The following is a 144,179-nucleotide window of genomic DNA, read 5'->3' on the forward strand; positions in this document are numbered from 1 at the left end:
CCAATGACATCACAGGGTGATGTCTTGACTAGCAAGTGAAGTGAGGGAGACAACTAGGTGGTGGCATGTAGGACTCAGGGCTGGGGAACCTGCAGCCTCAAGGCCACATGTGACCCTCTAGGTCCTCAAGTGTGGCCCTTTGACTGACTCCAAACTTCACAGAACAAATCCCCTTAATAAAAGGATTGGTTCTGTAAAACTTAAAGCAGTAAAAAAAAAAAACCACCTCTGATCTAGGTGGCACAGTAGATAGAGAGACAGGCCTGGAGTCAGGAAGCCTCATCTTCCTGAGTTTAAATCTGGCTTCAGACATTTACCAGCTGGGCAAGTCACTTAACACTATTGGCCTCAGTTTCCTCATCTGTAAAAAGAGCTGGAAAAGGAAATGGCAAATCACTCCAGTATCCTTGCCAAGAAAACCCTAATATAGGGTCACGAAGAGTTGGACACAACTGAAATGACTGGACAACACCAGACAGTCCAGTAGATAGAATGCTGGACCTGGAGTCATGAAGGTCTGAGTTCAAATCAAACCTTAGACACTTACTAGTGTGTGACCCAGGTAAACACTTAACCTCTATTTGTCTCAGTTTCCTCAACATTAAAATGGGGATGATAACAGCACCTGCCTCCCAGGAGGGCTATTGTGAGGATCAAACAAGTTATCTGTAAAAGTGCTTTGCACGGTGCCCAGTACATAGTAACCACTATATCACTGCTTATTCCCTTATTCCCCCTCACCTTCCAGTTCTAGCTCTGGGATCTCCATTCTACAGGTCACTTAATAGCTGTATAACCTTGGGCAAGGTATTTCCCTCAGAATTTCAGTTTCCTCACCAAGGGCCATATGTTTAGAGCAGAATGGGATTTTAGAGGTAATGCAATCCCCTTAATTTACAGATGAGGGTACTGAGGCTCAGACAGCTGAAATCGCTCGCCCAATGTCACACATACACAAAGAGTAAGTAGCAGTGCCAGGCCTGGAGTCAGGAAGTTCAAATCTGGCCTCAGACATTTACTAGCTGTGTGATCCTGAGTAAGTGACTAAGTCACTGTTTGCCTCAGTTTCTTCCTCTGTAAAATGGGAATAATAATAGCTCCTACCTCCCAGGGTTGTCGTGAGAATCAAATGAGATCATATTTGTAAAGCATTTAGCACATGGCAAATACGAAGTGCCATATAAATGTTAGCAATTGTTATTGTTATTATTAATCAGATTCATTCAGACCCAGGAGGCCTTCTGCATCTGGATCTTGTGCCTCTTACCACACCGCTACAGAGTTGTCACAAGGATTAAATAAGATAGCATCTGTAACGTACTTTGCAAACACAAAACATTGTCTGTCTAAAATGTAAACAATTTTGATCATTATTATCATGTATAATTATTGTCATTGTTGTTTTTTTTCTGAATGACATGGAAAAGGAAGCTGGCTGGGCTGAGAATGAGGGGTAACAAGTGAACAACCCAAGGATTGCATTTGTATCCAGGAAACATCGAAAATAACCAGCGAAGATCTACACTGAATTAGGTGAATCATGCTTGGGACACTTACAGAAGGACACGGACAAGAAGTGCACAAAATCACATGTCCATGGCTTACAATCTCGATGAGTGAAGGGAGCAGCCACATCGATGAGATCACTGATACATTTAGATTTAATGTAAGAATGACATATCTACATCCCTGCAAACAATCCATTTGGTGGCAGCGTATTTCATAGATCAAGTCAATGGGATGCCATGAACTCTCAATAATTAACTGATTCTGACATGCTGTTCCTGCCAAACAGACACAGGTCCTTCCTCTATGGAAATCTCCCAAAGGAGCCGAAAGAGGTGGCATCAGTCACCCTGACAGTGTTGGCATATAGGATCCAACTGTAATGGGGCTATCTCAAAGGACTCAAATTCTTCCTGCCCCCTCAGACCTCACTAATGGTCAAAGAGACGTAAATTAAAACAACTTCTGAGCAGTAACTATAAAAATGGCCGAAATGATTAAATGCAGTGAAGTTCAATGCTTGTGGCATTATGGAGAAACAGGTATACTAATTTGTGACTGATGAAATTGCCAACATAGACAATTGGGTTTTTTTGGGGGAGAGCCATATGACAATATGCGGCATTTCTGATTACAAAAATGATCATACCCTATGACCCAACAATTTAATTGCAAAACTATTCCGTGAAAGTGTTATCCAAGAAAAATCTGTTCAAAGATTTTCACAGCAGCATTTTATGTAATTTCAAGTTAGTGGCTCAAAGACCCACCCCCAACTCACACTCACAGGTTGTAATCATCCAGGCATACATGTTGGGAACATATGTGGCCAAGTTATGTGTAGGAGGAGCACCTTATGCCTCACAGATGTCTGATGCCCTAGCAAACTACCAATGGGCCACATAAACTCTAACACCCTGTAATTTCATCAAATGAATTAGGGGACTCAAGTGATCTGGGATGCCTTGATCAACACTCTTCCTTACCTAAAGTTCCATGTAGGAGCAGCTAGGTGATGCAGTGGATAGAATGTTGGGCCTGGAGTCACAGCCAGGTGGAACAGTGACTAGAATGCCGGCTCTGAAGGCAGGAAGGCTCATCTTTCTGAGTTCAAATCTGGCCTCAGACACTTACTAGCTGTGTGACCCTGGGAAAGTCACTTAACCCTGTTTGCCTCAGTTTTTTCATTTGTAAAATGAACTGGAGAAGGAATAGGCAAACCATTCTAGTATCTTTGCTAAGAAAACCCAAAATGGGGTCACAAGGAGTTGGATACAACTGAAAAATGACTGAACAGCAACAAAAAAAAAGTCCAGCAATAGGGGAGTGTTTAAATAAGTTGTCATGTCAATTTAATGGGATGCTATACATATGAAGACCACAAAGAAATCTGGAATGACTTTTATGAAATAATGTAAAGCAAAAAAGAATAAACAAATAAAGCAGAAGAATAGAGTACATACCAAACACTAACCATGAATGACCATATAAAAGAAAAATGAATGAGAATAAATGAACAAAAAATCCTGATGGGGAGATAAAGAAAATAATTTTAAATTATTATATTTTGTGTTGAAATGAACAAATTTAGATGTAAACAGCTACTAAGTAAATTTAGTTGGTTGTGTTGAGGTTAAATGTTAAGTTTTTCACAAAGTATTTGATTTTTAAAAAATTCCTGTTACCCCCAGCTAGCCTAGCTGGTCAGAGCTTTTCTCTTCAGTGCCTTATTCAGAAATCTGGTGGTGAAGACACTTAACCTTAGGACCAAATGTTGCATCTTAGAATTCCATCCTACACCAGTGCAGAAATTTCTGAATGAGGTGTGAAAAGTATCTGGACTTTGACAATTAGCATATTAATTCTTGATTTTACAGTAATTCTTTGGATCACAGATGCTATGTTTAGAGCTGCAAGGGACCTCAAAGAAAACCCAGCTCAGAGATTCCCTTTTACAGGTAAGGGGAGGATGTCTTATACCCCAATTCCAAATAATGAAACAGCAGCAGCAGTTAATGTAACTAACAAGATGCTCTGTACTTTTATCAGGTGACTTTTTAAATTATGGAGGCAAAGGTATAAAGCAGGTGTGAACAGCTCCTACACATGCCTATTCAATCAATCAACCAAAGCCAAAAACTGTGAGCAACAACCTAGTTAATCAAGTTGGGAAGGAATAAAATACCTGTGGTCATTGGATGAAATCAGATAGTAAATTGTATTGGAACTGGTTGAAACAGTTAGATACACCTCTGAGCATTATAGAAGGAGAGTCCAAGAGGAACATTCCATAAACTGCTTCAAATGTCAAGCTTTTATTTAAAAAAAAAAAGGATGTCAAGCTTCCATAACACTTAGAGGAGCTAGCCTCTTGCATCAATAACCAGCGGATAGCAAAAGACTTGGGGGAATTATCCCAGAGGGAGTGACACGCTTCCTCCCAGATCCCCCTCAATGACCACGTCATTAAAAAGACTTTGATCAAGAATAAACAATGCATCTAGCCAGGAGCTGAAAGTGGACAAAACCAGACATGCTTAGGAAAGAAGGCTTTAAGGAGCATTACCTCCTCAGGGTGGAAAGAAGTACAACTTAGAGTCTGTAAGTGCCCTGATCCTTGAAGTGAAGCCGAGAGCTATGCCCACCTAAGGATTCATGCAGACTCCAGGAAGAGAGAAAAATACTTCTATCAAACCAATGACTGTGAGTTACTCCTTTGCTATGTATACTCTCTAAGCTTGAGCCCAGGACACTCTATGGAACTTGTAAGAGAATGTGTGCCAGACTTTTGTTTTTTTGGGTGGGAGTGTTTCTATAACAACTGTTCTTACTATATGAACTTACTATCCCATTTTTAAAAGCTGATTAACTCTAGCTGACCAATTGATTTTAGGAGGCACACAGGTAGGGGCTTATGAGCGATCACATTGGACAAAGAATCTAACTCCTCAGAACTTTAAGAGCAAAGTAGTCAGCCACCTTTTGGGGACCTAGCCCATTAATGTAAGTACAAATTAGGAAGTCCCTTCCACATAGTGGGGGTTAGGAGTATGAAGCTCCAATAATCTGGAAAATCTATGTAAAATTTTTTGACCCTCCCTTCATACCAGAGAAGAAATATGAATTTTTTTCTTTTTCTTTTACAGGATATTTACAGTACCTTATTGTAAAATTTGGGTTAAGTATTTGGTAGGCTCTATGTCATCTGCTGGCCTTGTGTGTCATCTGTGGCTTCTGCAAAACTCCCCAAAAATTCCCATTTAATTTCTTATGCTCAGTGATATATCAAAACCATGATGGGGAAAGTCATGATGTACAAGGCATAACTGTACAGATAAGGGAAAAGTCCTAGAGAGGTTAAAAATAATAATAGCATGCATACTGTGCTTTAAATTTTGCAAAGCACTTTATGTGTTAACCCATTTGATTGTTACAACAACCCTCCAAGTTCGGTGTTATTTTTATGCCCATGTCACATCTCCTCATTGTTGCACAAACAAGACCCTCCATCTCTTCTATTCCGGGCATTTTCTCTGGCTCTCCCCCATGCCTGGAACTCTTTCTCTCCTCATCTCTATCTCCTGCCTTCCCCAGCTTTCTTCAAGTCTTTCCCAATCCCTCTTAATTCTAGAGCCTTCCCTCTGTTAATTATTTCCTAGCTATCCTGTACATAATTTGTACATATTTGTTTGCTTGTTATTTTCCCCCATTAGATTGTAGGCTCTTTGAGAAAAGCGATTGTTTTTGTATCTTTTTCTTTGTATTCCCAGCACTTGGTACAGCGCTTGGCACATAAGTGCTTAATAAATTCGTATTGACTGATTAACAGATGAGGAAAGAGAGGTTGAGAGAGATGTTAAGTGACTTACCCAGGGTCACACAGCTACTAAGTGTCTCAGGCTGGATTTGAACTTTGGCCTTCCTGACTCTAGGCCCCATGTTCTATCCTCTGTGCCACTTGGCTGCCAAAGCAACCTCTCTGAGTCCCAGATTCTGTAAGATGGGGATGGTGACACCTGCATTTTCCATCTCACTTTGTTGTTAAAAGGAAAATATTTGTAACCCATAAAGTGCTCTATAAATGGGAATTACTATTCCATACACTTAGTCTCCAAAGCAGGGACCTCTTCCACGGACTCAGAACAGCAAGCTTAGGTATTTAAGACAATTAAATCTCAATCCTTTTTTTTTTCTTCTCCCAGCAAGCTCCCTCACATTGAAGAGGACTAAAATTTCATTTTCTTCAGAGGATGTTAATGCAAAACAGCTGAGTAGATTAGCCCTGAATTCCAGCCCTCTACCTCAGCCCTCCCTTTCGAGCTTTTACCTAAACCAAATGATTCTCTTGGAGAGACACCAAAGAATAAATATTTTAGCCTGAGAGGAAAATTTCCTCAGATAGAAAAAGCTGGCGACTGTAATAACAGGGTTCATCACCCCAAATGCTGTCATCTCTCACACACTTGACCTCCTCCCCCCTCCCCTTTTTCTACAAAACATACACAAAGAGTCTTCATCCACCTTCTCCATCACTTGCCGGAGCTGGTCGGGTTCACCATAAATCATCTCATTGGGTTTGCGCTCTAAAGAAATATTGGACATGCTGAGTCATCTAATTGGCCAGAAAAGACTGATTTAGAGATTGCCTTCCCTCCTCAGACAGAGCAGAACCCAGCTGCCCAGCTGAACTGCCTTTCATTTTTATGTTAATCCGGATCTCATCCCCTGAGTCAGACCTAGTCCTACAGCAAGGGATAGGGCTGGACCAGAAAAGTCAACATAAAACTCTTTGGTTGGGAGGAAGGAGGTGTTGAGGAAGTGCCAGGGAGAGAGTTCTCTGTCTGTGATGCTGAATTTGACTTGGACTCTGCTCCAGCCCCTGTCTGTAAAAGAGGGACTAGTGTAAATTGCCCTGAGATCTTCAGCTGAAAGGTCCATTTCATCATAAACTCTGAATCAGACTTCTTATGACACTTGTTTTGGGCTACTCTTTTTTGCACTTACTGCATGGTTTTGGGGGGGTTGTAAATAGAGGTGTGCTAAGGGTAGCTAGGTGGCACAGTGGGGAGAGGGCCAGGTCTGGAGTCAGGAAGACTCATCTTCCTGAGTTCAAATATGGCCACAGACATTTACTAGAGGTGTGTCTCTCAGTCTCCTCAGTACCTCCTGCCTCATCCCCTGCAGGTTTACAAGCTAAACAAAACACTCCAATTTCTCTCCAATTGTTTTTTAAGTCCCTCTAAGAGGCCACTTGTTTGGGGTTAAGTTGCCTGAGGCCTCTCTCAAATACCTGAATGAATCTCTGATGTCATCGATGTGGATGTCCCCTTCTAAAATGAAAATCCCCTCCATTCTTGCTTGTTCATCTCGTGTGACACTTGCCCAGATCCATCCAATTGCTGGAAGGCTTCTCTACTTTCTACTGGTGTCTCGAGAACACTAGGACCATTTGCCTGCCGTTCCTTACCCTTGCCACATGACTACCACGGGGTTATTTGCTGCCATATCTAGGATGGAACGATGGTCAGGAGAAGCCAAGAACTCCCAAAGTGTTACCAGGACAATGGAAGGAAGAGGGGGAAAAATAGTCTCTGTTATATAGTTATCTGTGAAAATAGGGGCTCTTGGGGTTGCCATGGAGAGATGTGAGAGATGGATGTCCGCTGGACAAAATCCCTGCCGTGTCGTCCCCCCGCCCCTCCATCCCCAGGGAGTTTGACCTGACCCTGGAATGAATGGGACCTGACTATGACAAGTTCCCCCTCTCACTTCCTAAGGGTAGAGGGCACAGCAAAGGAGATCGAGGACTCAAGCACTAAGGCACCAGGGATATAGATAGGAAGCTGTACCAGAGACTAAAAGAGACACCCTGGTGAAAAAGGGCGAGACAAGTGAACAGTCACTAGCTCTGCTCTTAGCACTCTGAACAGCTCCAGCAAACCCAGCATCTGCACCATGTTTCTTGTACATGGTTCAATCACACAGCCCTGTCTAGTGGTCAGGGATGTGATGGTAACTGTTTAATAGCAAGTGTGGGAGGGGTGGCTAGATGGCGCAGTGGATAGAGCACAAGTCCTGAAGTTCAGGAGAACCTGAAATCAAATCCAGCCCCAGATACTCACTAGTTGTCACTTAACCGACTGCCTAAAAAAAAAAAAAAGTGGGGGAGGGGTGGTGGTAAAATGAGTGAATGCATGACACATTTTTAAGTTTAATCTGCATCATTAACATTTTCTCCATCACTTTCTTAGTCTAGAACAGGAGTGGGGAACCTTTGGCCTCAAGGTCACATGTGGTCCTCTAGGTCCTCAAGTGTGGCCCTTTGACTGAATCCAAACTTCACAGAACAAATCCCCTTAATGAAAGGATTGGTTCTGTAAAACGTGGACTCAGTCAAAAGGCTGCACTCGAGGACCTAGAAGGGCACACGTGGCCTTGACACCGAAGGTTCCCCACCCCTAGTCTAGACAATCAACACGACAAAAAATCAAACCCTGATTTGTAGTGTTTGCCAATTTCCAAGGTGTAGATGCTGACACTAAAGATTTAACAAATGACTCTCATGAGTGAGTAAGAGCTAACTCCAGCATGCCCCTGCCTGGAGTCCAGCGCTGAGGATCTTCTGGCTGCAGGCCCTCGAGGTAAGTCTGCTCTTCTTGCTTGGGAGAGTGTGCTCTCGCCCCAAGCCTTCATTTCTAAATAGTCTTCTCTCTGTTTACTATTGTCATATAAGTATGATATCTATAGTTAACTATCACAGTATTCATATGTGTACATCAGTGTGTAAATGCAGCAAAAAGAGATAATAGAAGAAAACACCTACAGGAGGCTAAAAACAAACAAACAAAACTAAATTAAAGCCAAAGGCAACCCTCCCCCACAGAAAAAAAGATTTTTAAAAAAATTAAACAGTAAAATTTGAGGAAGAAAGGAACAAAAGTGTATTTTTAATTGTGTATCAAAATTATACGATTGAACAAGCACCAATTCTTCCCAAAAATGGCAAGAAAAGAATTGAACTAAATTCAATTCCAAACTCAAAGAATTTAAGGAAATTGAAATAACATAAAAGAGTAAAACACAAAAAATTAAAATTTTCAGCGTGAGGGTATCTCCAATGTTTGTAGCAGTAATCATGCAAATTCTGCTTAAATAGGAAGAAATAAAATAGTATTCAGACTCTCAAAGCAGAGGGGGGAAAAGTTAAAACATTTTAAAAAAGACTTCAGATAAGCTCTCATTTATAGCTCTACTATATGTAGTAGTATGTGGTAGGCTAGTGAGCAGGAAGCCAGGAAGTTGTCACTTTCACCCCCAAGGCTTGTGTGGGCAGGGATATTCTGCTACCCTTTCCTGGCTGCTCTGTCATGTGCTAATGATGGGTATGACTTTCCAGTTATTTTTTCAGATCCTCTCTTCTGAAAGAGTGATTTTTTTTCTCTTACAAACTGTCCACAGGAAAAGGAAGTAACCAAGGTTCCCATTTTGATACCTGTCCCAGATCATCACAGCTTCCCCCAGCCAAAGCTATTGACCCTTTTGATTAGAAAAATCAAGGTCTGAGTTTCTCTCTATGCTCCAGGAAGTTGTAAAAAAAAAAAAAAGCAATGATTCTCTTGCTGTGGCTACAGCCCCCAGCCAGAGAATTTCTCTGGTGAACTAAATACCACAGTTGTAAAAATTTTGTGTCTTTCCCCTTCAAGTATTACTCTCAGTTCTCAGTGAAGTTTCTGGTCACCATGGTGACCATTAGGTAAGCCTGCCTTAGATTCCCATGTACCCATGCTGACGTGATTATGTCAGTACACATTGTCCTCTTCTGTAGCTTCCTCCTTCGCCCTTCCTTAGTGAGGAGGCTAGCTTGTCAGCCAAAATCTGGCATCCATTTGTTCAACATCCCAGCAAACTCTCTGGGGCCAAAGAGAAAAAATAACTACAGTGATTTTCATCCTGACCAGCAGGCATTTATCTCCAGTGCTCCTATCTCCTTGGCAAGCCCAAGAGGTACTATATCTATATAGGATCATGGGATTTAGAACTGGAAAGGATATGACCTAGTCCAATTCCTTTGTTTTACAGATGAAAAAACTACAACCCAGAGGAACAAAGTGACAAAAGGACTAAGAAAAAATATATGCCATCCTTCCCTACCTTGGAAGGTCCCTTATTAACTGATTGATACAATAAACAATTGAAATTTGGCTACTATTTTATAGTGATAAGGATATAGTGAAATGTAAGAAGTTAAATGTCTAAGTAAATAGAGTAGTTTTGTCTCTCTTCCCTCCCCCACTTCCACAATTAGATTGCAAGCTTTGTGAAAGCAGAAATTGTCATTTATTTAATTTTTATATCCCCCAAATTTAATTATTATATGTTTAATGCATTACTTTTTCCTAATATCCTTCAATTCGTCTTCGTCCTACCACATTGTCCTATAGATCAGCCCTAAATAATGACCAGGAGATACTTGGCATCGTGTACATGGCAGCTTCTCATCTGAGCCCCAATCACTCCTCTTTCGTTACCTGTCCTCCCTCTCCCCATCCCGACCCCTACTCACACTCACTTTCCAGTTGACTCTTAAAAACACAGCCAGGAAAATGGAAGCCCAGGCAAGGAGGAATATCTCTAGCATTTGGCACCTAACTCTCACTTTGGGCAATGTTTGAGGCAGGAAAAAAAGCTACCAGGCCGCTTAACACTGAGAATAAATACTGTAACCTTCAGGTAACACTATAGATAAGGAGGTCTGTTTACCTAAATATTTGACTTTCCCCACATAAATATATCCTTGTCATTACAAATGATGGCTAAATCCCAATTGTTTGCTCTTACATTCCTAATATAATGCCCTAACATTAAGGGCTTTCCAAGTTTATTAATACTAACTTATGCCTTTCCTCAGTCCTTTTCTTCAACCTCTCTGCATCATTGATTCACTCCTGCATATTCTCTTTCCTCCTCCTCTGTAACTGTTCTCCCACAAGCCATAGCATAACAGATCTAAAAACAGAAGGAATCGGGGGCAGCTAGGTGGCACAGTGGATAGAGTACTAGCCCTGCAGTTAGGAGGACCTGAGTTCAAATCTGGCCTCAGACACATAACATTTACCAGCTGTGTGATACTGGGCAAGTCACTTAACCCTAACTGCCTCACAAAAAACAAACAAAAGAAAAAACTATTGAACTAATAAATAAAACTAAGAGCTGATTATGAAAAAAAAAAAGATAGAATCTCAGAGGTTACCTAGTCCAACCTTCTCCCTTTAGAAAACTGAGGCCTAGAGGTGTTGCATGACTTCTCCAGGTCCCTTAGGTATTAAATGCTGAACTAGATCAACACCTAAGTTCTCTGGCTCCAAATTCCACACACTTTCTACTGCACCATGCATCTAATGGCTCGTTCTCAGTTTTCTTCAACGGTACATTTTTCTTGTCCTGTTCTCAAAGTATAGATGTCTTCCAAAATTTACTCCTGTGTTCTCTTCTCCCTATACTCTCTTTCTTGTTATTCCCTCTACCTACTGGGCTTCAATTGAACCTTCTTTCTACCAATGGATCCCAAATCTATTACCTTTGTACCAAAGGAACTTGTGGGTTTCGTTCAAAGGGGCTAGGATTTATCACTCCCTTAGTTCAGCCAGTCAACAAGTATTTTATTAAGTGCTTGCTGTGTGCCAGATACTATGCTAAGCTCTGGGGAAATAAAGAAAATCAGAAACATTGTTCTTGTCCTCAAGGAACTGATGGCCTAATTGGAAGGGGGAGAGAAAACGTTTGAACAGCCGTGTACGTAAGAAGTACCCAGTCTAAGGGAATGGAATGCCTGAGGGAAGGCCCTGGCAGCAAAGGAAAGGCCTCCTGCAGATGATGGAATCTGAGCTAAGTTCTGAAGGAAGCCAGTGGACAGAAGTGAACAGGAAGGGGGGACAATGGGAGATGGACAGTGAAAAAGGCAGAGGAGTGCTATGTTCCAGGAACAGCAAGGAGGCCAGTGGAGCTGGGACATAGAATACAAGTGGAAGAAGCTTGGAAAGGTAGGAAAGGGCTTAGTTGTGAAGGGTAAAGGCCAAGCAGAGCACGTTATATTTGATCTTGGAGATATACGAAAACATTAGAGTTTATTGAATAGGAGATAGGGGGTAATGCAGTCAGACATAAGCTTTAGGAAAACCTATGTGGCAGCTGAGTGGTAGATGGATTAGGGAGGGGAGAGACATGAAGCAGGGAGACCACCCAGAAGGCAGAATCAGAGCTGCAAAGGATCTCAAAGAACATTTAGTCCAACCTCGTCATTTTTTAAAACTTGATCAGAACAGGTAATTGCATATGAAACTATGAGTTTCAATGAGGGTACAAGTTGGGTATATATATATATACATATATATATATATATATACACAAATATATATGTGTATATATATAATATACACATATATATATGTGTATATATATTGGGGTAGCTAGGTGGTGCAGTGGATACAGCTCTGGCCTTGGAATCAGGAAGACCTGAATTCAAATCTGGCCTTAGATGCTTTGTAACCTTGGAAAAGTGACAACCTCTGTTTGCCTCAGTTTCCACATCTGTGAAATTGGGATAATCATTGCACTTACCTCACAGGGCTGTGGTGAGGATCAAATATGATAATAATTGTAAAGCACCTAATATGGCATCCAGTTTACTGGCATAGAGTAAGGCAAAACTGCACATAATGATCATTGTAATTTTGTGTTCATTGGTTGTACATTCACCCTTTTCATTTTCAATATGATAATTTGGTTTTTTTCTTTATTTAAAAAAAAAAGCAAATTAGCCAATGATTTGGGCAGCTAGATGGCACAGTGGATAGAGTACTGGGCCTGGAGTCAGGAAGATGCATCTCTCTGAGTTCAAATTTGGTCTCAGACACTAGCTATGTGACCCTGGGCAGGTCACTTAACCTTCTTTGCCTCAATTTCCTCATCTGTAAAATGGGCTGGAGAAAGAAATAGCAAACCCCTCTAGGATCTTTGACAAGAAAACCCCAAATAGGGTCACAAAGAGCTGAAAGTGACTGAAAAACAGCAGAATGACTGAACAGCCAAGATTTATCTTTTTATTACTTTCAAAAAAAATAAAACCAGCCCCTGGTTTTATTTATTAATAAAGTGTATTTATGTGATTATTTTTCATTTATTTGTTAAGAAATAAAGTTAAATGATTTTTCTTTCAATTTTATTAATCTCTCCTTTGACTTTTAGGATTTCTGTTTTGATGTTTAATTGGGAATTTTAAAATTTGTTCTTTTTGTAGGTTTTTTATATACCCAATTCACTGATACACTGTTTTCTCTTTTATTGATGCATGTGTTTAGAAATATAAATTTTGCCCTAAGTATTGCTTTGGCTGCATTCCACAAACTTTAGTGTGTTATCTTATTGTTGTCATTATCTTTAATGAACTATTGATTGTTTCTATGGTTTGTTCTTTGCCTCAGTCATTCTTTTGGATTAGATTATTTACTTTCCAATTAATTTTTAATCTATGCTTCAAAGATCCTTTACTGAGTGTAATTTTCATTGCATTGTGGGTTTTTATTTAATTTTTAATTTAATTTAAATATTTCTGCTTTTCTGCATTTGTGTGTGAGGTTTTATGCCCTGAAACACGGTCAATTTTGTGAATGTTCTGTGTACAGCTCAGAAAAATGTATGCTTTCTATTCCCCAATATCCTCCAAAGGTTTGTCATGTCTAACTTTTCTAAAATTCTAGTCATTTCTTTAACTTCTTTCTTGTTTATTTTATGGTGAGATTTACCCAGGAACAAGAGAAATAAATTGAGGTCCTCCTCAATAATATAGTTTTACTGTCTATTTCCTCTGTGATTCATTTAACTCTTCCTTCAAGAACAAGGATGCTATGCCATTTGGTGCATATATATTCAGTATTGATATTAATTCATTGTCTGTGGTGCTTTTTAGCAAAATATAATTTTCCTCATTATCTCTTTTAATTAGAACTATATTTGCTTTTGCTTTGTCTAAGATCATGATTGCTACCCCTCCTTTTTTTTTTTTTGCTTCAGATGAAGCATAATAAATTCTATTCCAATCCCTTAATTCTGTGTATGTCTTTCTGTTTCAAGTGTATCTCTTATAAAGAACATATTCTTAGATTCTGGTTTCTAACCCAGTCTGCTATCTTCTTCCATTTTATGAGTGAATTCACCCAATTTACATTCACAGTTATGATTATTGTATATTTCCCTCCATCCTATTCTCTTCATTTATCCTCTTTTTTTACCTTGCTCCCTCCTCAAACATCTGTTTTGCTTCTGACCACTGTCTCCCTTAATCTATACTCCCTGTTATCCACCCCACCCCATATTTCTCTAAGCCTCTTGCCATCCTGTTTCCCTGTTGGATAAAATTAATTTCCATACCCAACTAAGTGAGTATATATATTCTTGTCTCTTTGAATCAGATCAGATAAGAATAAGATTCAAGCGTTGCCCAGTCTTCTCTGCTACTTTCCCTTCCATTGTAAAACCTCTTTTTTACATACCTCTTTTGTATGAGATAATTTCCCCCATTCTTCCTCTCCCTTCCTCCTTTGCCCAGTGTATCCCTCTATCTCACCCTTCCATTCTTCTTTTGAGATCATCCTAACATAATAGACTCACACCCATGATGTCTGTCGAAGTAGACTCTAAATTCTGTAATGATGGCAAAGTTATTAGGAAATATATGGATCATCTTTCCATATAGGAATGTAAACAATTTAACCTTACTAAGTCCCTTGTGATTTCTTACTCATGCTTACCTTTTTATGCTTCTCTTGAGTCAATGTCAAATTTTCTATCTTGCTCTGGTCTTTTCATCAGGAATGCTTGAAAGCCCTTTATTTCACTGAATGTCCATTCCCTACCCTAAAGGATTATACTCAGTTTTGCTGGGTAATTATTGCTTGTAATTCAAGCTTCTTTGTCTTCCAGAATATCATGTTCTAAACCTTCTATTTCTTTATAGTAGCAGCTGCTAAATCTTGCATGATCCTGTATGCTGTTTAATTTTTTTTTTTCTGGCTGCCTTTAGTATTTTTTCCTTGACCTGGGAGCTCTGGAATTCGGTTACAATATTCCTGGGAGTTTTCATTATGGGTTTTTTTTTTCAGGAGGTAATCAATGGATTCTTTGCCTTTTGGTTTCAAGATATTTAGTCAGTATTCCTTTATAATTTCTTGAAATATGATGTCAAGGCTTTTTTTTTTATCATAGCTTTCAGGTATTTCAACGATTCTTAAATTATCTCTCCTCAATATATTTTCTGAGTCATATATTTTTCCTATGAGATATTTCATATTTGCTTCTATTTTTTTTTCAGTCTTTTGACTTTGTTTTATTGTTTCTTGATGTCTCATGGAGGCATTAGCTTCCATTTCAGCAATTCTAATTTTTAAGGAGTTATTTTCTTCAGTGAAGTTTTGTACCTCTTTTACCATTTGCTGATTTTTAAGGAATTATTTTCTTCAGGCTTTTTTTTGTGCTTCTTTTACTAAGCCATTAATTCTCTTTTCATAATTTTCTTGCATTGCTCTAATTTCTTTCCCCAGTTTTTTCTCTACTATTCTTATTTGATTTTTTTTTAAATTGCCCTTTAAAAAAACTTTCTTCAACTCTTCTAGAAATTCTCATTGGGTTTGTGTCCAATCTACATTTTTGTTTGAGGCTATGATTGTTGATGATTTCAAGTCATTGTTTTCTTCTGGGTTTGTGTCTTAAGCTTCCCTAGCACTATAATAATTTTGTAGTTAAGTTCTTTTTTTTTTAATTTGCTCATTTTTTCAGTCTGTTTCTTGACTTTGGACTTCATGTTAGAGTTGGGCTCTGCTTTGAGAGATATCTGGCCTGAACTTCTGTCCTTTTTGAGCTTCTGCTGGTTTCACAGCAGATTCCATAGAATTTTATCCTCCATTCAGCTACCAATGTTATTTTCCTAAAGCCCAGGTTCAATCATATCACACACGCACACACACACACACTCACACACACACCACACACACACACACACACACACACACGCACACACACACATTCAATAAGCTCCTATAGCTCCCTACCATCTCCAAGATCAAATATAAAATTATCTGTTTGGCATTCAAAGTCCTTCATAACCTAACCCCTCCTACCTTTCCGGTCTTTTTATATCATACTCTCTAACATGTATTCTTTAATCCAGTGACACTGGCTTCCTAATTGTTTCATGAACAAGACACTCCATCTTTCAGCTCCATGCATTTTCCTTGGATGCTCCCATGCCTGGAATATTCTCACTCTTCTAATCCATCTACTGATCTCTCTGGCTTCCTCTAAGTACCAACTAAAATCCCTTCTTTTACCAGAAGTCTTCCAAAGCCTTCCTAATTCTGCTGCCTTCCCTCTGTTAATTATTTCCTATTTATTCTGTACATAGCTTGCTTTGTGTATATTTGTTTGCATATGCTCTCCCCCATTAGACTGTAAGCTCCTTGAGGAAAGAAACTGTATTTTGCCCCTTTTCGTATCTCCACTTAGCAAAGTGTCTGGCATATAGTAGGTGTTTAATAATTTATTCATTGATTGTTTCTGTTCATTTTTGAGTTGGATGTCTAGAGTTAGCTCAGTAAACTATCCTATCATCTGCTAAAAAGGGATGTTTCAGACTCACTCATTTCACAGATGAAGAAAATTAAGCAAAGAGAGGATAAGTGACCCAATTCTTTGCCCAAAGTCACACAGTTACCAAGTAGCCGAACCAGGATTTGAATGCAAGTCTTCTGAGTCTTCATTCAATACTCTTTTTGCAGAAAAAAAAAATGCTATTTCTTATTTCAACACAGCAGAAACCTCAGAAAATATATGCGGGGGTTCACCAATTCTTATCTCCTGGAGCCTTTGGAGAACAATGAAGCTAACTGAAAGCTCAGCCCCTCCTCCTCCCAAGGAACAGGGAAAGAGTAGGCTACATCCTCAGTGGGGGTCAGGTGGAGGAGGGAGAGACCAAGGCCAATAGAAGCTTGTGAGAGTAGTATGGAATTGGGAGCTAAGCTGTATTATGAAACCAACATTGTACTCCTACACCAAGAGGAGTCTCTGGGCTTCTGAACTTATCAGGCATCAATCCAAGAGGGCGATTTCATTTTTCTTTCTTGCCTCTCCCCTCTTCCTTGGAGAACCTCTGTCCTAAAACTTATGTAGATTTTTAGGTTTTTGTTTGTATGTTATAACATATCTATCTAGGCAGTATAAGGTAAAACTGTGGTTGACCAATGCATTACTGGTCTGCTTTTTTTTTCTTTTTGGTGAGGCAATCAGGGTTAAGTGACTTGCCTAGTGTCAGTTGTCTGAGGTCGGATTTGAACTCAGGTCCTCCTTATTCCAAGGCTGGAGCTCTATCCACCGCACTGCCTAGATGCCCCTACTGGTCTATTTTTCATTTGTTCAAAGGCAGCTGAGAAAGAGGCTATGCTTGGCAAGGTGAAGAGAGGGAGAGAGAAGGGGGGAAGGAAGAAAAGAGGGAGAGAGGGGGAAGGAAGGATTAAAGAGAAAAAGAGAGAAGGGTAGAGAGAAAGAGAGAGAGAGAGAGAGAGAGAGAGAGAGAGAGAGAGAGAGAGAGAGAGAGAGAGAGAGAGGAGAAAATTCTTTTCTAATTGCTTAGTCTATAATCCAGGGGTTCAATTTGAACAAAATTTATTTTATTGATATATATTATTATGTTTTTGTTATTCAATTCTTTTCAGTCATACCTCATCCTTTATGACCTCATTTGAGGTCTTCTTGGCAAAGATACCAGAGTGGTTTGCCATTTCCTTCAGGGTCACACAGCTAGTCATGTCTGAGGCTAGATTTGAACTCAGGAAGATGAGTCTTCCTGAGTCCAGGCCCTGGTACTCAATCAATTGCACCCCCAACTATCCCTGAAACTCAATTTGTTGCTGTTGCTGTTTAGTCATGTCTGACTCTTCCTGACTCCATTGGGGGTTTTCTTGGCAAAAATACTGGAGTGGTTCATCATTTCCTTCTCCAGCTCATTTTACAAATAAGGACCAAAGGCAAACAGGGTTGAGTGACTTGCCCAGGGTCACACAGCTAAGAAGTATCTATATTATTATAGCTTCTCCAAAAGCGGAAAAGAGGAAGTGAATTCCGACCTGGACACAGAATGATCCAGGCAGTTAGGTGGTGCTGGCATCTGGCATCTCAGGTAATTCTTCCTTTTACCTATTGTTCTATCCTGCCAAAAGTTTAAAAAAGGATAGCCATTACCTGAAGAGCAGGGTCACAACCCAGAGGCAGGGCTGGGAACAAAGGGCATTGGCCACATGAGAGTTGGGGACCAGCCAAGAGAAAGTAGCTAGTTCTTCTTAGCCCAAATACATTCACTGCACACACTATCAGAAGCATAAAACCATCACTACTAGATACAGTACCCCCAATATACAGAGACCAATTCCTCCTCTGCAAGCATTTCACAATCTAACACACAAAAGTTTTATTAAAAAGGAGAAAACAAAGCAGACACCCTTATTGAGCAACCACTAGTCCTAGAGTCATTTAGAATTTCAAATAAGAGATTGCCCCCTGGTAGATTGCACTCACAAGCCCTCTCTTGACTCACTACTCCTGTGGGTTGAAAGAGGGCGGTATTGTTTTTTACTCTCTCCCCAACATATAGGTGTTTCTCTTTGTACTTCCCTAGCACTGTAGCATGACTACCTGGCCACCAGTGTCTCAATGCATCTCTAGAGTCCTTCAGTGTTTGAATGCTGTCTCCTCTTATAAGATAACAGTAAGCATTCTTCCTTTCTTTATGCCACCATCACTCCTTTCTCTTCAGGTCTGTTATTTCCCTCATCTTCTAACAGTTAACTAGTTTATACTCTGCATTTCTTCAAATGAATACTAATTATTCTTTGCCCTTATTCAAATGGAGGAGGGAGCTGGAATGTGGAAATATCTATGTACCTACTACTTCTATATCCAGTCCTAATCTATTTTTTGAATTTCAGAACCAAATTTCCAGCTGCTGGACAGATACCTCCACTTGGATATCCTCCCATTGTGCTTGGATGGTACATCAGACTCAAAATATACAGAAAAGAATTGGTCATCTTCCCTCCAAAGCTGCTTTTCCTCCGAACTTCCATACTTCTATTGATGAATTAGCATCACAGGTACAGAGGCTCAAATCTCAGTTGCCTTTGACCCTTCCCTTTCCCTCAGTGTCCCTTCTCCCATCCAATATGTTGCCAAGTCTTTTTTTTTATTTTGCCTCCAAAATATTTTGTGTATTTATGCCTGTCTTTCTAATCTGCCCAGTTAATATCCACTTCTCCTCTTGCCAAAGATATTGTAATAGCTTTCTAATATTTCCCTGCCTCCACCCTCTGACTTCTCCAAACCATTATCCACACAGCTGCCAAAGTAATCTTTCATATGCACATCTGGAAGTGGACAGGGTCTTTCAACCACTCCTATTTACCTTCTTCATCCTAATATTGACTCAATGGCTAGATGTATTTGCTGGTATAAACGTTCTTCTGCTCTGGGAAATTGTATCAAATTGTATCTATAATTCTCTGTATAGCTTTTTAGCTCTGAGACTCCAGCCAGAGATGGTACCCTGGCAAAACACTTGAAGGTTAGATCTACTTCTTCCTCTTTCTTGGGGATGCTCCCTCTCAATTGCCTTCTATTTCTAATAAGTACACTCATCCTGTCAAAAGCCTGTTGCCAACACTATAAAAAGGAAGTAAATATTTTAAAACAAAGGAAAATAAATAGACTTTCCTGTGCCCAGAAGGAAAAGGTCAAGCTTCCACAGGGAGCCACAGAGAAGAAAGAAATACAGTATTATAGCTTGGTGTCTAGAGTCTTCAGAGGATTTTGTCAACACAGTCCTAACACCCTTTGAGCCTCATCAGCCCATCCAATCTTGCTGCTGGCATCCTGGCCCCACTCTTTTCTCTTATTCTCTTCTAAACTCTCTACAATCTGGCCTCAACCAAATTTGCTCTCTCCAAAGTTATTGGTGATCTCTTAGTGGCCCAATCTAATGGCCTTTTCTTGGGCCTCATCCTTATGAACCTCAGCACAGTCTTTGACACTGTCAATCACCCTCTTCTCTTTGATGATTGTCCTCTCTCTAGGATTTCATGACACTGTTCTTTTCTAGTTCTCCTCCTAACTATTCATCTCAGTCTCCTTGACTGAATCTTCATCCAGGTGACATCTGATAAACTGCAGGTGTCCCAGAGGCCTCAGTCCTGGATCCTCCTCTCTTTACCTTCTATAGCAGTTTTGGGATAGAGTTCTAGGAAAGAAAGGCATGTTTGTGATAGATCACAAGAGAGCAAGAGCTCTGGTTGCAGTTCTAATTTCACTTGGTCTTGTCATCAGCTCTCATGGGTTCAATGACCACGTATGCTAGTAATTCTCAAATTTAGTTATCCAGCCCTAACCTGTCTACTGGCCTCCAGTCTTGCATCTCCAACTGACTATTGTTCATTTTGAAATGGATGTCCTGTAACAATCTGAAATTCAACATGCCCAAGATTGAACTCTCCCCTCTTCTGAACTTCCCTATTACTGTGCAAAGTATCGCCATATGCCAGCCACCAAGTTCACAACTTAGGGGTCATACAGGATTTCTCTCTCTCTTACTCATACCTAATCTGCTGCCAAGTCCTATCAATTTTACCTTCATAACATCTTTCAAATATGCCCCTTTTCTCCTCTGAAACTGCCACCATCCTGGTACAGGCTGTCATCATCTCACACCTGGACTACTGCAATAATTTCCTGGTTGTTTTGTCTGCAACAAGTCTCTTCATGCTATCCACATCCGAAGAAAGAACTATGGAAGTTGAATTGCTATTTTTTTCTCTTCTGTGGAGTTTTGTTTCCTCTTTCTGATGGTTCCTCCTATTGGTTTTAATTTTTACTTACAACATCACTAATGTGAAAATATGTTTAATAGGAATGTATATGCATAGCCTATATCAGATTGTGCGCCATCTTGGGGAGGGTGGTGGGGAGGAAGGGGGAGAAAAATTTTAAACTCAAAAGCATATGGAAGTGATTATTGATAAATCAAAATAAATTAATAAAATAAAAAAAAAATAAGTCTCTTCATACTCCAGTCCATTCTCCACTCAACTATCCTAAAGCATGGATCTAGCCATGTCACCTTCCTGCTGAATAAACTCTAGTAGCTCATTATCATCTCTAGGATCAAATATAAAATACTCTGTTTAGCCTGCAAAGCCCTTCCTGACCTGGTCCCATCTACCTTTCCAGTCTTCTTACACCTTCTGCCTCCCCAGTGTACTCTGTGATCCAGTGACACTGATCTCTTTGCTGGTCAAACAACTGGTCAAAAAGAGATTATAGGGGACCCTTTGCCAGCACTGGGTGCAACTGGCCATAATTGGCAACTCTATTGCCCGCAGCAGTTTGGGGACAGAGTTCTAGCAAAGAAAGGTACGTTTGTGATAGGTCACAAGACAGCAAGAGCTCTGGTTGCAGCTCTAAGGAGGAGAGGAGTTCTAGGGCTTATGCCTTCAAGGGAGCAGGGGCTGTTCTTGGGTAAAGATCAGAGCACAGATCAGGACAGTAGTGACCACACCTCTCCCCAGATCATACTACCTCAGAAGCACTGAAAACTTGCAGACTCCCAGAACTAGCTCTGAAAGCAGCAACATCCCCAAAAATCTGATGCTTAAGACCGTGCCTCCTTATCCCCAGGTAAGCAGAACCCAACTTTAACATAAAATTCAAAGTAAAAAAAAATAGACTGGAAAATTGAGTAAACAACAACAACAAATAATTTTACCATAAAAAGCTACAAAAGGTGGTAGGGAAGACTAAGATATAAACTCAAAAGGCAACAATGTAAAAAACAGCTACAAGCAAAGCCTCAAAGAAAAATGCTAATTGGACACAAGCCCAACAAGAATTTCTGGAAGAATTAAAGAAAGAAATAAGAGTGGTAGAGGAAAAATTGGGAAAAGAAATAAGAAGGATGCAAGAAAATTATGAAAAGAGAATTAACAACTTGGTAAAAGGGACACAATAAAAATATGGAAGAAAATACCTTAAAAATAGAATTAGCCAAATGGGAAAATAAGTATAAAAGATCTCTGGAGAAAATAATTTCTTAAAAATGAGAATTGGGCAACTGGAAGCTAATGACTCCATGAGACATCAAGAAGCAATAAAACAAAATCAAAAGAATGAAAAAAATTAAATATCAGATAAACAAGTGACCTGGAAAATAGATCGAGGAGACATAATTTAAGCCATGATCAAAACAATAAATAAAGCTATGATTTTTTTTAAAAAGTGCAGACATCATATTTTAAGAAATTATCAGCAAAAATTGCTCCAATATCTTAGATTTTAGGGGGTCAAATAGAAATTGAAAGAATTCATTGATCACCTCCTGCAAAAGATCCCATAATGAAAACTCTCAGAAATATTATAGCCAAATTCCAGAGCTCTGCAGTCAAGGAAAAAATATTATTAGCAATCAGAAAAAAAAAATTCAAATATTGTGAAGACACAATCAGAATCATACACGATTTAGCAGTTTCTACATTGAAGGAGTACAGGACTTGAAATATGATATTCCAGAAGGCAAAGGAATGAGAATTTTTTTTTTATTTTTTGGCTAGGCAATGGGGTTAAGTGACTTGCCCAGGGTCACACAGCTAGTAAGTGTTATGTGTCTGAGGCCAGATTTGAACTCAGGTCCTCCTGAATCCAGGGCCAGTGCTCTATCCACTGCGCCACCTAGCTGCCCCAGGAATGAGAATTATAACCAAGAATAACCTATTCAGCAAAATTGAGTATAGTCCTTAGGTGAAAAAAATGGATATTTAATCAAATAGAGGACTTTCAAACATTCCTGATGAAAAGACCAGAGCTGAATAGAAAATCTGACATTCAAACCCAAGACTCAAGTGAAGAATGTACACATGAAAGAGTAATCATAAGAGATTCAATAAAGTTAAATTTCCCATCTTATATGGGAAGATGATACATTTAACTCCTAAGACCTTTATCATTGTTAGGGCAGTTAGAAGGAGTCTACATAGACTGAGGTCATCAGTGTGAATTGATTATGTTGGGATGATCTCCAAGAAAAAAAAAATGAAAGGGTGAGAAAGAGGTATGCACTGGAAAAAGGGAGAAGACAGGCAGAATGGGGGAATTTTTCTCACATAAAAGAGGCATGCAAGGAAGAGCTTTTATACTGGAGGAGAAAGTGGGAGGGGGAGATATAATGCTTGAACCTCACTCTCATCAGAATTAGTTCAAAAAGAGAAGTACATATATATATACACACATGCACACAGTTAGGTACAGAAATCTATCTTATCCAATAGGGAAATAGGAGGGGGAGGAGATAAGAGAGATGAGGAGGGGGATGATAAAAGGGAGGACGGATTAAGGATAGAAGCAAAACAAACTTTTGAAGAGGAACAAGATAAAAAGGGAGAGAGAAAAGGATAAACAGAAGAAAATAGAATGGAGGAAATATACAGTCAATAATCATAACTGTGAATGCGAATGGGATGAGCTCATCTATAAAACAGAAGCAGATAGCAGAATACATTAGAAACCAGAATCCAGCAATATGTTGTTTACAAGAGACGTATTTGAAATAGACACATACAGAGTTAAAATTAAGGGTCGTATGGGGGGCAGCTAGGTGGCACAGCAGATAGAGCATGGGCCCTGGAGTCAAGAGGACCTGAATTCAAATCCAGCCTCAGACACTTGACACTGATTAGTAGTATGATCCTGGGCAAGTCACTTAACCCCACTGCCTAGCAAAAAAACAAAAACAAAAACAAAAACAAAAAATATTAAAGGCTGGAGCAGAATCTATAACACTTCAGCTGAAATGAAAAAAGGAGAAAAGTCAGGGTTAACAATCATTATCCCGGACAAAGCAAAAGCAAAAATAGACCTAATTAAAAGAGATTATTTGGGAAATTATGTTTTGCCAGAAGATTCCATAGACAATGAAGTAATATCAAAAAATTTTGCAGCAAGTTTCTCTGATAAAGGCCTCATTTCTCAAACATATAGGGAACTGAGTCAAATTTATAAAAATAAGAGCCATTCCCCAATTAATAAGTGGTCAAAGAATATGTTTTCAGAAGAAGAAATCAAAGCTATCTATAGTCATATGAAAAATGCTCTAAATCACACTATTAATTAAAAAAATGCAAATTAAAACAACTCTGAAGTACTACCTCACATATCAGAAATGAAAAGTACTAGAGGGGATGAGGGAAAATAGGTACACTAATGAACTGTTGGTGGAGTTGTGAATTGGTCCAGCCATTATGGTAAATAATTTGGCCCAAAGGGCTATAAAGCTGTGCATATTCTTTGACCCAGCAATACCACTACATGTTCTGTAATCCAAACAGATCAAAGAAAAAGAAAAAGGACCTATATGCACAAAAATATTTATAGCAGCTCTTTTTTTGGTGGCAAAGAATTGGAAATTAAGGGGATGCTTATCAGATGAGGAATATGATTGTGATGGAGTACTATCATGCTGTGGGAAATGATGAGGTGGATGGTTTCAGAAAAAAATATGGAAAGAACTGTATGAACTGAAGCAAAATTGAAGTGAGAAGAACTGGCAGGTCATTGTACACGATAACAGCAATGTTGTAATGATGATCAACTGTGAAAGATTTGGCTTCTCTGATCAATCCAAGACAATTCCAAAGGACTCAGTGATGAAATATACTATCCACTTCCAGAGAAAGAATTGATGAACTCTGAGTGCAAATTTAATTATAATTTTCTCACTTTTTCATGATATGCATAATATGGAAATATGTTTTGCATGATTCCACATGTATAATTTTGTTTGCCTTCTCAGTGGGGGGGGGAGAGAGAATTTGAAACTCAAATTTGAAACTCAATATTTAAAAAGAAAATAGTGTTTTAAATAAATGAATTTTTTAAAGATAATTTTTAAAGCTAGAGAGGATGAGGACAGAAAAAAAATAAGCAAGGCATTGTACTTGCAAGGTGGCCACTAGAAGCCATGGAGAGAGTTATTTCAGCATAATGGTGGGAATGGAAGCCCTATGGCAATGGTTAAAGGCTTGATGGGTGATGAATATCTTGGTATTGTGAGTGTTCACTACTCTTTTCTAGAGTTTGTACTATGAAAAGGAAGAGATGGATGGAGAAGAAACTATAGCTTTGGTGGAGTGGTCCATGGTCAAGAGAAGTTTGTTTTGCTTTGATTTTAGATTAGGAGACATGAGCATGTCTGGACCTGAGAAATCAGTGAGGAAGAAAGCAGGGATTCATGGGACAAGTCATTACAGATACAGAATGCAAGATGGAAATGACTAAATATACCTGTAGGAGGATTAGACTTAAGGGAAAGGCTCTTCCTTTGGGGAGGGACACTGAGAGGTATAGAGGAGGAGAGTTACACGAATCCATGTCAGATGGCCTCAATCTTAGTGAAGTTGGAGGGTGAGCTATCTTCGTTAAGCAGGGAAGTCTGTGGCCAGGGGAGGATGTGACAGGGAACTAGATGTTAAGACTTCACTTAATTCCTTTTCAGAAGGGGATCCACAAAGGTGGAACATTGCATAGATTGTCAGATTCGTTAGTATTGATTGGTGTTGCTGATTTTTCTCTTTTCTTTTTCTTTCTTTTTTTTAATGTTACATGGGATAACTGGGAGATGCTAGGGGAAAAGATATGGGGAAACTTGGGTGATGTAATAACAAAAAGCTATCAATAGTTTTTTTAAGACTTAAACAAAAAGAATGTGAGCTCCTCAAGAGCAGGGACTGTCTTTTACCTTTCTTTAGGACCGAGCACCGTGCCTGGCACATTGTTTTTGTTCAGTTGTGTCCAACTCTCCGTGGGACCATTTGGGGGTTTTCTTGGCAAAAATGCTGGAGTGGTTTGCCATTTTCTTCTCCAGTTCATTTTACAGATGAGAAAACTGAGGTAAACTGGGTGAAGTGACTTGCCCAAGGTCACACAGCTAGTTTAAATGTCTGAAGCCAGATTTGAACTCAGGAAGAAGAATCTTTCTGACTCCAAACTGGGCTCTCTACCCACTGCACCATTTAGCTGCCTTAATGCCTAGCACATAGTAGGCACTTAATTAATGCTAATTGACTCCTTGTGATGGCTATCCACACTTACATTCTCCCAGGTTCACACAGCTTCCCTTTCTTTAGTTCCATTTATATTCTAAACAGCTCATTACGAGCTGGATTCATTAAACTATTTCTCTCTCCCCCTGCCCCCCATAGTATTTTATTTTTTTCCAATTACATGTAAAGATAGTTTTCAACATTCACTTTTACAAGATTTTGAGTTCCAAATGTTTCTCCGTCTCTCCCTTCCCTCCCCAAGACAGCAAGCAATCTGATATAGGTTATACATGTACTATCATATTAATCATATCGAAAGAAGAATCAGAACAAAAGGGAAAAAATAAGAAAAAAACAAAGCAAAAAAAAAGGTGAAAACAGTATGCTTCAATTTATATTCAGACTCCATAGTTCTGTCTCTGGATGTGGAAAGCACTTTCCATCATAAGTCTTTTGGAATTGTCTTGAAATTGTATTGCTGAGAAGAGTTAGGTCTATCACAGTCACTAAACCATTTTAAAGGTCACCTGGAGTCATGGCTTATCATGTTTTGTGCTATGGCATTGCTTTCTTTATGATTCATTCAAGGCATGAATTCACACCTCAAAAAATGAAAACATTTTCTCATCCTTCTCATCCTCTGTCCAGTTTTTGGCACTACTGGTCATTCTGTTGCCATCTTGCACATCCCCTTTCCTTACGTCTCATGATACTAGACTCCTTTGCTGTATTTTCATCCCTCTCCTGCTCCCTAAGTGGATGTGTCCCTAAGTAAGGTTCTCTTGTGGGCTGTCTCTTTTCTCTCTCATGGACATCCACAGATTCAATCACTACCTTTATGCAGTTCACTCCCAATTCTACATATCCATTTCTAATCTCCCTCCCATACTCTGGTCCTCTGTCACCAACTGCCTGTTAGACAACCTGTTGACTGTTCCATAGGCATCTCAAATTCCCCAGGTCTCGCTATCTTTCCATCTAAATTTGCCCCTTCTCCAAACTCCTTGATTTCTGTTACCATGGTCCTCTTAGTGATAAGCTCGGAGACATCCTTGATTCTTTCCCTCTTCTTCATTTCCCAAATCCAAACAGTTGTCAAATCCTGCCAATTTCACCTCCACACTATCTCTTGCTTTTCTCTTTTTCCCTGTCCTCACATTGCCACCATCCTAGTTCAAGGTCCTCATTACCTCTAACTTGGATGGTTTTTTTTTTTTGCTTGAGGCAATCAGAGTTAAGTGACTTGTCCAGGGTCACACAGCTAATAAGTGTCTGAGGCTAGATTTGAACTCCTCCTGATTCCAGGGCCAGTGCTCTACACACTGTACCACCTGGCTGTCCCTTAACCTTGGACTGTTGTAATGACCTTCTTCTGGCCGTTCCTCCTGCCTCCAGTCTCTCTCCTTTCCAATCCATCCTTCTTATGAACCCAAAATCATTTTCCTGAGTTACGTCTACTTATGTCACTCCCCTTGTCAAAATATTCTGTGCCTCCCTGTTGATTAGGATAAGATACAAATTCCTCAATCTAATGAAGCAATAGTGGAATGGGGGAGCAGGCTAGATTATTCAGCCTCTCTTTTTCATCCCTCCATTCTTCTTCAGACTGATTGCCTAGATGTGTATCCCACATAAACATTCTTTCTCAGGTCTGGGAAGTTTTAACAAAAGGATCTATAATTCTCTCTAATTTTTAGCTATAAGCCCCTAGGCAAAGACAGTGCTCTGGCATAACACCCAAGCACTAAATCTAGTTCTCTCTCTTCTCCTGGGATCCTATACCTCAATTCCCTCCTCCCAATTGTATTCCCAATAAGCACACCCAGACTAGAAAATGGCTGTGTTTAGCACTGTTTATGAAGACAAAGTAAATATTTAAAACAAAGAATGGTAAACAGACTTTACCCATGCTCAGAAAGAAAAGACATCAGGCTCCCATGAAGGAGTCTGAGGGGGAAAAGGAAATGATGAATTACTCACTGCCTGGGGCTCTATAGTCCAGAAGGGTTCCAAAAACACAGAATTTATATAGACTTACATTCTGCCGCATATGACCTCACTCCTGTTGTCCTGACCCCACTCTCCTTGATGTTTGCATCCACTTTCCTAGTCCCACATGGCCTCTTGCAGCATCCCCTTCTGCATTCCTGTTATATCCTCTACCCGTCTCAATGAGAGATGAGCTCAAGTCTGGCTCCTGTTGAGACTCACCCCAACCCACTAACTGTCCCACTGTCTTTTAAGGGTCACCTGGGAGTGTGGCCAATCACTTTGACTAATGATGTTGCTCCCTTTCTAACTCACTCTAGGTTTTTGTTTGTCTTTTCTAAAAAGAGTGCTGGGTATGGCTTTATTTTCATAATTAGTTTTAATATCCTGTTACAGGTCCTTATTTTCCATGATTAGGAAGTCAACTGTCATCCATCAGCATTCTCTTCTTTCAATATGGCACCAGATCACCTTTCCAATCTTATTCAGTCCCTTTCACATACTCTATATTACCACCAAATTGGCCTACTTCCCGTTTTCTGGACTTGATATTTTATCACCAGTCTCTGTTCCTGGAATGCACTCCCTTGTGATGTCAGCATCTCAAAATCCTTATGTTTTTTCAAGGCTGCCTCAGGTGCCTGGAAGTCTCCTCTGATCTTCCATGGTTGTTAGTGCTATCTTCTTCCCCCAATTACCCTGTATTTACTTATCTTATAGATAACGTGCCTCTCTTCCCCCAATGCAATTTATAAGCTCCTTGAGAGCCAAGACTATTTAATTTTTTAACTAGAATCAGCATAGATACCCCTCACTTAGGGAATGGCTATGTAAATGGTGGTGCATGAAGGTAATGGAATATTCCTGCCCCAAAAGAAATGATGAATATGAAGGATGCAGTGAAACATGGAAATTCATATGGAAACTTATGCGAAGTTAAACAAACAGAACAAGAAAAACAGTATACACAGTAATAATAACAATGGAACTGGAAAGGACATTCACAACAAAAGAAGCTAAATACTGTGTAATTATAATAACCAAGCTTGGATCTGAAGAAGAGACGAGGAAATTTACTTCCTAGACTCTATTGTAGAAATGAGGGAATATGAGTATACTGGCCAACTTGGTAGATACATTGGTTAATTCTGTTTAACTGTTTTTTTCTTATTCTTTGCTATAGTACATGCCTCTCTAGCTTGTCATTGTTCGTCCTTCATTATTGAAGAGGACCAATGACATTATGAAGATGATATCTTTACTGGCACAACAATTGGGTAGGAGTGGGACAGAGGTGTGCAAAGTTGTCAGCCTTTCTGGGTAGGGAATGGGGCAGGGATATATACAGAGGTGGGCTGGCAAGTATTTAACAAGTGGCTATCTCCCCCAAAATGTGTCCACAACAGTTTTTGAATTCAATTTACATTATTAAAATTTTCTCCATCACTTTCTGAAGTCTAGAAATCAAGCCCTGACTTGCAAGTGTTTGTCAATTTTTAAGTAAATGTTTACAATGGAAATTTAACAATCAGCTGCCTATAAGAGCTGACTCTAGCATGCCCCTGGATATATGAGGAAATTAAGATATGGAAAAACCAAGGACATCATGAAAAGATCTGGATCAGAGTCTAGCACATGGTCTTTTATGCTAAATCAATAAGATTTTACTTTAATATTTTGATGAAGAAGGGGCCAGGAAGGTGGTGAGTTCAGAGCTGAAAGAATCCAATGTGGACTGGTTATTCAGAGGCACCAATTCACTTGACTTCAATTCAACAAGCACTTATCTAATAATGAACACATAGAAGAAGAAAAGAAGCAAGCTGGTACATGGGAGAGTAAAGTGGCCTCAGGACCAGAAGGATGTGGCTTCAAGTTCCATTTCTGATCCATAATGGCAGATATAGAAATATATATATATATATATATATATATATATATATATATACACATATGTATACATGTATATATGTGTGTAGATAAATATCTAGATATAGTAAATATATCGATAAAGAGATCTATCGATACAGATTAGATATAGGTATATCTAGATATAGCACAAAATTTATGAATTTACAATCTAATAAGAGAGCTCACAGTCTGCACTTAGAATCATGCATATGAAAGAACATGTGTTTTAGTCCATGAAATATTCTCCATCCTTCACAGAATCATTGGCTTAGTTCTGGGAGGGACTTTGTAGGCCTTGGCCTATTTCAATATTCCTCCTAGTGGCTCACGCTCAACTCAACACCCGTTTTCTTGGGCAAACTTTTTTAGATCATGAACCCCATGAGGAAGAAATATTGAGCATGCATACTCAATGTATTTATTTTGTAATAAATTATACATGTGTTACTTTATTAACATATTCCATACATTAGAAATCATATGCAGAAACAGAAATAAAAAGGAGATAAAGATTAAATAAGTGATATTTTAAAATTTATTTTACTTATTAACAGTACCTAATCCCTTTTTGCTCTTGCTAAACTTATTATTAATTATTAATATTTTAGTGAGAGCAATGTGATTGAATATGTTTCATTACTTTAAAAAATGGTGTTTTAACATATAACTCGAGGCTCAAGCCAGTCATTTATGTAAGATCTTCCTTATTGGTGGAGAGAATAATCTATATGTGTGCTTGAGAGGCAGAGTTGGTAAGAGCTTGGGAGAGGGAAGATTTGGGTCTTCAGGCTTCTAGAGTTTTTCCTTTCTGAGACATGCCATCCTCCAATTCTGGGCATTTTCCCTGACTATCTTTCATGTTCTCTCTCCTTATTTCTAACCCCTCTTCTTCCCTGGCTTCCTTCAGGTCTCAGCTAAAATCTTACCTTCTGCAAGAAACCTTTCCTGGTCCCCATCGTATGCTAGTGCCTTCCCTTTGAGAAGACCTCCAATTATCCTTTATTCATCTCATGTAGCAGGGCTTTGGCATATGTCCTTCATATGTTACATTGAGATACTGTACCATGGATAAATGTTTATCTTCAGGACCAGGTAGGGTATCGACAATGAAGCAGTTGATCTCTCTTCAATCCACATCATGACATATTTTCTCAATTACACCATTTTGAAGGTCCCCACCAGGCAACATGATTGTTTGCTGTTGTCCATCCTTCATTCTTGAAGAAGACCAATGACAACAGGAGGGTGATGTCTTTGCTTGCAAGTGAATTGGGTTTAAATGAGGCATGGCTGTGCAAAGGCATCAGCCTCACTTTCTCCTCCAGAGCCATCTGTGTCCGGCAGCAAGCTACAGGTCAGGATGACTAGCGATGCTTCCAGACTATGAAGCAGGGAGCCTACTGACACCACACCAAAATTTGCTTCAATGTACACTGGAGAAGATCCAGAATCACTCTGATGAAACTCTTCTCCCTCTAATCCCATCATCTTGAGAGTTTATGATCCTCACATACCAACATCCAGCAAAGAAACCTGTTTACTTTCTTCTTATGCTGTATCATGAGTAAAATGAGCAATGAAGGTACTTTCAACAACATTATCATTCCCAGATAAGATGAACATTTTGTATTTCACAGTTCTCATTTTTAAAAATTTCCTAGATTGCAAGGTAGGAGGCACACAAACTGCTGGATGGGGCACTGTTGGTCCCAGGATGGTCCTATGACAATTATCTTATTTGACTACCTTCTTACCTTCTACAAACAGGTTTTGAAGCTCTCCTGGTCAGCAGGACAAGAAAATTGTCAGAGACACTAAAAACTTCCATCAAGAAAAGAAAGAAAGAACTGATCATTGTCATGGAATTAAACATATTAGAAAAGAAAAAAAAAACAGAGATAAAAATAAAGATTCCTCTCAGGAAAGAAAATATTTGGATCTCCACTGTGGTAGCAGCTATATTAATTTTGTATGGGCAGAAAGTGGGTATTTTGTGGACCTACACTGAGAATAGAGCCCCCTATACTCATGGACCACTGAGGGAGGGGTCATGTTTTTACTGTTTATGTTGGCTGCTTCCAGAGCCTCTCCTCCCTTCTGTCTCTTTCACACCATTCTCTCTTGTTCTTCCTCCCCCTTTTCCTATGGATACTCTCATCTGCCATTCTACATAATGGGCAGTGGTTCTAATAAGAAGGGGACTAAGGCGGTGGAAAGCCATGTAACTTGTTTTTCTTGCCTCTTAAAGCTTGTGTCCTAGCCTGTGGGGAAAGTGTTTCAAAGGTTATTCCTGACTTCCAGCTGCCAGTAGGTCACCATCTTGAATTCCTGCCCTGGTGACTTTGAAGGCATAGGAAACAGACAACCTGAATATTTCAGTCACACACTAATGAGCATGTTGGAGATGTTGGGACCAGAAGGAATCTGAGAGAAGCCAACTTGCAGCTTTCCTATTACATGCACACATTGACTTCAACCTAACCTGCTAATGTTTCCATCTGAACCCTACCTACTCAGTGACTTGTGCTCTGAGCATGGAGAAACTATGAAACAACTAGTATATCTCTTAACTGACAGAGAAGCTAAAAGTTGCTCATCACCTAATTACAATTTAAGCTCAGAATAACATTGATAGAAATGTGACTATATCAAGCCCAAGTTCAATGTCAATACTTTCAACAAGGTGATAGAGTTCTGTTGGAAAATATCAGTGTTCACAGGATCCACAAGTTAGCATTTTGATGGAAAAACTAAATAGTTGTGGAGCAATTGGGCTACTTGTCTATTTACAATATAGCCCCACAGACTGGAGGGGGCCCTGGAAAGACAATTCATTGCAATCACTTATTGCCAATTGAAGGGTTAGCCAAATTCCCATATTGGCAAGTTGAAACTAATGGATGCTCATCAGAGAGACACTAAGTGAAAGAGACTGCCTGCCAGTCATGCAAAGACTGTCTGACCCAGACAGTGGCTCAAAAAAAGCCATTTCGAGGGAAGAAGACTATCTGTACTGTATCCTAACAACCGGCTCCAATAATAGAAGAGGTCTAAACCCAAAGGCAGCACATTTTCTGCTTACTGCTTCAGTCATCGTGACTCCTAGGGTACAGACTCTGTTATTACCCTGCAGAATATAGCTCTGCTAAGCAGCCTGAGTCCTCTACAAACTCATGTTTAGGGAGGCAGGACTGTGGTTCTGATGAAGATAACAAAGTAGCCCATACCATCAGGCTGAACAGGTTTAGGGAGAGAGAGGTCAGCAAAGACCGACTGCTCAGTGACCAGACTAATGATGGACCAGGTGACATGGTCAAAATGGTCTCTCTACCTCAAGGCTCACCACTGCCATCAAATAATTATCCTTAAGCACAGATGACCACATAACTTCTGTATTCAACTCCCCTGGCTTCCTATTACTTCATCATTTGGCTTTTTGTTTGTTTGTTTTTCTGTTTTTGGAAGCCATCTGAGACTGAATTTGAACTCTTAACTCCAGGGTTGGTGCTCTGTCCATTGAGTCACTTAGCTGCCCCCCCCCCCCCACCATTTAGCTTTTGAAGCCCTTTGCAACCTGGCCCCAATCTATCTTTCCAGCCTCATTGGATACTACTCCCTTTACTATATTCTATGATTCAAAGGACAGCCAAACTGTCTCCCTCTCAGTACCTCCCACATGACACCCTATATCCCATCTCCCAGCATTTGAATTGGCCATCCTTCATCCCTGGAATGCAATCCCTTCTGGCCTTTGCCTCCCAGAATCTTCCTCTTCCTTTAAGATGCATCTCTAGTATCATCTTCTTCATGAAGATTTTCCTGATTTCCCTAACTACTAGTGCCTTCCCTTCCAAACCACCTTGCATTTAACTACTTTAATTTTATGTTGTATATGACGTTCATCGCAGGTAGGGATTGTTTCGTTCTTTGTCCTTGTATTCCCAGTGCCTAGCACAATGACTGGCATATAGTAGATACTTAATAAATATTTTCTGATTAATTGACTGATTACACATATAGCCAGATGACAATGCCAATTTAACCCATGTAATGTGGGGCAGCTAGGTGGTACAGTGGTTAGAGCGTCAGGCCGGGAGTCAGGAAGAGTTCACCTCGAGCCCCAGATGCTAGCTGTGTGACCCTGGGCAAGTCATCTAACTTTGCTTGCCTCAGTTTCCTCATCTGTAAAATGAGCTGGGGAAGGAAATGTCAAACCCTTCCAGTATCTTTGCCCAGAAAACCTCAAATGGGGTCACAAAGAATCAGACAGAACTGAACAACAACAAAATGGGTCTTGCATGTAATTACACATTGACACATGTATTAATTACATGTTAAGTATGTCTCTTTTATTATGACTGTTACTAATATTATTTTTGTTGTTATTTTCTCCCTGGATCTTCATTTGTTTGGTATCAGTTTCATTTATGTTTCGTAAAGATATTAGTTCGTTAACAAGGCTGAGTTTTTCTATGAGCCATGTGCACGTAGTTTTGCTGCTTTCTGCACTTGGTTATTTATAGGCCTCCTGGTTTTATTCCTGCTTAATTTTGCTTGCTGTTATGCACATTTGCTTGTATTGTATGGATATGCATGAAGTCCTATGTCATATGCATGTGATATATTCTGCATGTGCTTTAGGCCTGTAGTGACTGAAGCAGCCTGTCAAATGATGCTTTACATTGTGCTCTGTCTCTTGCACGTATTGATGATGTATATTTGCTATGAATAGTACCCTAAGGTGATTACCTGGGATGCTGGGTTAATCATCCTTGTACTGCTCAGTGCTGATATGTATATTGATGCTGCAGTATATAATTTCAGGTGCCACGTGGACTGTAGCAATTTTGCAAGAGACTGCAAAATTCCAAACCCTAGGGAGGAATATAACAGGCTGTTCAGACAGGTTACAGACTGGCTGCTTTGCAGGTATAGTAAAGGTCTGGCCTTCACTGAGGATCCTCTGCTTTGTAGTCTTTCATGGTCTGGGAAGAGATAAGATCTAGTGCATGGTTTGGGCTGGACTGGGAGAGGTTATGGTTTCCTAGACAGTTGGAATGAGTCTGTAACAGGAATGGAGAGAAAGAGGGAGAGAAAGTGGGGGAGGAAGGGGAGTGAGAGAGAGGGAGACAGAAAGGGGAGGAAGGACGAGAGAGAGAAAGAGGGAGAGAAAGGGGGATGAGAGAGAGGGAGAGAGAAAAGGGAGGAAGGGGGAAAGAGAAAGAGGGAGGGAGGAAGGGAGGAAAGGGAGGGTGTGGAGGGAGAGAGAGAAAGAAAAGCAAGACCAAGATGGTGATCACAATGGACGATCAAAGGAGAGGGGAAAACTCAGGTTTGGCAGTGAGAGAAGCACAACTGAGGGAGGCCATCGGAGAGTGACCATCCTTTTAAGAACTGTGGGAAAGCAATAAATGGTTTAAGTCCTGACCCTGAGCCCTCCTCCCCTCCCTGCCCTTTGTGCTTTTTCTACCAACAGGCATTGCAAAAATATTTTTTCTTTCCATTTCCTTAAATTGTTTCTTTATCCTGATTTGCTTTCTTTTTACATAAAGCCAATGTTCAATGACAAAAACTGTGTACTGCATTACTGGCTTCATCCAGAGAGAGCATTTGGAGGATAGCAGTTTCTATTTGAATATATGGAATTTAACAAGTTGGGGATCCCCATTTTCAGCATGATGACCAAAGGTCACCTGGATGCTCAGAGTTTTATCATTTTATTAATAATGTGCGATATTAAGTTCTCAACAACAACAATAAGCAGGGGAAAAGGAGAACCATGTGAACCTGAGGAACATTGCCCTAGACTAAAAATTCATGAGCTAATCTCTTTATTTCCAGCAGGCTGGGTTGCTTTAACCCTCAACTGCTTCCTCCAGCAAAAAGCTAGAGGAATAAGGGTGTGACCAGAGATAACAAAACTCCCTAAATCCCAACCCTGGGGGTGGAGATGACAGATGTGGTTTGGAAGATTCTGGGATATCCCTTTCTGTTGGGAAAAAAAAAGTCTTCCCTAGTCAAACTCCACCTCTCCTATCCATCCTTTCATTTCAGAAAGAATAATCTTTCTTCTGTGTAGTGGAAATCTGTCATTCCTCTTCTCAAAAATTTTCTGTAATTGCCTATTATGAGTAAAAGTCGCACTGCCATAAGAATCAGAAAGTTGGAAGGCAGCCCAATGTTATTGTTCAGTCATTTCAGTCGTGTCTGACTCTTTGTGACCCCATTTGGGGTTTTCTTGGCAAAGATACTGGAGTGGTTTGCCATTTCCTTCTCTAGCTCATTTTACAGATGAGGAAATTGAGGCAAACAGGGTGAAGTGACTTGCCCAGGGTCACACGGCTAGAAAGTGTCTGAGGACAGATTTGAACTCAGGAAGATGAGTCTTCCTGACTCCATGCCCAGCCCTCCCTGCACTATAACATCGTCTAGCTGCCCCTATAGTCCAATACATGAAAGGATTTCCCAGTAGAACACATCTAATAAATGGTTGTCCAGCCTCTGCTTGAAGAAAAGAAACTCCACCACCTTTCATGGCAGCCCATTCCACTTTTGGACAGCTCTAGTGGTTAAGATAATTTTTTGGTTTTGTCTTTTTAATTTTTTTCCCCCTGACATTAAGCTCTGATTGTTCTCTTTGTAACCTCTACCCATTTCTTCTGATTCAGCCTTTTGGGGCCAAACATAGCAAGTATAATCCCTCTCTTACCTTCAAATACTTGAACACAGCTCTCATGTCACTCTGAGTCTACTTTTCTCCCTGGCTAAATCTGCTCAGATCCTTCGACCCACTCTCATATGTCATGGACTCAAGACTCTACCGCTCTACTTGTGCTTCTCTGGACACTCTCCAGCTCATCAGTATTTATCATTGGGGTTTTCTTTTACTTTTTTCTTTTGACAATTTTGGGGAAGCAAAGGGGAAAAGGAATAAAAATGCACTTAAAAAGTAATGAATTAAAAAAGAAAAATCTAGGTAAATTATATCCATGGCATTCCCCTCATCTGGTAGTTTAGTGATCCTGTCAAAAAAGGGAAATGAAGTTGATCTGGTATGACCTACTCTTGATGAAGTCACGCTGGTTCTTTTCAATCAATACTTCTTATTCTAGATATTTGGCAGCCAACTCTTTAATGATCCATTCAAGAAATTTTCCCTGGAATCAAAGTCAAGTTCATTGCCCTGTAGTTTGCAAGCTCTGCTTCCTTTCCCTTTCTTTTTTTTTAAAATTAGGACATTTCCCCTTCTCCAATCTTGCAGGGCCTCTCCTGTTTTCCGTGATCTTTCAAAGATCACTGACCACGGCTCAGCAATCCCATCTACTAGTTCTTTCAGGACCCAAAGGTATAGTTCATCTAGGCCAAGTGACTTGCATTTATCAAGGGTAGTTTGGTATATCTTTGTTAAGTGTACTGTATCTCTGGCCAGGAATCTGTCCACCTTATATCATAAACCATAATCTAGACATTCAAATCCCATTTTCAGACACTACCTTCTTACCCAGCTCTTCATTTCCCAAATGATTTTTTTAGAGGCAAATGGGGTTAAGTGACTTGCCCAGAGTCACAAAGCTAATTAAGTATCTCAGGTGGGACCTGAACTCAGGTCCTCCAGACTCCAGGGCCAGTGCTCCATCCACTGTGGCACCTAGCTGCCCCCAAATGATTTTTTTTCTGCATCCTTTGCCTTTAGTAGGCAACAGTGAGGAAAACACAATCTGACCTAATTAATCATTAATCCAGTTTCTTGCCCAAGACTTCATAAATATTTGCCAATACATTCTAGGTTCCTCCTGGAACCTGGTCATTTGTGTCCATATGAATCAGCAATGGATAGTTGTCATCCTTTTTGAGAAGTCTTGGGAGATTCTCAGTTTCATATTGGATGCATGCCCTAGGAAAACAACAGGTCTCTGTTGTTCTTAAGTTGACAGACAAGCTGCCTCAGTACTCCTCAGTAGGGAATCACCAACTATTACTACTCTCCTCTTCTTCCTCAGCCCCTTAGCTCATGGTCTGTCACTTGACCATTTCTACAGCTCTACTATATTATTCCTGCAGCACTAGAATTCTTTTTAGTGCATACTGCTCTCTCCTCTTCAAGAAGAGCTTAAAGTCTGGTTTTTTTGAATTTCTAATTGTTCAGCTCTCTTTTTCTGTCCACTTCTCCTCTGCACTCCCCTCCTCTGCCTCAGATCCCTTTCTTTCACTGTGAAGTCTTATTTTTGTTTCATTTCCCTTAACCACCTGAAGGGTGGAGAGGAATTATTTGAATCCCTTTACTTTTTCTCCAGAGGGCAGCTAGGTGGCACAGTGGATAGCATACCAGGCCTGAAATCAGGAAGACAGTCTCAGACACTTACTGGCTATGTGATCCTGGGCAAGTCACTTAACCCTGTTTGTTTCATCATCATTAAAATGAGTTGGAAAAGGAAATGGCAAACCACTCCAGTATCTGTGCCAAGAAAACCCCAAATGGGGTCACAAAAAGTTGGACACAATTAAACGACTAAACAACAACACTTGGTCCAGTATAAGTAGCTGGCCACGGCCAAGATTCACATTACACCCCTGGCCATGTCCTCAGCCCTGCAGCTGAATGTGTACCATCTCCCTCCACACCCAGCTACTCACCAACCCACACACTTTCTGGAAACCATAATAAAATCAATCAAATTGCTTCTAGAAAGAGTAGGTCAATCTACTGCTCCATTCACCGTTCCTGTGACTTTCCAAACCAAAACACCCTTCTCGGACCACACTCCACTGTATTCATTGTCTCTTTGAGGGCACAGACATTTATTTTTGTATTAGTGTCCCCAGAGCTTAGCATAATGCTTGGCACACAGTAAGCACTCCATAAATGCTTTCTCATTAATTCATTCTTTATTCATGTATTCTCTCTATACTCTCTTAGTGACCTCATCTGTGATTCAGTTATCATCTCTATAAAAGATAGCTCCCAAATCTATATATCCAACCCTAATTTCTCTCCTGAATTGTAATCTGGTATCACTATCCAGCTGCTGAACACTTCTAAGTGGAGATATGCATATATAAACTTTCTTTCAAAGTTCATTCATTCCCTCCTTCTAAGTACTTGAGTTTCTATTTAAAATTACCTTGTATATATTTTGTAGCTACGGTATATGTGATTATGTGTGCATGTATCCTCTTCCCTGACACAAAGCAAGCTCCCTGAGGGCAGAGTCTGTCTCATTTTTGCCTTTAGAGCTCTATCACCCAGCCCAGTGTCTGGCTTACAGTAGGCAGTAAATAATTATTATTTACAGTAATGATAGTTGGCATAGTTAGCAAAGTGCTCTACATATATTAATTTCTTTTGATCTCCTTCTAAACAGGGAGGGTGCATTTGTTCTTTGCCAATGAAGATCCTAGTCCAATCACCAGAGCTCCTGTGAGGACCTTGAGAATTTGCCCAAACTGGGCATGGGTGACTGAGATATGACCGTAGGATTACAGGATCATAGGTATAAAGCTGCAAGGGGCTTTAGAGGCCTCATCGAGGGCAGCTGATGCCACAGTGGATACAGTGCTGAACCTGACATCTCGAAGACCTGAATTCAAATTTGACCTCAGACTCTTTCTAGTGGTATGATCCTGGGCAATTCACTGAACCTCTGTCTCATTTTCCTTGTTCATAAAATGGGGATAATAATAGCACCCACCTCCCAGGGTTCCTGTGAAGATTAAATGAGTAACAATTGTAAAGTGCTTTGCAAACTTTAAAGCACCCTGTATTGCTGAGGCAGAGGAAAGTTAAGTAACTTTTCAGGGTCATACAGCTAGTTAGTGCTTCGGGCAGGATTCTAGATAGACAATTAACTGTGCTGGTCTGAAGCCCATTCATTGTTTTACATAGGCTGTCCATCTTTTTGCTCGGTTTGATTTAATCACCTTATCCTTATTGGCTTTCCACTCTAAATTCTTGGATGTCATGAATGTGAGTACTCCCTTCACCAACACAGATTGCAATCCTTTTGTACTTGACAACTTTCAATTCTGTTCATTTCAAGAAATATTTACTAAAGCACTTACTAACCTCAAGGCACGGTGTTAGCTTTGAGTTCCTGCCCTCTAGGAACTTATCTTCCTCAAAGGGAGAGAGGGTGGGGGTGGTAGAGAGAACGGCGCTTGCATTTCTAAGCGGTCTTCATGAATGACTAGTCCTTTGGAGCTTTTCCAAACTGTCTAGGCCGGTCCTGGGATAACAGGCAGTCACCAGCCCATACTCAAAGCCTTTCTGTATCTTCCTTAATCAGCGGTAATGGATGGGCCCCAGAATCCCCTCTCCGTCACAACCAGTGGCCATTAGTGTCTGACCAGGATCTAGCACCTAAGGTGGCCGACTAATTGGCAGTTGGGGAGAGAACCTGGAATTCTGAATCCGGCCGCTCCCTGAGACAAGAGGAGGCTGCAGCAGCGGGTTCGCAACGCGCAGGAACAACCTGGTGCAGATGCCGGCAGGGCTTTCATTAGAGGCAGGCAGCGAAAAAAACATGCCTGAAAGTGGAGGAGCATCGAGCCAATGAAGCTGTTTTCAAGGTGTGCTTGGGAAGCAAAGGGAGCTACAATGAGGCGGGAGGAGGCTTCGGGAGCAGAAGACTGGGTGCGGGGCTCAGCGTGGAGGAAGCACTTAACACAGTCTCTTGGCCCCAGCATTTATGATGATTAAAATCAGCAGAAAGGGCTCCTACAGCGTTTGTGGCTGAGAGGCTTTTTCCTCCCCCTCCAACGCTGGTTCCATTCCCGGTAGCCAGCTCTTCCTCCGCCTAGGAATACTCATCATTACGAGCTAAGCTGCAGTCGTGCTGAAGGCCTCCTCAAAGCTAGGCTTTTGATAACGCTGGTTTGAGTCACTGCTGAATGGAGCTTGGATGCTCTAATTTAACCCCCCCAATCAGTGGAAGCCAGAGCTATTGTTGCCCATCAAAGGAGCTCGGCTTTCGGCTACAGGGCACAGTTCTGTGTTTCAACCCATTTAAAAAGACCTCAGGGCAGGAGGTTTCCTCCTGAATTTTCCCTGTTAACGACTGGTGTAGAGTGGAAAGAGCATTGAATTTGGAGTTACAAGGACCTTAGTTTCTGGTTCAGCGATCTTCCAGGAACTGTGACCTTGGGCAAGTCACTTCCCTGGGCAGTTACTTCATGTGTAAAGTGAGGCATTTGAATGTGATCTCTCAGGTCCCTTCTGCATCCAATAAGCTATGATTCTGTGATCTGTGAGCTGTGATCCAGACTCCTCATTCCTGAATCTAGGGGATAAGTAAAAGCACATATTTTTAAAAGCTCAAGCATTTATTGAAAGCCTAAGTCTGCAAGGTTGTCTTGCAGACTAGACATCCTAAACTCAGTATGTCCAAGACTGAACTCATCTTTGACCCTAAACCCTCCCACTTCTAAGTTTCTCTATTGCTGTTTGAGGATACCACCAACCTCCCAGTCACCCACACTGTCAGCCTCTACTCCTCACTCTGTCTTCCCTCCCATATCCAATGTTACTGTTGATTTTATCCTTTTGCCATCATAACATCTCTCTTATACCTCTTTTTCTCTCCTCTGATTACTACCCCCTTCCTGGTCCAGAGCCTTATCACCAAAACCTGGGCTATTGCAACAGTCTGCAGTTGGTCACTCTGCCTCAAATCTATCCTTATTACAATTCATTCTCCACTCAGTTATCAAAGTGATCTTCCTAAAGTGCAGATCTGACCATGTTGTTGTTGTTGTTCATCCTTCGTTCTCAAAGAGGACAGTGGCATGAGGAGGTGATGTCAAGACTTGCAAGTGAATTAGATTTAAGTGAGGTGGTGTTGTGTAAAGTTACCAGCCTCACTTTCTCCTCAGGGGCCAGTGGCCAGATATAGATCAGGATGACTGGAGATGGCCCCATGTCACATACTCCTGTCATGGTCTGAGAGGTTGAGAACCCCTCAAAGACAGGATGGGGTTGTCTGGAATGAATTCACAGACTCAAGCATTCTTTAAGTCAAGGTGGCAAAGATTTATTGTTATGCTTTTCAGTGGGCAAGGATTCTTAAGGAAGCTGTGAGAAACTTTGGATGGAGCTAGGGTTTATATTGAAAAGGGCATGGGAAAGGAATGCCAGGGATACCAATTAGGTAATCCAAAGGTCCAGGTGTCTTTGGGAGCTATGGATGGGAAAGTACAGGGAGTATACCAGACAGGTATAGCTCTTGGGAGCCTGGCAGGAGGAAGAGTCCTTGGGCCAGCCAAGGACAAAACTCCTTGGGCTGGGTAAGGCACCCCTCTCTGTCTTGATAAGAGAGTGCTCTGCAACAAGGGAAAGCTTTCTCACAAGACAGGAGTTTGCTAAGGAATTGGGAGGCTTCCAGAGACATGATCTGAGGGCTGGGGCCTGAGCAGCCCAGCACTCTCTCACCCAGCTTTGTGTAGCTGCACCAGGGAGAGAGATAAGGGTCTTGCTAGGTCCCAAGCATGAGTAACTGCTAGGCACAGTGTCCTTGGGCTGGGGAGTGGTTGTCAGAGACAGCGTTTCTGAGACTAGGGAGAAATTGGGATCCAAGTACAAGCACAAGCACCCAAGCAACCCATCACTCCCTCCCACTCCATTCAGCAAACACCTATGGCTCCCTATTACTTCCAGGATCAAATATGAAATCCAATTTGGAGTTCAAAGCCCTTCATAATCTGGTCCCACCCTCCCCAACCATTTCAGTCTTTTCATACTTTACATCTTATATTCCCTTCCCCAATTCCGTGATCCAGTGATTTTGCTTCCTGGCTGTTCATCACACAAGACACTCTATCACACAACTCTATACATTTTCACTGGCTAGAATTCTTTCTTTCCTCATCTCTACCTCCTGGATCCTCTGACTTTCTTCAAGTTCCAGCTGAAGCCTCACCTTCTACAAAAAGTTTCCCATTCTACTTTAATACTAAAGCTTTCCCTTGTTAATTATCTCCAGTTTGTCCCCTGTGTATCTTGTCTGTTCATAGTGGTTAGCATATTGTCTCCCCCACCAGACTGTGAGCTCCTGTAGAGCAAGGTCTGTTTTTTGCCTTTTTTTTGTATCTCCAGAACTTAGTACAGTACCTGACATATAGTAGGTGCTTAATTATTGCTTTTGGACTGTCTTCAAAGCACTGTGGAGGCCTTGTGGATGATGCAAAAAAGCATCCTTAGGGTCACTGCCCTAGGGAGTTTATAATCCTTAAAAAGACTGAAGATTCTTTTAAAGGGCTTGGTGAAGAGCAAGAGAAAGGCCAAGAAGATGTGTGTTAAGGACATGGTCAAGAGGCTCAAGAGAAAAAAATGGTGAAATCCTATAAGAGGAAAGACAGGGTCGTCCCTTAATGCATAAGTGCCTCTCTGTGATCTGAGAGCAACCTGTGAGCCACAGAGTTTTTGGTGGGTTTTTTTTTTAATGCCCTAGAGATACTTTGGTGTCAGGAGATATAAAAATGTACTGGACTTGCCCTGCCCTTAAAAACTTACTTTGTATTATTCTGGTTGATAAGACATGAAAAGATAACCAAACAGTTAACATTTATATAAAGTTTTAAGGTTTATGAAGCATTTTACAAAAAGTCTCATTTTATCCTCACAACAAACCTGGGAGGGATGAGGAAATTGAGGCAAGTCAAATGACTTGCCCAGGGGCGCACAGCCAGTAAGTGTCTAAGGCTAGATTTGAACTCAGGTCTTTCTGATTCTGAACAGCGGTGGTAAAGTGAACAGAGTGCCAGGCCAGGAGTCAGGAAGATCTGAGATAAAATCCAGCCTCAGACACTAGCTGTATGCCCCTGGGCAAGTCATTTAACCCTGTTTGTCTCAGTTTCCTTGTCTGTAAAATGAGCTGGAGAAGGAAATGGCAAACCATTCTAGTATCTTTGCCAAGAAAATCCCAAATAATGCAAAGAGTCAGATATGACTGAAATGACCCAAAAACAACTTTCTGATTGCAGGTCCAGTGTTCAGTGTTCTATCTTCTTTGCCAGCTAACTAAAAATAAAAGGCATGATATATTTAAATGCCTAAAGAGAGGTCCAAGAAGTTCTTAGCAAGGAGGGAAAGAGAACCTAAAGGTGTAGCTGTCCTGGAAAGCAGAGACTAGGAAAACAATGGGAAGGCAAGCAAGGCTTAGAGTCCCACAATATTAGGGCTGGAAGGACACCTTAGAGATAACGGGGTCTGAGTTTCAAATACACCCTTTTTTGGCTATAGAGCCAGAAGAGTTTGGGATGTTTGGAAAGTATCAACCTCACCCTGAGCTTCCTTCCTTTCCAGCTACAGATCATGTTAGGCCTTTTTCCAGCTGTTCCTCCAGAGGTAGGTGGGGAAAGGGAAGGTTTGGTTTGCCTCCTCCCCCTCCCCAGCCTTCATTCAGTAGTGAGCACATGGCATTTAAAGTACTTGTCCTGACTAAGTAAGCCTGGGCCTAGGTTTGCTCTGCCTTTTTTGTGTGTGTTTGGACTTTCCTGATCTTAAAGCAAATAAGTGTCTCTTCAGAAATGTATTTGTGGTAGGTGAAAAGTCCCCAGCAACTGCTCTTTGAAAGGATGGCAAAACCAAGCCTCTGTTTGCCCTGCCTCGGCAGAATACATGCTATGTATAAGACCCTGTGTGCTCAGGGCTGCTTGGTGGGCAAGGGCCAGGGCTGCTAGGGCAAGCCTCTCCTTCCTCCATCCCCTTCTGGGGCTGCAGGACAAAAGAGTCCTGAGATGATTCATAGCCAGAAAGAAAGAGAGCTGAGGGTTGGGTTGATTCCTTTTAGACAACTACTGAGTCATCAACTCTTGGCCCTACATGCAATAAGGGGACTTTCTGTCATCTCAAAGAGTATAAGACCTTTAGCTCTGAGTCACATGCAGCTGGAAGTAGACTTCAAAGTTCCCACATGGTTCATGTAACCAGGAAGTGCAACACTAAACACACCCCATAGAATGGTCTTCATAGCACCGGATCCATGAAGTGTTCTCAATTCGTTTTAACAGGTGAACCATGGAGTAGTTTCCTTCAATAAAGTATGGATCGATTCTCTGCTGCTTGGGCTAATTTTGGCCTAACAATTAACACCAAGAAAATACAGATTTTCCACCAGCTAGCACCACACCATCCAGCAATGAAACCATTGGTTATAGCAAATGGAGAAGTTTTGAATACTGTGGATCAGTTCACTTACCTTGCAGCATACTTTCCAGGGATGCCCACAGAGATGATGAGGTTGATGCATTGCCAAAGGTAGCTCAGTGTTTGGGAGGCTGTGAAGGAAAGCGTGAGAGAGGAAAGTATTAGGCTCCCTACCAGACTGAAGGTCTACAGAGCCGTTGCGCTGACCTCCTTGTTGTATGCCTGTGAAACCTGGACAGTCTACCAGTGCCATGCCAGGAAACTGAATTGCTTCCATTTGAATTGACTTGGGAAGATTCTGAAGATTACCTGGCAGGTAAGGTATCAGACACTGAGGTACTTTCTCAAGCTGAACTGCCAAGCATTCAAACTCTACTGTGGAAAGCATGACTCTGACAGGCAGGTTGTTCAAATGCCAAACATGCACTTGCCTAAAAGACTGTTTTATGGAGAACTCACACAAAGAAGGCACTCCCATGGTGGGTCAGAAGAAGCTATACGAAGACAGTCTCAAGGTCTCTCTGAAGAACTTTGGAACTGATTGTACAACATGGGAGACATTGGCAAAGGACTGCCCAGCAGGACGTGCCTGCGTCAAAGAAGGCACTTGCGCTCTATGAGTGAAAGAGAATTGCGGTAGTTCAAAAGAAACATAAGATGTGCGAATTTAGAGATATTTCCACCCCAAATATTCATATGGACAATTTGTACCTGACCTGTGGTAGAGCCTTGTGAGCCCGTATTGGTCTGGTCAGCCACAGTAAGACGCACTGTAACTTGACTCCAACATAGTGATGTCATTTTGAGGACAAAGGACAAGAAATAACCCTCATCCTTTCTTACCCCCTCCATGCTATTTAATTACTTCCATTAGGAAATTGTGGGAAATGGAATCCTGGCCCCACCCCCACAAAGACGCCTTCCTCCCAAGACCTGATTTCTTGGTGGAGATTGTTCCAAAAGTGGTGCCTGTCTCTTTCCTACATTACACACATTTTTCACTCTGAATGTGAGCATTTTTCTTCCCCAAATGTTTGTATTGTAATTTATTATACCCCCTCTAATGGGATTTATTTTCAGAGCTTTTCCATGGCAGAGAATATTCCCCATAACTTCTTGTAAATAGTTTGCAATGGGCAACTTAGCCAATAAACCGGAATTAATTTTTTTTTCCTGAAATTTAGAAACCTTTTTTTCTCCTGGGGGACAAGTCACTTTATACAACAGGAACTTCGGGATAACAGGATTAGCCAGCCTCACAAGGACTTATATTCTGCTACAGGAGTTGCAGCTGGTGTGTTACTTCTTGGACTTGGCCACACCTATTTGCGGCTATGCCAGGAGTGGCAACAGGGATCAGACTTCTAGCACCAGCCACTAAGTCACTGCTCCTCTAGGTGAAAAGGGTAGCAAATGTGGGGACATAGTGCAGCCAAGGCCAAAAGTGGAAAATTTGGAATTAGTGTAATTGCTCCTGTGGTTTTAATTGCACATTTATCATAGTAACACGTCCACTGAGCTTGTCGTTTTCAAAGTGGTTAGTAATTAAAAGTCTGGAGGTGAGGTGAGATGAGGGTGGGATGAAACGAGGAAAAATGAGGTAAATAAAAAACAAAACCCATAGCCCCAAAAGAGGAAAAACATCGGGGAGGAGGGATCTTTGTCCTTCCCCCATCCACTCCTTATGATGCAGATTTTACAGCTGGAAGGGATCTGAGAGATGATCTAGACCAGTGGTCTCCAAAATTGGGGCTGGATCTACCTGGGGCAGAGGGGTTCATGGCCTAATTCCAAGGGCACCATGGCCCAACCCCAAGAGGTATCTAATCAACTAATTTGAGGGTGTGAGAATGGGTCAAATCTTTCCCTCCATCCCAGCTACAGCCAATTGTAGGATTTGTCTCCAATCCAAACATGCCTCCCCTTATCTCCCACCACTCCTTACTGTCCCCTCTCTCTTCTATGCAAACTCTCAACTTTTTCCTTTCTGAACTGGATCATTTAGTAGTTATAATTTAATCACTACTTAGATACCCCAGAGAGTAGTTACGAAAGTGTCATTAGGAAAATTCCTCTTCTTCCTCCCCATTTCACTCCTAGCATACCTACTCTTTTCCCCATCCCCTAGAAGTTGGGGCAATCATCCTTTGGTGGATGAGTTCAGAACTCCAGTACAATGACCTGGACAGAGTTCCCCACCCCTCCTCTTTTCATTTTTGGTAGGACAGTGAGTCACAAGGTATAGATGAGTTGTGACATATCATAGATCTCACTATATTGTCTTTCCCCCTCCTCCCCTCCAAAAAAACTCAACCTTGTTCTAAACTTCCCTATTTTGGCTGAGGGTACTGGTATCCTTCTACTCAGGTTCACAACCTTGAATACTTGATACTATCTTCATCAATATCTCATTCCCCATCTCTCTACACATCCAATCATTTGTCAAATATTGTTATTTCTACCTCCACATCTCCTCCATCTGTCCCTTTCTCTCTACTCACACACTCACCACCCATCACTTTTCAACTGGTGATTATGTTGGCTGTTGCCTACCAGTCTCCAGGTCACTTTCCTTCCTTTCAATGGGTTCAGTGCCTGGCTCACCATCTTTTTCTCCTTCCCAATTCCTGCCCTAAGAGTAGGGGACTTGAATGTATAAATGATGCTCCTGTAAGCACCCTAACTTTCCAATTCCTCAGCTTACTCATTTCTTTTTTGGGGTTTCTTTCTTTTTTTTTTTTGTCTAGGCAATGGGGTTAAGTGACTTGCCCAGAGTCACACAATTAGTAAGTGTCTGAGGTGGGATTTGAACTCAGGTCTTCCTGACTTCAGGGCCGGCGCTTTATCTACTGCGCCACTTAGCTGCCTGGCTTATTCATTTCTTATGACCTACTTGTCCTCATCAGCTCAGCCACACTGAACTGATCATACCCTTGATCTTGCCGTCACCCACAACCTTGCATTTCCATGTTCATGAACTCTGAAATTCCTTTTTCAGATCATAATCTCTTGCCATTCCACCTTTTCCTCTGCCTTGCAACTAAACCCATCCTTCATTCTCATCATCATCTATAATTCCCTCCACCCCCTCAGTTCTTTCCCAGGTTACCACTGCTGCATTGGCTATACTCTCTACACTATCTTGACCCATCATGCACCATTTAATTCTACTCTGTTCTCTCTTGAGTCGTTTGCCTCTTTCTCCTATGGCTGATCTTGCTCTGCCAAGCCTCAGCATTGGATTACTCCCACCATCTGCTGCCTTCAATCCTACTTTCATGGCACCAAACAGAGATGAAGAAAATCATAAAACCATGCTGACTGGGTCCACTACAAATTTATGTCACTTAATCTCAACTAAGCTTTCGCTGTGTCGAGACCATCCTTTTATATCTCCCCAATCAGCTAGAAGGTGCAGTGGATAAAACAATGGGCTTGGAATCAGAAAGATCTGAGTTCAAATATGACCTCAGACACTTACTAGCTGTGTGACCACGGGCAGGTCACTTAACTCTTATTTTCCTCAGTTCCTCATCTGTAAAATGGGGACCCACTGGAGAAGGAAATGGCAAACCACTCCAGTATCTTTGCCAAGAAAACCCCAAATGAAGTCACAAATTGTCAGACACAACTGAACAGCAGCCCCAAGTGGTTTGCTATTGATTCTAGAAGAAAATATTAGGTTATCTTTCTCATTATTTTAAAATTCTTTTTTGCATACATTTTATAGTATATATTATATAATTACTTGTCCAATACTGCGCACATATAATTTAAATAAACATGTACATGAGGAGTGCTCAGCTTTATTTATTTATTTATTTACTAATACAGGTACATGATTTTCAAAGTTTAGAGATGACTGATCTAGCATCCTCATTTTACTAATGGAGAAACTGAGGCTTAGAAAAGTCAAATGATATATTCAAGGTTATACAGCACCAGAGTCAGAATTCAAATCAAGGACTTCTAAATATGGAACCATTATTCTTTCTACTTATCTGTCACATTTCATTCTGACACTGTCACCCTATTATTATCCTGAGATTTCATCACAATTTGGTCATGAATATGTATGTATGTATATATGTGTGTGTATGTATGTGTATATCATACACACACATACACCCCCACCCCCCAAATTTCACTCCTGAAATTCCAGTTTACACCTCCAATTGTCTGCTGGACATTTCTAGCTGAACATCCCATCAGCAATACTGTATTAGTCTGGCCAATGTGCCTCAGGTGTTGGGATTTGAGACAAGAAACATACTGATACACTCATCACTAACAGGTCATCCTTGATGTCCCAAGATTCTCAAACTATGAAACACACTTTAGCAAAGGTCATTTGAATATTTGCTGACTGGGAGGTTACCAGACACAATTTGAATCAAGGACTCTCAAACTCAACATATTCAAAAGGGAACTCCTCATCTCCCTTTCTGCCCCCCAACTTCTCCCTCCTCCAAACAATTTTTGTGAAGGGGACCACCATTCTACCAAAAACCCAGGTTCATTGATTTTAAAATCACTCCTGGCTCTCCTCTCCCTTACTCCCCATGTCCGACCAGTTGGCAAGTCTTGTCTGTGCTACTTCTACAACATCTTCTGAATCTGTCTTATTCTCTGTGCCTACAGCCAGCAGCCCTGTTTAGGCCCTCATCACCTCTCACTTATACCGTGGTAATATCCTCCTCGCTGGTCTCCCTGCTTCCATTCTCTTTCTTCTTCAATCTATCTTCCTCTAATAATCAGTTCAAATAATCTTCTTAAGACACAGGTCCAAACACGTCATTCCCCTGCTCACAAAACTTTAGTTGCTCCCAAATGTTTCTCACATTAAGTAGAAACTATTCAGCTTGACATTTATGGTCACAGCCTGGTTCCAATCTATCTTTCCAGCCTTTATTGACGTGACTCCTCTTCATACCCTCTATGCTCCAGGCAAACCTAACTACTGACTGTTTACTGAATTCAACATGGTACCTCCTGCACCTATTATGCTTTTGAACAAGCTGCCCCTTCCTATTCCCACTCTGGAATTAACTTCCTTCTCCCCTCAATCTATAGAAATCTTTATTTTCTTTTAAGCCTTAATTTAGGTTAGCAGTTCTCAAACTTTTTGGTCTCAGGGACCTTTATGCTCTTAAAAATTATTGAAGACCTCCCAATGAGATTTTATTTATGTAGGTTATATCTAGAAGTGTTCTGGTAGGCAAATGTTTAACAACCAGATGGGGGATTGGGGGAAAGGAAATCATGTATGCATGACATACATCGAAGTTTAATTTGCATCATTAACATGTTCTTCATAATTTTATTCAGTCTAGACAATTAATAAAACTACAAATCTGCCCTGATATTGAATATTTGCCAATTTCTGAAGTACAAATACACTGAAAATTTAACAACTGTTTCTTACGAGCTGGTTTGAGCTGGCTGCAGTACAATTCTGGTTATAGCTATCAATATTTACTATATTAGAAATTAAAATGGGGCAGCTATGTGGCACAGTGGGTAGAGCTCCAGCCTTGGAGTCAAGAGGACCTGAGTTCAAATCTAGCCTCAGACACACTTGACACTTACTAGCTGTGTGACCATGGGCAAAACACTTAATCCCAATGCCTCACCAAAAAGAAAAAAAAACAAATTAAAATGTTTTTGTATTATTATTGTAACCCTGGGCCCAAAGCCCATTGGTATGGAACTCTCTTCTTGTTGGGGGGAGATGAATGCCCTGCCCTGCATGAGGGGAGGGGCAAAGTTGTTGATTGCTCTAAGCTTCAGTCTCTTCACTTTTTCAGGTGGTCTTCAAGGTCCTTCTGAGCTTCGAGTGGCTTTGGGCCCTGAAGTCACCATGGGTACTTCTGGCTTCATGCTTCAAGAGGGAAGCTGGAAGAGGCCAGGCCCATTTCAGGTTGTGGAAGGAAAAGACTCTGGGATGACATGAGAGGAGCTGGCAGTCTCCATCATGTTCCTATCCCCAGCTTGCTACACTAGAGACTTTGGGAAGTTTCCTTTTGTATGAGATCTAAGACTCTATTGGTTGAGCTGAGTTACCATGCTCCCAATGGGAGAGCTCCTTAACTCTGTATTATCTCATATATGTTCACCTACATATACTTCCTCTGATTTCTGTTTTGCTACTGATTTGGATAAATGGGTTTTCCTGATGAAGTGCTACGTGCACTCTTTATGGAAATAGTATTTAGAAGGAAAATGGTCAAGCCTTGTATATAAAACTTGGGGTCCTATTTCTTCCCAGTAATAAAACAGCAATCAGAAGTTAGCCTAAACCTGGTCATATCCCCTAGACTAATAATATTTAAGGAAACAGATAGATATAATCCTAGCTCTATGCACTGCGCCACCTAGCTGAGTCTTCAAATTCCACTTATGACACCAGCTGTGTGACCAGGAGAGAACAAGCAGAGATGGGACACCTAGTAGGGAGAAGCCAAGAATGGCTGCCACACCTGGCTATAGGCCTAAAAGAGAGTAATTGTACAGCAGAGAAGAGGCCCAGAGAGATCAGTGTGATGATGTCACTGAGACTATCAGTGTCTCTACAGCTCCTTAGACATGCTAACTCTTCCCACTGATGATGAGTATATGTGTGGAAGGGTCTGTCTCAGCTTTATAGAAGGAATTTTCTATTACTTCTTTTCTCATTTTACTATTTATTTAAAATGGGCAGGTAGCTGGTGCAGTAGATAAAGTATGGGGCCTGGAGTCAGGAAGATTCATCTTCCTAAGTTCAAATCTGGCCTCAGATGTTAACTTTGTGACCCTGGATGAGTCACTTAACCCTGTTTGCTTCAGTTTTCTCATCTGTAAAATGAGCTGGAGAAGGCAATGGCAAACCACTCCAGTATCTTTGCCAAGAAAACCTCAAATGGGGTTATGGAGAGTTAGACCCAGTTGAACAACAACAACAAAATTAATTAAAATGGCTTTATTTTTAACTAAATGGGCTTTCTGATTTACTGGGGGAAAAAAAAGGTAAAGTCATTGGTGGAGGGTTGTGGACTAGAGTGAAGATGGGCCTATGGGGTAGCAATTTGAAAGGGCCCTAGAGGTAAGGGGAGGTATCTCCAGTGTTACAGATGAAATGCGAGAGTCATCAATGGCATCTGTATATAAATAATATTTGCTATTTCTCAGGCAAGTCCCATGTTGAAATATTATTGTTCCCCTAAGGTTATTGATTCACTTCTTGATTAGTTTTTATACACCCAGGGATCACAGATGGTTTCTGTGCTACTAACTATAACAGTAAAGACTAGAGAAGCATGAAAAGTCAGGCAGATTGAAGAGAGAAGGAGGAGGAGTGGGGCTAATGCAAAGAGTACCCAGAGTCTTTGCTTACCTCTAATGGTGCCAGGGATGCCTCCCTGTTTGCAGGGAGCTCTGCACCACCCCACACTAGAGCTGAGGAATATATCTGCCTTTTTTGCCTTCAGGGCTATGATTTCCCTGCTACAGCTTTCTGCATACATAGAGACCTGCTCATCAACTGGTCAATGGAAAAAAGCAATGTACACATATTTATTGAATGTCTAAATATGCTAGGCCCTTTGGGGAGGGAGAGAAGGCACAAAGATGTCTAAGACTCTTTCCTTACTCCTCAGAAGCCTATAAGCTAGTTGGAGAGAAGTGTAAGGCTTATGCACATGAAGAAAAAGTGATAGAAGGCACTATTTAAATGCTGAATAAGTGGTCCCCAGACAATCATTCTAGGAATTCGGTGGAGAGAGAGATCACTAAGACTGGGGTGGTCAGAGAAGACTTTGTGGGAGAGGTGGCATTTGAGATGAGCCTTGAAGAATCAAGCATTTATTAAGCACCTACTAAGTGTCAGGCACTATGCTGAATCCAGACATATATGGATAAGTAGCATTAGGTTGAGACAAGCAGGAAAGCATGGGCAGAATAAAATGAGAGGATCACAAATTTAGAGTTTAATGGACCTCTGAAACCATCTAGTGCAGCCTTTCACTATCCCTAGTGAGGTTATTGCCTAGGGTTACAAAAGTAGTTTTAAAAAAATTTTTTTTTTAAAAAGCTGAGGCCAGGTTTGAACCCGGGGCCTCTGGCTCTAAATTTGGCATGACATTGCAGGACTCCCAAACCTCTAAAGTGAATCATGCTCAGGGGCATCCCATTTAACTGAATATTTGAGAAATATCTGGATTACTTTGAAATACTTTGGATGACTCATCCTCATTAATAGTTTCCCACCATTCTATGTACCTAGACTTGGCTGAAGTTCCACACAGCAAAAGGCAGGTGCTGTCAGTACTTTTATGCCTCCTAGATTATTGCAACAGCCTCCTAATTGTTCTTTCTGCCTCAGCTCTTTCCTCATCTCACATCAGCCTCCATACTGCTGCCAAAGTAATTTTCCTTAAGTGCAGGTCTGACCATGTCACCCCATCCATCCAAACAACTTCAGTGTATTTCCATTGCCTTTAGTATCAAATGCAAACTCCTCTGTTTAGCTTTAAAAAGCTTTCAAATCCTGGCTCCAATCTATCTTTCCAGCCTAATTGTATATTATTCCCCTTTCCATATTCCGCAATCCATTCAAATTGGCTTTTTCTTTCTTCCTCACATTCAATTTCCCATCTGCATAGCTCTGCCTTAGCTGTTCCTCATGCCTGGAATGCACTACCTCCTCATTTTCACTTCATTTCTCTTCCGTCAAGTTGTTGTAATGTTGTTCAGTCATTTTTTTCAGTCATGTTAGACATGATCCCAGCTGGGGTTTTCTTGGCAAAGATACTGAAGTGGCTTACAATTTCCTTCTCCAGCTCATTTTATGGTTAGGAAACTGAGGCAACAGGATAAACTGATTTACCCAGGGTCAGAGCTAGTAAGGGTCTGAGGCCAGATTTGAACTCAGAAAGACAAGTCTTCCTGACTTCAGGGGTGGCACTCTGTGTGCTATGGCACTACCCAGCTGCCCCCAGACATAGCTCAAACACTTCCTTCTCCGTGAAGCCTTTTCCTTCAACTGCTAATGCTCTTATATTTAACCACTTTGTATTTCTTTGTATTTATTCCATATATACTCATATGCCTGTTGTCTTCTCCATTAGGATGTAAGTTCTTCATAAGAAGGAATAATCTTATTTAATGTATTTATGTCTGGCACAGAGTAGGAGCTTGTGGATTGATTGATCAGTGATCTCAGCTCAGTAAAGTGTTGATGAATTCTAGTTGTGGACTTGTGGTCTGGTGTGAGCCCCAGTGCCCCAAATGAAGTAAGCCTTCTATGACCCAAGCCACTTTTGCTTCATGCTTACTTCTATATCCTCAGACACGTGCCTCTCCACGCTCACCTGCCTTATTCAGACCTCCACTCAAGGGAGCAAGAGAAATGATTAAGAGACCGGAGGGAATGCCTGAGGAGATTTAAAGATGTCAGCGCAAAAGTTAGTACAACAGCATCTGAAGGAGAGGAGAGCAGAGGACAAAAGGTCCTTTTCAAGGAAAGGGATTGAGAAATATGTCTCATGGTGATGTAATCGGAAGGAATGGGGTCAAATCTATGTATAGAGGAAAACTTTCTGATGTTGTAGCCCCATTTAAAAGAATATGAAAAGCTATTTCAGGAGTACTGTTTCTAAATGCTAATTTGTATTTTATTCATAATTGTGTATGTATATATAAGTCAATTTAACAAGTATTTCTTCTGGAGCTACTGTGTGCTTGGCCTTCAGTTTAAGGGCTGGGGACAAAAAGACAAAAACAGACCAGTCCTTTCCTTGAGGATCTCACATTCTGGAGTGGGGGGTGGGGGTGCAAGAGACCACGCGTACATAGAAAATTGAATTCAAATACATATGAAGTCATTTCTGGGAAGAGGGGCTTAGCCCCTAGAGCAGGTGGTTCTTAACTTTTTGTGTGTCATAGACCCCTAAGGACCTCTCCTCAGAACCATGTCCTTAAGAAATTAAAGGAAATGTTCAATTTCACTTAGAGGTTAGTAAAAAACAAAAAAAAAATTTAAAAAGAGGCTAGTAAAAATTAAGATGTGCTTTTCTTCTTCATTCAAGTGCATGGACCCCCGAAAAGGAGTATGGACCCCAGGTGAAGGAGCCCTGAGCCAGTGAAATCTTGAAAGGACCCCAGAGCTGAAATAGGACAACCTGCGTTCAGTTCTGGGCTTTGCTACGTACTGCCTTTGTGGCTTTGGGCAAGTCCCGTGACTAACCTGGATCTCAGTTTCCTTGGCTGTAAAATAATGAGCTTGGATTTAATGGGCTCTAAGGTCTTTTCTTGCCCTAAACACTGTAACCCCACTTTGGTTTTACTAAGGCCACAACGTGCCTGACATACAGAATAGACGATTAATGCCACTTCTTCAGATTCTGGGTTAGGAGAGCCACCATTACTGCTCGTCATTCCTGCTGGATAGCAAGGAAGTGTGTGTCTCAATTTACCCTGATGTTTTCTGCCCCCTCTGCAGCACCGAGCAGAAATTCAGGAGGAAATGAGCAAGAAAAACATCTCTGGAATGAGCCTCGGGGGCTTTACACCGATTATAGAGTCCCTCAGTATGGATTCGGTGTTATGGGTAAGGAAGCGTGGAAGGTTGCTTTCTACGGCATTTTTGGGGGGGTCACAGGGAGGAACAGATGGTTGTAGTAGAAAGAACATTGAATTTGGAGTCTGGAGATCTGAGTTGGAGTCCTGGTTGAGCCATTCACTAGCTATGTGGCTTTGGACAAGTCATCTCCCCAACCTAGATCTCCATTTTCCTTTCTTATAAAAAGCCAGTAGAGGGGGCAGCTAGGTGGTGCCATGGATAGAGCACTGGCCCTAGAGTCAGGAGGACCAGAGTTCAAATCCAGCCTCAGACACATAACACTTACTAGCTGTGTGACCCTGGGCAAGTCACTTAACCTCATTGCCTAGACAAAAAAAAAAGCCATTAGGCTGGATTATCTCTAAGGTCTCTCTGACCTCTACATTTTGCTTCCTATCCCAATTTTAATAGTGCATGTTTTTAAAAAGTAGTGCATTAAGATTTAGAAATCAATTTTCTTCCCATAATTCTGTGAGGTAAATAGTGCCAGTACTGTTTCCCCATTTTATAGCTGAGGAAGCTTAAAGCGTAAGAGAATTCAGCCTGTTGCTTCCCCCAGTCCAACCCAAACTCATCAAGGGTGATGACGCTAAAATTCAAACTCAAGTCTCCAGGCTTGAGTTCTTTCCACTATGCCATATTTCTTTCCATTATTTGTCCTTTCCCAAAATTTCTCTTCTACCACAAAATTCTACCATTAGTCATTTGCATGCAGAATTCTTCCTGGCTCCCTATCCTGGTTTTAAACTATAAGTACCCCTCATAAAGGAACGCTTCCTGAGTTCAAATCCAGCCTAAGACTCTTACTAGCTGTGTGACCATGGGCAAGTCTCTTAACCCTATTGGTCTCAGTTTCCTCATCTGTAAAATGAACTGGAGAAGGAAATGGCAAATCACTCTGTCTTTGTCAACAAAACCCCAAATGGGGTCACGGGGAGAGAGACACAACTGAAAAATGACTGAACAGCAGCACTTCATAAAAGTAACTGAATCACAAGGTTTTGAGGCCATCTAGTCTAACCCATACCCCAAATCAATCCCTATTAAAACATACCTAACCAGTGGTCACCTAGCCTTTGCTTGAAAGGGGAGAAATCAAGGGTGTAAGAGAGCCAATTTAAAATGAGCCGATTGTTGCATTTTCAGTGTGAATATTTATACTTTGGAAACTGGCAAATACTACAAATAAAAGTTTGATTTTGTAGTTTTGGTCATTGCCTAGACTTAAGAAAGTGATGGAGAAAATGTTAAAAATATAAACTATATTTAAAAGTTTGTCATGGGTACTTTTTTTTCCTTTCAGAGATCTGGTTGTTAAACATTTATTAGCATACCACTGGGAGGAATAGCTCTAATCGTTAGGAAGTTTTCCAGATATGAAGCCTAAGATTGACTCTTTGTAACCTCATCCCATTACTCCTGGTTCTTCCCTTAGGAGTCAAACAGGACAAGCCTTTTTCTGTGGGACAACCTTTCAAATCACTGAAGGAGGCCTCACTGAGTTTTCTCTTCTCCAGATTAAACATGACTCTTGACTTTTGTCCTGCCGCTGGACTTTGGTGTCTCTGGGGGAGAGAGTGAGGCTGATGACTTTTCTCAGCTCTACCTCACTTAAATCCCATTCACTTGCAGGTCAAGACATTACCTCGTGATGTCATTGGTCCTCTTCAAGAGCAAAGGACAAATAACAACAACAACAATATAAATGTGGCCACTTCCATCAACTGATTTTCACGGAGCATGAGCTTCTACCATTCTGGTTACCCATCTCTGGACACTTGCCAATATCCCCTTTAAATTGTGGATCTTGGAACTGAACAGTCCATAATTTGTAAGTCTCTAATACCTTAATGTGACTGTCATATTGCTTTTCCCTTTGAGTGTCACAGGTCAATTTGGGCATTCATCCAATATGACTCACTACCTTGTATCCCACTCATTTTAACAGGCCTGGTTTAGTCCTCCACGTCACCCACTCCTCTTCCCAGTCCAATTCAGAATCTGGTCACAGCGGAAGCAGATCCTCGCCTTGGGTAAAGACTGAATACAGAAGCAGTAGACAACTGTAGAAAAGGTCACTAAGGCTGGCTACTGTGAAATCTTTCCAGCAGTCATATGGATACCCTTTTCTCAGGGGTTGAGAGACCAGATCTAAGATTTCATTGGCATGGAGAATTCCATTGAGTAACACAAATCTGCAGCTGGTCTGCAATTTAGTCTTAGAGAGGTACCTGGGACACTGAGAGGTTGTGACTTACCTGTATTCCCATAATTGGAATGTGTCAGAGGCAGGACCTATACCCGGCTCTCTATCCACAACACCACCCTGACACATGGGTAGCACATGTGTGCCCTTGGGGCATGCACAATGCCTCACAAATTTTACAGGGTAACATCACTGGCTTTTGGCTGTAGGGATGATGTTGCCTATATCCTTTTGTTAATGATTTTTAACCATCTTCTTCAAAAAAACCTTTAAAATACTAACATTTATTTGTAATCACAAACCTTTCAAGATATAAAGAATAAAAAGATCATTATATAGTAAACAAAAAACTTGTTATTTACAATTTATTTTAAAGTGTTTGTTTACTTTAACAGGGTATGGAAAAATTACCCTGTTTGTATCCCTTTCTGTAATTCTTTTTGTTTTCTTCTGTGGATTTTTAAACATTTTATCGATGCTTCTTTCCTCTTTCCCTCCTTCTCTCCCTCTCTCCTTCTTTCCTTTCTTTTTTCTTTCATCCTTTCTTTCTCTCTCCCTTCCTTCTTCTCTCCCTCCTTCCTGCCCCTTCCTTCCTTCCTTCCTTCCTTCCTTCCCTTTCTTTCTTTCTTTCTTTCTTTCTTTCTTTCTTTCTTTCTTTCTTTCTTTCTTTCTTTCCTTCTTTCCTTTCTTTCTTCTTTCCTTCTTTCCTTCTTTCCTTCTTTCTTTCTTCTTCTTTCTCTTTCTTCTTTCTTCTTTCTTTCTTCTTCTTCTTTCTTTCTTTCTTTCTTTCTTTCTTTCTTTCTTTCTTTTCATCCCTGACCCTTTCACTCTAGTTCTTCAGTCCCCTGATAATCAGAGTAGACCTCTTCAGCAGAGTCCACAGCATCCTCATGTCTCCATGGACCCTGGTGGTCCCAGCAATGCTATCATTTAGTCTCACTTCCTATCATTTAGTCTCACTTCCTACATTTGAGAGGGTCTCTATGTGTGTAGTAAATGCAGCAGCAGTAGCAGCAAGAGCCAGTGTGTGGAACAGTAGAAAGCTAAATGAATTTTGACCTGGGACATCCAAATCTGCCACTAAGGTATGACCTTGGGGAAGTCACTTAACATTTCCGGGTCATAATGACCTTGTCTAAAATGAGAGCACTGGGGAGATGGCCTCTGAGATCTATTTCAGCTACAAACCTACAATCCTATGAACTGAGGCTTCTCCAGGCCCCACAGCACATAACCAGTTTGCGCCTTGGTCTAACTCCATCATTTGACCAGCTCCAATTACCTCGATGACTTTCATCTCTGGCATCTGTCACTTTGTGCACCATGATGGTTGAACACTAAGAAGTGCATGCAAACAAAATAAACCTCAACTGTAAATTGTTGATACAGACAGTAACCTATAATTATATATTGGCACGCAACCAATTTGTTAAAGTTATATATGGCATCCTTCATTAAAGCCCTCCTATGCTTCATCTTGGCCTGGAGGTGATCAGGGGTGAGGCAGCTAGGTGCTTCAGCACATAGGGAGGAAACAAGCATTTATTAAGTGCCTACTGTGTGCTAGGACTGTGCTAAATGCTTTGTAAAGATTATCTCATTTAATCTTCACAGCAGCCCTGTGAAGTAGGTGCTTTTATGTTGAAGTAACCAAGACAGTTGTTCAGTAGCTTTTAGTTGACTCTTCCTGACTCCATCTGAGGTTTTCTTGGCAATGATACTGGAGTGATTTACTTTATCTTTCTCCAGCTTATTTTACAGATGAGGAAACTGAGACAAAAAAGGGTTAAGTGACTCTCCTAGGGTCACCCTGCCAGGAAGTATCTGAGGCCACATTTGAACTCAGGTCTTCCTGACTCCAGGTCTGGTGCTCCTTTGGCTGCATCACCTGGCTGCCCTGAGGCAGACAGATTAATTACCTTGCCCAGAGTCACACACTTAGTACAGTCTGAGGCTAACCACAGGAGCTAACTACAAGCTCAGGCCACTTTAGGACTACTGACCTGGGCCTCCAAACTCCTAGGGTCTTGGTTTTCTGATCTTTAAAATGAGGTTGGAAATATAAAGCCCCTTCCAGTTCTAAGACTCTTTTTACTTGCTAACATTCAAGGACAAACCAAGTGTATGCTTGTGGGGGAGGGGTTGGGGTGGGGAGAGCATTTGTGGAGAGTTAAGGGACAGAGGAGATTGAGGAAGGGGGAGAGAAAAGAAAGAAGAGGGAGTTGCAAATGCTCACAGAATATAGATTATAAAATCAGGGCTTCAATCAAGGGCTGGAGAGTCAAAAGGACAAGGAAACATTTACCAGTCTTTTTCTGTGGAATTGTAGGTAGCCCCGGAGCCCTTTGGATAAGGTCCAAGGCATTCTGTCTCTCTGTCTCTCTCTGCTTCTCTCTCTCAGTCTCTCTCTGCATGTCTTTCTCTCTCTCTCTCTCTCTCTCTCTCTCTCTCTCTCTCTCTCTCTCTCTCTCTCTCTCTCTCTTCTTCCCTCCTCCTTTTTCTTCTTCTTCTCCCTCCCCCTCTCACCTCTCTTCCTGCCTTTCCTCACCCCCCTTCATCCCCATCTCCTTCCCTCTCCCCCGTCTTTCTTTCTCTTTCTCTCTCTTCCCCCTCTCCCTCTGTGCAATAATCCTAATCTGAACACTGCATTGCTGCCATAATGTCAAGGCTGACAGCTGGCCATAGTGGTGAGAGAAGGGGTGTTGGGTGTCTTTTCATTCCCACACCATTGTACTCCTTACAGCCTTTCAGTGAGCTCAGCTCCAGTCCTTGTTTAATTAGTAGACTTTCTTGGCCTGCATTCTTTCAGCGCATCTTCTTATCTCCTTTTCTCTTTTCCTCTTCATCTGTCCCTCCTGCACGCTTAAGGTCGTTCACTAAAGGATTAAAAAAAATGCAACAGTGTGTATTGCGCTCGATGTGCAAAATCACAGAACGGAACATGAGAGCTGAAGATATCATCTGATCCAAATCTCTCGTTTTTACAGAAATAGAAACTGAGGCTCAGACTCTCACAATCTCAAGTTGGTAGCAAAACAGACACATTCTTAAAAAAACAAATAGTTCAGCCTAGTAGATCAGTGAATTCAGATCTAAGAGAGCCTGAATTTCTTTCTAGCTTCACCTTTGACTATCTGTGTCTTTGTGTTATGTCTTAATCTCTCTTGTCCCTATTTCCCTCCCTCTAAAATGGGGAGACCTTTCTTACCAATGTTATAGAGTTAAAATGAGATACTAAAGTGCCATAAAAATGTTGGGTGATATTACTGTTATTGCTATTATTATTATTTATAAGATTAAATCACTAGTTGAAAATATAAACACATAAAGCTAATTAAATTGTAGGTTTCTAAAAGGTTTGCATTATCATATTGAAAGGAAGTGCCATGTTCCTTGGACCATCTCTGTATTAAGTCATGTTTTGGTAAAATATTAATATTCAGAGCTGTGTTGATTAGCTTCAGTCTAGTTGCTAAGCAACATGGTCTTTTGTCTGTAGCCTCTGCAGTGTTATTATTTTGGGGGGGGGGTATGGGGGTGGGGAGAAGACAAGGGGTCAGGGTACAAGGGAACTTAATACAGCAAGAAATGATTTTCAGTTCATACCAACAATTACAAGGCTGCTATGAGATAGCTCCATACTCTTTAAATAATCTTTGTGAATCTAGGAAGAGCTTTTGGGTAAGGGGCTAAACACAAAACATCCCACAAAGCTTACTGCTTCCTGAAAACTTGTATATCAGGGGCATGGTATGTCCCAGTTACAGGATAAGATAAAAGCCAAGGGCTACAAACTCAGAGCTGTGAAAGCCCTTTGAGATCATCTAGAACAACCCCTTTATTTTACAAACAAGAAAACTGAGGCCCAGAGAGGGGGGAAAGAATTACCCCAAGGGTATACATAGCTAGTAAGTAGAAAAATCAGCATGATATAGTGGATAGAACACTGGATTTGGAGTTAGGAAGTTCTGGGTTCAAATCCTTCCTCATCTAATAGTTGTACGACCCCAGGGCAAATCACTTACCCTCTCTAGGCCTCAGTTTCCTCATCTGTAAAACGAGGATGTTCAGTTGATGACCTCTAAAGTCATACATATGCCATGAATACAAATCCAATGCTCTCTACACTATAGAAATTTTCTTCCCTAAGCCACTTACTGCATTTCCTTCCTTCCTTCCTACTGGCTACCACAGTTATGTAATCTTGAATTTCCCAGGACAGTCCCGCTTTCATTAGGAACCAGAGATTTAGAGCTAGAAGAATCCTATCAAATCTTGATTGGATACATTGAATTTTCCAGGAAAATCCTGATTTCCTTGGGAGATTTTAAGCTGGAAGGGTCTTTAGAAGCTAATCTAACCTCCTTGCTTTACAGATAAGGAAACTGAGGCCTACAGCCTTTAAGTGACTCTTTCAAGGTCATAAAGCTGATAAGTTGTTGTTCATCCTTCATTTTTGAATAGGACCAATAACATCACGAGGGTGGATTACAGTCCAGCTCTTCTAATCCAAGACACTGCATGGCATTCGTTTGCAACATTCTATTCTGTTGTATCCATATAGGATTGAATGTCTCAAATATTCCTGAACATTGTCAAATGACGGCTGAATCTATCAAGTCAGTAGGGGTACATGTGGTAGCGGGGGGGGGGCATGGGGGCATTTATGTGTCAAATAAAATAAAATAAAGCATTGATAATAAATAAAGTCATACCATTTGGTTCTACAATTTGCTAGTTATATGACCTTGGGAAAATAACTTAACTCCTCTAGACCATAGTATCCTCATCTGTAAAATAAAAGAGTTGGAATAGATCATTAATTCATCAAACCACAGAATCTGAGAGTTGGATAGGAACTCAGTAGCCAACCAAACATGAAAGGGAATCCCCACTCTAACATATCGCAGGAATGGTCATCCAGCCTCTGTTTGGCCAACATGGCCTCCACCTCATGAGGCAGCCTATTCCATTTTTGGAACAGCTCTAATTCTTCGGGATTTATGTGTGTGTGTGTGTGTGTGTGTGTGTATGTATGTAGGCATGTATATAATTTAAATATATGTGTATGTGCATATATATGTATATAATTGGTCTCTTTGCAAATTCGGCCCATTACTCTTGGTTTTGCCTTCTGGTGCCAAAGAGAACACGTCTAATCTCTTTTTTTCATGATAACCCTTCAAATGCTTGAAGACAGCTATCATGTCGTCTCTGAAGTCTTCTCTTTTCCAGGCTAAATATGTGCAGTTCTTTCAACTGAGCCTTGTATGGTGTGAACTCAAAGACCTTTCCCATTCCAGTTGCCCTCCTTTGCTCATAATATAGCTTATCAATGTCCTTCTTAAGCCATATTAACCAGAATTAACACAATGCTCCATTTGAGGTCTGATGAGGACATCATACAGTGGGACTATCACCTTCCTATTCCCAGAAGCTATACCCTCCCATAAGGTCCCTTCCAGCTTTTACACTATTACTTTAAGATTGAAGAGGCATAAGAAGTGGAAGAAGCACAGGCTAAAGAAAAATCATCAATACTCTTAAAAAGCACATACATAATAGTCCTTATTATGTCTATCTAAAGCTACATAGGTAGCATGTAGGTAGTGGAGGGATTTGTCCCCATCCCTAGTTCTGTAGATGTACTCACAGAAAGTAGGACTTGGATGATAGAAATAAGAAAGTTTTAATACACGAAGAAGAAAGACACATTAGAAAGTATGAAAAGGTTTTTCTTAGTGAATCGGAAGGGAAGTCAACATTAGGTCATTAATGTCATGCTAAACGTCAATGGCCTCTTTCAGGCCTCTAACTCCCAGAATGTGACAGTATGGGGGGGGGGAGTTCCAATAGCCCAAAGAAGTATGATGAAGCTATCATTGAAAGTGAACTACTCCTGGGGCAGCTAGGTGGTGCAGTGGACAGAGCACCAACCCTGGATTCAGGAGGACCTGAGTTCAAATCTGGCCTCAGACACATAACACTTACTAGCTGTGTGACCCTGGGCAAGTCACTTAACCCTATTGCCTAACCAAAAAAGAAAAAGAAAAAAAAAAGAAAGTGAACTACTCTTGACAAATCTGAGCCACAGAAATACAAAACAGAGCACTGGCAAGGTTGATAACCCCATAGGCTACTTGATCTATCACATTAATGAGGTCAGGAACATCCAAAGTAATGGGCACAATGACTTTATTCATCTCCCTCTAGTCAACTATAAATTGATAGGTGCCATTTGTCTTCCTCATAAGGAAAGTTGGTATAGCAAAGTATTCCAGCTTTCTTCAGTTCTGTCACTGGAGAGAAAATATCTTTCTTTCCCCTTGGGGACCTAATATTGTTTGATGTCATCTATGCTGGATGACTTGGGAAATTCTAAGGGCTTCCATTAAGTGTTATCCACAATAACTGGCATCCATAAAGAGACAGATTCAAAAAGGTTCATAATATCCCTTCTCTTGTCAGTCAGCTGTGTACAACTCCCCATTTGAATTGTCTTAGGAAGATTCTGAAGACCACCTGGCAGGATAAGGTACCAGACATTGAGGTCCTTTCTTGAGCTAAACTGCCAAGCATTCAAACTCTACTGAAGAGCTCAATTTCAATGGGCTGGCCATGTTGTTTGAATGCCAAATGTAAGCTTGCCAAAAAGACTATTTTATGGAGAACTCACACAGGGCAAGCTCTCATGTTGTGGTCAGAAAAAGCAACACAAGGGCACTCTCAAGGTCTCTCTTAAGAACTCTGGAATTGATTGTGTGACATGGGAGACACTGGCACAAGCCTGCCCAGCATGGTGTGCCCTCATCAGATAAGGCATGGTGCTCTATGAGCAAAGCAGAACTGAGGTAGTTCAAAGGAAATGTGAGATGTGCAGATTCAGGGAATCCACCCCAAATGATCATATGGACTATTTGTGTCTGACCTGTGGCAGAGCATTCCAAACTAGTATTGGTTTGATCATCCACAGTTGGACACAGTGTACCTTGACTCTAATACTGTGATGTCATTTTGGTCCTCTTCGAGAATGAAGGACAACCAATAACTCCCCATGGAAATTGGGAGAGTTTCCAGTAGGACCACTGGGGGCCTTCTGGCTGCCAATGGATACAACACATTATGTCCAGATATGCAAAGGGCTTTAAGGAATACCTTGGGTTTAGGTGATGCTGAAGGGCCCTTATTACCTAAGTACTAAATTTCACCATAGAGTTTTACTAGCATCTCCATAGTCTGGCAATGAGTAGCTTTCTTCTCCACCTTGTGTTTCACAGACCACACATAAAGATCCTGAGAGGAGAGAGTGACTTGGCCCTTGTTCCCTCTAGTAGGGTGACTGTCTCTCTATCACTGGCATTTGTCTTTGAACCACCACTACTGTCTCAAACTCCTGCTCAAACTTCACTAGTTTATCTGCTCACACCTACATAGTTTGGTGGGAAAAACCCATAGCTATATTCTATGACCATTGTGGCATTTGCTTTCCACCCAGGATGCAGAATCTAATTGCCCAATATGCAGGTCATGGGGCACAGTAGGTCATGAAGGTGAGGGTGGGATGGTGGTAGTGGTGGTGGCACATAGATCCTATCTGTCAGATCATTTTTTTCCTATGGACTACATATCTCCTCTGGTAGATCACCAACAGAGAACCACAAGAGACTGCAACAGAAATTCATCTTTATGAAATCAGGGACTCACAGCTCTTCATCTTAGCCACCAAAAAAGGGAAAAGAACTATGTCTACCCTGGGCATCTAAGTAATGCAAAAATATATTTTGGGGGACATGACCAAACAGATGGAAGTCTGCTTAAAGAGGGTATAGGTATGGGCTCCTTTGTATCGTGCCCTCAGCAGCCATTCCTTCAGTGGCTCCAGCAGGTTGCTGTTTAAACTTCTCTTGCAACCTCTTAGGTTTTTTTAGTAGTGAAAGCCTGCCTACCCTCTGTTCCCTCTGTGGAAGAAATCATACTCTGATGAGTACCAATAGAATCAACCTGGGACTTTCCTAACCCCAGTGAAGGTTCCCAAGCCTTATCCTCACTCCCACTCTCCATCTCACATCCTGCGGCTTTCTGATCTCAGCAGGATGTAACAAAGCCTCTGAGCTGAGATAGTTCTTTGAAACCATGGGCTATAAAACTGTACATACCCTTTGATCCAGCAATACCACTGCTAGGTCTATATCCTAAAGATATCCAAAAAAAAGGGAAAAGGACCTATTTGCACAAAAATATTTATAGCAGCTCTTTTTGTAGTGGCTAAGAATTGGAGTCAAAGGGATGCCCATCAATTGGTAAATGGCTAAACAAGCTATGGTATATGATTGTAATGTAATATTATTGTGCTATAAGAAATGACAAGCAGGATGACTTCAGAAAAATCTGGAAAGACTTACATGAATTGATACATAGTGAAGTGAACAAAACCAGGAGAACGTTGCATACAGTAACAGTAATGTTATTCGATGAAGAATTGTGAATGACCCAGGAATGGGAAGTTTTAAAGTGTTCACTTCTGGGCACTCCAGAAAGATGAGATGTAGTGATTTCTAAGGCCTTGGGGCATCTGTCAAGTCTGACTCCTTGAGGGCAGGCCTTTTATCCCCCTTATCCCCCTGGGTATCCAGGAACCCATATCAACAAGCCTGAATCACCAGGAAGCTGAATTAGCAGTAAGCCTTAGCCCCCTGGACAAAACAAGGTTTAGGGATAGCTTCCTTGCCTTTCAGGGAAAGAACTAGCCTAGCCTATACAGTGAGGGAAGGGGAGAGTATGGAACCCTGGTACTGGTTGATCTTATCACAGCATTCTTGAACTTTAGCATCCTGTCTGGACTTTGATGATGATTGGATCCGATGTCCAGAGGAATCAGTACCCAGGGTGTACTCTCTGCCCTGACCATTTGAGAGCAAAGGGAAGCTAAGAAGGCAATACAACTACCAGCATCAGCGCCATAAATTAAATTGGCTATGTCCTTACTCTTGCTGTATTGGAAACACAGTAGAGATGGAATAGAGAATTTACTCATAGTTACTCATAGAGGCATGGGAGGGAACTCCCCAGGTATGAACTCTAGGAATATTTGCTATTTGACATAATTCAATATTACTACCTTCCTATTTCCATGTTACTATCTTCATCAAATGCTTTGTCCTTTGAACTCCTGTGTCATCTGGCTTGGTCTGGTACAAGGAAATATAGATGAGGGTTTTGAGGGATTTTGAGCTGTAGGTCTGAATACATGCTGACCCAAAGAGTATCTCGACTCTCTGTGTACCTCTCAGGAGTCCTTGGGCTATATAAGAAAATTCAAAAATAGATATGAAACTTCAATACATGTGCATTTATAATTAGGTAATATAGTGTAGTAGATAGAGTGCTAGGCTCAGAGTTAGGAAGACCTTTGTTAAAACCCACCTCACATACATACTAGCTGTGTGACCCTGGGCAAGTCAACCTCTCTTGTCCTCAGTTCCCCATCTATAAAATGAAAGGCTTGGATGAAATGGTCTCAAAGGTCCTTCCAGCTCTAAAATGATGATCTCATGAACTACAAACAAACCTCAGTAATTCAGATTAATTTCTCCCAGACTGGGACTCTTGCTCTTCAAGCAACAAAAATAATCAAATGGTCCCCATCTCCTTACAGAATCAGCCTACTTCACTAGTTGCTAGAATCACCACTCAATATATAAAATAATATATATGTATATATGTATATATAGAGAGAGAATATTATGTATGTAGAATATTTTTCCATAGAAAAAGAAGGAAAAGTAAGGGGAAAAGAGGGAAAGGAAAAAGAAGAGTTTCTGGTCAAGATCCAGCAGGAGCTGGTTGCTGAGTGGAGGATGGCCTGGAATGAGGAGAGATGAGGTAGGGAGGACAACCAGAGGGATATTGCTATAGTATCTGCAGCAAGGTGGTGGCAATGTCAGAGGAGAGAAAGGAGTGTATATAAGAGATGTTGCAAAAGTAGAAACAACCGGATTTGGCAAGAGATTGTATAAGGAGGTGGTCTGAGTGTGTGAGACACTGAGGAATCAAGGATGACACTTAGGCTTCCATGAGTGCCTGGGAGGATGGTGGTGCCCTCAACAGTAATAGAGAAGTTAGAAAGAAGATAACAAGTTCAATTTTGGACATGTTGAGCTTATCCAATACAAGAAGACTAATAGGCACTTGGAAATGTGAGACTAGAGGTCAGGGCTAGATAAAGAAATCAGAGAACCATCTTCATAGAGGTGATACCTGAATCCATGGGACCTTATGAGATCGCCAAGTGAAATAGTATAGAGGGAGAAGAAGGTCCAGGATAGAGCCTTGGGTAGACATCTCAGTTAGTGGGCGTGGCCTGGATGAAGATCCAGGAAAGGAGATTGAGGAGAGGTCCAACACATAGGAGGAGAAGCAGGAGAGAATGTCATGAAAACCCAGAGAGCATAGAATATTAAGGAGAAGGAAGTGATTAAAACTATCAAAGGCTGCAAAGAGAGCGAGAAGGATGAGGATTGAAAAAATGCTACTAGATTTGTCAATTAAGAAATCATTGATAACTTTGGCCAGAGCACTTTTAGTTGACTGATGAAGTCAGAAGCCTTAGAAGAGAGTAAGAGGAGAGGAAGTGGAGATACCCATTATAAACTGCTTTCTCAAGAAGTTTAGCCAATAAGGGGAGGAAAGATATGGGATGATAAGCTAATAGAGGATAATAGATGAATAATAGATAATTACCTAATTATTGGAAATAGAAGCAAGTGGTATTTTCCAGTAAATAGGTAATAGATGGAAAAAGTAAAGGAAAAACTCCTATTCCCAGATGAATCAAGTAAAGGTTTTTTGAGGATGAGAAAGACATGGGCATATTTGCAGGTGGCAGGAAGGAGCCAGTATTGAGGGAGAGACTGAAGATTAGTGAAAGAATGGTGAATAATGAGAGGGTAGCTTACTGGATAACACAGGATGGAAGGGGATCCAAGATGTGTGTAGAGGGGTTAGCCTTGGCAAAGAGAAGGGCCATGTCTTCATGTGAGAGAGGGGTGAAGTAGTGGGGGAAGTCATCTGAGTGACGCGAGATAAGGAAGGAGGAGAAGAGGGAGCTCTCAGTGAATGGCCTCATCTTTTTCAGTGCAATATGAGGTAAAGTCCTGAGCTGAGAGGGTGGGAGAAAGAGGTATCATGGGAGGCTTGAGGAACGATGGAAAGATTTGAAAAAGTCACTATGGTGAGTGGAATAGTCAATTGATCAGAGCCCAGTTGAGACTATATATCATAAATTTGTAGTGGATTCAGTAGAGCTTTTTGGTGATTTTCTCTAGTTCTGCTCAGCAACACAGGAGTAAAAGGGAAAGCAGGGGATGATAGGAATCATATAAGTTTGGGATTTGTAATGCTTGACCGGCAATAGGATAAAGAGGCAAGGACTCGAATACAGAGGATAGGGCAGAGCTGAAAAGATAGGGAAGGAAGGAGAGTGCAGCCAGTACAGAGGTGATGGTCTAGGAAAGAACTAAGGGGTAACAGAATTGGAAGTCATGATAGGAATGAAGTATGGGATTATGGGTTTAAAGGCAAAGAGAAATATGAAATGATAAAATTATATAATCAGATAAAGGAATTTCAGAGCTTTTTTCCCCTTTTTTCAGTGAGGCAATCAGGGTTAAGTGACTTGCCCATGGTCACATAGGTAGTAAGTGTCAAGTGTCTGAGGCTGGATTTGAACTCAGGTCCTCCTGACTCCAAAGTTGGAGCTTTAACCACTTTGCCACCTAGCTGCCCCTCAGAGCTCTTTAATGTTAAAATCCCATCTACATTCTGAATCTGCTATATATGAGTCCATTCCCTGAGAAGCAGAATGGGATGGGGGAGGGATTGATGGGGTAAACCTGCAGCTTTTATCATCTACTCTTATTTCCACTCATAATCAGCATTATGGAAGTTTAATACTATCTTCCTCTCTTACAGCTCTCATTTCAACAAAGTTAAACTCATTCTGCAAAAAAAAACCCTTGGGTCAGAGATCATGCTTTACACCTATTAGTCCACACCTCTGTTGGCATTGCCCATTTTACTTATGTAATTAACAAATACATTAATCTTTCTTTTGCCTTCGAGGCACAATCTTTAAAGATCAAAATCTCATTCACCTCTGTCTCTAATTGCCTAATACACAAGGACAATTTATTTTCACTCTCCTTGTATTGGCAATCCAGCCTCTTCAGAGTTATCAATAAGAACCATAAAATACTAGAATTTTCTCTTTCCCTGTCAAGCCTCCATTTCATCAATTCCACAGCTTGAATAAGAGCTTTCTCCTTATCCCATCAAAAGGATTCCCCATAAACTCTGAACAAAACTTTAGCTACCAGAAACCAGGATCCTATACTTGTCTATCTATTCACCCAGAATTCCCTTTCTAAGATACAGACTGTTCTAGGAACTAACTAGGAAACTCTATTTATAGTGATGACCTCAAAGAACACCTCAAGAACCTATTGGTTAATCAGCAAAGACTTCAACGGACCGCATGCGTCATCCATAGAGGTAATACCAAAAAATAATGGAAAGATTTGTGCACGGTTCACGATGATTCATGAGTACCTCTTTGCACTTTAACCCTGGAGCCTGAATCACTAGACTAGGCCTAGAACATCTGGCCTAGCAACAGGGGTTGTTTTGCAATGGCCTTGTGGTTAAATTAATTTTTAAAGTGGAAGATGGTGTTGCTCTGCAAGCATAGTCTAACTTCTACATCCCCCACCCTATATTCCATTCATTCAGTGGGAACATGCCTATCTTCTTGCTGAGCTTCTGCCTCTTCCATTCCTCTGGTACTAGGGAATCCCCAGAGTCAAATTTCCCTGGATCTGTCTCAGAGACTGAAGAACCAGTGCACCTAGATATTGTTCATTGTTCCTGACTTCTTTAAAGCCCCAACCAAAATTCCACCTTCTCCAGGAGGCCTTTGCTAATCCACCTTAATTCCAGTGTCTTTCCTCAAGACTAGAATATGATGAGCAATCCTTCCCTTCTGTCCAGGACAGCAGAGCAGGCCACATTCTCAATTTTTTAAAAAAAACTTTTGGGGTAGCTAGGTGGTACAATGGATAGAGCACCAGTCCTGAAGTCAGGAGAACCTGAGTTCAAATCCAGCCTCAGACCAAACACTTGACATTTACTAGCTGTGTGACCCTGGGCAAGTCACTTAACCCCAATTGCCTTAAAAAAAAATTATGTGTTTTAATCAACCAAGACCCACTTTCTCACTCTTCCACCCCTCCCCCACTCCAGTGAGAATTCAAGAAAAATAAAAATCCATTCCTAACATGTATAATCAAAACAAATTTCCATATTGGCCATGTCTTAAAAAAAAGGTATTTGTCTCATTTTGCATTCTGAGTCCTTCACCTCTCTATCAGGAAGTAGGTAGCATGTTTCATCATTTGTCCTCTGGAATCCTGGTTAGTCATTATGCCTATAAGAGTTCAGTACAATAGTATTCCATCACATTTATATATCATAATTTATTCATCCATTCTTCAATTTATGGGCACTCTTCAGATTCCCATTCTTTGCCACCTCAAAAAGAGCTATAAATATTTTTGTACATCATTAGAATTTGTTTGCTTAGGACTAATCCCTCCCTTAATCTGCCATCTAATTTCCTCTTCCTCCTTATCTCCTTTCCCTCCTATTTCACTATTGAGTGAAATATATTTCTTTTTCCAATTGTGTGTGGTTATTCTCTTTTCTGGCCAGTTCAGATGACAGTGAGTTTCAGGTGTCAGCTGTTTTCCGCACCCCCTTTTTCATTAAATGTATGCTTATGCTATCTAATTAGATGAGATCATTTCCCCTAACCTGTCTTTCCTTCTCACTTCCCAGTAAAAGTCCTCTTTCCTTCTTCCCACTCTTTTCTAAAGATCGTCAAACTTAACAAAACCACCCCTAGACTTTGTCTAATTGGACTCCTTCCATGAACCCTGCTGATAATAGGATTCAGAAAGGACACACATATCATCTCCTTGTATTTGAATGTAAGTATTTTATCTTTTAGTCCTTTATCACTGTTCATTCGTATTTACCTTTTTGTTTCTTTTCACTCCTATGTCTGAACTTTAAACTTTCTCTGCAACTGGGATCTTTTCATCTATTTCATTCCCCCCCTCCTGCCCCTTACTCAGTTTTGCTAAGTAAGTTGTTCTTGGCTGTAAGTCAAGACTTTTACCTTTTAGGAATATTATAATCCAAGTTCTCTTCCCTTTTATAGTGGTGGCTGCTAAATTGCATGTGATCCTAAGTATGGCTCCTTAGTACTTAAATTCTTTCTGGCTGTTGGTAGAATTTTTTTTTTGACCCGGAAGCTCTGGATTTTGGCTATAATATTCCTGGGAGTTTTCAAGTTGGGGTTTCTTTCAAGAACTGATTAGTGGATTTTTTCTTTTTTCACTTTGCCCTCTGGTTCTAAAAGAACTGGGAAGTTTTCAGATTTTTAAAGCTATTATGTCTAATGATTTCACATGTATAACCTGTATCAGATTGTTTACTGTCTCAGGAAGGGGGAGAGAAAGGAGGAAAGGATAGATAGTTTGGATCAAAAATTTTTTTAAATGTGAAAATTGTTTTAACATGTAATTGGAGGGAAATAAAATATTATTTTAAAAATATTATGTCTAGGTTCTCGTTTGGTCATGACATTGAGATAGTCCACTGATTCTTAAATTTTTTCCTGTTTTCCAGACAAGTTGTTTTTACTATGAGATATTTTACATTTTCTTCTTTTTTTTAGCCTTTTGATTCTGTTTTAATATTTCATTGGCTTCTGCCTAGTCCATTCAATTTTTCAGGGAATTTGTTTCTTGGGCAAGGCTTGGTACCTCTTGTGCCAAGAGGTTAACTCATTTTCCAATTCTTTCTTTGATAGCTCTCATTTCTTTTCCAATTTTTTTCCTCAAGGGCTCTCATTCCATATTTTACATACAATATTTTAAATTCTTGTTTTAAATCTATTGCTTCATCTGTTCCAGGAATTTGTGCCAAGCTGTGCTCTTCTCTGAGGCTTTGCTTGTAGATGTTTTGGAGTCATTCTCTTCTGCGTCTATGTCTTGAGCATCCCTGCCATCAGAACAGCTTGTCATGGTGTAGTCCTTTTGGTGGTTGTGGTGTGTCCATTCTTCAAGCCTGCTTCCTGACTATGGACTTGATGTTGGGGCTGAGCTCTGGGACACTTTGGAGGGAAGGTCTGGGATGGTCTTGTTGCTGTTTTCTTGGGGGTATTAAGTGTTTGGTTATTCCTAGATCATAAGGACAAGCTAGTGACATGCCAGCTGTCTGTGCTCCCAAAGTGGTCTGATACAGGGCAAAGTCTATTTGCTCCCCCATCCCTCTGGACTGAACTCTGCAAATTCCTGAACTAGGTTTGGGTCTGGGCAACAGTAGACTATACTGCTGGTCTCTGCCCCTATCGGCTAGCTGGAAAGCCCTTTTGGTTCATTGCGGCAGAGTGTAGGTTCCTCTTTGGTCTGAGATTCCTGTCTTGGTTATTCCTTTGCAAGGAATGCTGTGACCTAAGCTTGAGGTCTGAGCTATGCCACTATTTCTACTGGTTTCTGTACTTTACTTCCTCCTTTGTCCATGTGTAGCCCAGGGCCTCCCTCCCCTGAATGCCACCCCTCTGTCCCTTTCTCATTCTGTCCAGGATCTGTGATTCAAAACTGGGTAGTGGGCAATAAAGCTTCCAGTTCATTCCTGTTCCTATTGCATTACCTCAGCATGGGTCTGGGGGTACTGCAGAATGGCTTTGGGGTACACAGTCTCTCCCTGGATGCTGGAGTACTCCCTTTGTACCCGCTCTTGGTCTGACCCTGTCTCTGGCATCCAAAGACCCCCCCATCCCAACCTGGACTAGACAAATGACCCACTTTAACTTTTTCTGGATTTCCCCATCAGGATTCAGTTTGGTGCATTTTGAAAGAGTTTGTGGAAAGGAGCCCACTACATTGCTTCCTACCACTGCTACCGTCTTGATTTGTTTCTGAGTCTACTTCTCCCCAAAGTTTCTGTGAGTTCCTTCCATTGACTCTGCACCTATAGGGCCATTCCCTTCCTTAGTTTCCTTGTACATATGAGAAAAATAGCCTTGTGGTGGTTGGGTTCAGGTCTGTGTCCTATGAGTAATCTCATCAATTGTTGTCCATATTGTCAAATGATATCACATAATTTGTCAATTAATCACAGGCCAATGTATATTGCATTGGTATAACAGTTTTTATAGATTCCATTATGCCAATCTTGTCCCATAAGCCTATGGTTACGTGGGTCAATCTAGTCAAGTCTAAGTCATCAGAGCTCTTCCCTCTTCTTCTATATGTATGGCTGTCACACACTTTTGAAATTGGGAAGGCAATTCCCCTTTTATTCTGAGCATTTTTACCAAATTCAATTAATGCCACTGCAACTGTGTAACCAGAGCTATAGAATAGTTCAATTTATGTATGCCTTCTAGGGAAGTCCAGGATTTCATTTCCTTATGCACCACAACCCAGGAATCATTCACTATCTCTCATCCCCCATATCCAAGCTATTGCCAAGACCTGTTGATTTCACCTTTGCAACATCACTTGACAACACCCTTCTTCTCACCTCTGACACTACCAGCACTCTGGTGCAGGAACTCATCACCTCACATCTAGATTATTACAAATGCCTGTTGGTGGGTCTGCCTGCCTCAAATCTCTCCCCACTCCAATCCATTCTCTATTCAGCTACTAAAATGATTTTCCTAAAATGCAAGTATGATCATGTCACCCTCTACCCCCACTCAATGAACTCCAGTGTCTCTCTATTGCCTCCAGGATCAAATACAAAAGGTTGTTTGGCATTCCAAATTTTCATAACTAGACCCCTCCTACTTGTCCAGTCTTTTTACATCTAACTCCCCCATTCATACTCTTTGATCTAATGACACTGGCCTCTTGGCTGTTCCACAAATAAGACACTCCATCTCTTGACCATGTGTAGTGTTCTCTCTGGCTGTCCCCCATGTCTGGAATGCTCTCCCTTCTCCACTACAACTACTGACCTCCCTGGCTTCCTTTAAGTCCCAACTAAAATCCCACTTCCTATGAGAAGCTTTCCCCAACCTTTCTTAATTTCAATGCCTTTCCTCAGTTAGTTATTTTCTATTCATCCTGTGTAAAGCTTGCTTTGTATGCATTTGTTTGCTTGTTGTCTCTCCCATTTGATTGTAAGCTCCTTGAGAACAGGGACTCTTTTTATATCCCCCAGTGCTTAGCATAGTGGTTGGCATGTAGTAGGCACTTAATAAATGCTTATTGAATTGAAGTTCAAAAGCATAGACTTTAAGGCTTTCTGTTAAACTATGCTTCTTGTCAATTTAAGAGATGTTGGGACCATCCAGCAGAAAATTTGCTACATATCCAGATAGGTGGTCATACTTTTCCTTAGGGGGTGTGATGGAAGCAATATGATGCCTCTCAGGGTTTACTTGTCTTTTAAAAGAAAAGAAAAGCTGGGAAAACCAGACAACAGTTTGTATAATATACCATATACCACAATAAGATCCAAATGAATATGTGACCTGAACAGGAAAGATGCCATTACTAAAAATTTAGAAATTAACTGATTAGGTATTGAGGGAGAATTCTTAACCAAACAAAGATTGACAAAAAGATAAAATAGATCATTTTAATTCAATACAATCCAAAAGCAATTGTACAAACAAAATCAGTGCAACCAGGGTAAGAAGGGAAATCATTGATTAGGGGAAAATATTTACATAAACTATGACTGATATGGGTCTGATATCCCAGATATATAGGAAATTGACACAGACATACAAGACCAATGACCATTCTCTACTGGATACTTGGTCAAAGGATATGAACAGCCAGTTTTCAAAAGAAGAATTGCAAACAAGTAACCATTTGAAATATTGCTCTAATTCTCTAATAAGAGAAATCCAAATAAAAATGACTCTGGGGTTTCCCCTCACACTCAGCAAATTGGCAAAGTTCACAAGAGGTAGAAATAGTTGTTGTTGGCATGGTTATAGAAGGGCAGGCACACCAATATAGTTGTAATGGGGCTCAGGCACATGTGCAGACACCATGAGCCTGACCCCCATAACACACCGTTAATGGATCTGTGAATTGGTTTGGCCCCTCTGGAAAGCAATTTAGAATTAGGCTAAAAAAAGTGTCTAATATATCTTTATTCTTTGACCCAGAGATCCCCCTGCTAAGCATATACCCTAAAAGACACCAAAGGCTGAAAGAAAGAACTCATACATCAAAATCCTTATAGTGGCACTTTTTGTGGGAGCAGAGAATTGAAAACAAAGCAGATTTCCATCAATTGGGGAATGGTTAAATAAAGTATAGTATGTGAATATAATGGAATATTACCGTGGCATAAGAAATTATTAATACAGAGAATTCCAAGAAGCAAGCAGAGAATGAAGTAAGCAGAACCAGGAAAACAATATATACAATGACTACAAAAATACGGATGAAATGACCAAAGACAAAACAAAACTGAACTCTATGTAATAATAATTGTAAAATTCAGTCCTGCAGAAGAGTTGAGAAAGTCTGTTCTTTACAGAGGCGGGGGATATGGGCATGAAGTATTATGTTAGACATGGTTGATGCAATGGTTGGTTTTGCTGATCTACTTTTTTTCCCTTTTTTCCCTTTTTAATCTTTGTTTCAAGGGATAGTTTGCTGGGTAGGGAGGAGGGAGAGCATATTTGGAAATGAATGTGATTTAAAAACAATAAAAATAAGATTTTAGAAAACAATGAAAAAGAGAGTAAGAATAGTGAAAACAGCAAAAGATTAGAATATTGCCCAGACAAGATCTAGGTTCAAGTCTGCCTCTGTCTGGGTTCTGACGTTAGCTGTGTGACAACGAACCAGTCACTTAATTTCCCTGAGGCTCTGCTTTCTCATCTATAAAACAGAGATGATCATGCTAACTCATAGGGTCATTGTGAGGAAAGTATGTTGTAAACCCTAAAAGGTAAATGTAATTGTTAGATTATAACAATTGTTATAATAATAATAGAAGCTCTTAAAGCTATAAAGAGATGAAATAAGCAGCTTCCAGATTGCTTAATGATAAGTGATGGAGTTGATATTTTTGGATAGGAGGACCCTCAAATCATACCTGGCACATACTAGGCACTTTAATACATGTTCATTGATTGAATATACATCTTCATATGTATACTAGCACACACATATTCATTCTTAAAGTCTATACACAGACATGATATAAATATATAAAAACATGTAATTCATATATATATATGTATATATATCTCCTCATAGTGGCATTTATAGTATATAATATAGATTTTAAGCTAAGTATATTATTAGTGACAAGAGTATTAGATTTAAAGCAGAGAATCTGGATTCAAATCCTAGCACTGGTATTTACTTTCTACCTATGTGAACTTAGATAAGTCACTTAATCTCTTGGAGTCTGTTCTTTCATCTGAAAAATGAGGATATTGGATGTGATGACCTCTCGGGTCTTTTCCTTCTCTGATATTCTGTGAGTCTCTCGTATTCATGCTTATCCACGCCAGTGTACATTCATATTCTCCAATACACACACGTATTCCTATGCACACACTCATATACATATTCCCCTACTTATACATAGACGCTCAGACTCCTTCCTTTCCCCATCCTCCACTTCTGTCTGCCCTGTGTCCCATTCCCATTGTAAATGAGGACACTTCATGATTGACATGCCAGAAAGGGAGCTTACACGGTTGGTCTGAATCCAATATACCATTACCATGGCGACCACCGTCTCTTCCAGCTCTGTTATCTTCCATGCCCTGAGGAGTAGGGGTGCTGTACCCTGGAGACTTTCCCTATGGAAACCACTCCTTTCTGAAACGAGCATCTCTCCACACACACCTCCTTCCCCATGGTCTTTCTCTTTAATCAAACATTTGGATTTTGATCTCCCCCACATCCCCACCTTCTGCATCTACTAACAATGTAGAGAAGTTACATAAATCCACTACATCCAATTATGCTTTATTTATTAGAGCCAGACCTCCCAATTTATTCCTCAGAGCCAAACTCCCAAAATCTTTTTCTTTTTTCTTTTCACAACAATGTAGGCTTCTGGTGCATGAGGCAGGGAGGACATAAATCAGGGGTATAGATTCAATTGGTCAGCTCCAAAGCTAGGCTAACCTTTCTGATTAATGAATGAAGGTTTGTAGAGTAGCAAAATAATCTAGACAGGAAAGAGAACCATGTTTGAAATCCTGTGAAGTTGTTCCCTAATTTTCCCTGTAATAGGTAAATGAACTCTTTCCCCCAAAGAAGTTCAAGGGCTATTGCCCAGTCAAAGAAGACTTGCTACAGAAAGGAATCTGTTTCTTCACCAAAAGACAACCTGAAGCCAAAGCGGAGACTTCCTGGAAAACCCTTTTCTTTTTCAAATCAGACTTGATGTTTTCTTTTTCAGGCTAGCTACCTTCACATTCAGTGAATCTTAATCCTAGTTTCATGATGCTTCCTAGGGTGTCTGCATTTGTTTGCAGGAGCATCATGAAAATCTCAAATGAAGTAATGGAAGGCTGTGATCCTAAGGTTCTACTGTGAGCACATTTTAATTCACCTAAATTTTTTAAATAAATAAATTACGCCACATAGTAAGTTGATTGGAGTGGAAAAGAACTACTGCAATCAACCAAACAACCAATTAATCAATAATTATGTTATCAGTTGTCTACTCTGTGCCAAGCACTGTACTAGGCACCAGGGGCATGACTACAAAAGTGACAGTCCTTGCCTTGAAGAAGCTTACCTTTTGCTTATTTCCATTTTCTAACTGTGGGTACAAACAAGTTTGATTCCTAACTTAAAAGGTTAGAAATCCTTGTTCTGCTACCTCTGGTGCTGTGTGCAGAGATAACGTGAGTGACAATTGGCTTTTTCTCCATAAATCAGGGGAAAATAGCACAGGAAGCTTTGAGTCAGGCACTGACTGACTGGAAAAAACATCAGAGGCCCCAGAATTCCTAGAGTCTTCCAAAAGTTGCCCAGGACTACACTGGGGTTCATAGATTTGGAAGTGAAGGGAGCCTTAAGCTCACTTAATCTAACCCCTTCATTTTCCAGAAGTGGAAAAAGCCCCAGAAAAATGACGTGACTTGTCCATTGTCACTTGGGAGCTAATAAGCAGTAGACACAGGTATTCAAACTCAGGTCCCCAAACTCCAAATCCAGCATTCTTTCCCTGGCACACACTGCTAACACTACTCTATGGTAGGAATATTACTATATGGTACCGGTGTCCATGGCAGTCAGACAGCAATACCCTTAGGACAACACTTCCATAGCAGGAGAAGGAAGGCATGATGTGTGAGGTTGCCTCATGATGACTGAATAATCCTAGGTTTCCTGGAATAGGTGACAATTCCTACCCACCACACATCGTTGCCTCTGGATAGCCCATCGAAAGAAAGAGCAAACAGTCGAAAATGGTGCTTAGATTGTTCAGTTACATCTGACAACGCAGCCAGTCATACTGAAAGCGAGATCGCTGCCAGATCCATAGGGCTGCATACTAATGGTTCTCACCAGCACATTGCAAAAAGTGACAGGAACCAGTTTGGTGTAGACTGCCAGACCGAGAAGGCCTGACAAGGCTACTGAGAAATGTCCCAGTGGATTCATACTCTCCAAATAACGTTCCTGTGGATTGCCTGATGCCTGAAATATCTCTCCCTCCTCCTCCTCTTGTAAACTTCGTCTCTTTAGTTTAAAGCTGATTTCCTGTTTAGAAAGGAAGTATCCCCAGTGAGATTGTACTTGAATGCAAAGACCTGTGTTCAGACCCTGAAGAGGCAGCTAGATGGCACAGTGGATAGAGTACTAGCCCTGGAATCAGAAGGACCTAAGTTCAAATCTGGCCTCAGGCACTTAGCTGTGTGACCCTGGGCAAGTCACTTAACCCTGATTGCATTAAAAAAAAAAGATTGCCAAAAAATCCCTGAAACGATTAGCTTTGTGACCCTGGGCTAATCACAATCCTGTTGAATCCTGTTTCCTTATCTGTAAAATAAGGATAATAATATTTGTGCTACCTACCTCACAGAAGGGTTATTAAAAGGAAAATGCTGTGAAGCACTATGTAATTGGGTGGGGTTTTGTTGGTGGTGGTGGTGGGGGGAGATGGTATTTTAATATCTTTCTGGGAAAGGAAAACAAGAGCAGGAAGAGACCCTGGCAGCACTGTATTTCTGAGGATAGGAACAGGGTGAGCCAGATTGGACCAGACCTAGCAGGAGTGGGGTTGGGAGGACCAACTACACCAAGCTTCACAGTTTTGCCCAGATGAGCCCTGCTGACTAACCAAATTAGATGTGTGTGCATTCGTCAGTCAGTCAGGGAAGGAGTATTTATAATCTCTTACTATGTGCTTGGCTAGGTATACAAAGAAAGGCCCCTGTTCTCAAAGAGCTTATAATCTAATGGAGTATAATGTGTGAGTGTGGGGCAGCTAGGTGGTACAGTGGATAGAGCACTGGCCCTGGAGTCAGGAGGACCTGAGCTCAAATCTGACCTTGGACCAAACACTTGACACTTACTAGCTGTGTGACCCTGGGCAAGTCACCTACCCCCAATTGCCTAAAAAAAAAAAGTGTGAGTGAGTGTGTGTGTGTGTGTGTGTGTGTCTGTGCGGGGGAGGGGGGGAGGGTGTCTACACCTCAGGTGCAAGTAATAGACCTGGAATTCATGAAAGAAATGGGTATGGATTTTAATCAGCTACATATTTGCACATGCATCCATCTCTACTCCAAACAGGAGGAAAGAGAGGTGAGAGATTTCTTTTTTTTATTTTGTTTTTAACCTAAGAAGTGTTGTTTCCAAAAGGATGAAACACTAGGAGAGATAGGAGAGACTAGGGATGGGGAGGATGAGGGAGTTGGACTTTTTTTTGTTGTGTTTTGTTTTAAGGAAGTGTTAGGAGGTAATATGTCCCAGTGGATAGAGCACTGATTGATTGCTTTCAATTGGCAATGGGAGTCTCAATTCCAGAAAGCTAGCCTAGACATAAGGAAGATGACACCCACTGGCTCTGTGACTATGGACAAGTGACTTACTGACCTCAATGTCCTCAGCAGCTCTCTGAGATGATAAGTTCCAGAATACTCACCAATCTACACTGGTTTTGGCAAAAAGAAGCGGTAATTACCTAAACTGATGAAAATATAGGTTGGGGTGGAAGAGAAAAGTTGTTTCTTTCTAGACAGAGTTCAGAAAGGAACTGTTAAATTCTTTCCTTCTTCTTAAATTTATCCTGCCAACCTTATAAATAAATCAACAAAAAATGTATCAGTCCAAGAACAAAAAGTCCTTCCCTTACCTTGACTTAGCCCCATTTGAAGATAGAAAGGCTGCTGATAAAAGCGGGCAGGAACGTTCATTTCATGATTGATTGACAGGTTCATCATCAGGGCTACTGACTGATGCCAAAGATAGAAGAAAAGGAAGCTCTATGGAGAAATTATAATGAGAGAATGAAGCTTTTTTTTTTTCGTGAAGACTAGAGATTCTACCAGGAGCCTCACAAGAAAAAATAAAAACCTTTAGAACAGGAAGGGCCCTTAGAGATCATAATGTTCAACCTTCTCATTTTACAGGTGAGAAAACCAAGACAGGAAGATTAAGTGCTTTGCCCAGGGTAATAAGTACCATACTAGGATTCAGTCCAGGTCCTCTCATTCCACTCTCCCCACCAGTCTGAGAGGCAGAAACAAAGGGACAGCTACAAAAACCTCATCGCTGAGGTCAGGTTGAGTCCGGTTGGTCAATATCATAAAGCTGCCTTGGTTTATCACCCCATATGGAGCATGCAGAGTGTATGGTGGTGGTGGTGGTGATGTTTTCAGTTTTGCATCTGAAATAGTTGACAAAGTGTGTTAGATGCAGTGGATGAGGGGTACACTTTATTTATTTATTTTTAAGCAGATAAAGAATTCCAGAGAGAAATAAAAGGAGAAAGAGGTCACAATCTGAAGAAAATAGGGCAACAAACATTTATTGAGCCCTATCTGCCTTCTATTTCGCTAAGCATTGGAGATTCACATGCAAGTGAAAGGAAAAACAGTCCCTGCCTTCAAGGAGCTTATATTCTAACAGAGAGAGATGACATATACAGGCATACCTCAGAGGTATTGTAGGTTTGGTTCCAGACCACTGCAATAAATCAAATACCACAATAAAGCAAGTCACACAGATATTTTCTTTCCCTGTGCATATAAAAGTTATATTTATACTATACTGTAGTCTATTAAGTGTGCAATAGTTTTATGTCTAAAAAAACCAATGTACATACCTTAATTAAAAAAACTTCATTGCTAAAAACAAACAAACAAACAACTAACTGCCACCTGAGCCTTCAGCAAGTCGAAATCATTTTGCTGGTGGAGGGTCTTGCCTTGTTGCTGACAGCTGCTGACTGATCAGGGTGGTGGGTGCTGAAGGTTGGGTTAGCTATGGCAATTTCTTAAAATAAGATGACAATGAAATTTGCCCTGATTGACTTTTCCTTTCACTTGAACAATTAGAGGCCATTGTAGGGTTATTAATTGGCTAATTTCAACATTGTTGTGTCTGGGAATAGGGAGGCCTGAGAGAGGGAGGAAGACCGAGGAGCAGTCAGAACACACACATTTACTGATTAAGTTCAAAGTCTTATATGGGTGTGGTTCATGGCACCCCAAAGCAATACAATGATGACAGCAAAGATCACTGATCACAGATCGCCATAACAGATACAATAATAATGAAAAAGTTTGAAATATTGTGAGAATTATCAAAATGTGACACAGAGATGTGATGTGAGAACGTACTGTTGGCACAGCTAGACTTGCTGGAAGCGGCCTTGCCAAAAACCTGCAATCTGTGAAAAAATGCAATGTCTGTGAAGCACAAGAAAATGAGGCGTGCCTGCGAGAAGGAACTAAAAAGTGGGTGGGGCATGTAAGGAAAGCTAGAGTTAGAAGCAGAGCAGGCTGAGGAATAAAGAGGTAGAGCATGGCTAGCCTGGGTGCTTCCTCAAAATGGAGATGGTAGGAGGAACCGACCAATTGGAGGAGGGTGCCCACAGAGATGGAGGGATCTTTAGGGTGAGAAGGCTACTGGGGAATGGAGAAGTCTGGAGAGTTAGGAGCAGAAAACCCTCTTTGGGTGGTGCTAATTGTTTTCCTGTTTGTTTTTGGTGAGGTAATTTGGGTTAAGTGACTTGCCCAGAGTCACACAGCTAGTAAGTGTTATGTGTCTGAGGTCAGATTTGAATTCAGGTCCTCTTGACTCCAGGGCCGGTGCTCAACCCACCCTGCTAATTGGGTGGTGCTAATCAGAAAATTAACAATTATTCACACTGAGAACCTTCAGTTTGGGGTGTCACAAAGCCAACCCACATGTTCCCCCTTCCATCTCTCCCTACCCCAGTAAGAGAAAATGACTGGAATCAGTATTTTTTTCCTCAGTTACTCATCCAAGAGACAGGCTGTGATTGTTTGAACGCAAAACGTACGCTTGCCAAAAAGACTATTTCATGGAGAATTCACACAGGGCAAGTGTTCATGTGGTGGTCAGAAGCAGCATTCAAGGACACTCTCAAGGTCTCCCTTAAGAACTCTGAAATTGATTGGATGACATGGGAGACACTGGCACAGGACCGCTCAGCATGGCTGAGCTCTATGAGCAAAGCAGAACTGAAACAGCTCAAAGGAGACGCAGGATGTGCAAATTTAGAGAATCCATCCCAAATGCTCACGCAGACTATTTGGGCCCGACTTGTGGTAAAGCATTCTGAGCTCATATTGGTCTGATCAGCCACAGTTGGACACACTGAAACTTGACTTTTTCTGTAATAAGATAAGTACTTGTGTGGTAGTTTGGTAATGACAACTACTAATGATGAAGGTGTCCCCTAAATTTGGTAAACCACTGGTAATGATGCCATTTTGGTCCTCTTTGAGATCAAAGGACACCAACGGACTTATAAGTGATGACGCAGTCTAATAACAACAGAGATCCCAACTTCTAGTCTGTGGTTGCTATAGGGTGCCCAGGGGAGGACCAAGCTTAGACAAGCTGAGCAAGGCACACGGCATTCCAATCTGTATCCTTCTCCCAACTGGGGTTAGCAGACCCAACCTACTTTGCAGGGGTATAGTGAGAATATTAATGTTTGTAAAGTGTGTTAAGTGCTATAAAAATGCTGAGCTTCACTAAATAATCCACCAAGGGTTTTAGCATGGAAAAACAACCAGGTTGAAGACTAATTACGTTGCTGTATATTAAACATGTATGCCGAGATGGATTGTGTCTTTACACGCCACAAGTTTTCAATTTGCAGCACAAGCAGACACTTAACTATAGCCTCTTTCTCTCTGCATGGACACTTGACCTGGTTTGGTTTTGGGTTTTTTGTCTGTGCTGTCTCCCTGTACAGACTGCTCAGTGAATCTCGGAACTTTACATGGAAAGAACTCAAAATGATAAAATTCAAGTCAAGGTGAGCACACGAGTCACCAAGCACCTCCTGGACCAGGGTACTAGAAGAGATCCAAACCGTAGTTACAACAAGACTCATGACAGGAGTCACTTGTTTCCAAGGTCCCCTTGTGGTCACTTCACCCTCAAATTTAAACAACAAATTCCAAAGCTGAGCTGATTTCATCCTAATGAACTTTATTGGACTTAAAGTCTGGAGACAATTAATCACAGTAGGCAGAATGGTATAGCGGAAACAGCAAATGACCCTGAAGTCAGAGGCCCCTGGTTCAAATCCCACCTCAGCATTTACTACCTGTATGACCTTGGGCAAAATGCATAATTTCCTTGTGCCTTGGTTTCCTCAGTCTGTAAAAAGGGCTTGGATTAGAAGGCCTCCTAGGTCTCTTCCAAATCTAGGTCTATAATGCTATTGCAGCAAGGATGAATTAGACAATACTAGGGACTCCAAAGACACGGTGACTCATTGCTTGTGTCTTTGGGGCATGACAAACTTCTTGACTGCTTTTAGTCTTAAAAGAACTGGGCATTAAAGTGTATCCGAGTGGCCCCTTTGTCATCCTCTTAACTCATGACAAAAGCATGGCAGTAGGGTGCTTTATTATTATTGTTGTTGATACTATTAAAGAAGAAAGCTTTTAGCCCTTTTAGCTGCAAATCTCCAAGTGGCATCATGTGACTCTGGTAAAGGCTAGAGAAGGACAGATCCTGGTATCGTGGCAACCCCACCATTGCTTATGTGGATTTAGGTAGGCAAGTTTGTTTCAGGGTCCTTGGCTTCCTTTGCCTCTTTGTCTTTGTACTTTCCCAATCTTAGGTGAATGATACTTCAGAATACTTGTTCTGAAGTTAGGTGGCATGTGGATAGAGTGCCAGGCCTGAAGTCAGGAAGACTCATCTTCAGGAGTTCAAATCTGGCTTCAGACACTTACTAGCTGCGTGACCCTGGGCAAGTCACTTAATCCTATTTATCTCTGTTTTCTTATCTGTAAAATGAGCTGGAGAAGAAAATGACAGACCACTCTAGTATCTCTGCCAAGAAAACCCCGAATGGGATCATGAATTGTCAAACATGGTTGAAAAAATGACTGAAGCTTTAGTGAATTCCAGAAGTCCAGAGGTCTCATTGGCACTTGGAGCTAAATGGTGGTAGGGGAGGAGTCCCTAACCGCTCCCCTATGGAATGGGTATAAGAATCTTAGGATGAGCAACTCCATTGTGTTTAAGCATCCATTTTGTGACTAAATAATTGCTATGTAGGTTGTTTTTCTATAATAAGTTCTTGAGTGGTATAGTTTGGTTATGACACTTCCCCCCTAAATTTGATAAACAACTACTAATGACAAAGGTGTCCCCTAAATTTGGTAAACCATTGGTAATGATGTATAAGTGTGAATGTGTGTGTGTATGTGACACAGTGAATAGAATTCTAGACTTGGAGTTGGGAAGAGCTAAGTGAAACTCTGGGCTCTGACATTTACTAGCTATATAACCATGGGCAAGTCATTTTACCTCTGTCTGCCTCCATTTTCTCATCTGTAAAATGGGAATCATAATAGTGCCTACCTCCCAGGAAGATAAAAATGAAGATAAAATGAAATAATATTTGTAAAGCACTTTACAAATTTGAAAGCACAGCACACTATCATTATAAACAACTGATAAATGCTTGCTATTGACAGTAGCTTTGATAGTTTCCCTTCATCATAAGCTTGGGTAATTGATCACTAATTAGAACTTAGATACAACTTGTAAATGTCCTTAGGTAGAGCCATAAAAACCCACCAGAGGGTCCAGCCAAGACCCTGATTCTGGGTTAAAAGACTCCTGTATTCTCCACACTTAGAAATGTGATCACCTTCTCTTAGCTTAAGAGTTGTGTTGGTTGACAGAGACTTACCAGAATGACACTGCAGAGGGTGACCCAGCTGCCAGCTGGACAGAGGGAGCCTCCCAATAAGCCTCGGAGTGAGACACGCCCATCTTTAGGAATCAAGTTGGTGGTTTGTTCCCAGAGGTTTTGATGTTTGCTTATTGAATCATCGATAAAATATGATGGTATGCATTGATGAGTACAAGTCTTATTACTGTCCCATCAGCCCTAATAAGCATATATAATGGTAAATAGGTTTTAGGGGTGAACCATGCGTTATGCCCCAGAACTCTTGGAGAGGATAGCCTCCAGCAAGAAGTCCAAACCAGGCCATGTGGCCAATAGACAGCTCTTTGGACAACAATAAGTAGAGGTGCAATTTAAATGCCCAATTAGCAGTTTTGTTAATTTCTTTATATTCTCATGAGTTTAAGTAACAGAAAAATTGTACCGGTACTAAATTTTACTCTGTTCGTACATATCTGTGAAGTCTTTTATGCTTAGTCTTTCTTGTGTGCCTAGGAATAAATTCCTTGTCCCATACTTGAGTTATATTGTACTTTGTTACTCCTCCTTTTGGGGATGCACTAGACGTGAGCCATAAGGGAAATTATTCCCCTGGGTGTCGCTGATGGAAAGCTTAATGAGACAGTGAATGTGAGAAAAGGGAGCCAACTCTCACCTAAGGCAAGCTCCCCTGGACTGAACCTGATTGTAAACCACATGCTTGGGTATGGAACAGGCAGTGGCTTGTTACCCCAGCACCTGCTATTGGGCCCAGCTAGACTGTGAAGGGGTACAAGGTTGTGTAACCATGGGAAGAACCCTAGATTTGGAGCCAGAAGACCTCAGTTCAAATTCTAGCTCTGATACGTACTACCTAGGGGACCTTTGGTGAGTCACTAATTCATTCAGTTTTTTGGGTTGAGTTGGGTTGGGTTGGGACGAGGTGCGTTTGGGTCATGTGCGGGGTGTGTGTGTGTGTGTGTGTGTGTGTGTAGAGGCAATCAGGGTTAAATGCTGTCCAATCCCCCCACTTTGTTCTATTTAAAACCTAACAACAAAAATATGGTGTTTGTTTTGACGATAGTAAATAGACTTTTGAAGATATGGTCATAAACCTCATGCTCTACTACAGAGTATTATCTTGACTACTTGGACATCACTTTTAAGCATTTGGAGATGCTTTGCTTTAAGCAATGTATGTGTTTTATTATATAGCGAATACTTTTGTTACTCCCTCTGGTGTGAGGGCTTGCTGAGCACTTTTCATGGCTGCTCATCCGTGTCTACCTGGCACGTTCTCATCTGTAGCTTCAAGAAGCATGAACAGCAGCCGCACCCCAGTAAAATTGTCTCAGAAGACAGGCTAAACTAGGTTGAAGATAATCAACTGGCCTTAAACCTGTTGGTGAGTGAGGGAGGTATCTACTCCACACATGTGAAGATTTCACCTGGCAGAATGGGTGGATGAGAACAATTTGTTCCAACGGCCACGAAGGTGGCTGAAGCAGGCATTGTGGGGCACTTAGAGCTTGATCAGACATGGAAGATGCCAACGTCACCCACTGCGTCCCAGGCTATCACCAGTTGTCCTGACTTGTCTTACTACTGAACTTCAGTGACTCTGGAGGAGAGAGTGAAGCCGAGATTTTGTGAAACTCTGCCTCACTTAAATCCAATGCACTCATGAGTCAAGACGTCATTTCTGATATCACTGGTTCTCTTTGAAGATGAAGGACAAACAGTAACATGTGTGCTGAAATGTTGAACTACAGAATCACAGAACATTAGAGTTGGACTCCAGGGAGCCAATGATGAAACAGATCTCCTTCCTTTCAGTAGGGAAGTGGTGAATTGTCTTGACTTCTGTCTTGTCACTGGACTTCGATGACTGCAGGAGAGAGAGAGACTGATGATTTTGCATAGTTCTGCCTCACTTAAATCCAATTCACTTGAAAGTCATGGCATCACCTTCCTGATGTCATGGCCCTCTTCAAGAATGAAGGACAAATGACAATAATATATATCTATCTATTGTCTAGACTAGGTCTCTTCTCATTCTAAATCTATGATGATTGCTGGGAGAAATACTCATTCATATTCCTATAGTTTTAAGGCTAACAGAGTATTTTCCTCAACAACAATTAAAAAAAAACCACTATGATGTAGGGAGGCTATTATCTCCCTATTACAGATGAGGAAACTAAAACATACAGAGGTTAAGTGACTTGCCCAAGGCTTAATATTAGGAAATATTAAGCCAGGATTTGGAAGAAGGGAAGAAGGAAAGAAACAAATATTTTTAAGGGCATACTATGTGCCAGGAAGGGGCAGCTAGGTGGAGCCATAGCGCATAGAGTGCTGGGCCTGGAGTCAGAAAAATTCATCTTCTTGAGTTCAAATCTGGCCTCAGACACTTATTAGCTGTGTGACCCTGGGAAAGTCACTTAACCCAGTTTGCTTCAGTTTCCTCATCTATAAAATGAGCTGGAGAGGGAAACGGCAAACCATTCCAACATCTCTGCCCAAAAAAACCCCCAACGGGGAAATGGAGAGTTGGACACAACTGCAAAACAACTTAACAACAAAACATGCCAGGTGCTGTGCTAAGGTCTTTACAATTATTATCTCATTTGATATTCGCAACAATCCTGGGAGGTAGGTTCTATTATTATCCCCATTTTATAATTGAGGAAACTGAGGCATACAGCAGTTAAGTGACTTGCTCAAGGTAACACAGCTAATAATTGTCTGAGGCCAGATTTGAACTCAGGTCTTCCCGTCTGTGGTCCAAAACTCCAGGTGCTGTGCCACGCAGGCAATTTGAAACCAGATCTTCTGACCTTGACTCTGGTGTTACTTCCACCACACTCTATGGGGTGTTCCAAAAATCTTCACGCAGTTTTAAGCTATCTCAGACACTAAGACTTTTGGGACCTCCCATATTCAGGGTGACAATGGAGATATAGAACTGGAAGGAAACTGAGAGATCATTCAGATCACCCCCCTTCATTTTACAAATAATGAAACTGAGGCCCAAAGAGCTATAGTGACTTGTTCAAGGTCACACAGATGATAAGTGTCATAGTTGGTATTGGAATTCAGGTATTCTAATACTCAGGCACTCATTCCATATCTAGTACCACACTGCACAGAGGTCAAAGTTGAGGCAATAAGAATATGTTCTCCAAGGACATGTATTTTTGGAGATAATTAGAACAAGACTTTGGAGTCAGAGAAATTAAGCCAAGTCAGAAAGAAATTAGATGGTAGGCAAATAATCACTTATATAAAAATCAGAAATTTGGTGCCTAATGATGGGGTATAGGCTCAAGCCAAGATCTTTGCCCCTTACCTCAAAAAGAATTTGAGCCCCATTTGTTTGAGGGGGGAATGATGGAGTCCAGGCCCAAGCCAAGACCTTTGCCCCTCACCCCAAGAAGAATTTGGGTCCCATTTGTCTGCAGACTCTTTGAACTCTCCTACTTGGTCAAGTCTCTAGCATTCCCCTGAGGTTATAATCCTATCAACTGGCCTTTCACTATTGCCTACACCCAATCTCCCAATTCTCTGCTATGCAAAACTTAGTCCAGCCCTCCATTGCCTCTTATAGCTACTTCCCATCCTTGATACTATCTAGGTCCCATTCAACCTCCCACTCACTCCCATCTAGGTCCTCCCTAGACTCTCCTCCAGTCACCTCAGCTTACCGTCATACCGCTTCTCCCAGACTCCTCCTCCAGTCACCCCAAACTGCTTGGTCATTCCTAGATCCCACTCACAGCCTTTCTGTATATAAGATCTATCCTGACCAACATTTAGCTCATACCAGCCAATCTTTATGAGCGTCAGAAATGTTCAGATTCCTTAAGAGTCTCTAGCCTATGTGGCTGATCTTTAATAACTCTTGTCTTTGGCTGAAAGAAGGCTTGGGTCGAATTCTTTCAGGCAGGACCTGCTTGTTGTGATTTTGGGCTCCCAGCACCCCTAAACCCATAAATCTCAACACCTAACACTGATACAGTAGGAATTCAAAACTGCCAGGCTTGAGTGCCACCTTTGTTTCTTCTCAGACCTCTCTCCCCTAAGCTTCCAAGGGTTGGAGACTTTTGCTTGTGATACACAGCCATGAATGCAATGATGTCAATAAATGCTTGCTCATTCATCAGCCATGACCTTGCACCCTGTGAAATTCTACAAAAGGCCTATGAAAACTGGTAGGAAACAAGGAGTTTAGAATGATTGCCTGACTCATTCAGTCTCCCCAAAGCATGTGCTTTTTACATTGATGTGTGTGTGGAGCGGGGTTGGGATTTGTGCCCTGTCCCCACATGCCCTGATAGGTCAGAATGGTCAGAGGCAGATCTGCCACTCTCCCCTGAGTCAGCTGGGCTGGTAGGGCCATGGGCTTAATGGGGGATGGGATCTGAACCCCTAAAAGGAAAAGACTGAGTCTTTGGGATCTGGACCCCAAAAAGGAAAGTCCTAGACTTTCCCACTGGGGACTAACCCCTCTGGCCGTTTTAGCCTGGGGGAAGCAGCCCTTGAAAGTTAACTAACTGTCTTGGCATTGTGGCTTTGACCTTTATCCCAATCTTCAATTCTGTTACCTCTGATCCAGCCCAACCTTTATTGTCCATTACCTGCCAATCACCTTTGGCCACTTCCCACCCTTAATTCTATCTAGACTCCATTCTCCCTTGACCACATGGTCCAGGTCCCTGGCTTTCAACGTCCCAGTCACTCCCATCTAGATCCTCCCTAGACTTCTCCTCACAGTCACCTCAGACCACTTGGCCACTCCTAGATCCCTCCCACAGTCTTTATGTATATAAGATCCACCTTGTCTCCATTAAGGTGCTTAGATTCTTAAAATCTAGCCAATAATGCAGACTCTCTAGGAATCTCACTTACCCCAATTCGTGTTCTAATAAACCTTTTCTTTGGCTGAAAGAAGGCTTGGGTAGAATTCATTTGGGCAGGACCCGTTATTTTGGGGTCCCAGCATCCCATACCCTTAAATCTTAACTGGCTCAGACCCTTTCATTTAGGCCTTGCTGAACTTCCCAAGGCCCCTTGGGACAAGTCCAGAAATCTTTGCCTTTAACCTCCCCTCCCCTTCACACACACACCCCAAGGCTTTTCCCTTCAGCTGTTTTCTTATCTAGACCTGTCCTGATTAATCACTGAGCCCTAATCCTCCTGACATTTCCTGGTCCTTGGGCCTGCTTAGCTCCATAGGTTCAGAGATCTACCACACACGACCCCAACTACCTATTTCCCTCTCTCTGCCTCTGCCACAGCTGGACCAATCTATTCTGGCATCTGCTACCTCTTTATTCTTCTGTATCCTCTACCCCCTAGAGATGGTAGATGTCTCAGTGGAGAGAGAACTGGACCTGCAAACAGAAAGTGGTTGTTGTTTCAGTCATGTCTGACAATTTGTGACCTCATTTAGGGTTTTCTTGGCAAAGGTGCTGGAGTGGTTTGCCATTTCCTTCTCCAGCTCATTTTTCAGATGAGGAAGCTGAGGCAAACAGGGTTAAGTGATTTGTTCAGGGTCATACAGTTAGTGTCAGAGGACAGATTTGAATTCATGAAGATGAATCTTCCTAATTCCAAGCCCAGCATTCTGTCTACTGTGTCACCTAGCTGCTTTGTAATCAGGAAGACCTGAGTTCCAATCTAGCCTGTGTGACACTTAACAAGTCATTTAACTGCTGGTTGCTTCAGCTTCCTCAAAACAGTAAAATTGAGATAAATAGCACCTACCTCGGAAGGGTGATTGTGAACCCTCCCCTCCACCCCCTCCAGCCTTCCTTCACCATCCTTTAGCTTCCTTTGAGAAGATATCTCCTATTAGAATATAAACTCCTTGAGGGCAGGGCATTCTCTTTCTACTTACTTATGTATTCCCTGTGTTTAGCACTTAGTATGCACATTTTTTTTGTTTTTAACATTCTTTTTTTTAAGTTCCAAATTCTCTCCCTCTCTCCAGACCCTCCCCTACCCACTGATAAAGTGAGCAATATGATACCCATTATACATGTGAAGTCATGCAAAATACATATTAAGCAAGCACCTATAAATGCTAGGTGACTGACTACTACACCACTGTGTCAGTGGTGGGCTGCTAAATATTTCATAATCTCCCCAAAAAGTACCTCTGACACTTTTTTAGTCTAATCTGTTATTAACATTTTCTCCATCATTTTTAAAAGTCTAGATAATAAAAATAAATAAATCAAACCCTGATTTGTAGCATTTGCCAATTTGATGTGTAAATACTCACACTGAAAACTTAACAATTAACTCTCCTGAGCCTGTTCCAGAGGGCTCCAGCACACTCCTGCTTTTTAAAAGCAAACCTTAACATGGGACCAGATCAGGGGATAGATCTATATTCAACTGATTCCAAAAACAACTGTGCTTTGAATCACTCACCACATGGAACAATCACTCATGGACTTTGTATGCCCTCTCTTCCCTTGTCCCCTCAACCGCTGTGCTGGATAGTGGAGGAATCAATCAGGCAACACTCATTAAGCACCTGGGGCATTCATGGAGGACTTGCCAAGCCCTTTTCAGACTGGCTTGTTGAGTTTTAGGGGTTTAGGGGTGCTGGGATCCCCAAATCGTAACACATGGGTCCTGTCCAAAAGAATTTGACCCAAGCCTTCTTTCAGCCAAAGACAAGGTTTATTAGAACATCAGTCATATTGGGCAGACCCTTGAGGAGTCTGAACGTTAGTGAGCTATTGGCTGGATTATAAGAACCTGAGCAATGGCTAGATTATAAGAATCTAAGCACCTTAATGGTGACAAGATGGACCTTATATACAGAAAGACTGTGGGAGAGATCTAGGAGTGGCCAAGTAGTCTGGAGTGACTGGAGGAGGGGTCTGTGAGGTAATAGAATGCCAGGGACCTGGAGAATGGAGCCTAGATAGGATTAAGGGTGGGAAGTGGCCAGGGGCCATAGGGAGGTAAGATGATGGAGGGCCAGGCTAAATTAAGGGTAACAGAGATTGGGTATAGCCACAATGAAAGGCCAATTAATGGGATCATAGCCTCAGGGGAACACCAGAGATTTGGCCATGTGGGAAAGTCCAGGGTTTTTCCTTTTCCAGGTCTAGATCCCATCCTCATCATGCTTATCCACCTTTGGTGTCTGTCTCTCATCCTGCTCTCACCTGTGGCTCCAAGAAGCTGTACCACATGCAGTGGCCACACCCCAATAAACCTCAGCAGATGGTCTAAACCAGGTTGAGGGTAACTAATAGGCCTCCTCAAACTGGTCAGTGAGGTACTGTGTGAAGACTATCCTGGCAGAATGGGCAGATGAGAACATTTTGTTCCAAAGGCCAAGAAGATGAAGTAAGCTCTGTGGAGTGTTTAGAGCTTGGTCAGACATGGAAGAATCCAAGGTCATCCAGGCTACCTCCAGTCGTTCTGACTTTTATCTTGCCACTGGACTTCGATGACTCTGGAAGAGAGAGTGAGGTTGAGACTTTGTGCAGCTCTGCCTCACAAGTCCAATTCACATGCAAGTCAGAATATCCTGTGATGTCATTGGTCCTCTTAGAAACAAAGAATGAACAACATGAAGCACCTACTATGTGCCAGGCACTGTGCTAAGTGTGCTGGGGAAACAAAAAGAAGCAAAAGATAGAACCTGCACTCAGGGAGCTTACAACCTGCAAACAAAGCATGCCATATGTGGGATAGGTAGGAAAAAGTTGACATAAGAAAGACATTGTTGGGAAGGCTTCCTGTAGAAGATAGGATTTTAGTTGGGATTTAAAGGAAGTCAGAGAGGTCAGTAGTTGGACAGAATGGAGATTTTAAGTCACCTAAAGGACTAGCAAATTTAGATTATCTTAATCACTACAGATAGAGAAAAGCCTCTGGGCTGTGAACTAGATGGAAACATTAAAGATCTCAGGTGACTGCCTCATCATCACCCAGGTGTGGATACAAACCCAGCAAAGATTCCTCTCCAGTGAGCCAGGCTGGGCAACCAGGTTGGGTCTGTAGGCCTCTGGGCCCAGCATAATCAGCAACGAAGAATGTTTTCTATTATTATTCACTTCCTGATTGGCTTCCCATCCCCCTCAAGCACTAACCAATAAGCAGAAAGGTTAATCAGGCGAAATGGCTAACACACCAAGGCACAGCTTCCATCTGGAGAACACTTTGAAGGAATCTGCATTCACCAATGAGTCTACAGTAAACATGCAGCCTCCCTCACAGGTACAGACATGCATGCAAACATACATTTCCACAGGCTTACAGCCCTCCCACACTACATTCACAGGTGAGATGGCACTCATGGACAAATACACACATATACACAGAGATACAGTGCCTGGCACAGAGTAGGATTTTAGTAAATACTAGTACACACACACACACACACACAACTACACAACTTTCTGGATTTAATAACACTAGACCAGGTGGTGCAGAGGATATAGTGCCAAGCCTGAAATCAGGAACACTTATCTTCCTAAGTTCAACTGTGGCTTCAGACACTTACTAGCTGTGGGACCCTGAGTAGGTCACTTCACCCTGTTTGCCTCCATTTTCTCGTCTGTAAAATGAGCTGGAGAAAGAAACGGCAAACCACTCCAGCATCTTTGCCAAGAAAATCCTAAATGGGGTCACGAAGATTCAGATACAACTGAAAATCACTGAACAAGACCACCTAACCCAAGGCTTAAATACCAGGCTTAAAACAGCCTCCCAGATCATTGTTATTGGGTTTTTTTTAAATCTGCCCAAATGGAATTACAAAATTTTACCATCACCATCCTTCCCATGGGTTGTTATTAATGCAAAGTTACCTGAGGACAGGAAGCATCAGAAACCTGAAGGAGTATGGCAGGGCTTTATGGCAGAGTTTCTATTTTGCACTAAATTCCTAATTCACCTTCACAACCTAATTTCCTTCTGGTTTTCTAGCAGGGGTTGACCTTCCATCATCCAGAGAGGAGATCTGACTGTGGATGGAGAAGACAGGCTGAGCAGGTAGTAGAAAAGGCCTTGGACTTGGAGGCAGAAGAGCTGAGTTTGAATACTGGTTCTGCTATTTGCTACCTGTTCGAGCTAAGCAATTTCCTCAGCAGTAAAATTAAATTTGTCTTGTTGAGTACAGTTCTCCATGACCCCATTTGGGGTTTTCTTGGCAAAGAGACCGGAGTGGTTTGCCATTTCCTTCTCCAGCTCATTTTACAGATGAGGAAACTGAGGCAAGCAGGGTTATGTGACTTGTCCAGGGTCACCTAGCTAGTAAGTATCTGAGGCTAGATTTGAACCCCTGGGCCTCCTGACTGCAGGGCCAGCACTCCATTGTGTCCCAAATTAGTGTAGGTCATCCTTAAATTCCCTTCCAGCTCTCGCATTCTGCAATTCCAAGGAAACTGAGCTTGAGCTCAAGCAAAATACTTTTTTAGCAATGTGGGATAATTGAAAATAACCCCTGACCTACAGTCAGGAGACCTGAATTCATGCATCAGCTTTCACCCTTTACTAGCTATGTGGCCAAGGGCAGGCCTTTCTGAGTCTCAGTTTCCTCATATGTAAAATAGAGATATAATATATTATAATGTCATATATGGGGATAATAGCAGATGCACTACCTACCTCATATACGTGTGTGTATATGCTTTGCTATAAAACAAAAATGTGCTATCCAGTGTGTCCCAAAAGTCTTAGTGCAGTTTTAAGGTATTAAATCTCAAATGGTCACAAATACACTAACACTTTTGGGATACCATATATATGTGTGCTGTAATTACAAGTTTCAGAAACAGCCTGATGTTACCTCCTAGAAAGTCTCTGAGCCTCAGTTTCCTCATCCATAAAATTGAATAGGTTGCATTATTAATGATGTCTAAGCTACTCTAAGTCCTCATGCATTTATTCAGAGGTTTTTATTTACTCCATCCCCGAGTCCTTCCAGGAGGTCCTCTGTGAACCAAGTCAAATCCAGGGACCAACTCCTTGACAGGTGGTCAGGGCTCAGGCCATCGGCAGCCCAGGTATTCACACATACCAGCGGTCTTTCCGGCTATGAGGGTGGGCAAAGGCAGTGTGACTGATTGAGACTGTGCTCACTGGTGCTTTTTACAACAAAATGCTGTGTTTTCCCCTTTGTCACACTCTCTGTGTTGCTCAGCAAGGTCCCTGAGGAACCTAGGGGATCTGGGCAGGACAGCAGGGAAAAGGGGGGATTTTACACATGGAAATTTCAGAAAGGCAGTAAGGGAAAGTCCCAAGAGGAAACACACCAGTAATCGCAGCTGGGCTCAAAGATACTCCCTCCCTGGTGACTGATTTTTCCTCTCTAACCCTAGTTTTGCTTTGGGACAGCTACCGCAATAACCACATTCAGACGCTAGGGGAGCTCTGGTCTCCCTGAAGGCTCACACATCAGGATAGAATTTTTCTAAATGAACTTTACTAGCAAATTAAGAGAAAAACCAAACAAAAGAAACAGCAAAAGAATAGAAACAGATGAGTTTACAGAACATGCATTGTTTATTCCAGCAATTACAGGTAATTACAGTCTAGCCAGAGATTGGTTTAGCTAGCACAGTTTCTGGGACATTCTTTACCTCACCCCTGCCTGGGGAACCTGGCCCCCAAAACTCTATTTCCCCAAGACTTTGGTAATTTCACCTCCAATTCTCTTAGAAACCTTTTCCTCTTCTTCCATAGAGGAGGGCCTGGAAAGTCCCAATTCCTTGCACTTTAGCTAGTAGGACAATGGCTGTTTGTCTGTTCAATCGCCTTCATCTGCTTTCTATGACAAGGAGGCAAGAAGAACAGTTAGAAGGCATTATTTACATTATTGCAGGAGACATCATTACAGTGGCCCAAGTGATACAAGGTGACGAAGACCAAGTGAGTGGAGAGAAAGGGAGGGAAGAGATTTAGTTAGTGATAGGGAGAGGGATGCAGATCAAGATTGAGATTGGGACAGGGATTGGATATACTGCTAGGTAGCTCACTGGGCGTGGAGTCAGGAAGACCTGAGTTCAAATCCGGCCTCAGATACTTACTACCTGTGTGGCCCTGAAAAAGTCATTTAAACTTCTGACTGTCTCAGTTTCCTCAATTGTAAAATGGTACCAATAATAATAGTACCTACATTCCAGGGTTGTTGTGATAATAAAATGAGATAATATCTGTAAAGCATTTAGCGCAATGCCTGGCACATAGTAAATGCTTATGCCTCCACCTTTCCCTTTAATTTGGGGGACAAGGACAGGGAGGCATCAAGAGGGAGGGTGGAGTATAGGATGACTAAGGTTTGGGATCTGAGTTACCAGTAAGATGGTGGTACCTATAATAGAAAGAGGGAGGTTTGGAGGATAGGTGGGTTTAGGGGAAGAAGATTATGAATGATATTTGGGGCAAGTCAAGTTTAAGATATAGATAGGACATCTAAAAGAGAAGTTTAATAGGCAATCGAGAGAAATTCAGTCTGGCTATAAAAATTCTGGAGCCAACTCCACAAAGATAGTTTTTTCCGTTGAATTGATGTTAGATGAATTAGTGAGGTCATATGACACCACTATGGCTTCGGGAGTCTCTGAAGGTAAGGAAGATGGAGAAAGTTACCACCAGTAAGCTTATCATCTGACCATCTGACTGACAGGAAAGCCAGCCTACTGCCCAGCCATGGCTAAAGTCCAAGAGAGAATAGAGAAGAGTAAGAAATGGTATAGTGTTTACATCTGCTTACAGGAATTTCAGTCAGTGGATTGAGTCTTAGCATGCAATCCTGGTATCTTGAGAAAGTACAAGATGTAGATGCATGGGGAGCTATGCACCACCAAATGGTAGGAAGACCAAGTAATCTGTCAGTCTATAAAATGGCACCAAGGCCTGAAAAACGAATGTATTCCAGTTGCCTGATGCCCATAGGGGAATTAGTTAGACTCCATAGTGAAAAGGAGGGCAAGATTGTGGCAGAGTTGAAGATAGCCAACTGGTGACATATGATTGATCCCTAGAGCAGCTAGGTGGCACAGTGGATAGAGCACTGGTCCTGGGTTCAGGAGGATCTGAGTTCAAATTCTGCCTCAGACACATAACACTTACTAGCTGTGTGACCCTGGGCAAGTCACTTAACCCCATTGCCTAGCCAAAAAAAAAATCCCCCAAAAAACCATATGATTGACCCTTTGAGAGAGATCCAAATCAAATTCCAAAAGAAGGGAAAACTAAAGTTTGGTATCCCCTTAATCGGGGATGAGGCCACATGTGGCCCTCTGGGTCTCAAGACTAAATCCAAACTTCACAGAACAAATCCCAATAATAAAAGGATTTGTTCTGTAAAACTTGGACTGTCAAAAGGCTGTACCCAAGGACCTAGAAGGCCCCATGTGGCCTCCAGGGTGCAAGTTCCCCACCCCTGCCCTTAGGTCTATCAGGGAAGTCTCCAAGACTGCCCTGGCCTGAGGAAGACATCTGCTGGGAGAGAGGTTGGGCACAGAACCCCAAGGCCATCCCTTTCCTTAAAAATAATACAGCTATGGGACACCCCCCCCTCAAGGAAACAGAGGGCAACTCACATGGCCTGACCCTTTAGGTAAGGGGTCTGGTGAAGCCTATGGACCCCTTCTCAGAATAATGTTTTTAAGTGAATAAGACAAAATATATAGGAATAAAAAGGAAACCAGTTATACTGAAATATAACCATAAAAATGTTTTTTAAAAAAAAGTTTATAGACCCCAATTTAAGAACTCCTGCTTTAAGGGATAGGTGGCCACCACTTGGGTATCATGTAGAAGGGATTCTTCTTCAATAGATGGCTACAGATTTTTAAAACAAATCTCTATTGTTGTGAGTTTGTTATATGGTATCAGGGATTAGGCCCTCTGTGGAGAAGAAATAAATGTAGGACAGCTAAAATTATCATGGCCCTATTTCTTTACTAACTGGGGTTCACAGGCAAATATTATTATTATTATTATACAATAAAATATAACAACAAATAAGCTGCAAACAAAACAAATAAAAATAGAACAATCTGTAATATTACATAATATTTTATTGTAACAAATATGCTACAGTGTTCAGATGCTACCAGATTTATCTGGACGGGAGCAAAACGCAAGCCATATAAAGATTATTGAGAGGCATCATGGGATAGTGGATAAAGAGGCAGCCTCAAAACCAGGGACTAAACAGGTCAAGTCAATAAGCATTTATGAAATGTCTACTATGTACTAAATACTGGGCCAAGCAATGAGGATTCAAGAAAGGAGAAAAACAAAAACAGAAATAGAAAGGTCGTGGCTGTCAAGGAGTCCACATACATAAGATGTATGCAGATGAAATTGCGGATAATCTCAGAAAGATATTGTCTCTAGATCTAGATCTGACCTTCTAGGGGGATTGAGTAAGGCTTCCTGTAGAAGGCAGGATTTTAGCTGAAACTTGAAGGAAGCCCAGGAGAGCAGGAGTTGAAGATAGGGAGGGAGAGATGACGACTGAGAGAATTCTGGGCAAGGGTAACAGTCAGTGAAAATGCAAGAGTGTCTTGTTCAAAAATGAGCAAAGAGACCAGTTTCAGCTGGGTCATGGAGTAAGTAGAGAGGGGTAAAATGGAAGAAAACTGGAAAGGTAGGAAGGGCCCAGGTTATGAAGAGCTTTAAAAGCCCAAGAGAGGATTTTTATGTTTGATCCTTCAGGTTAAGAGTGAGCCATTAAGCAGCCCTGAAGTCAGGAGGACCTGAGTGCACATTCAGCCTCATATACTTACTAGCTACATGACCCTGGGGAAGTCATTTAACCCTGATTGCCTCCAAAAAAAAAAAAGAGTGAGCCACTAAAATTTATTGGTTGGGAGTGGGGTAATATGGTCAGACTCATGTTTTAGGAAAATCACTTTAGAAAGATGCACTAAGAGGGCGGAGCCAAGATGGCAGAGTGAAAGCAGTGACTTGCTTAAGTTCTCCCCCAAACCCCTCCAAATACTTATAAAAAATGGCTCTAAACAAATTCTGAAGCAGCAGAACCCACAAAAAGACAGAGTGAAACAAATTTCCAGCCCAAGACAACCTGGATGATTGATCAGAAAGGTGTATCACACCGGGCTGGGAGAGCAGCGCGGCGTGGGTATGCAGGCCACAGCGAACCTGGAGCAGGCCTCAGAGGAGTGAATCAGCTGTGGAGGTTTCCAGACTCCTCAACCCACTAAAGCCAAAGACAACTTAGAAGGTCAGTGGGAAAAGTCTGTTTCTGTCGGTGCTGAGAAAGGAAGGCGGGGTCTCAGCTTCATTCCCCGAGTGTGGTCCTGGGGTGGGGCAGCTGCTTCTTGAGCTTCTGGCCCACAGACTGAGGGGAATCCAGTGGCTGAGAGGGACTGCAGGGATCTCTTTGCCAGCGCAGAGGCAGGAATCTCTTGCTTTGCCCGTGTTTGGATCTGGGTCACAGTTCTGGGCAGCGGTGCTGGGGTGAGGAGGAACATTGGCGTGGTGGAGCTTGTAGTGGCTGTAGAGAGGAACCCCCCTTACAGTTATAGGACAGAAAGGAATACTTGTGGTCACAGGCCAGGAAAGGAGTAAACACCTCACCCCTTATCATACCACCTTGCAAGAACTGAAAATTTACAGGTCCCTACAAGTATCTCTGAAAACAGCTGTACAAACCCCTGAAGCTTGGGACAGTGCATTGTCCACATTGGAAGCAGACTCTCACCTTAACAAAGAGTTTAAAACTCAAGTAATTGGCCAGGATCATGAGCAAGCAGCGCAAAAAAGAGTCAGATTATATTATTTTACTTTGGTGACAAAGAAGATCAAAATATACAACCAGAAAAAGACAACAAAGTCAAAGCTCCTACATCCAAAGCCTCCAAGAAAAATATGAATAAGTCCCAGGCCTTGGAAGAGCTCAAAAGGGATTTTGAGAAGCAAGTAAGGGAAGCAGAGGAAAAACTGGAAAGAGAAATGAGAGTGATGCAAGAAAATCATGAAAGATGCACTAAGTGGAGAATGGGTTGGAGTGGAGAGAGCCTTGAGGCCCACCAGAAGGCCAGAGGTGAGGTGATAATGGCAGGTATTGGGATGGTAGCAGTATCAGAGGAAAGAAGGAGGTGTATTTGAGAGATGTTATGAAGATAGATTTGACAGGACTTTGCAACAGATGGGATATGGGAGGTGAGAGAGGAGAGTCAAGGATAATACCTAGGTTGTGAGCCCAGGTGACTGGAAGGGTGGAGATACCCTCAACTGAAAGATCATAAATTGCAAAGAAGCTACTGACCTGCATTGGTAGGGAGATTTTCCTCACTTGAAAGTTCTCATACCAGCATGGGCCCAGTTCCTATACTTACAGAAGTTATTAAACTCCTCCTTCACATGGCAGCTAGATGGCACCTTAGTGCATAAAGGGCTGGACCTGGAGTCAGGAAGACTCATCTTCCCTAGTTCAAATCTGGCCTCAGACACATATAAGCTGCGTGACCTTGGGAAAGTCACTTAACCCTGTTTGCCTCAATTTCCTCATCTGTAAAATGAGCTGGAGAAGGAAATGGCAAACCATTCCAGCTTCTTTGCCAAGAAAACCCAACATGAGGTCACAAAGAGTCAGACACGACCGAAATGACTCAACAACAACAAATTAACTCCTTCTTCAGGAAGCCATTGGGAAAAAAATGAAAAAAGGGGCCCCCTTTGGGGGACTTTCAGAATGCAAGCAGTGGCAGCCTCTGGCTTCTTCCTTCTGCAGCCCCAGAAATGATAGACTTGTTGTACGTTGCCTAAAAATTGAGGACAAGTTAGCAAGTGCCTTCAACTCTGGGATACTTTTCTATCTCCACTCCTTGATTTCTTTCTCTCTTCCCTCTTTCTTCCCCTCTATATACTAGCTCCCCTTTACTGTCCCACTTCTGTCTTTCTGCCATTTTCTGCCCCCCTGACCCCATTGCTGTTCTGTCCGCTGACCTCCCACAGTTCTTGTCCCCCTGCCCATTCTACAGAAGCCTCTCATCTGGCCTGAATCCCAGATGTCCCACTCTGGGTATGGGCTTACCCAGGTCTGTATTATCAGGAATCTGCCTCCTAGGCTATTACCAAAGGCCAGAAATTAAGGGGAAAGATAAAGAAGAAAAAAACATATCAGACCAGACTATTACAATAGCTTTCTCTCTTTCTGGCTCATCCTTCACACTGAGGCCAGATCAATCTTCCTAAAGCATAGCTGTGATAAAGTTCTTGCCTTATTAAAAGTCTTCAATGGCACCCCATTACCTGAAAAGTACATTTGGATCTTTCTGGTGTGGCATTCAAGGCCCTATCAGATTTATGGGTCCAGCCTAGCTCTCCAGACATTTCCCACTGTTAGTCTTGACTTGTCAAGCTCCATGTCCATGCTGTTCTGGTTTCAACCTTTGTACTCTTGTGTACGTATTTCCCACTACCCAAAATGTCTCTACCTATGAAACATCCATCATCCAAGAAATTAGAGTACAAAAAGTTGGAAGGGGCAATACCTCCTTTTATTTTATTTTGTTTTATTGATGTCTTTTGTTTTTCACCCCTTAGACTTGTCCTGATATTCTTTACCCCTTCAAATAACCCTCCCTTGAAACAAAGAAAAACTGTTGAACAAAACCAAGTAACATAGTAACTAATAGCACACGCTGTGCTTCACATGTACGGTCTCCCACCTACCAGGAGAAGTGTTTTTCATGATCTGTTCTCTAGCACCAAAACTGATCAACTACAATTAATATTGTAATTAACACATTTATTATAATATTTAATTAATATTGTATTGAACACATTTTAGTGTTGGTTTTGTTTATTTTATTGTAGTTTCTGTGTGTGTTGTTCTACTGGTGCTACTTACTTCACCCCGTTATCAGTTCATAGGAGTCTTTCCATGCTTCTCTGGATTCCTCATAGCCATTATTTCTTATTGCCCACTAGTACTCTCCATTACATTTTTGTACCACCATGTGTCCAATCATTTCTCAAATGATTCTCAGTTTCCTCAACCCAAAGGGGAACGGCAGAAGTTGTATTAGGCAGGAAGAGATTACTGCCGCAGCAAGAATGCTGACCGCGGAGCAAGGAAGGAATGAATGTTAATACCCAAAGACAAAGACCATGTGATGTAACCACATCTGCAGGAGCCTCATAGAGCTGTTGGAAATCTTCAGTTTACTGAACACTTTTCCAGTCCTTTCCTTCCCTTTCTCAGGAGAGAGATGAGCCTGTCCTCCAATTTTTATTCCTTAAACACTTGTTTACCTTCTTTTCCACTGCTGTTTGAAAATCAGTTTCTCTGAGACAAATGGGGTAGGTGTTACTGTTCTGATGGGAACACAGCTAGTTATTACCTCTTTCTTGCTCTCCACCTTCAATATACTTCCCAGCTATTCCCTTTATTTTTCTCTTTGGGCATGATTCTCTCTCTAGTTTTACCAGTTTGGAGGAAGCGATTTTCTTTTAAACCTTTTAAACTTTTAAACAGGAAGACAATGGGAAGTAAAAGTCATCAAAGGGCCATCTTCAATGCCAACTTCAGCTACCAAAACTGCTAACCTATTTACTTAGTAAGTCCATGTTTTTCTTCCTGCTCTGGGAAGTTATTAAATCTGAATGAATAATTCTTTCTTATTTGAACGGAGTCCCCATGCTAGGACTTGCCCCCGGTAATTAAAATAATAAATTAATTAAAACAATTCTTCTATCTCTCTTTCCTTGAGTAATTCACTCCCTCTATCTCATTTGTTCAAGGACACAGACAGCTCAGTAATACAATGGTTAACCATATTTATCTTAGAGAAACCAGCTTTTAAAAAAACAACAGCCGTGAAATAGAAAGCAAACAAACTCTTGAGAAGCTGAGATTGAGGAACAGGCTCATTCCTCTCCTGAGATGGAAAAAGGAAGGAGGAAAAAGATGGGGGAAATGAGGAATCACTAGTTTTATTCTCAGAAGCTTACAAAATTTCCAGCAACTCTGCATCTGCATGGCCTGGTCATATAGTCCTCGTCTTGGTGTGTCGGCATTCGCTGCTCATGACTATGCGAAGCCAGTCAAGACATATTTCCACTAGCATCCTGTCTTGCCCAGTCCTCTATCCTTGTTCTTCCTCTATACTCGAGTTAACAATGGTGGCTCCAACTTCCGGCCCAATGTTGATTTGGTCCCCTCCATTTAGGATTGGAGGGTGGGTTTGCCAGTCCAATCCGGTTCCAGTCCCAATTGTCTACCAACCAACAGTGTCTCCACTGCCCTATTATATCTGTGTTATAGTTATTTGTATATGTGTTTAATACCTCTACCAGATTATAGGCATGTTGAGGACAAGGACCAAGTCTTATTTATCTTATCAGTGCTTAGCACATAGTAGGAGCTTAAGTGTATACAATAACAGCTAGCATTTATGTCATGCTTTAGAGTTTGCAACACACTTTACAAATATTATCTCATTTGATCCTCATAACAACCTTGGCGGGGAGGTGCTATTATTATGCCCATTGTTCAGATGAGGAAACTGAGGCCAGCAGACATCAAGTGACTCGCCCAGAGGCACACAACTAGGAAGTGTCTTAGGCCATATTCAAACCTAGGTCTTCCAGACTCCAAGTCTAGCATTCCATCCATTGTGCCACCTACTTATAACTACTATATGGATATCAATATATGAAAGTGCACTGCCCATTATAAGCCCCAAATTGTCAAAATGCATAGGCTAAATAGCAAACCTAACTTGGGATGAAGGGTAGTACCAGGATAGAGAAAATAATTTTTTGAAATAACTGATATTAGAAGTGTTTACTACCCAAAAAACCCTGACATTTTGTAATGTCACTTTGAAATTTTCAAAGTGGATTGCATATATTTTTTTTTCTGAGCTTCCCAACCACCTTGTAAGGTAGAACACTAAAGTTCATTGAGGTTAAGTTATTTGTGCATAGTTATTCGGCTTGTCTGTGTCAGAAACAGAATTTGAAGCTTCCTGACTCCTAGGCTAGTACTCCATTCACCCATGCAGATAAAAGAGGGATTTCAAACTTTCACCAGTAGCAGATAAATTCAGAGCAATTAATGGATAATTTGGCAGGAGCACCTAGGTAGCACAGTGGATAGAGTGCTAGGCCTGAGTTCAAATCTGACCTCAGATACTTACTAGCTGTGTGACTCTGGGCAAGTCACTTCACCTTTGTTTGCCTCAGTTTCCTCATCTGTGAAAAGAGCTAGAGAAGGAAATGACAAACCACTCCAGTATCTTTGCCAAGGAAACCCCAAATGGGGTCGCAAAGAGTTGGACACAACTGAACACCACCACCACCACAAACTTCCAAGAGTAAATCATTCCCATTCCTTCCATGGCAGCTTAACACCAAAACAAAAGAATGGTCCCCTGCCAAATCTAAGACAGGCATGATAGACACCAAAGGTATATTGCCCTCAGGTCCTCAAACAATCCATGTGGTACCACTTTGCTGCTGCCAGCTGTTATTTAATTTACCCAGTAGCTTTTGCTGGGGTGGGGAAATGGGACAGCAACATATTCTCCAGGTGTGTGAACAAGACCACCCATCATTACTGCCACTTCCTGCTGGTCTTCAACAAATCTTGTTTTGTGTGTTAAAAGATTCTTCTTTAGGACTTCTTTCTGTTACCTTCAGGTACTTGGTGCCCTATCCAAACCTACTCTCTTAAAAGGATCAGATAAACCCATTTTTCCTAAGGTGTAAATGACGAATAATACTTCCTGTTCACTCTTTCTGGTTATTTGCAACTAGACAAGATTCAAAGCTTTCCAGTAAAGTAAAAAATCTCTAATAGGGGATTTCAATAAGAAATTATCAGGTGACAGGAAGCTTCTAGAGTCCTTAAAATCAAAGCAGATAAGTATTGCAGACTATTCCCACAGCTCCCCCTGCTACCATTATTGGTGTCTTCCTTCATTACCTTGAGTCAGTCTATAAGAGAAGAGAGGAAGAAAAGAAACAGAAAAACTGCTCCTTGAATTGGGGGGGAGGGAGAATCACCAAAAGCAAAACTGAAAAAACATTAGCCCATAACATCCCACATTAGTAAGAAGCGACCAGTCCTTGTGGTACAAAAGGTTACTGTTGCTTGTTCTTGAAGAGGACCGTGACGGCAAGAAGGTGATGCCATGCCTTGCACGTGAATTGGATTTAAGTGTGCAAGGTCACCAGCCTCACTTTCGCCTCTGGAGCCACCTGGGTTCAGTGGCCAAATATAGATCAGGACAACTGGAGATGGACCTGTGGTACAAATGGACCAAGCTAGTCAAATGCCAACTGGTTGAGCAACATCTGTTGCCCACATAGAATTCCATTCACTAGGCATCTATTTGGTGCCTACCATATGACAAGCATTTCACTAGACAATGGGCATACAAAGACAAAAAACTGAGACCAAAACTCTCATGGATTTTATACTCCACCATTAAAGAGGATTTTCCTGTTACAACTGAATCATTAAAGATTTTTTGAGGCCAACTGAGACCTTATGATGGAGAAGGGAAAGGAAAATAATACACTCCCTTCCTTTCCCTAAGCAGAATATGAAGGTTTAGAGAAAAGGCATTTACTCTAGGGCCAAAGACCTAGAGAACAGGTTGGAGCGAGAGGTCAGAGCTCCATAGCACCAGTTTTCAATTTGAAAGCTCAAATTCCATGGCTCGTGTTGATTTAGTTCCAAGGCCTCCAGTCCACAGCAAATCTTTGACAAGCTAGCCATGTTCCAAGACAAAAAAGATACTTCGCTCCTCCCCTACCCTTTCATTTCCATACTCCCTCCCCCCCACACACACCTTGGGAGCTGCTTGAGCAGGAATAACAAGGATGCTCACCCCAAGTAGAGAAGCTGCTGTCCAGCCCAGGTCTCACCTTTTACCTGACTGCTCCTCCACCCCCAAACCTCCCAAAAGTCCTCATCCACCAGCCAGGATTCCAGAATCACTGGCCCTATTCAGGCATTAGCCTTTTTTTCTGTCCTTTGTCAATCTGGGTGTGTCATTATTTGGTCTCTGTATATTCTAATTGTGATTAAATTGATTGGTTACATTGATTAAATGTAATCAAGATGTGGTTAAAGCACCTCAGATAGTACAGGCAAGGCTGCTAATTCATTTCTATTAAGAGCAGCAGTTTACAAAGCATTTTTCTCACAACAGCCCCATGAGGTAAGAAGTATCATCCATGGGGGAAGGGGAATTAGGGGCATAGCACCCCCTGGATCTGGAAAATCCGAGTAAAATTGTTTGGCCCTCTCTTCATATCACAGAAAAAGTCTGAATTTTTATGGTATCGAAAGATAAAATATGTTGATATTATATAGTACTATATATATTTTATGCATTTCTGAGTTTCTAAACTTTTTCTGCGTCATTTGCTGGCCTTTGCATGTCATATGCGGCTTCCACAAAACTCCCCAAAATTCCCATTTAATTTCTTATGCCAACCTGCAATATAACAAAACTGTGATATATTGCAATGGGAAAAGTCACGATGTGGAAGGGATAACTTTATTATAACTCCCACTTCACAGCTGAGGAAAATGGGAGTCTCAGTGTCAGGTGACTTGCCCAAAGACATCCAGCTAATAAACCAGATGATGTCACAAAGCATCAGAATTGGACCTACAGCTCCACAGAGCAAAACTAGTAACCCCCTCTACTGCATTGTAGAACCCTTCCACTTTCTTCAGAGACACTGAATCTCCTAAATTCAGTAGGCAGATGTTGGTGCATAGGGTATGCAAAATGAACAGGCCTGCAAGACAACCCACTTACAATGACTATCCCAACTCCTCAGTAAATTCAGTTCCTTGATTTCTTTATCCTCTCAGACATCCACAGCTTTGGAATCATACAATTATAGAATGTTTTTTCAATATAGTGTTCATTTTATAGATAAAGAAACCCGTCCCACCTCCACCACCACTCCCTCAAAAAATCTACTCACTGATGGAGTGAGTCAAGGTATGCAGCTGACCTAGGCTAGCTGAGGCTGAGAATCTCAAACATGCCTCATTCAACCCTCTACAACCAGCCTGGCCCCTGGACTCTTCTGACCCCTGCTTCCATTGTCCAAGGCCTGGAAACTAGCAGGTGCCTAATAATTACTTTTTTGGTTGGTTAATTGTTTGATTAACAATTGGGCAGCACTGGAGACAGAAGGTGTGCTCAAGTCACTGAGTCCCCACCAACACCACTTCTGTCAATCTCTTTCTCAAGGACTGATAAGCAAGTCAATATTATCCTTGGGATTATGAAGGACGAGACATTCTGTCCCCAGTCCCCATATCTCCTCTCAGTCCCTGCTTTAGAATTTTGTAGTTCCTTTCTCTGTACACTACTCCTTTTTCTTTGCACCCATCCATATCAACTCTATCTCTCCAGTGCCCCTAACCCACTCTTTCCTACTGTTTCCACTGTGCTCACTGGAACTCCTGGCATTTTATTAACAAAGTGCATTTCATAGGGCAGATCAGTGGCTCAGTGAACAGAGTGCTGGGCCTGGGGTCAGGAAGATTCATCTTCCTGACTTCAAATCTGGCCTGAGACATTTACTAGCTGTGTGACCCTGGGCAAGTCACTTAACCCTGTTTGCCTCAGTTTCCTCGTCTACAAAATGAACTGGAGAAGTAAATAGCAAACTACCCCAGTACCTTCCAAGAAAATCCCAAATAGGGTCACAAAGAACAGGACGTGACTGAAATGGCTGAACAACAACAATAAATGATTGCCAAATTTAATTGAATTGTGAGGTCATGTGACTTGCCCAACATCATAAATACCTAGCTAACAGTGGAGCTAAGACAAGAACCTTTACACACACATGTGCACACACACACACACACACACACACACACACACACAGAGTTTTGTTGATCTGTTTTCATATGAGGTCACTTTCCTATCACTTCCCAAAGACCAAGAATTAAATCCTCTTTTGTAACAAAGTATTCTTAAGTAAAACAAATCAACACATCTGTCTTCTCTGACAATGTATGCCTTATTCTGCACCTAGAATCTGCCATCCCTCTGCACACATAGAACTGCATTCCTAACTCTGACGACCTTGCCAGGCAGATCTCTGAGGTCATGACTGGTCCCAGTTCACTTTGCCCAACACCATGGGCTAACAGCATGGAGATCCACAGGAGTCCTGGGTGATAGCCCCCAAGACTTCAGGCTACAATGAAGTTGATGCCAACCTAGATCTGTACCCTATTTTTCTGAGCCATTAGGGAGGTGAGTAGTAGGGGTTGGGGAAGCAGCTACCAGCTCAGCTTTGGTCTTTGTGGTCAGGAGACAGTTTAAGTAAGGAAACCAAAGACAGACACCACACTGAGTATGTCTTGGGTGGGGGGAGGAAGGGGGAGGATGAATGGTATTGAATTGGGTTATAAGAGCTTACATTTATCTAGCCCTTTAAGCTAGTTCGTGATGAAATTGAGATGCGAAGCCAGATGACCTGTAAATCCTAAGCTCTTTCTATGGGCACCACACATATTGGCTGCCCAAACAGGGATTTAAAATTCTGACCTGAGGTTTTGACCTATAGAACTGTCTGTAATCAAAGCCCACCCATCCCCTGGAGAGTCCCAGCTCTAACCCTCAGCCTCTGCCAACTCAGGCAAGAATGGAAGGCAAATGGTTCAATGGGAGAGAACCCTGGGTCTGGAGTCAGAGGACACAGGGAGGAATCCAGCTTCTTTTCCTTACAACCAGATTCTGGGCCTCAGTTTCCTCATTTGTAATATGAGGAGGTTGAACCAGATGTTGATCTCTAAGCTGTCTTTCACCTCTCAGTTCTACGATCTCCAAAGCCAGGGCAGAGAGGCCCTCACCCCCGGAGGAGCTGGCTTCCCCAAAGAAAATGCAGGTGTTGCAAGATGCCCTCCCCTAGCTGGGGAGGTCACTGTGGGAGGGGACGTGCTATATATAATCTTGGCCTGTTGTCATCAGCTCTGACCAGGGAGTAGACAGATGAGAAGGCTATTATGGTTCAGCCAGGGGCCAGGGGGCAATCCAAGCAGGAGTACTCTGAACCCCACAGAAAGGATCTCCCTCCCTTCTCCTCCCCTTCCAGACTCACTCCCCCCAGGAACCCATTGGGGATTATAAAAGCAGCCGATATATCATAAAAGGAAACTGGATGGGATATGGCAAGTCTCAGCTGGAGGCCAACAAGGTCACGAGGATTGAGGGAGCCTGGCCCAATCACAGCACAGGGGTTCCCCCAGAGAGGCGGCTCTGCTTGGCTTATTTTTATGGGGATCTGCAATGTTAGCGCAGATAAGCCGTGTTCAAAGGCTGCATTATTTAACTCTCACTAAGGCAGTGCCCACACAGGGTTAGGTTAGCCTCTATATAAATGCCAGACTACACAATCCCTCCCCTGTAGAGAAAGCACAAACATAACAATACCGTTAACGGCAAAAGTTCAGCCCTAGTTACTCAAACCCTGAAGCCAGGGTGGAAAGAGAGATGGGGACTGGAGGAAGGGGCAAGGTCTGGGATCAGTGCCTTCTTTCCTCCTCCCCTTCCCACACCTCAGCCTCTCTCAGGCTCCAAGGATAGTCATGTGTAATTATTACATCGGGGTAGAAGCCTTTTGTAAAGGTGGGGGGAGGAAGGGGGGGGAGAGAGAGAGAGAGAGAGAGAGAGAGAGAGAGAGAGAGAGAGAGAGAGAGAGAGAGAGAGAGAGAGAGAGAGAGAAGAGAGAGAAAAGGAGAGAAAGAGAGAGAAGAGAGAAAGAGAATAGAGAGATAAAAAAGAGAAAAAAAGAGGAGAGAAAGAGAGAGAGAAAGAGGAGGAGGAGAGAGAGAGAGAGAGAGAGAGAGAAAAGAGAGAAAAAAGGAGAGAAAGAGAGAGAAGAGAGAAAGAGAATAGAGAGATAAAAAAGAGAAAAAAGAGGAGAGAAAGAGAGAGAAAGAGGAGGAGGAGGAGGAGAGAGAGAAGAAAAGAGAGAAAAAAGAAGAGAGAGAAGAGAAGAGAGAGAGAAGAAAAGAGAGAAAAAAAGAAGAGAGAGAAGAGAAGAAAGAAAGAGAGAGAGAGGAGGAGGAGGAGGAGGAGGAGGAGGGGAGAGAAAGAGAGAGAGAGAGAGAGAGAGAGAGAGAGAGAGAGAGAGAGAGAGAGAGAGAGAGAGAGAGAGAAATGTCAAATTTAGAGTAAGAGGGAATCTTTAAGCTTATCTCATCCAACCATTCTCACTTTATAAATGTGGAAACTGAGACCCAAGGAAAGGAAAGGACGTGCCTAAGTTTACATAGGTGGTAACAGAACAGGGATTTGAACCTAGACCCTCTGTCTCCACATCTGTCAGTCAACAAACATTTATGAGATGCCCTCTATGTGGCAGGCATTATGCTAAGCTCAGGACATAACAACTACAATAAAGACAGTCCCTGATTTCAAGGAGCTCACAACCTAAAGAAGGGAGACAACACACAAGAAGAAGCTGAGGGGAGAGTGGGGGAGAGTAGGGAGGTACCTAGAGAAATTTGTCTTTGAAACCTTCCACCACCCCTTTCCTCTCCACATCAGCTCTGACCAGTGTCCTCTGCTCTAAATTCCTCCTCCCTCCCCAGGCCCTCTTCTCCAAACCTCCTCTTAGCTAGCTGTCACATTTTCAATAAAAAGGAAAGGGCTGCTAATGGTTTAACATGTAACCTTACAGGGGTATTTGCTGTTTCCAATATGACTGGACAACGCTTTAACTCAAAGAAAGGAAATGGTAGAGCTTCGGTTAACTGGGAGATATTTGAAGACATTTGTTACCAGCTCCTCAAGTCATACCTGATCCCCCTGGCCTGTTCTTTGTTGAATGTTGAATTTGGCCTGGTGTGAATCTGACTTCATTGATTAACATTTGCGTACATCCCAGGTGAGTCCCTCTGGGCTGGACATTATTGACACAAGCCCTCTCCAAAGCCAGGAGCGTGACTAATGGGCAGCCGGAGGACATCCCCCAGCAGACGCACACCTCGCCAGTCATACACCCAGTAGGTGCTCAGTAAATATTCATCAATTAGGAGAAAAAAAGGCAGCTAAAAAAAATGCCTTAGAGGGAATGAACACAGCATGGAGCAAAGGAGATAGATTGGTTCAGAACAGAAGAAGGTTATAGGTGAGAATGTAGATGAGAGAAGAGGGCTCATAAATGACAGGATGGACTGGGAAAATCAGAAAGAAAGAATTGTATTTGGGAGGAGTGCAAACTCTACTTCTAAAAAGAAACTGAAAGACTAAAGAATATTTAATTACTACCTATGAACAGAGTGGAGAGTGGAGTCCCCTCCACTTCCCTTTGATGACTTGAGACCAGGGCTAGATCTAATTCTCACTAGCAATTAACTTGTTCCTGGGGACAAGCTGCTCCAGAAGCCTCCCTCTCCAACCCATAAAGAGGAGTTTGGAAGTCAGAAACTAAGATGACAAGCATTTCTTCTGCGTGAGTACCCGTACAAGGCACAGGAGCCACAGAGAAAGGCAAAAAACATTCCCTGGCCTCAAGGAATTTACACTCTGACTAGAGAGACAACATGCATACAGCTCTGTTCAGACAAGATACATAGAAAACAAGTTAGAGATAATCTCAGAAGAAAGGCACAGAGGGGACTAGAAAGGCTTCTTTTGGAGAAGGTGGGATTTTAGCTGAGACTTGAAGGAAGCCGCAGAAGCCAGAAGGCTGAGGCAAGAAGGGAATTTATATTCTTGCAGATGAGATGGAGAGTTCAGTAAAATTGAGACTTCCCAAGTACAAACCTCAAAAGAAAGCAGTTAAAGAAAAGATGGAAAGTCTCTGGGAACCAGATGGAAAGCCTGAGTGGTTGAGAAACAAACCTCCCAGGCCCTGTAAAATGACTGTATATTTAAGGAAATGTGTCAGGAAAACATGATTTACTATTAGCTTCCATTCATCTGAAGGGGCATTTAGTATGATGAGAAAAACCTTGGTTTTCCTGGAGGTCTGACGAAAGCATACTGTGCATTACTCTAGAAATATTAATGAATGCAGCGACAGCAATGATGTGCTGCTCTTTCTATAATAAGACAGCAAGGTGGCTCAGTGGAGAGACTGGGTCTGGAGTCAGGAAGGCCAGAATTCAAAGCTAGCCTCAAACAGTTCTAACTATGTGACCTTGGGCAAGTCACTTGACCTCTGTTTGCCTCACTTTCCTGAACTGTACAACGGGGATAATAATAGCATCTACCTCCCAGAGTTGTGAAGAATGAGATTGTATTTGTAAAATGCTTAACCCAGTGCCTGGCACATAGTAAGTGCTTATTAAATGTCTCTTTCCTTCCTTCTTTACTAATGAGAAGAGACTACAAGACTAGTTTGACTTCATTAATTCAACAAGCATTTATTGAGTGCCTACTGTATACTGACAAAATTTGAAATACTGACAAAAAATGAAAAGAGTTCTTTCCTTCTAGGAGCTTACGTCTGTGATTTTTCTAGAATTAGGGATGAATAACAACAAATCTCAAACAAGGCAACCATATCAGTACCACTGGTCATTTGTATAGCAGTTTAGAGTTTACAAAGCACTTTCATATATAATATATGACTTGATGGCTGCTTCGTTCTCGAAGAGGATCATGACATCAGGGACTGGGTCATCTCACTTGAAATTCACAAAAAGAGCATGAGACAGAGTTCTACTGTGTAGGACAGTAAGGTAAGGTACCATACACCAGTTAAATGTAAGCTCCTGGTGGGCAAAAACTATTTCTTCGGGTTTTTGTTTGTTTGTTTTTGCTTTTGTTTTTGGAGGCAATTGGGGTGGGGGTGGGGGCTAAGTGACTTGCCCAGGGTCACACAGCTAATAATGTCAAGTGTCTGAGTCCGGATTTGAACTCAGGTCCTCTGACTCCAAGGCTGGAGCTCAATCCACTGCCCCACTTAGCAGGGCAAAAACTATTTCATCCTTTTGTTGTTGTTGTTGTTATCATCATTGTCCAAGGAGGGCCTGCTCCTGGAAGTACATGGATATTTGGGGAGTTGGCCTCCAGGCATGGAAAGTATGAAAGTTCACACCAAAGGGCTTGCCAGAAGAGAAAAGGGGACTTATGCAACCGATGTTACAAAGGGAAAATCAAGAGTACATGGCAACAGATTGGATATGCAAGCTGAGAGAGGGAGAATGACACTTAGGCATTGAGTCTGAGTGGCTGAGAGCATGGTGGTCTCCTCGACAGTAGTAAAGAAGCTAGAAATAGAGGATGGGCTGGGATGAAAGATAATGAGTTCAGCTTTAGACAGGTTACTTTTAAGATGTTTCTGGAACTTTTAATTCAAGATGTCTAATAGGTCACTGGAGATGCAAGAATGGAAGTCAGCTGTGAGGTTAGGGCTGGATAAGTAGATTTGAGAATCATCAGTATAAAGATGACAATGGAATCTATGGAAGCTGATGAGATGACCAAGTGAAATAATATAGAAGGAGAAGAGAAGAGGGGAGCCCTATGGGACACCCACAAGTAGTGGGCATGACTAGAATAAAGACTGAACAAAGGAGCCTGAGGAATGGTCAGGTAGGTAGGAGAAAAAACCAGGAGGAAGCAGTGTCATGAAAAACCTAGAGATAAGACAGCAACAAAGAGGAGAGGATGATTGACAGTATCAAAGGGAGCAGAGAGCTCAAGGAGGATAAAGAATGAGAAAAGGTCATTAGCTTTGGCAATTAAGAAAATGTTAGTAACTCCGGAGAGAACAGTTTCAGTCAAATGATGAGGTTGGAAGCCAGACTGCAGAGAGTTAAGAAGAGAGTAAGAGGAAAGAAAGTGGAGGAACCTGTCATATATGGCCTTCTCAAGGAGTTGAGCTACAGGAGGGAGATCTATGGGCTGAGAACTAGGAGAGATAGAGGGATCCAATGAGAGTTTTCTGAAAACAGGGGAGGCATGGACATGTTGGCAGGCATTAGGGAGGCAGCAAGTAGACGGGGAGAGATTGAAGGTAAGTGAGAAAATAAGGGTGATGGAGGGAGAAATCTCCTGGAGAAGAGGGGATGGAATGGAATCACTTGAATGTGTAAAGGGGTTTGCCTTGGCAAAGAGAAAGACCACCACCTCATGTGAGACAGGGGTGAGGAGGAGATGATGGCAGAAAGCATCTATATGATATGAGATGAGGAGGAAGAAGAGGGAGCCTTTGGCAAATGGCCTTAACTTTTTCAGTAAAATATGAGGCAAGATTCTTAGCTGGGAAGGTGGCAGGAGAGGATACCATGGGAGATCTGAGGAAGAATGAAAAGGTTTGTAAGAGCCATTGTGTTGAGATAGTGAGTCAATTAGGGAGGTGTAAAAGGATTGCCTTGCAGTGGTGAGAGCCCAGTTAAAGTTACTTGACATAAATTTGTCAGTCAGTAAATATCCCTTTGAAAAAGCTAATTGATGTTAATTGGTTAAATGATATCTGGATACCTAAAATGTCCAACAGGGAGTTGGTGATGCAGCTAAGATGATGGAGCCAAGGCGAGAGAGACTATAGTTGAATACACAGATCAGGGAGTCAGTCTTCATAAAGATAATAAATGAACACATAAGAGATGATGAGATTCTCCAAGCAAGAGAGTATAGAGAAGAAGAAAAAAAAAAGAAGTCACAGGACAGAGCCTTGGGGGATACCTAGAATTAGGGGGAATGACATGAATGGAGATCCGAGACTGAAAAGAAGGGGTCAGACAGGTAGGAAAAGGACCAAGAGGGTCCTTAAAATCTAGCGACACAAACCCAGAGAGTCCAACTCTTAAATCTGTCATTTGTTAGCTATGTGACATCAGGCAAGTCACTTAACCTCCCTGACACCCAGTTTCTTTACCTCTACATGGGGATAACAAGACTGTCTATTATAAGATTGTGAGGGTGAAATGACATAATATATATAAAGCCATTTGTAATCCTAGAGTGCTATATAAATATGAATCACAATTATTTTACAAACAATAATAATTTATGACATTTGTCCAAAAGCACACAACTAATACATGTTAGAGGTAGAACAAGAGCCTAGGTCTAATTCCAAAATCAAGCACTTATTCCAGTACATAATAGCAGCATTGGGCTAATTCAATTAAATTCAAAGAAAGGTATGCTTTCTTACGTAAAATTTCCAGAAATTTTGAAAATATGAAAAAAGAGGGAATAATAAATGAAATACTCCCTACATAATACTTATGTTAGCACCTTTTCAAATATTAAGTAATGTTGGTTGTTCAGGAACATTAAAAAGTATGTTACCCATGGCTCAGATGGTACCCCATCCCACAAGAATTGCCTGCTCTGGACTCATTTAAACTGGGTTCAATCCTGGGGGAGCCTGAACCCAAAGAGAAGGTAGTCAGGCCTTTCTCACCCTCTCAGCCTCACTTACCCTACCCCAGAGTTAAAAGGGAAAATATCTAAAATAAAGCTTTGGTATGGCTTATGCCTAAAATCTTCCAAAAAGTGGGTTAATAGAGTCCCTTCAAGAAAAAGTATTCATTGTTCAAAACTAAACATAAATAAATAAGTTAATACTAAAAAAAGAAAGACAGAGGAAAGGGATCCATCCATACAAAAATATTTATAGTAGCTCTTTTTGTGATGGCGAAGAACTGGAAATTAAGTGGGTGCCCCTCAGAAAAGATCTGAACAAATTATGATATATGACTGCGGTGGGATACTATTGTGTTATAAGAAATAATGAAGGGGATAGCTTCAGAGGAAAAAGAAAAGGTATTCAATGTAGAAGGTAGAAATTAGTTATAGGACAATTATTTATTTCTTCTATCACAAAAGAAATGCTTACAACACAAAAGACTCGTTCGTGTACATTAACATATACTTAAAACAGAAAACAATGAAATACCACACCTATTATACTCTCCTGAAAGGTGAAGACAACTTTAAAGAAGCACAGAACAGATATTTCATTTTCATCTCTAACTTAAACTATCTGCACAACTCTCAAGTCCAGATTTCCTGGCAAGACAGGGCATGTTTCCGACTTCCATAATCCTTTCAGTTACAGCAGCTTCCTGGTAGTTTCTCCTGATAATATTTGTAAAGGGCTTTGCAAACCTTAAAGCACTTTATAATGAAATAATATGCCAAGAACTTTGTAAACCTTTCAATGCCATATGCATATCAGTTATCACTATGGCCCCTTCTTACAGTAAGTTATCATGGTAACATACTCTCAGGGAGTCCAAGAAGTGTCAAAGTTCAGTGATCACAGGTACAACAAGCAGCTACCAGGGCAAGTTTTCCCTACCTTTGGGGAGCAGTTCTTGCAAATTTCCCTCAGTCTGGAAGAATTCGAGACATTTAAGAGCTTCTACAATCTGACTGCAAACTTTTCTTTGCAGAATTGGGGAACCACAAATAGGGAACATCCGTCTTTTTCAGTTGGTTTGTCTTCATGAGCTTTTTTTCTTCCTCTATTTTTATTTTTTACTATAAAGGATGGATCTTTGGAGGGAGGTGGGGGAGAAGATACGCTGGGAAATTCATAAGTGATGTAAAAACAAAAGATGGCGGATAGGGTCTGGCCCTGTGATTTCATTGCTATTATCTTGGATAGAACAATGGCACCTTTCAGAGAAGGAAACTTTCTACCGATGTAGGTCAGCCTCTTCTCTGCAACTTAGAGTTGGAGAGTTTCTTATGGCACTGAGGGGATATGTGATGGGTTGGGGGAGGGGGAGGGCAATGCACACAGCCAGTATGGATGAGAGGCAAGATTTGAAATTGAGCCTTCCTGGATTCAATACTAGTTCTAGCCACATGCCAAGCTGCTCTCAAAACCAAAACATATCAACAAGCATTTGATTTTTTTTTTAAAGAAGGGCCGTGTTTTATTTATCTGTGTTTTCCCAATGTCTGGCACAGCACTTTTCTCAGAAAGTATTCAATAAATGTCTACTGAACAAATGAATGAGTGAATGAATTTAGCATGGTCCTTCCGAATTCAAGATGAGCTTATACTTTCTAAACTACAAGAAACAATTTTTTTTTCAGCGTCCAAATCCCACCTGCCCTAAGCTCTTTTCTTTTCTTTTTTTCTAACAGTGGTCTTCCCTCCAGCAAGGTTCCAGGTTTATCTTTGATCCGATTATTCTCTAAACCCAGAATCAGCTAGTCTCCCTTAAAAGAGTTAAAGCCTATTCATCACAAACTTGCTACATAACAGTTTAATTGCCTGTAGTCTTGTAACAATAAAACTTTGGACAATTAAGCACACACCCTGGGGGTAAGTTGGGAACAATAGGATCATGGATTTAGGATGTAAAAGGACCTTAAAGGTCAAGTTCAACCCTGGCATTTTGCAGATGAGAAAACTGAGACCCAGAGGACATTAAGTGACTTGCCAAGGTCACATAACAATTAAGTAGCATAGCTGGGGTTCAAAACCTGTTCCTTGAATCAATATTCAGTGCTCTTGGAAATACCCCATAAGATCAAACTCAGAATCTTGACATTTAATAGATTAATAGATCTATGTAGCCAGACTCTGGACTCATTCTCCCAATCTATGTGTAACGTAAATGTAGATGTATCTAATATGAAATTTTTGGCTTGTACATAGCATGGATAGATATCTGATCTGAGATCTGGCCCATTCAATCTCCAACGGAAGCTACAATTTTTACCTCTGTGGAGGGTAGGAGGAGGACCATGCCTATATTGCCCAAAGCTGGCCAAACAAGGGAGGATTCAGGACTTCCGTGGCTGGGCAATCTTTCTTTCACTCTTATCTCTGAGGGTTATACAGCTAGAATTGCATCTATCTACCCTACATTAAGGGTTCAAAATAAAATATACTTTCTCTAGTCATTCTTAAAGGGAGGATAGCATTTAGTGTACTCTCATGAGCTTAGCTCTTTCCCATCAAATACTAGTTGCACAAAAGACAATCAGATAGTTAATAAACTTCATTATCAAAGTCAGCAGTAAACAGAAATTGGAAAAGTTATGTAGTTTAAAGAAGACGAAAGCACATGCAAGAGTAAATGAGATCTCAGCTCAACCAAGAAGAGAAAACGATTTCACCCAGGGAACCTCCTCTTAAGCATTCTCTCTAGGGTTGCAAGCTGTGGGAATCAAGTGATATGTTGGGGGCTGGCTTCTCCACATGTCTGTGACTCTGGAAAGATCTGTCAGCTGCCATTCAAAAGTTCATGCTTTCCTCTCACCCCTCTCACTAAGCACTCTTTTGCCTCCTCTCTTTCTGGCTCCCCCAATGTAAAGCATTCTCTTCTCTACTTAATCGGGTACACCACAGCAAAGTTCTCTCAGTCCATCAGGAGTTATATCAAGATCTCTTCCCCATCACCTTGTTAAGGCACAACCATGCCATAAAAAGTCATACAACTAAAATACTGCAGTCAGGTATAGCAAGTTAAGGAAGACAAGAGAGTTGACTATTGGGTGAGTGCTTATAACTAATTTTGATTGAGTATAGAGATTCACAGCTTCGTGAAACCCTTAACAAGTTGACGCTACCAACCTCAAAGAGAAAGGTAGAGCTGAGGAGTTAGAAAATTGAGGTCTCTTTAATGACCATAGAGAACACAGGACTTTTCTCTTCTTCTCCATTGGGGAATGCACAAAACACCAGGTTTCACATGAAACTCTCTAGTGAATGAATAGCTGTCAATACCTCCTGGTACTTAAATATAGAATGTTAGTACCAGAAAACACTTGATCTAAACCATCTAGGCAGCATAATTTTCCATTTTTTTCCCCAGTCCTACCTACAGATCACTGAAAAGTGACTCAGTTCAGGTTCAAAGAGAAAAGAGTCTCCATGTTTGTCATCTACATTCATGGTCCATGTTCTTTCTGGAATCAAGGTTCAGATCCACCAAGAAGGCATTAGAATCAGATGACCTGGGATGGAGTCTGGCATGATCACTTAAATTTTGTAGCTATAGGCAAGTGAATAAACCTCTTTGAGACTCAGATCCTTCCAATGTGAAAGAAGGGTAATAATACTGAACTACCTACCTCAAAACACTCTTGGGAGACAAATAGTTTGTAAAACTTAGAGCTGTGGGTAAATGTGAGTTGTCATTATCCAAGCTGCTGTTAAAGAAAGATGATTTCATTTTCCTTCCTATCTATGAAGCTTATGTGAAAAGAACAGGCTGGTAAGGATTTCTTAGGGGAACAGTATACATTTTCTGCTCATTTGTAAGGCTGGTATTTATTCAGCTTTTTGATGGAGCCATTACAGCATTATTCCCTTGGGGCAAATTTTAATGCCATTCTGAAGATTCTTGGTGGGATCTATCTACTGGCTCACCAAGCAAGTCTTTTCTTCTCAGTTACTAAGTTCCAAATCACGCTTTTTTTTTGTTTGATTGATTTTGGGTTTTGATCCCAATGTATGGTTTCACTAGTGTTGGGGATTCTTGGTATGGAAACTTCTTTCACTGGTTAGAGTAGCAACTCTCCTGTAATTTACAATCTTAATTTGCCCAAAGAGAGATTATGATTTACCCGTGGTCACAAAGCTGGCATACATCAGAGGCATGACTCTTCCTGAATCCAAGACCTGCTCTCTATCTGCTATGCCAAGCTGCAACTCTGTGATTGGTTTTGTTTTGTTTTGTTTTGACCACATAAAAATTGTGAAATAGAAAGACCTAACAACATGCTGGCCTCTCCATATTAAGGCTTCCTCCCTCTTTTTCGCTGATCTCTCCCCCCATCTCACACCCAGGCACTAAATGATGTTGGGTACCAGAGTGGTAGGGGAAGAGGAGTTCCAATCCCTAGCTGCCTGATTCACCCTTCCAAGGCACCCTGCAAAGGATCCTGCCCCATAGCCTTTGGTATTGCAGACAGCATCACCTCCTAGGTTTTTTTTTTCTTCTACTTGAAATAGTCCATGAGCTTACCTTTAATCTAAAAGCTTTACTCTTTCACTGTTTTCTTAATCTTTATGGATCCCTGAACTCCAACTTAAGACACCTAGATTCCTAGGCCTTCCCAGTCCCTGGGACCCTGATACCCGGAGTTGGGAGATCTGCCTACAAACATACCACCTGATTGCCTCCATACCCTTCACTCAACCCTGACTCAATCTGAATCTATTGTATTATATTTCCCATTCCTTTTGTAGCCAAACTCCTAGAAAAAGCTGTCTACACTGTCCACATTTATTTCTTCTTTCTTTCCCTCTCATTCGCTTCTCCCTTATAATATATAGCTTTCAATCTCATCACTCAGCTGACGCTACTCTCAGCCAAGTTACCAGCAATCTCTCAATTGCCAACTCTAATGGTCTTTTCTCAGTCCTCATCCTTCTTTGACCTCTCCGCAGCATTTGACACTTTAGACCACCTTCTCATCCTGGATGCTGTCTCCTATCTAGGTTTGTGTGGCATGATTACCTCTTGGTTTTCCCTTTCAACTGCTTCTCTCAAACTCTTTTGCTAGATAACCATCCACATTCTGCCTCTTAAATTTGAGTATCACCAAAAGCTCTTTCTGGGTCTTTTTCTCTTCTCTGGCTACATCTTCTCAATGATTTCATCAGGTTTCATGGTCTTAATCTTTTCCACTATGTAGATGATTACTAGGTTTATATATCAAGCCCTAATCTTATTTCCTGAGCTCTACTTCCACATCATCTTTCCAACTTTATATCCAGCATCAAACTCAACTGTCTAAAATATCCTTCTTACTAAATTTCCCTGTTTCTGTTGAGGAAGGAAGGGGGAAGGGCAGAAGGGAATAAATGTATACAAAGCCTACTGTGGGCTAGGCACTGTGCTAAGTGCTTTTTACAAATATTATCCCATTTGATCCTTACAATAACAACTCTGGGAGGCAGTTGCTATTATTATCCTCATTTTACAGATAAGGAAACTGAGACAAACAGAGGTTAAGTGACTATCCTAGGGTCACACAGCTAGTAAGCATCTGAGGCCAGATTGGAACTCTCATATCTTCCAGACTTCAGGTTCAATGTTCTACCCACTGAGCTGCTAGCCGCTTTTCAGGGCAAAACCATCTCTCTAATCACCCAGGTTCACAGCCTTGAAGTCATTCTTAACTATCCCTTCTCCCTTGCTCTCCCATATCCAATAACTTGCCAAGTCTTATCTGTTTGAATTCTGTGACATCTCTTACGGCTATCTCCTCTTTATTCATTTAGCCATCACCCTAATTTGGACCTTTTGCTGATTCTGTTACAATAGCCTATTAATTAGACTCCTTTACTCTAGTCTCTCCCCTGACAGATTGTAGATCAATAGATCGAGTGCTAAGCCTGGAATCAGGAAGACCTGAGTTCAAATCCAAACTCAGACACTTACTAGCTATCCGTGTGACCCTAGACAAATCACTTAACTTCTACTTGTTCCAGTTTCCTCAATTGTAAAATGGGGATAGTAATAGCACCTATCTTGAAGGGTTTTTATTGTGAGGAACAAAATCTTATTCCCTTCTGCCTCCCTGCCCCCCCCACTTTACCTTCCCCAACAGAAATAGGGAAGTGAGGATCAAATGAGATAATATTTGTTAAAAAAAAAACATAGTAGGGACATAGTAGGCACTAACTCCCTTCTCCTTCCCTTCCCCATCCATCACAAAATAGACAAAGTGATATTGCTAAAGCAATAGTCTGGCTGGTCTCTTGTTAGTTTAGGTTCGGTGTTGGAATGAAACAAGATGCTAATGAATCATCCAACAATAATAAAAGGTGGGTTATTCAGCCATAGCACAGAAAGGATATTCAACAAGAATACTCCAGCATTTGCTGTTGCTGCTGCTTTGCTGTTTGACCTTTGTTCTTAATTTTTTTGGGGGGGGGGAGGTGAAGCAATCAGCATTAAGTGACTTGCCTGGGGTCGCACAGCTAGTGAGTATCATGTGTCTGAGGCCAGATTTGAATTCAAGTCCTCCTGATTCCAGGGCTGGTGCTCCATCTACTACACCATCTAGCTGCCCCACTTTTCAAATTTTTTTTTTGTGATGTTTGTCCTTTGTTCTTGAAGAGGATCATGACATCAGGGAGGTGATGCCACGACCGCAAGTGAATTGGATTTAAGTGAAGGAGGGCTGTGCAAAGTTGCCAGTCTCACTTTCTCCTCCAGAGCCATCTGGGTCCAGCAGCCAGATACAGACCAGGACTACTGGAGATGGCCCAGGATATAGTGGGAGACCTTGGTCTTTAACACGTCTCAGTTTGCCTGGGTCCTTAGCCCTCAGTCTTTGAACTGTAGTCTCCTGAGCAAATCAAGTCTTCAGAGGAGCTTTGTCACCTCCCACAGAAAAACTAGCCTAACCCATGGGATGAGGGGAGGAGAAACTCTGGTAGATAGCTGTCTTCTCCCAGGCTCCAATCTACCTTTTCAGGCTTATTTCACATTACTCCTTTTCACATACTCTGGGTTTCAGCCAAACTACCTATTCTTCCCAATAGACAATATTTTATCTCTCTTCACATACTCTCTCCTCCCTTCTCCTGTCAACATGCCTAGAATGCACTCTCCTCATATCTGCCTCTTAGAATCCTTAGCTTTCTTCAAATTTCAGCTCAAGCACTATGTACTATATGAGGGGTTTCCTGACACCCCGCCCCCACCCCCTTCAGTTTCCAATGTCCTCTTGAAATTACTTTCTCTGTGAAGTACCCTCTCTGGGATACCTTCCCAGAGGGTGGTTGGAAACCTAGAGTGAGACCTTGAAAAGGACCTGACAGTGATAAGTGCAGGAACAGGTATACTCAGACCAGGATAACCCAGGGACCTGAGGTGCTATTGATGGCCCTGAAGATTCAGAGCTCTGGACTTCAAAGATCCAGCAGGCCTAATCCTGAAAGGTGGAGAACTGCACAGAAACCTGGAGAACCAGGTTGAGAACAAAGTCAAAAGCACAACTCCAGGTGGAGCCTGGCCCTGGATCAAAGCCCAGTTTCAGGAAATAAGACTAAAAAGATGAGCAAACCAAAGAATACACCTTCTACTACAAAGAATTGCTATAGCTCCAGAGATAACCAAAAATTCAACCTAGAAGGAAAAAAACAAACAAACTCCCTAACAACCTCATTCAGGGACTCAAAGAAAAAATGGATTTTCCACACTTGACTATATGAATGTCTAGGAGAGAAAATGAAGCAATTGAGTTAGAAAATTAAATAAAAGCTCCAGAAGGAAAATAAATTGCTTAGAACAAAAAGTGGTTGGTTGAGCAGAATTCTCCCAAATTAGAATGAAAAACAAAATAAAAATTAATAGTTACAAGAGACAAGTATTCATTTACTTTCCCTTTCTCTCACCCATAACCAATGAAAAAGAAAAAAAAAAGACAAAACTCTCATAACAAGTATGAATAGTCTATCAAAACAAATTTCCACATCATCCAAAAATGGTGTTTCATTCTACATGTTTGATCTATCACTTTTCTGTCTCAGGAGGTGTATAGCATTGCTCATCAGTCCTCTGGAATCATGGTTGGTCATTGCATTAATCAGAGTCCAAAGTCGTTCTTTGTCATTGTAGAAATTGTTCTCTTGATTTTGCCCCTTCACTCTGCATCAGTTTAGAGACATCTTTCCAGTTTTCCCTAAAACATCCCTTTTTATTATTTCTTACAGTATCACAGTATTTCATCACATTCACACACTGTCATTTGCTCAGCTGTTCTTCAGTTGATGGACAATCCCTTAGTTTCTTGATGAAATATATTTTTTTAATTGCACAGATGAGAGCAAAAGAAAAAAAGCAAGCTCAGAGAAGCAGGACAGTTTTGAAACTGTGTTAAATTAACTATGTATACACACATATATGTAGATAGACAGACAGACAGATAGATAGATAGATAGATAGATAGAGGTTTTTTTAAAGCAAGCAGAATGAAATAAAGATTCCTAGTTCACACACTATCCTTCTGTGCTTAGAGAAATGCTCTCTTTTTTTTGGTACTTAAATTCAAACTTTAATGAAAATATTTAACAAGAGAGTATGCAACTTCACTGCTTCAAAATGCCTCAAATTCTTTCATACAAATTCTGGAACGACTGGAAGGATTGTCTGATAGTGGTCAAGCAGTTCCAGTGTTAGACGCCATGTCTGATAGGAGTTAGGGAGGGGAGGAGAAAAACTCCTCTCTTCTCCCATCCCATCCCCACTGCTTTCTGGATAAAGGTGCAGGGGCCACTTGACACAAAGCTGCTCCAAACTTAAACTGTCCAGAGCTCACCAAGAACTCTCAACTGACTCAAGAGCTGGAAGACTTCGATACTTGATAGTATCATAGATAGGGAGCTTAAAGAGATCTTAGAAGCCATCTACTCTGATCTCTTCACACAGGGAATGGAAGCCCAGAGAAGTAAATTAGTAAAAGCAGTAACAGCAGAGGCAGGATTCAAACCGAAGTCCTATGACTCCAAATCCAGCATATATCAAACTTGCCTCTTAAAAACAAACAAACAAACAGGGGCAGCTAGGTGGTGCAGTGGATACAGCATTAGCCCTGAAGTCAAGAGCACCTGAGTTCAAATCCAACCTCAGACCAAACACTTGACACTTACTAGCTGTGTGACCCTGGGCAAGTCACTTAACCCCAATTGCCAAAAACAAACGAACAAACAAAAAGCATCTTGCTTTCTCTGAAGATTGAGTTCAAACTTCCAGATTATGAGAATGACTACCATAAAGGTGAATATTTAAAGATATCAATGGGGTGTGGCTAATTGTCAGCCCATCAATCAATCCCATGCTCTCTTTCCAATTCAATCGGACACACATCCCCATAATTTGTATGGGGATACTGGGCATTGAGGTAGCTCTGTTGTTATTGGTTATCCTCTGTTCTCCAAGAGGACTAGGACATCAGGAAGGTGATGCTATGGCATGCAAGTGAATTGGATTTAAGTGAGGGATGGCTCTTTACAGTTAGTTTAACATAATTAGTTGTTAACATAATACCCCATTATCTCTGTTATCTGACCTTTGTTTTCTGTGACTGCATCAACTTGGGAGTACAGAAGGGGAGATCAATCAATCAAAGAGCAACGGACATTTTGTATTTACTTAAATGTGTATATATTATTTCCACTTCCCTACACTAGCCCCCATCCCACCTGACCCAGAATGTGAATTTCTCAATGCCAGAAAATGCTTTGTTTTTGTCTTTGTGACCCCAGCATCTAGTAGAATTCCTGGCCTGTAACAGGCATTTAAATGCTTGTCAATGAATGAATGAATGAATGAATGAATGAATGAATGAATGAATGAATGAATGCCATTCTGCCTAAGGGAAGCTATGTGTATAATGCTGAGAGTGTTAGATTTGAAGGTGAATGACCTAGGAATGAAGTCCAGCTCTTCTAGCCACCTGCTAACTGTGCGACTTCAGACAACTGTCTTCTTGGCTCTGGGCTTCAGCATCAGCTCAATAAAAGGAAGGGAGTGGACCGAATCGCCTATCTGCCTCTCCCAGAGTTAACTCTATGATCCTTTGTTTTGTTCTGTCTTTTGTTCTTCTTTGTATCCTCAACACTTAGCACAGTGCCTGGCACATAGTGGGTGCTTAATAAATGCTTATTGATTAACTGACTTCATCCCCAGGGACACTCTATGTATGTTTTATCTGCATATGTGGGTGTGGGTGTATCTTAGTGCTTGATTCCAGCACCCACTTTCCTCTTTCTTTTCTACCACTTTTCTATCACACATTCCATATCTCAAGACTGCTATTTTACATTTTACTTCTAAGAGAAAAGACAATATACAAATCCATGATAATATACCAAGATAAAGTAATTAAATTCATATAGAAAAAGAAAATGGCCAAGGCTAGATCATTCTTAAATTTTCCAAGCTAGTCTACCAAGTTACAATTCCCTGCCTAGTTTGGACACATTCTCTTCTTCTGGCTGAAACACTCACTCCTTTCTAGCCCCAAGGTTAGATTATCTTCTTTACTCCCTGTATGCATCTCTCCAAGATGACTTGAGGATTTGCCTACCTTGACTTTCTGAAAAGAGAGAGAGAGAGAGAGAGAGAGAGAGAGGGAGAGAGAGAATGGTCCATTCTTCCATTACCATGCTGAATCTCAAGGGATCAGGAACTCTTCTGATGGTATGTTGGACTTTTGTTGTCCCACTTATACATACATTATCACTTAATCACTTAGCTAACCAAATCAAGGAAAAATCAGGAACTATAATGGGTTCCCATTAATTCAGTAATCAGAATAATTTACCTAGACACCCAGATCACTTTCAAAGTTCACAAAACTCAGCTCCCTCCATGCCTGTCCTTCTGCTATGTACAATTCCTTTTTTCTTCAGCAAAACTCATTGATTTCCATATCACAGAGCAGATGTCTACGATGGGACTCCAGTGCTTAGCTAATTGGTCACCTAAACCTGAGTTCAAATCCAGCCTCAGATATTTACTGTGTGACTTTAGACAAGTTATTTAACTTTTGCCTGCCTCAGTTTCCTCATCTATAAATGGGGATAATAATAGTACCTACTTCACAGGGTCATTGTGAAATCAAATGAGATAATATTTGGGAAGTACTTAGCACAGTGCCTGGGACTTAGTAAGCTCTATGTAAATGTTAGCTACTATTTTTTTAAACTCATTCAATCTATGGTGGTAATGGCTTATAGTGGCTTGATCTGTTGTCTCACCCAACAACATTTGCATTTTAATAGGACCCTAATCCAAAGGAATATAGGATGTACATCTAGCCAGTGTTATTGTATTACATTTTCATCTCTGTGGGATCCCAAGGACCCAGGACTTTTCAGAGAGAGAGAGATAGAACCAAACTGGAGACATCCTACTGAAAGTGAGACTGTCATCATTCTCACTAGTCCAGAGAGAGGACAGAAGAAACTGTGCTATCCTGAATGCGCTCTGGGGCAAGAATCTATGTGATAGGAGAGAGGGAGATGTAATCTGTATGCTGCAGCATCCAAAGATGGCTTCTCTTCCTTCCATCGCCCTTGAATTGAGAATTTGGGTAACTAAGCCTGGAGGGCTGCTATGCTTCTATTTGGAATGGCTAAGGCAATGGCCATGGTGACTATGATCATAGCTACTATGGTAGCCAGAGGCACAAACAAAATAGCTAGTGAACAATCCATCTGGAGCCAGCACTATGGGAGAGATTTTGATCCAGTAGCAGAGACTAGAGCAGTGAAAAAGAAAAAGCCACTTGGCTAAGAGGGCCAGCTATTATGACTCCCCATTGGACTGTTGAAACAGGAAGAGAAAACTGATTTCCATTACCATATCCTCTTCTTTCCATTGTTTACACAAGGGAAGATACAGTATGGATATTCCCTTCCCTTATCTGGGAGTGTGCATAGTCAGAGAATCCCTCAATGATCTAGGAAGACTTGGGGAGGAGGTTTAGGAGATGACTCCAAACCGGAGTTCTAATCTATTTCTTCTCATTTTACTTTATGTACAATATATTATGTGATCGCACAATGGTATTTATGACTGTGGGGGGTTGCAAGTTAAGAAAGGAGAGCCTAGACTTACAGGGTGAGGGCTTTTAGAAACTATAGATTCTACTTTATATTCTACTTCATCCCCTAGCTTAATTCCAACCTGGTCAGTACCACAAGCTTAGAAGTAGGAGAAGCAATCTAGGCATGAAGCCAGTGGGAACACTGAAGCCTTTTGGGGAAGTTGTTTCTATGTGTATATACCCAGAAGAGTCTAAGAAGACCAATGAGTTGGGTAGAATACCACGTGATGGGAAACTCAGATATTGTACCCCTTACTGGACAATTAATACAGTGATGCAATGTCATCTTATAGGATTAAAGAAGGCAGTACTCAGCCATAAGGGATTTGGACTGCTTACAATCAGTCAACCAATTATGTATTTGTTAATGAATACTATGTTCTGTGTATTGGGCCTCAGATAGGCATGGAGAATCTAAAAAAATTTTTAAATGTAGTCTTTGCCCTCAAGAACTCTGTATTCCATCAGAGAAACATTGATACATATAAATGAAGCAAAATATATAAACACTAAATACAAAGCAATTTCAATGGAGGAAAAATTCAGTGAGTGAATGCTAGCAAATTGGGGTGTCAAGAGTGGCCTTGTATAAAAGGTGGCCCTTAAATTTTGAAGAGAGCTGGAAATGTCGAGGCATGAGAATTGCATTCCAGATAGGCCCTATAAAGACAAAGATACAGGACGGAATTTCTAAGTGCCACTGGTGGCATATATTATTTCAAAAACTGGAGAAGTAAAAAATACTTTGGCTGCTTGGCTCCCCTCAAATCCTGTAACTTGAAAGAGTTGAGAGGAAGGAGCAATCACCTTTGGGCTGGAGTGACCAAGGAAAGCATCATAGAGGAGACAAGACCTGAGCCAGAAAAAGAGGGGAGAGAAGGACATTCTAAGTAGGGGGAACTGGATGACATGGTGGGTGGCTTGGATAGGTATGTTCAGGAGGCAGAGTAGAAAAATTTAGCTGGAGGCAGGGTTCTCATAGACTAGGAATAGCAGTATAAAAGGCCAGGAAAAAATTCTGTTCTTTTCCACCCATACTTTTGATTAAACCTCTTACCTTCCAGACTACTTAGAGTGACATCTGGAGGGATTAGTATGTTAGAGCCATGGGACCAGCAAGGGAATTTTGTAGGTCCTGCTACTATAAAACTGTAACAGAGAGTTTTGTCTTGATCATTGAGGCATATGCCCTCTTTAATAAGTGTATGCTTATATCCCTGAGAACATTCCTTACTTAAAAGTCAGACAAAGGCCTCAAAGCCTGGCACTTGATTTAAGTCAACTTGTCAACCAGGTAAAGCCTAATTTATTTCCAGGATATTCCTGAGAAGGGGCGTTTAGATGAGGGTGCAGGGGAAAAGAGTGTTGGACTTGGAATAAGAGGGCTTTGGTCTCAATTCTGGCTTAGTGCTTGTGTGAACATTAGACAAATCATGACCCTGCGGGGGCCTCAGCTCCCCCATTTATAAAAGAAGAGATTTAGAACCGGCTGACCTCTACAGTCCCTTCCAGCTCAGAATCTATGATTTTATGGCCAATCTGAAGCTAATAGCTCTGAAGTCCTCTTTAAGAGAAGTAGCCTTGATGATGAGTGGACCACTGCTTTTGCCTCTTTCTCTGGTCAACAAAATCACTTCCATTTTACTCAGCTAAGGTACTGAGGACAAGGAAAAGTTCAGAGTACACTTACCAGTTAGGGGAGGGCAATAGCGCCCCAGGGGAAATCAGGTTAGTCCTGTGGCTTTTTTAGCTTGTGTTGGGCTTTGGAGTTTCTGGTCTCAAAAGTAAGTACTCGTTCTTGCTGAAATGTCCAGGCATCACTGATGTCTGAAGGGAGGAGGGTCAAATCAAGTTCAAATGAACCAAAATCCCCTTCTCAGAGCTAAGCCACATTACAGGATTCCCCTTTTAATTTCCAACCACCTGGCAGAAAAAAAAAACCAGATCTCCCCAAGTTATCATCAATAACACACCCCACCCTAAACTGACTCCTGAGCACGGCTAAGTAGGACTGGCACCATCAGAACCAGGCTTGCCAGAGGAGGAGGAGGCAGACCCTTTACATGATGTTGTCCCAGTGACAGCAAGGTCTATTCCCATTCCCCAAATACCACCCTCATCTGCTTGTTGAAGCCTAAAATCACACAGTTAGGGATTTGTCCACTTGGTTTACGTTAATCACATGCGGATCACAGAAAATCTAAGATTTGGAAGGGACCCCAGAGGCCACGTCTCACAAAGAATCCCCGCTACATGATGGCAAAATGATCATCTGGCCTCTGCTTGAAAATGTCTAATAATGGGGAACCTAGAAAGTGGTGGAAGGGGCTGGAGGGAAGGAGAAGAAGGAGCCACTGTTTTTTTGGTAGCTTCAATTCAAAGGAAGTTTTTCTGACATCAAACCGAAATCTACCTCCCTGAACCTTCTACCATTGCTCTCAATTCTACCCTTTGGCATCAGAAAGAACAATTCTAATCCCTTTCGAGCAGGATCACCCTTCAGCTATTTGAATGTATCTCCTGTGTCCCCTAGACTTTTCTTCTCCAGCCTAAACTCCCACACAGCTTGGTTTCTTCGCATCTTTGTATCCCTCTTTTACAGAGTAGTAGTTTCTTCAAATAGCTCTAGCTGGCTGTAGTCTGGCACCTTAGGTCCTGCCCCCGGCCGCTGAGCAAAGGGTTGACTCTGCTCTTTGGCTGTTGAGGAGGGTGTTACTACCCTCAGCAGGTATTTTATATCGTTCCCAATCCATTCTTCTTTCATCTTGGAGTCTTTAAACTCATTCTCCAGCTTCTAGCCAGCAGTACGGGGTTTAAGAATTAATTTCCCAGTAACCTGCTGGATAGCTATTTCTTTGGGGATCTGGCAGCTGGTATAGTGCAGCTACCACATCATCTTCCAAACTGTTAATACCCAACCCCCTCTAAATCAATATCAATCAATCCAGACAGCTAAGGGTCCAGTGAATCAAGCTCTGGATCTGGAGTCTGGAAGACACAAGTTCAAATTCAGCCAGACTTGAGTTAAAATTCAGCCTCAGATAGTTACTAGCTCTGTGACCCTGGGCAAATCATTTAACCTCTGTCTGCCTCAGTTTCCTCACCTATACAATGAGGATAAGAATAGCACCTACCTCCCAGGGTTGTTCTGAGGATCAAATGAGATAATATTTGTAAAGTGCTTTGCAAACCTAAAAGCACTATAAAAATTCCTGTTTTTATTATTAAATGGTTATGATGCACCAGGCATCAATCTACCCACTAGAGATACAAAGACTAAGTAAAAGCAGTCCTTTCCCTGAAGCAGCTTATATTCATCCAGTGAGGGAGACAAGAGTACATAAACAGCTACAGTCAATTCAATTTAATAATTTTTTTTGAAAATATTAATTATATTTTTTTTAATTTATGGAATAAAACAAGCATTTGAATAACACAGTAAAATAAAAAATTAGTTGCACATGAAGCCATAAATCTATTATGTACAACTTGCTATTCCTTAAAATACATAATAAAGTTATCATGTAAATTTCTTTTTTCCCCTTTTTTCTTCCCTTCTCCCTCAATTAAGTACCTACTATGTGCCAGGCACTCTACTAAGAGCTGAGGATATCCAAAAAAAGTCCCTGCCTTCAAGGAACTTACAATTTAACAGCGAAGACAACACACAAAAGCAAGCTGAAAAGAGGGTGTGTGTGTGTGTGTGTGTGTGTGTGTGTGTGTGTGTGTGTCTGTCTGTCTGTCTGTCTGTCTGTCTGTCTGTGTCTGTGTGTGCTCTTCCACACCCACTGGCCAATAGGGAGTACCCCATGGGGTGGGGGGCATAGAGTTAAAGCCACATGGAGTTACCTAGAAGGTTGTTCCACTTAATAGAGGAGAGGCAACTATGTGTTATATAGGAGAAACACACTGAGCAGTTAAAATACAGCCTTAAAGGGGAAGCCACTATTAGCAGATAGGAAGGATCTGGAACAGCCTCCTTCTGTTTAAGCTGAGCTGTGAAGGAAGACAGGGATTCAGAATCAGAGATGAGGGTGGAGAACATTCCAGATATAGGAGAGAGTGAGCACAAGGCTATGGAGAAAGATGGAAAATTGTGTGGATAAACAAATGAGGCAGTATGGCTGGACAGGAGAGTACAATCCATTCTGCTATAACAATTATTTTGAAAACATGAATTTTTCCAATGTTTTTATCTATTAAGAAGCAATTTGAGTAGAACATGAATTTCACCTTGACTTATACATGGTTTTGTCCCTGAAAAACATCAGGAACACAAAAAACAGCACCACTTCACAATAATACCAAGCTGTACCCTTGGAGATGCTCACTTCCTTCCACAGATAAATCAAGTTCTTTTCAAGGTAAAGTGTCATCTTTATTATACAATAAATCTTACTTATTGACTATATACAATGCAGTAGGAACTGTGGGCAGATGAGGGCTGGTCAGCATCTATGCACTCTGCTCCCATCATCCCCTACCTTCCCCCATGGCCTGGGGGTGGTGGTGGTAGTGAAGGTGGCCACTTATGTGCCAAAGTTGTAGCCCACCAAGACTACCCTCTCAACTGTAGCCGGCCGACTTTACTACCCCAATCCTTTGGGAACCAGGGCTTAGGTACAGCAGCAGACCCAAGGTCTCTGACATTTTCACTATTGTTGTAGTATTTATAACATGTACAAAACTACACTACCATTTTAATTAGGTTCCTATCTTTTTTTAATGTATCACTGATGAAGTTTTTGAGTGTTGTGTCCCTAACCACATTTTCCCATAAGTCCTGTTGTTTTTATTGTAAAATTTTGCGTAGTGTGATCATTTTTCAAACACAATGTCGAGTTATAGCAGAACTGAACTTGGGCGGGGGGGGGGAGGGAAGTGGCAGGGAGTCATGTGTCAGAAAACCAAAACAATAAGAAAGGACCAGGCTGTGAAGAGCTTTAAGTGGCAAACAGGGGAGTTTATATTTGACCCTAGAGGCAATAGAGAACCACAGGGTTGGGGGGAGGGGAGAACATGATCAGACCTGCATTTCAGGAAAGTCACCTTGACAGCTGTGTGGAGGACAGATTGGACTGGGGGGGGGAGGGAAGCTTAAGGTAAAGAGACCAATTAGAAGGCTCTTGTAATAGTCTGGGTGAGTGAGAATGCAGGCCTGAACTAGGGCTGTGGTTGAATCAGTGGAGAGAAAGGGATACATATGAGAAATAACAAGATTTGATAACTAATTGGATACATGGGGTGAGAGTGAATGTGAGAAGTTGAGGATTACGCCAAGTTTGGGAACCTGGGGGATGGTGGTGCCCTTCACAGAAATAAGGAAGTTCAAAAAGGAGGTAGGTTTTCAGGAAAAGATAGTAAGTTCTATTTTATGCTTATTGAGTTTAAAATGCATATGAGGAAATCCAGTTCAAAGTGTCCAACAGGCTGTTGGTAATATGAGACTAGAGCTCAGGACAGAATGGTATAAAGTCCTTTCAATAGTTCCATCATCCAAGTCATCAGATACCTCCAAACCAAAAGTCATTGTTATTGTTGTTGAATCGTTTCAGTTGTGTCCACCTATTTGTGACCCCATTTTAAGGTTTTCTTGGCAAAGATACTGAAATGGTTTTCCATTGCCTTCTCCAGTTCATTTTACAGATGAGAAACTGAGGCCAACAGGGTTAAGTGACTTGCCCAGTCTCACACACCTGGTAAGTGTCTGAGGCTGGATTTGAATTCATGAAGACGAGTCTTCCTGACTCCGGGCTGGCACTCTGTCCACTATGCACCTAGCTGCCTGAGAATCCTTGATATGGGTCATATGGTGGTCATAGGCAGGGTGAAATCCTGCCTATGAGCATCACCTAGCTCTCCAGGATTCTGGTAGCCATGGTGACATTGTCATTTAAATAAAGTATACAGCCACACTGAAACATAGCTGGCAAAAATGCTTCAACAAAGTAAACAGCATCACTTAAACACAATTGTACACTAATTCCTTGAATCAAGGGATCTGTATTGTTTATCCAGTCTGAATGGGGAGGTCAAGGGTAGGGTGCAAGGCAGAGTGTGGAACTTCAATGATACTAGTATAAATAACATGATCAATATAATTGATTGTTTGGGGGCTACTGGTGTAAACAATGCATAGCTTATAGATCAATTTAGCCTAAACACCCATACACACACCAAAAACTAAAATAAATAAATAAGTGAAGAAGCTTAAATGGGTCCTTGCAATGTTAATGCAGATGACTTTATCTTGAACTAAGGCAATCCATACATGTAATAATAATAATATTTATATAGTGATTTAAGGTTTGCAAAGTGTTTTGCATATGATATTTGATAAGGATCACAAGCAAGCCCTTATAAATGAACCTCGGCTCCCACAAGTTCATAGATAGAGAGCTGGGAGAAACTTCATAGGTCTTCTAGCCAAACCCCCTCATTTCTATCAATGAGGAACCTGAGACCTAATGAGTTTTCATGACTTGCCCAGAGACACAGAGGTAGCAAGTGGCAGAGCCAACACTGGAACTTGGGGCCTCTGACTCCAAATCCATCACCCTTTCCACCATACTGTGCTGCCACTCTCTGGAGCCCCTGCCTACCCTGGGTTCAATGTAAAGTGTTTTGTGTAGTCATAATTATGCTAAGAATCTCCCCCGTCCAATATATTCTCTATCAACAGAAAAGGCCAGGGGGCAGCAAGGTGGCACAGAGGACAGAGCATCAGCCCTGGAGTCAGGAGTAGCTGAGTTCAAATCCAGCCTCAGACACTTGACACTTACTAGTTATGTGATCTTGGGCTAGTCACTTAACCCTGATTGCCTAGCCTTGCACCTGACCTTCCCCAAACAGACAAGACCAAATAGGAAAACACTGAATTAGGAGAGAATAACAAATTAAATTAAAAGAGAAGCAGCATAAAGGATAGACAACTGGTCTCAGAGGCAGGAAGACCTGGGTTTAAGTCTTGCCTCTGACACATGGCTATGAGAGCCTGGGCAAGCCAAGTGACCTTACATCATCCCTGGCAACCCTCTTCTTGGGTCCATAAATTTTCTAAAAAACATTTTAACAACTGTAATTCAATATATTGGGTTTTCTTTTGGTTTTATGCAGTATTTTATATATTATTTTATGTATTTGATTTTATGCATTTAAAAGCATTATTGTGTGAATAGGTTCATAGGCTTCATCAAATGGCCAGAAGGGCCCATGACAAAAAAAAAAAAAATTAAATCCCTGCTCCAAAAGTATAAGTTGAGTAGCAATTGGCATACATTGAAACAGAGATTCCTCACCTTTACCAAAGAAATCAGAAGCATGGTTAAAAAGTTAAGTAACAAGGAAAAGTAAAGTAGAATATTTCTCACCCTCCACCCCACCCCACCCCCACATCCTCAGTGGTATAATATCCTATAGATTCCCATGCCAGTAGAGAAGGGAATATTCCTTAGAGAATACATTCTTCTATGGGAGGAAGTGTTTTGTCACAGCTAGAATACCTCTCCTGGTTCTCTTTCCCAGAAAGTGGGATACTGCTTCTCAGTCCCACCTTTTCATTGCTTCCTTTGGCAATGTCCAGAACTTCTCTTCTAGTGGTGGCTCGGCTTTTTCCACTCTGCATTTCTTCTCTGCCTCTGAAGCTACCCTTTGCTGTTTCTTCCACTGTACTCTTCTTCCTTCTGGAGAATTTCTTCCTTCACATTCTTTTATGAGATTTCCCTAGGCCAACATGTCTCAACACATTTTTAGTTATTCTATTAAAAAGCCTACACATAGCTAGTTGACACAAAAGAGTCATTTTAGGGGCAGCTAAGTGGCACAGTGGATAGAGTCCTGGAGTCAGGAGAACATGAGTTCAAATCCGGCCTCAGACACATAACACTTACTAGCTGTATGACTCTGGGGCAAGTCACTTAACCCCAATTGCCTCACCAAAAAAACAAAAACAAAAAAGAGTTATTTTAGATGTTTATGAAGGCCTTTCTACTCATCTACTACCACAACTACCACCACAGAAAGGTCCCCAGTTCTTACCCTTAGTTAAGTCAGGGTAAGTAAATTCCTTTCATCTATTTCCCACCTCTGGAGAAGGAAAGGGCAAACCACTACAGCAACTTTGCCAAGAAAATCCCAAATAAGGTCATGAAGAGTCTGACACATCTGAAATGACTGAATGACATCTCCCACCCAGAGTACAGGGTACATTCTTACCCTTCTACCCTATGTAGTCCACAACTCCCACTGAGTCTTTTTAGGGATGGAGATAAACACAAGCAGACCATTTTTCATTTGCCCTTTTAACTCCCATGATACCCCTGGCAACTAGTTAAGGCCATGTAGATTTACTTAAATCTTTGATCATCTCCAAGGAGGCAGGGAGGGGCAGTGCTGTCAACCTTGGCCCTGCATTTCCTGCTGTCACAGCAAAAAGTCCCCGTTCCCCTTCTGAAAGCATGAGAGAATTTAACAAATGCTTGGCTGAAATTTAAGCATTATCCTGCCCCATTCATCTGTTTACCTTTTCAGAAAAAGAAATGAAGTTAGTCTGGCTTTACCTACTCTTTATGAAGCCATGTCGGCTCTTACTGGCCACTGCTTTCTTCTCCAAATGATCAAAAGCTCTCACCTCAATGAAGCATCCTAGGATTTTGCCCAGGAACAGAGGTAAACCAAACTGGCCTATAGTTTTCAAATTTCCACCCTCTTTCCATTCATGAAAATCTAGGCAATAGTTGTGCTTCTCCATTTCTATGGCACCTCTCCTGCTTTCCTGCCAGAGATTACTGTCTCTGGCCAGTTTTTCTATACCTTAGCATGCAAGTTGGTTTAGGCCTTGTGATTTTTTAAAACATTTTTATTTAAAGTTTTGAGTCCCAAATTCCATCCGTCCCTCCCTGAGACAGTAAGTAATCACATATAAATTATACATGTGAATTATGTAAAACATTTCCATGTTAGTCTTTTTGTATAAGACTCAAATAAAAGAAAAAAAGAAAGAAAGTGAAAATTAGCATGCTTCAGTCTGTATTCAAACAATATCAGTTCTTTCTCTGGAGGTGAATAGTATGCTTCATCATTATTCCTTTGGGATTGTCTTGGATACAATAACATTACTGAGAATAGCTGATTCATTCACAATTCTTCATCAAACAACATTGCTGTTATTATGCATAACGTTCTACTGGTTCTGTTCACTTCACTATGCATCAGTTCATAAGTCTTTCTAAATGTTTCTAAAATCATACTGCTTGTCATTTCTTACAGCACAATATTATTCCATTAAAATCATATACCACAGGTTATTTAGCCATTCCCCAATTGATGGGCATCCCTTCAATTTCCAATTCTTTTTTTTATTTTTTATTTTTTGGGTAATTTGGGGTTGTGTGCCTTGCCCAGGGTCACAAATGCAAGTGTTTGGTCTGAGGCTGGATTTGAACTCAGGTCCTCCTGACTTCAGGGCTGGTGCTCTATCCACTGCACCACCTAGCTGCCCCTCAATTTCCGATTCTTAGCCACCACAAAAAGAGCTGCTATAAATATTTTCATACAAATAGGTCCTTTTCCCTTTTTTTGGATGTTTTTTGGATGTAGACCTAGCAATGGTATTGCTGGATCAAAGGGTATGCACAGTTTCATAACCCTTTGGTCATAATTCCAAATTGCTCTCCAGAATGGTTGGATCAGTTCACAACTCTACCAATCATGCATTAGTGTCCCAGTTTTCCTACATTTCCTCCAACATCCAACACTTTCCTTTTTTGTCACATAAGCCAATCTATACGTGAGGTGGTACCGCAGACTTGTTTTAATTTGCATTTCTCTAATCAATAGTGATTCAGAGCATTTTTTTCATATGACTATAGATAGTTTTGATTTCTTTGTCTGAAAACTGCCTGTTCATATCCTTTGACTATTTATCAGTTGTGGAATGACTTGTATTTTTACAAATTTGACTCAGTTATCTACGTATCTGAGAAATCAGAGATACTTGTTGCAAAAATTTCCCCCAGTTTTCTGCTTTCCTTGTAATTTTGGTTGCTTTGGTTTTGTTTCTGCAAAAACTTTAATTTTATATAATCAAAATTATCTATTTTACATCTAGCAATGCTCCTTATCTTTTGTTTGGTCATAAATTCTTCCCTTCTCCATATATCTGACAGGTAAACTATTCCATACTCTCCTAATTTGCTTATGGGATCACTCTTTAGGTATAAATCATGTACCCATTTTGACCTTATCTTAGTATAGGATATTGGTCTATACCTAGTTTCTGCCATACTGTTTTCCAGTTTTCCCAGCAGTTTTTGTCAAATAATGGGGTTTTGTCCCAAAAGTTTGGGCCTTTGGGTTTATCATATATTAGATTACTATGGTAATTTACTATAATGTAATTTGTATCTAATCTATTTCTCTGATCCACCACTCTATTTCTTAGCCAGTAGCAGGTTGTTTTGATGGCCTTGTGATTTAAACTCAATGAGGGCAGCTAAATGCTCATCTACCCTCTATTCATTTATCTTTACTTTCAGTGCCCTGTGAACTACTTTTGTCCTATTCTTCATTGTCCAAAGATAATCCTCCTTAGAAGAGAAAATGAAGAAAAATAAGATTTACTATTATCTGCAGTCATCATTCCATCCACCCTAAACTATGATCCGACTGTTTCTTTGGTCCAACTCTTATTCCCTAATTGTTGTTTGAAAGGTGGCAAAGACAAAGAAAAAAATGGGGGACTTGCAAGCTAACAGCACTAAGAAAGCAGCAACAGAAACAGTTCATTTTCTAGGGAAAAGAATGCCCTGGTGCCCTGTTTCCAGTGGCTTGTTTGCATAAGGCCAACAGGAGAACATTCGAATGGGGAACCCTGAAACCCAGAACTGCTTTGTGATTATTGGGCAAATGCCCACTGCCTGGTTACAGCCTAGCATGAAGGGAAGAAGATTTGGTAAATGTGGTATCTCTCCTTTCTCTATATTCCTCACTTAATCAAAGATTTTAAGTGATCCATTCTACTCCATTCTAGATAATTTCTGACCCTATCTTGTAGAACTTGCCTCATGACACCCCCCCCACACACTCGCCCTGAAGAATAATACCACTTACTGCATGTGTCATAAAAGACACTGACTCAAGGCAGGGACCTTCCCCTTGTCCCTGAATATGAAGTCCATCACTGATCCATACCCTCCCCTGAATACCTTCCCCCCCCATTTGCTTCAAAATCTCCTTCCTGGGTCTGTGTTCTTCCACTACCCCAGGCACCAACTACCTTGAGGAGTTCCAACTCTACTCCCCTCTCCACTTCAAGGTAGGATAAGCGGATTTTTTTAAGCACCAAATCCCCTCACAGAGGGGACAACACAAAGTCCCTATCTCCCCTCACAGACCATCTCTCTTGACCTATAGAAGCATTCATCAGTATAACTCCCTCCCACCACCAAAGCAAGCCTCCTTCCCAGCCTGTCCCAACCCTTTTCAATACTTCCCCCTCTCCTCCTCAGTCCCCTTTAGGCTCTTCTCTTTCTGAGATCACAGGGGTCACCTTCCCCTCATTGCTAGCCTTTGATTTGACTCTGGCGCATCACACATTCCTCTCAATCACCCTGTTTCCCTCCCCCCCTTCATCGTACCCTCACATGTAATGTAAATCTACCAAAAAATTTTTTTTGATTCACCTGTCGGCAGGTACCACCAGATTCTGTCCGTAATGTTCTATGCCCAGATCTTCACTATTATCTCCTCCGGATTTCCCCTTTCATCCTTGTCTCCCCAGGTACATTCAGAAATAAGTCTCACTGGTGTCTCTGCTGTCACTTTGTTTCTGTTGCCGTCCTTTGCTGCTGCATTTACTTATTCCTCCTGCATTTCTGTTATTTGGAGCATTCAAGAAACAAATAATCACTTCTGGTTTTCTTTCTAAAAATGCCTCTTTATTATTGAAACGCCTGTTTATTATTGAATGTCCATCTTTTTCTCATGTATGGTTAAGCTCAGATTTCCTGGGCTGCATCCAGCTCTTTGGAATACATTATTCTATTCTTTCCTATGTTTTCTGTTGGGTACAGCATGGTCTTGTATTATTCAAATTTCCCTTCATTTGAAGGACTTTCTCTTGATCATTTGCAGAACTTGTAGTTTCTGAATTGAATTGTTAAATTTAACCACTATGTGTCTGAGAATTTGCAGCCTTGGGTTTTGTTTTTGTTTTGTTTTGTTTTTTCCTTCTGAAGGTGATCTGCAAATTCTTTCAATTGCAATTTCATTTTCTTTGTTCAGAAGTTCTGGGCAGTTACATTATTTCCTGAATTATGCTGTTAAGGTTTTTTGTCCTGCCTTGTTCTCCTGGTAGACCTTTGTTCCTTAGGTTGTTTCTATGTATCCTGTCTTTGAGATCGGTATGTTTTATTGCTTTTTTGGTGAGGCAACTGGGGTTAAGCGACTTGCCCAGTGTCACACAGCTAGTAAGTGTAAGTGTCTGAGGCTGAATTTGAATTCAGGTCCTCCTGACTCCAAGGCCAGAGCTCTATTCACTGTGCCACCTAGCTGCCCCTGAGATCAGTATGTTTTGCTTGCATAGTGAGCATATTTTCTTTTAATATTATTGATTTTTGCTTCTCTTCTTCCAGATTGTCCTTCACTTTTGTATATTTGCATTCCCAGTATTTTGTTCTTTTTTTTTATTTCTTTGGTGAGACTTTTCTTGGCAGATTCCAGTTTTTCTGTTCTGCCAATTTTTTTGCTATGCAGATCATAAATTCTGCTCTCGTAATTCTTATTTCTCTTTTGAACCACTCAGGAACAATGTGTTGTGATTCCATGTTATCTTCATATTCCACAGGGTCTTCTTTCTCAGCAAGTTTTGGGTCATGTCCCTTCATTTCATAATATTTAATCATCGATGCCTGAACTAGTTTATAAGATCTTGAGGCCATAGTTCTTTCTGTTGTTAATGATTTCCTTGTTGGTTTGTCTATTTATGTTCAAAATCTTTTCATTTTCTTCTTTCTATTCACTTTTGACTCTGTCCCCTCTCATAATGGTTTCCTTGGGGGCTGGGTCTCAAAGTGTCTCAACTTCCTCCCACACTGGGCAATTCACAGTTCACCAGCCAAAGTCTCTGCCCCAAGGACTTTTCAGTAGTCAGAACTGACCCCACATTGATTCTGTACTCTTTTCCTCAGGCTTAATGGAGTGCTACACAGCCCCCAATTCCATATGGTGTCCCTTGCTCACGTCCTGTTCCACTCCCTCTGTTCCTCAGTTCTCTTGCCTGGCACCAGCTCAGAGAACTGCTGGGCTGGTGCTATGAGATTGTCTGCACCATCAGTTCGGAGATACGCAATATCTCCGAATGTTATGTTATGGGATTGCAACTACTGGCTGGATGTTGCAGCCCAGGCAAGTTTCCGCAGCCTGGATCTAGGGTCTCCATAGCACTGGAGGGAGGGAGAGAGGGTAGGTTTGGTTGTAAGTAGACCATTGGGTCTGCTGCTGCAGCTTCACTTCCGGTGGGAGTAGGATACCAAGTGAGCTCAGTCAGTGAGAGGTAGTTCATGAGTTTGGGGTAATTTTTTTTCACCTGATTTTGGATTCTGATTGTCCTAGACCATAGAGACAGTTGAAGCTGTGTGAGAGATTGTAGGGATCAGATAAAATGTCTAGTTTTCAATCTTGTTGCTCCAACGACCCAAAAGACTAGCAGTCATTTCTATTTGTGACAGTTGTCAATACTTACTAGGTTTGCATTTGTACAAGCTAGACTTAACAGGCATACTTTTCTCCTCTGCCTGCAGTTCTGGAAGCTGCCAGTAGGTGAATGCTGGCACCTTGGGTTTGGTTGCATGAGTCCTATAAAGCTTAGCCCATCTGAACGAAAAGAGATTTAGAGTAAAATCTGAAGTGTATGATGAAGGGGCCATTTTATCCCCTACTTCACAGTAGGTGCAGCTATCCTCTGATTGCTGCTATCATGATTCTCTTAGCTGGCTGCTGAGCTAGAATTTCATGATAATCCTCCTCTACCCCTTAGGACCCTTCTTCCTGTGAGCCTTGAAGAATAAAGATGATCCTCTGTGTTCCAGAGGGTCAGTTGGTTGCTTCTCTCCACTTGGCTGTAAGCTGTGAGCTCATGGCTTCCTAGGCAAGCTTGTGCCTGGGATGGGACCACCTTCCATTTATGTCTTTAGTGAAGGGTTTTTGTGAGATCTCAAAAGGCAGCTGGCATCTTCCAGGGTACAGAAGCAGCAGGATAATGGCTACTAGAATAGTTGCCCTGGCAACAGCAAAAGAGGAAGACTGACTGAGAGGGAAAGAATTGCTCACAGAGAGACCACCAGAAGGAAAGAGCCCACTTGGCACTGATTGGGCTGTATTCAGTAGAGGTGAAATGTAAAAGAGCTAACAAGAAGCCTTCGACAAGAAGCTGCCTGCAAATATGTCCATAAGGCCTGAATACTATCCTTTCAACTGATGATAATCATTCTAAAATACTCCATGGCTTAGTATTCCCTTTTATGTGTGGGAACAAAGTTCTATACCACACTCATGTTTGTACTCTGGGTACCTATTTTTTTTTTTAAACATCCTCTTCCCTTGCTGGGAAGTCCCCTTATTGTAGAGCCAAAGCCAGAATTGTTTCTCAGGGGCCTGAAGTAGGGGTAAACTTTTAGCACTGGAGAATCTGGTTCTGCTATTGAGGGGACAGGCAACCCCAGAGCAATGAGTTTTGGGCTATCTATGAGGGTGTGTAGAGGACAAAGACTGTCAAAATTTACCAATTCCTATGGCTACATCCTAGGGGTGAATAGCTAGCCACTGTGCTAGAGTTCACACTTTTCCTACAGATCTATCAACTGTATGGGATAGGTGCTTATGCTTAGCAGAACTTGTTATACCCTCAAGCATCTATCATAGAAAGCTTTCTCAGGGACTTTAGCCACAAGAGAGAAGAGGCATACAAAGCAACAGCTAGCAGGGATGGGTAGATCAAGTAAAGGTTTTTTGAAAATGGGGGAGACAGGAGGCAGCTAGGTGGTGCAGTGAATACAGCATTAGCCCTGGAGTCAGGAGGACCTGAGTTCAAATCCGGCCTCAGACCAGACACTTGACACTTACCAGCTGTGTGATCCTGGGCAAGTCACTTACCTCCCAATTGCCTAACAAAAACAAAATAAAAAGAAAGGAAATGGGGGAGACTGGGATGGAGGAGAAGAGAAAGACTGAAAATTAGTAATAGAGTGGAGATGTTAGAGGGGAAAATCTGCTGGAGAAGATGGGATGGAATGGGATCATATATATATATACATATATATAACATATATATGTCTTGGCAAGAAGAAGGCATACTGTCAGGAAGTATCTGGGTGATATGAGCAGGAAGAGAGAGGAGAGCTCTCACCAAATGGCCTCAACTTTTTCAGTGAAATATGAGGCAGGACTCTCAGTTGAGAAAGTAGGGGAAGGGAGAATCATGAGAGGTTCGAGAAGGGATGAAAAGTTTGAATAACTACTGTGGGAAGTGGGTAGTGAGTGAAATTAGTGTGGTGTAAAAGGGTTGCCATGTAGCAGTGAGGGCCCAGTTGAGATTACATAATATAGTCTTTTAGCAGATCCAATCAGCATGGTTTTGGGATTTTTTCTGATCTTTGTTTAAATATTGTATTCT

At 41.4% G+C, this 144,179-nt stretch overlaps 2 long non-coding RNA genes across 2 annotated transcripts; both read left to right on the forward strand.

The window, feature by feature from the left end:
• Positions 1-40,013: 40,013 nt before the first annotated feature.
• On the forward strand, positions 40,014-57,824 carry LOC144454311 (uncharacterized). The gene is made up of 3 exons (XR_013482690.1): positions 40,014-40,151; positions 55,202-55,309; positions 56,954-57,824. It is a non-coding gene; the product is annotated as an uncharacterized LOC144454311 (long non-coding RNA).
• A 13,472-nt stretch (positions 57,825-71,296) lies between these two features.
• Positions 71,297-102,795, forward strand: LOC144454469 (uncharacterized). The gene is made up of 2 exons (XR_013482876.1): positions 71,297-71,569; positions 94,959-102,795. It is a non-coding gene; the product is annotated as an uncharacterized LOC144454469 (long non-coding RNA).
• Positions 102,796-144,179: the final 41,384 nt, after the last annotated feature.

This window comes from Phascolarctos cinereus, unplaced genomic scaffold (genome assembly GCF_003287225.1).
Source record: "Phascolarctos cinereus isolate Bilbo 61053 unplaced genomic scaffold, phaCin_HiC Scaffold_726;HRSCAF=1367, whole genome shotgun sequence".
In the NCBI taxonomy this organism is placed as follows: domain Eukaryota; kingdom Metazoa; phylum Chordata; class Mammalia; order Diprotodontia; family Phascolarctidae; genus Phascolarctos; species Phascolarctos cinereus.